Source organism: Lytechinus pictus, chromosome 3 (genome assembly GCF_037042905.1).
Source record: "Lytechinus pictus isolate F3 Inbred chromosome 3, Lp3.0, whole genome shotgun sequence".
NCBI classification, from domain to species: domain Eukaryota; kingdom Metazoa; phylum Echinodermata; class Echinoidea; order Temnopleuroida; family Toxopneustidae; genus Lytechinus; species Lytechinus pictus.
In genome coordinates this window covers 40459083-40582586 of record NC_087247.1, presented here as the reverse complement: position 1 = coordinate 40582586, position 123504 = coordinate 40459083, and the positions used below count along the sequence as shown (strand labels likewise).

Below are 123504 nucleotides of genomic sequence, written 5' to 3'. Positions count from 1 at the left end.
GTAAATTATGTTTGTTTCTACTGATACTTTTACCGATGTGTTCAAGTCACCCCCATTAATAAATGAACTTTCAAACTTTAACGATGAAAACAAGACCCAACTCGTCTGGCATTTCTCATCATGGATCTCCGCAACTTAGATAGAAGAGCGCAAATTTGTTCAGTTTTTTATAATTTTCCGGTAAAAGGAGCACTCATCACAAGTTCTATTTATTATATTAGTTTGATCAGTACATTTTCCAGAATACATAACATTAATTATTTGCATGATTCGTTTCAAGAAGTTCATTTTTTCATTTTTTTTCAAAATTTCGACGTGATAATACATTTAATCAATGGCCAAGGACCTGGATTGGAAGAAGTTATCGGCATGTGCCAAGTTTTTAAGTTTTACTAGGTGAGTACTAAAAAAAATTGTACAGTGGGAATTGGAAGCAAGTTTCAGGACATGTTGCTGATGAAATAAAAATGAGGTGTAATGAGGCTAATCAGTATTATAAATATTATGTAAAAAATAAAAGTAAACTAGATTCATTTATTTTTAATGGCTGTTACGTTTAAAAAAGGGGGAAAAAAATATTTATAATTACTAAAAATAATATCCTAAAATTGGCAACGGCATGTCATGACTGTGGCTAAGGCCGGTCGTCTAGTACCGTATATGCAGTGCATCAGTACCGGGTGCGCTGGCCGTGGCATGTCCGTGGCTACGTTCGGAGTTCTGACGGAGAAGAAAAGATGGAAATAACTTCCACCAAAAACATGATCTAGAAGTCGGATATGTCAAATGATCATCATTTTATAGGTATGAAATATGAATCATCGTTTATTTTTAAAGTAAATCGTAAATTTCTATTTATGGGGAGAGTTTTACTTTTTAGAATGCATTTTTCGTAAATAACGTCTCGTGCACAAGCTACCACAGACTACGAGCCGGGCTGCAGCGGCAAATTTAAAATTGAATATTAATTTAAGGAGGTCGTTCGAAACTAGCTATTCATCGACCATTTTACGTGACAACTAGCTTCGGGGAAGTTAGGGGGCTGAATCGGTTATCTCTGTCCCTTTCTGGTCTCACAAAGGCCATAGTTTGACACTTAATATCTTCACTTTTTGGAAACCTTTGGAACTGGGAGTTGGTATGTTTGCTTTGATTTTGTTTTCTCTTTCATGTCATTGTAAATAAAAATGTGAAGACGTTCAAATAAAAATTTTAGGATTTCAATTTGACCGGCCTATTATTATTACCCACAATGCAGTTCGGGTTTTTCTTGCGATGAACTGGCCGAAATTATGGTTAGTCTTATTTCAGGCCACTTAACTTTTGATTGAGCCAGGCAAGTACCCGATTAACATATCAGGTCTTAATGTACAGTTAATTGTGACTAATGTCAGAGAATTAAACCAAAATCTATCGAGGGATTGATTTTTGATGATTTTTTGATGAGCTATGATTTAACACGTGAGTCAATGGGGGTCTGTAATACTCATGTGTGCCCTGTACCGCGACTACACTTCTACACAGTCGTTGCTAAGGCTGAGCGTCGTCTGCTAGAAATCAGTGATGGAATGCTTTAAACAGTTTTATACAATGAAATAGGTTATGTTTGACAACAGTTGATCGGTATATAACTCGGCATTTAGTGCAATTATCGCTTACTATGATGAAATGACGCTTTCAAATGCATATTCAATGCTTATTATCATTTATCATGCAGAAATGCGAGTTTCTACTGTCAACAGGAGATCAGATCTGGTTGGTTTGAGAGTGTGAAATGAAATAAGTAGGATTTAAAAATGATAAATAACTACTAATTATCATCAAGGATTCCCAATTTTAGTGTTTAGAGCACGCCGAGAAAGAAAGATGAACAAAACATTAAAATTCATAAACTTGTCTCAGTCAGATGTGGATTGCGCACTTGAATACTATTCACTTCGTTGAAAGCTACGAGAGGGGGGGGGAGCTGAGTCGGGGTACATACCTCATCCTCCTGTCTTGTAAGCAGGGCGGGGTTGATGGTATATATCTATAGCACCCCCCCCTCCAGCTTGTGAGTTATAATGAGGAAGAGAGGCGATATACGCACAAGAATGGCTTACACTCTTTGTTTGTTATCCATTTTCTTTTATTTACTTTGTTTATTTTTATGCGAATAAAAAAGGTAATAAATCACTTCGAACAAAATTAAACATGCTAACAAGAAGTTTTAACTCCACACAATATATATTTTAGCCCATTGATGGACATCAAACAAGTATAACTTGTAGCTGCAATACCATAGCCTATAGGAAGCGCACAAATTATCTGAATGGAACACTGTATTTTTACATTAAAATGAGGGGCGTCTAATGAGACGTTTTCTTTTCTTTTAACGCGTTTAGTCAGATTTGGTATTGAATGCAAGGTATCAATCTATTCAGGAGAACCCACTCTTTCTTTTGAGACCAAAATATTCAACTTTTCTTTGTTCGACCCTCAGTATAGGGCACATGAGAGTAATTCAACCGCGCGCAAAGCATGTCGGACAGGCGTAAGTAAAGATCACATGACTTTATTGATTAAAATAATTCATTAAAAATGGACAAAATGTTTGTATATCAAAATATAAATGATAGAAACAATGTCATGTTCATACTCTTTCATAATTAAGGCCTTTGGGGAGGCTAGACTGCATTTTTGTATTTCATTTTAATTATTATTACCCACAATGCAGTTCGGGTTTTTCTTGCGATGAACTGGCCGAAATTATGGTTAGTCTTATTTCAGGCCACTTAACTTTTGATTGAGCCGGGCAAGTACCCGATTAACATATCAGGTCTTAATGTACAGTTAATTGTGACTAATGTCAGAGAATTAAAGCAAAATCTATCGAGGGATTGATTTTTGATGATTTTTTGATGAGCTATGATTTAACACGTGAGTCAATGGGGGTCTGTAATACTCATGTGTGCCCTACTACGTATGGTCACTCCCCGATGACTTTTACTCCCCAGACGCCTCCAGGCTACGTATTACCGAACGTGTGTTTTCTATGGGAAAAGTTGAGAAAACAACAAAATTACTGATGAGCCATTTTTACCGTATTTTATTATTTTTAGAATATTAATACTTTGAAAATGTGTTTTTGACCATTTTTCATCATCTTTCTATTCAAGTTCCCCTTGGAAGAATGCTGCAAAGTTTTGAGCGTATGAAATTATTTTCTGAAGCTACGATGCGCACGTTCGGTAATACAAGTCCGGTCGGTAATACAATCACTCACTATACCTGGCTCTGCCCTTGGCAGTCATGTATTTCCAACTATTATTATTAAAGACTAAAGTTAAATTTGTAATTTGTGCAGATCGATGTCTCTCTGTCTTAGCTAGACCAAAAGCTTTGGTCTCAGTTATTGGTTGTTCCGCTGAACTCTGTTGGCTCCAATCACCAATTACAGAGACCAACGTTCAAACTCGATCTGTACAAGGGACTCAATCTCAATGGCCATACGTTTATTTTGATAAACCAGGAAGTGGGAGTTGTTGCGCGACAGCCAAAGTAAGTCACTGTTTTTCCCCTTTTCAGGGCTGCCAACTCTCACGCAATCTGCGTGAGTCTCACACAATTCACCCGATTCTCACGCTCTCACCCTGATCATAGAAATTCTCATGCTGAACCCTGAAAATAGAGAAAAAATGTTTATTAGCCTATAACGGATATTCAATAACATTATAAACCGGCCAGGCAAAAGTTTCAAAGTTTTAACCACACAAGCGCAAAGCTAAAGTTAAACCATCAATGCAAATTGGTTTCGGTTTGCAAAGACAAGATATCGTTGAGATTGGCTTAGTGTATCCCGCGTGTGAGAGCTGGTGACGTTGAAATTTTACTATGAAGCGGTGTTTTTGTGCGAGGCACAACGAGCGATCGAGTTTCAATGCAATGCCATGCCATGGCAATAGCCCCACATATGCATTTGTGTGTGTGTTGATACACTTGGTTTCTTTCGTAGCTTTATTTCAATTGAGCCAAAAAGAATCTGATAATTTATTTATGATGATAGTTTTAGCTTTCTTCCTCTGTTTTCTTTCTATCTTTCTCCCTTCTTTCTTTTCAATTATTGTTTTTTCCCTCTCTTCTTTCATTTTTTGTAACTGTCTTTCTTTTTTAATTTTCCTTTTTTTCTTTGTCTTTCGTTCTTTCTGTCCTTTAAAAAAATATTTTTCTCTGTTTCTTTTTCTCTTTCTTTTTCTTTCTTTCTTTTTTGATTTCTTTCTTTCTTTAATTCTTGAGTCCATCCATCCTATATTTATCTTTTCTTTCTTTCTTTCTTTCCTTCCTTCTTTTTACCCTTTCTTTCCTTCATTCTTTGTTTCTTTCTTTGTTCTTTTATTCCTTCCATCCATGCTTTCTTTACCCTTTCTTGTTTTTTATTTCTTCCTTCTTTCAGCCTCTCTTTCTTTCATTAATTCCTTTCTTCTTTCTTTTTATTCTGTCTTTTGTTTTTTCTTTCTTTTTTTCCCTTCGTTCCATCTATCCTTTTACCTTTTCTTTCTTTCTTTCTTTTTCCTTTTTTCTTTCTTTCTTTCTTTTTTCTTTCTTCTTTCTTTCTTTCTTTCTTTCATTCTTTCCTTCATTCATTCATTCCTTCGTTTCTTTGTCTTTTGGTCTTTCTTTTTTTTTCTTCCTTTCATCTATTCTTTTACCTTTTCTTTCTTTTTTATATTGCTTGCTTGCTTGCTTCCTTTCCTTCCTTCTTCATTTTGTTTCCTTCATTCTTTTATCCTTAAGGGAGCAGCAGATAATAACAGGTTGAGGTTTCAGTGCTAAGCCTATAAAGACAGTTGATTTGGAATAATTAATGCACTTAAAAATGTGGATTTTTTTTCAAGGTCAGTGAACTTCATTAAAAAAGTCAATTAACCTATTTGAATCCTGCCTAATGTATTTATGGAATCTGAGTTAAAAGTATGTGCCAGATTGCACCATTCAAATTGCAAAATTGTAAAAGCTCCCTACCGTGGAAGGGGGTACACCATTCCACACCATCCCCCCTTTGGGCGCTCCGCTCCCTCGCAATGTCTCACTCCAAACTCTTCTCAAAAGTTGGCAGCCCTGCCTATTAAATTTATTTTTTCCAGTTTTGGTGCATTTCAGGCCAAAACAAAATAATAATCTTTATTTTGGCCCAGTACTTTTTACATACCGTAAGAGCACTAGTAATAGTATTCAACCCGTTTGGAGAGTTTCCTCAAATATATAGATATATGGAATTTACCTTAATTTTAGACCTCTCTTATTTCCAAGAGCAAATGCTGGTTATTCTTTTTGTGTTATTTTTTTCTTCAACCCGTCGACTGTGTGCGCGGGCGATTGAATTATACGGCGATGGTTCTTGGCACTAGTATTCAACCTAGCGATAAAAGATGGCCCTTTCTCTCAATTTGCCCTTGTCCCATCCGACTTTGGACTAGACCACTTGAGATGAGACCAAACAGGGAATTAGTCAAAGCCAGAGACTTATAAGATCTAGATATAGTTTAGCAATCTAGACCATTTTGAGATTCGCTATCCACTCATCACTAGGTTGAATACTAGTGCAATTCAGTGCAAAAGGTCATCGCCGCATAATATGATCCTCCGCGCATACAGTCGACAGTTTGATAAAGAAAATACCGACAACAGATTACCCTGGAAATAAAAAAGGTATGAAATTAAGACAAATTCCCTATTTCTAAATATTTGGGGGGATTTGTCCAAATCTTTGAATTATGCCGGGTTGAATACTAGTGCCCATACGGTACTTTTATGAAATAAAGACAAAAATCGATGAGCCCCGTCGGGGGGATTTGCATTGTTTACCCCCTAATGGCGGCTGCACGATAGCGAGTCGTCTGTGTACGAGGAGAAATAAAAGAAAAATCAAAATGTTAAAAAACTCCTCGAAACAGACGGCTGCCAGCTGTCTATGTCTTAGCTAAGCCTGAGTCATATTGATTATTTTGAAAACCGGTGTTCGACAGCTTTATTTCGATCGAACATCGATGCATCGAATTTTGAAGGCGGGGAAAATCGAGTCAATTTTTTTTTTCTCCGGCTGTCGCGTCGATGCGTTATGCACGCACTGCCACTACATGCACTGATGGTATGCGCTGGCCGGGTGAGCGTTGCACAAGCAGATGACAGAGCAAATTTCGTTTGTATTTTCCATGATCACAAAACACAAAAATGGCCGGGGACCGATGCAGAATTTTCCCCAAAAAATCTTCAACAATGATATATGATACATTTACGTTTAATATGAAACAATATTAAAGACATGAATCATGCAGAGTCGATCCGAATGATTTTCAGTCAACGAGCATTCACAGTCCAGACTCGCACACCCCAGCCTCGTCCGCAGCTCCGTGCAGTCACTCTCCCGAAACGACAGGCGTGCTTGCCAGCGCCAGCAAACAAGTGCAACCAGCGGAGAGCACTGTAACTTGCCTGAGATTGTGTAGTTGGATCCAAAATGAGCTCCAATTTGATGGGAATAAATACATGGGCGATTTCACACTAGAACTTCAAAAATATCATAAATTTCAAATTGCTTTCAATAAGTCATAAGTAGTGTAATATTTTACTATGATACTGTACCTAAATTTTATGAAAATTATGAGTTTTAACCAAAAGTGAAGTCGGATATAGTGTTTTTGGGGGGAAACAATGGAATTTTCAATTTTTTAATAATTTTGCTAATTAAATAGTCAAGTACAAACACTGCCTGAAATGATTATTGGTAAAGCACGAGAAGATTGAAAATATTGCAGGTCAATGGAATAATGTATCATTGATGGTTCCAAATAATATTTACAACATTTTCATGATCCATAATAGGGACAGCCCTTATTTTTTCGAACCCATTTTTGGCAATGTCCCGTACGACACATAAAAATACAAAAGTTTTTCCTACAATTTTATTTTTGATGATGCAATTTCACAATATCATATTATCAATTTCTCTATCTTTGACCCATGGGCGGTCGATTTATCCCATAAGGATCTAATTACTGCCTTTCATTTTTCAATAATTGTCAGGACTATTAAAAGTTGTCCCGTACGACACAATATATACTGCATTTTATTGCAGGATTTGGATTCAGAAACTATAAATAGAAGGGCTATTTCAATTTAAGTAATTGATTTGACATAAAGTGAACTGAAAAGTACTCCATAGAACATGAAATGGGTGATTCTAACCATTTTAATTGACTTCATGTAGGCGTATTGTTTTGTGAATCGCTTCAGCTAAACTGGTGATTTTCACTGGTCAGAGCAGGTTAATTTCTTTGTCATTGAGCATGAAAAGAAAACCTTTATAATTGATTCACCCTAGCCTGGAAGATGACTTCCTCTTGCATGCTAATGTGAAATTATTATAAGATGTTAAAAAAAATATTTACATATCAATCATCTACATGTATTTGGACTTCCCTTGATGATCACTATTTTTTATATACACTATTGAACTCCTTACAAGTTGTTTAAAAAAATCTGGAAAATAAGACAAACCATATGGTTTCATGAAATGCAGAAAGGTTTGAAAAAGTAGAATCGCATTTTTTTAGAAAAAAAAATATTTTATGGAATAACAAGTGACAGTTGTGACATATATCATGTATATATACATTTTATATGAAAAATCATAACATTATTTTTAGCCCCATAATCTACACAAAGAGTTTCATTCATTCATTGTTAGTGTATTAGAAATCATCAATTAATTCACTAAAATATAACTTCACACAAAACCTCAAGTTTTTTCAGTTCGTAAAAATGCTGTGAACCATTGTACAATTCCCGTCATAAAAGAAATGATAATATATTGCCCCCGATTGTATATATTGAGGTTACTTAATTATATTGTCCTGAATGACTACTTTTCAAAAGGCTTTTCATTAAAAAGGAAGAATTTAGGGGCAATGCTCTCCTTCTGATAGATAAAAAGTTCATTGTTTTATTCAGCCTGTCCAGTACAACACGCAAGTGCCTGTTCAATACACAAGTGTCCCGTACGACACACAAGTGTCTCGTACGACACATTATTTTGTTTATGATATATTGACAGAAATATTCAGCCAATAGCGGTTTCTAGCATAATGAATGTCTTTAGTTTGATAGGATTATCATAATCATCAGCCAAATAAAGTGACTGAAGAAGTCAAAGAGACGTAAAGTAAGAAAGTTTGGCTTCAATTTAGAGATGTCCCGTACGACACATTTTGAGTGTCCCGTACGCCACAATGTTCTCAAAAATGATAATTTGCTTTATTTATTCATGAATGTTTATTTTGCTTTCTTTCATAGATGTGTTTGTTTTTGGGTAATTGAATATCAATTTGAGTTCAGTTTCTATGAAAATTATCTGTCCAACTCACAGACTTTAGAGTCCGTACGACACATTACCATTTTAAATCTGTATTATACAGGATGTGAATTCAAGTCATGTTAAGTCTTGATTTTCCTAACACTGCGGTAGTACTTGATGATCACCTTTAGTTACTGGAATATTTTTTGTTTTTCTTGTAAAAAAACTGTCAAATGTTCTCTAAATGTCCCATACGACACGTATGGAATCATGTATAATTTTCTCTGGATGGTCATTTGAATTGGTATTTAATGCTGATATAACGATTGTGAGGAAAGATTGTGGAATGAGTTTTGACGATGTTCGAGAATAGAGCTAACGTTAGAGCATGCGATCGAAATAAATACGAATGTCTCGGATCGAGCTCTAAATTCATATAAATCATTTATAGTGGATGTTAAATAATTACGATTTAATAAGATTTTATGGCCATACTAAATATATTGACGATGTCAGCAAAGTATGTTATGTTCATATATGGAAGTAATTATACTGGCATTATTATAATTTTTATTCCATCTCTGGACCGGACGTCTTCGAGAAAAGAAGCACAATGCGCATGCGCGTTCGATGACGTATGACATATTTTCCATTCATGAAATCAGAGCCCAAAGTTGGGCACAAACTAGCTTCGAATTGATGGAAAAAAATATAAAACGCAATTTTCTCTGTTTTGTCATGTAAAATGTTATTATATGGTGATATTACGATGTTGGAAAGAGTTTTTGCATGTTGACAATGTTTGAGAATCAATCCTGATATGATAATTTATTTTTAGACAAGTGCACTCACTCAAGTCGATCGTCATGTGATGTCCGTCATTGAAAATTGAAACGAAATACAAACATTCACATCAAGCTCTAAATTCATATAAATGATTATCATATGCAAATTATTGTTAAATATTACGATTAAATAATGTTCTATGGTCATGATATTAATATTGTTCATTAAAGCAAGGTTTATTTTAGGGCTAGAGACATTTCAATTCTTGAAATCAATTTGACACATTTTAAAGCACTTTCTTATCTGAACTTAGTGTGATGTCTCAATCATGATCATATACAATGTACCCCTAACTAATGAATGAAATCAATGAAGTATATTTCTGTGTATGTCAATGAGTTGTGCAAATAATTGTTCTATATGGAAAATAAGCAACACTTTATAATATATAACTTTCTTACTCTTCTTCTGATTTTGAAATTGTTTTCAGGGTTATGCTTGTTTGATTTTTCTCTATCCTTTCATATCAATATTTTCTGGGGTGGATTTTCTTTTACATATTCAGACGTTCCCTAAATAGCATTTATTCTGTTGCACACTTGCCAGCCTGTAAGAATGCAAAAACGGTAGATTCGGAGAGCATTATCACAGTCATTGAATCGTGTAGTTTTTTAGTAGATAGAGGTGAAGAAGATGTTTTGGCTATCAGATATTTGAAAAAGCAGTAGATTGTATTAAAAAGAAAGTAAGAAAGTGGTCAAGATGCTCGAAAAGTGGTAGACTACCGCTAAAAGCGGTAGAGTTGGCAACTATGGGTTAGTATTAGTATACTAACCTCGCACCAAGAAGAACCGCATTAGGCAGTGGATTTTTAACTAGTGGGTCGTGCGTGCTGCTGTGCCACTTGCGTCCACAACACATGACTTCTATGGCTTGATTTTGAGTGGCCCTACATGTAGATCTAACATAAATGTAGTAGTGGATCGTATCACCTAACACTTTTCATGAATTCAATCATAACAAAAACAATAATTTCATAAAATTCATTATGAGTACAAAATATAAATTTTTAAAATTGAGCTGAAATTGTTTTTTCATTTTTCGCACCCCTCTTCACATGTGAAATATTTTGGTCACTTAAAAATGTATCGTATTACCGAACGTGTGTTTTCTGAGGGAAAAGTTGAGGAAACAACAAAATCACTGACGAGATACATGTAGGTTTACAATAATTATTTTGAGAATATATCAAAGACTTTTAAAATGTGTTTTTTGAAATTTGAAGGGCAAATCAGTGTCAATTTTTTAATTCATTGGTCCATGATATCAAGTCATCATATTAAGAATTACGGGATAATTTATTTATTAATCAATTACCGTAATTGATTATTATGATTGCCTTGGCACAGTGGCAAATTGTCCATAGACAGTGTACAACAGATAGACCATCTCTGCATAGTGATTCGGAGACCGCTGATTGGTCAATAGCGCAGATCACGTCATTCCTTCAGACCGTGTGCGGAAGTATGGCGATAACGATATCCAGTCACATTGTCTACCCGTGAAATGGTCTTAGTTCGTGATCGGATCACTCCAGTATTGATCGAAAATTATAGAGACTCGGCCATTTGATGCATATTCACCCGACGCTCCAAAACCCGGAAATCAGTTGACTTTGTGCACGTTGTGATAGATTCTACAAACTCCAACAAACACGATGCCATATCGACGCTAATTCGTAAGATTTTAACGGAAAAGGAAGTAATCAAAATTTGCTAACCTGTGCGCCGGTATCGTTGAGAAAATAGATCCTCTGAGAATACAGGTCTTTCAAAATTCATATAAAATATAGGAAAGTGAAATTCTAGGTGGATATTAATACCAGGTGATAGAGAATTGCACACTGGTTTTGATGGAATACTGTGTGGGACACTGGAAGACTTGCAATGCGCATGCTGATATATTTTCATTCATAAATTGGCTCACGGCAGTGGCTGGATGACGTCATGTCATGAGCAAAATGTACACGCCCGTGAGCGTTGAACGCTTCGCTATCCATTCTATACAATTTACCACTGTGCTTGGTCCTTGCTGAAACATTAACAGAAATGGGTGGAAAGTGCTGGAGGTGAAAAATCACTCGCAAAATCTGAATGTATAGAACTTCCCACTCATTCAATGATTGATAACCTTGTTCTTTTCTACGGTACTCCCTGTGTGGGGGAAATAAAAGTTGACAATATTTGGCTTTTACACCGTCAGTTTCTGTTCCAACTTTTCATCATATTTACTTATTTTTTCCAAATTAGAAATAGAGATTGTGGACTGACAATTTTCTTTCAATTTTTCTTTCCAACAATATAATTCCTACACATAAAAATAAGCCAAAATTTCAAGATTTTGAGCGCTCTGGTAAGTACAAAAATTATCCCCAAGTTACTAATGGAAAATAAATTGCAACTGTATGGAAAAATTAGTATTTTGGGTTACAAGAGTGATATTTTAATGAATTTTTTAAATGTGTACTGTATACTGCATAGATCTACATGTAGATTTCCCCACAGGCAGGGTGATTGCAGTGAACAAGTGGAGCTTTCCACTTTCATATAGAGCACAAGTTAATGTGCTCAGTAATGTGAGGATTATCATTGTTTAATCATTGAACACAATGGGCCAGGAATGAATTTCACCTCTATGTTGCAACCCATGCAAATGTATTAATCAATACAGATATTTTGTATTTACTCAAATCTCCTATACTTCTTTTTGTTATTAGATATCCATTGAGGAGTAACGGTCAACAGATCATTTTGAAATGGATAATCTGGAAGATGCTGTTTTAGATGAAATAGCACTTGAAGGTTTGGATGGTAAGTTTTGATATTCAGAAAAAGTGTGAGTTCCATGTAGTAGGTGGACATTTTCCAAACTTTTTTTTGCTCTCACAAATAAAGATAAATGCCAGTTGGAACAAATTGAAAATGAGTTTAAACAGAATCCAATAAAATTACTCCTTTAGTGTCTGTTTGTATAAATGAAGAATATGTGCCTAAGAATTCTGGAAGAAATTGTATGAAGTTACTGCAGCAATTTGCAAAATACGCTTTGGATTTGAGTCAGATGTGTGGTATTTTTCCAATCAATAATAATACATTGTCCCACATGTGTTCATCTGGTCTGCAATCTACAGTGTGACCTGCCTACAACTGTACCGTACATGTAGATTTCATGATTTCACAAAGTTCAATTTATGTAACTGTACCAGATCTAGATTGATGATGATAAAGTGACAATTAATTGAGGCTTTACAGACTTTCTCATGAAGTCAGTGTTTACTGCAACTACTTTCATTTATATTAATGATTAAATTTGAGGAGTGAAAATTAATGTAGTACATGTACTTGTCAATGCAAAAGGGCTTACCTAAAGAAAGTTTTCCTGAATATGCCCTGTTAGGAGAATCCAAATCATACTAGACACAGATTTTAGCCTTCGACATAAATTTTTAGGGGGCAGGTAAGATTTTGTTAAATGATGGTAGATATTGAGTTAAGTTTTTTAATGAATTACTGATGTTTATCATAATATCCCTGTTCCCAGAGTTTAGCCTTAGACAGAAATTTATTCTTGGTAGGGTAGGTAAAACTATTTTTACCCAGGTTTAGGTTCATACTTTATGTAATGCTTGACAGAGGGTAAGCTGACCAGAAAACTGTAACGTGACTTATAAAAAAAAAAATATTCCTGGGGGGGGTTTCGAGAATCTGAATTTTATGTAGAAGTTATTTTTTAAGATTTGGGGAATTTTTTTCACAGTTTTTCCACATGTATGATTAACCATAATAAACAAAATTAGACCTATGTAATTCATAGGGCTTTGGAATTTTCAGGTGTTGAAATCCAGGTATTCTATTATATTTCAGTAAAAAAAAAGAAAGGAATGAATTGTGATGGTTGGCTACATGTATCTCTATGCATACTGCCTGCATTGCAGCTTTGTGCATGATCTGCTTTTTTAAATTACCAAATTAAGCAAAATATTTTTTTCTTCTGATTTTGATTTCTTTTGATTTATATGTACATGTATCTATTTGAAATATATTTCTAATGATCTCTTACACCATTTTAACAGGAGTGAGTCTAGAAAGCTTATGGGATCTTGTTGAGCAGAGACTAGCTTCGTTTGATTTCAAGTGTGATGATTACATGAAGAACTTCATCTGGGATGACTTACTTTGTCACCATGAAACCATTTCTTTCTACACTGTACCAGAAGAACTTTTACAGTTAGATGAAAATGATGTCAAGAAAAGGAGAACTTCTAGAAAGAAAGGACAACTGAAGGTAGAAATTAAGCTGCCTCCCTCCAATCATTTCCTCCCCCTTCTTCATTTTGTTTTGTGTTTATTTATTTTTGTGTAGAAAATGTGCTAATTCTCTAATTTAAAGAACATGATATATTAAAGAAGATCTGGGGCCCGTTTCATAAAGGACTTGCAACTGTGGTAGCTTTGCCATTATGGCAACTTCCATGGAAACCTTGATTATGATTGGCTGCTGAGCCCTGTTACCATGGTAGCTGTCATTATTGCAAAGTTACAAGAGTTGCAAATCATTTATGAAACGGGCCCCAGGTCATTGTCCCTTTATAGATATAAGCAGATGTTCATTCCTTGAGAGAGTTGACCTCCTGCAAAAAAGGGCATGATCAGTATCTGATCAGGGAATGTCAGTCTTGCAAAATGTTACATTCACTTTAATATAGATTTTTTTTTTTTAAATATAGCACCTTTCCATGATAATTTTCCAAAGTATTTTATGATAGAAACATAAAATAGTAATTCAACTATCCAAGCACATGCAATATGTAAAGAGCAAATGAAAAATGAATAAAGAGACATTGAATGAAATTAATAAGAAGGATTCCTCTTCCTCTGCCTACAGTGCATCCCAGAAAAAAAAAGAATTATCAATGATTTATCACAACTTAAATTCAAATAAATTAGACAAATAAAAGAGCAGATATTGAACTTCTTAGACAAATTATTTTCTTTTTTCAAAGTGACTTTTTGATATACTTTGTTCATTTTGGTTTGACTCACTTGTGTATGAATAAGTAATCTTCCAAATAATATCAGGTCAAAAGGAGTTTCTAAGCTTTACATTGATAGGTCATTTGCCTATTATAGTGGAGATTAAGCAGTGATAAATCTGTTTTTTTTTAGACTCACTGTGTATTTCTTGTTTGCATAATTAAGGTCCAGCAGACAAGTGGACTGATAGACGACCAGGTCAAAAAAGAGATGGGGTACTGTCCATTCTACAAAGAGAGGCAAGATGTCACAGCAGAAATACGCAAAGATGCCAAGTCGGGTTCTCTCAGTCTACAACAAGTTACAGAGAAGTGAGTGAACCTTCAATGTGAATTTGATCGTTAACCGATTGCCTTCTAAAACCAGGTAGTCCATATGCAAAGCCCATGTGTCGTTACCAGGCTAAGAGTAGTATGTACAGAAAATGTTTTCTGTGTTTCTCATATTTTTTCATGTTTCATTTGTATGAGACTCCTATACAGAATATATTTTTCTTTTTCTTTACATTTATTTGCATTGTTTGGACATGACACTGAGAATGTCAATACTGTTGGTATTAACATGTAGCTCATTTAAACCATAATCACTAAAAGATCATTTGTTTTTCCCACTCTTTTTTCACTAAAAGATTTTTTTTTTTCCACCTGAAATATCAGATGGGGACATTGTTTGATGTTAGTTGCGAGTCTGGAAGCCCGACTACATGCTATTCTATCACCAGTCACCAGTGTAGATTTACCCCTTAACGCTACTTACTATTGCTGTTTGGAGTTTGCTGGAAAGAGCAGGTACCTAGGAGTATCTACACATAGTATCTCTGCCAAGTTTGATGTCACCTTCTCATATGTCTTCCACATGTTTAAGAATTTGGTGAAGCTTGGTGTTATCACCAAAGAGGTATGTAATACAAGGTTTTCTAGTACAAATAACATTTCTTAATTTTAGAGGCATGTTCCAAGCTTGATCCATAATCGATCTAAAGTGCTATGCTTCTCAAGTTTAAACGCATTTTTTGTCTCGCCTGCGTAGCAGAGTGAGACTGTAGGCACTGCTTCTCTGATGGCGGCAACATTATCTTAACCAATGGTTAAGTTTTTGAAATATCATTATAACTGAGAAAGTATATGGACCAAGTCCATAAAACTTGGATATAAGGGTAATCAAGTATTACTTAAAGGGGAAGTTCACCCTGACAAAAAGTTTATTGTAAAAATAGCAGAAAAAATAATTAAAAATATTGCCGAAGGTTTGAGAAAAATTCATCAAATAATTAAAAAGTTATTAGAATTTCAATTATTTGATTTGTGACGTCATATGCGAGCAGCATTCCTACACAGCGAATGGTAAAAAATCAATGAAATTTCATTTTCTCAGAAGATTGAAAATGGTTTTCACTGTACCTTTTGTATATCAATAGACAAATCATTTCACAAAATTAAGTCATCAGGAACCATACAAAATTTGAAATTCATGCATTTTATATTACATAACACATGGGGCAGCTGCTCGTTTATGACGTCACAAATCCAAAACTTTGAACTCTAATAACTTTCTTACTCTTTAACGGATTTTCCTCAAACCTTCACCAATATTTTTTACTATTTTTTCTGCTATTTTTACAACAAAGTTTTCTTCAGGGTGAACTTGACCTTTAACGTCCTTTTTTTAGTTTCAGGTCACATGACTAAGTTCAGAGGTCATTTAGGGTCAATGAACTTGGACCATAAATAAAAGTTTACCTTTTGCTCACAACACATAAAGAAAAATATGAAGAATTACCTTGAAATTTTTGCCTGCTAACTGCTGCCTTCTTCAACGATGACCGAAGTGACCCGATTTGACCTAGTGATGTAGCAATCGAGTGGAGTTGGGGCGTCGATGTTCAAGGAATTTTCAAGAAACTTAGACCATGTTGGGGGGAATCAACATCAAAATCTTTACGTAAGGTTAAGTTTTTGAAATGTCATCATAACTTAGAAAGTACAGTTGAGGCCAGAAGTTTACATACACCCAGGAAATTCAAAGAAAAATTAACACTTGCCAAACATAAAATTTACTGTATCTTATTAGATATTTGTGCTATCATGACGAATTTGATATCAAAGAAATGAGTTTGTCACGCCCTTTCATCACATTGCTTTGTCATCAGGAGCTGAAAAATATTAAGGTGTCATTTTTCCCAAAAAACTTTTAATATTTTATACAAATAAAAACTTGACAAAAACATTTCACATTTGTGCTAGTTACTTCTCTACACAAACATTTCAGATTACACTTTTTGTTCAGTGGTGACATATCATGATAGAAAATATAATATAAATCATAGATTTGACATTTATATATTTCTGTGATACAATATTTGAAAATATAATAATAAACGATAGAATACATTTTGCACAAATATTACTTTTTTTTTCAAAGAAAATTTCACCGGAAATATACTTCATCCTAATCATGTGAAAGAGCTTAATACGGTCTTTCATTTGGTACCAAATTCGTCATGGTAGTATTTATATTTCAAACAAGTTATATTTCAATAATCAAGTATCACTGATCATCTTGCACAAGTCTTAGGTCACACGATAAAGGGCAAATGTCATTTAGGTTCTATGATCATATTATTAAGGTGAAGTCGTCACTTTCCACTTTTCTTGCTTGACCAATAACTCCATTTTCCGCATTACAGGTGGGCGTATTATGTGCTCGCCATAGCAACACTCTTGTTCCTTTTTGTTCTCAAGCAATACAGACTCTATAAAACCATGGTTTTATTAACAGGGATGCCACTTTTCAGATAAAGCTAGAAATTTCTACCATTTTAATTTTTTTTTGTCATAGGGAGCACTTCATATATATCCAAAGGAGCCTGAATAATTTAGTAAATTTCCCCTCTCTTGGATCAATTCTTAGAAGTCTGAAGAGGATTTGATTTTTTCTTTGTATTTAAAAAAGATGGTTGAAAATTATTGAATCAAAGTTCTATATTATTATGTGCTGAAATAAGGAGTGATCGGATATCAAGAAATTACAAGGCCTGAATGAAATTCTTTATGAGCTTGGGCCATTATGTTACTGTATTTCTTGTTTATGCTGATGAAGACCACTTATAATGCTCTGAAAGTGTAATCCTTTAACATCGAGTAATTTACAAACTCTTTTAATGTAGCTGAAGGGAAATATTGCATACATCTACCTGATTCGATTCAAGAGGCAACCAGTCAAGGAAGTCTCACTTACTAGCATGATATTGGACTATATAAAGGACCAACCAAACAGTATAGCGCCCAGATACGAGTTGGTGGAGTTTGTGCTGAGTTACGATGTGAGTATTTACAGACAGAGCACTAGTGCACATCATCTGCCTTGTAAGCTTAAATTAGGGAGCCGATACACGTCTATTGTGTTTTATGACTTGAAATATTAAATATTTCTTTTTTGTCTTACATGTACACAACAATAATGGAAACCTGGTTTGTTTCTGTATGAAACATGTGACACCGTTATCATTATAATAATTTATTGTAATCAAAATTAGAGCTCTCCATCATTAAATTCAAAAGAAAAATATACATATAATGATTCATAGTAATATTTTAAGTGCCATGCTTATTAAGTTTTTGTCTTCTTATTTGAATCAACTTTATGTTGGGGGTGAAGTTTATCTTTTAATGAGGGGTCGAATATTGTTGCTGGATGAATAAAATTCATTAATCATATTTGAGAATCACAGAAACTAAGTCTATATGAAGTGAGTTGTTTTCTTCATAGATATTTATAGAGTGATATTCTGCTACTTCTCCATGGATTTTATTTTGTTCCCTTTTCTTATTCTTAGTATTCCTATGGGCAGTTCAAGAAAGTTCTGAAGAATCTTAAATTCAGCAAGGTTGTAGAAGCAGTGTCCATAACTGCCAAAGAACTGCCCCAATACTGCCCTGAGACAGTGCAGTCTGTGAAGGAGTTTAAACTAAGAATGGTTCAGGAAGAAGACAATACAAACAAAGAGAGGAATCCAGAAGATTTCCAAGTAAGTACCGTCTCGGTCTGAATGTAACAACGTTTTACCAAAATGGAAATAAGTATGTTTATGTTAGTTTCAAAGGAGCAATTCCTCCTCTCCGGATTTCTTTAGATTATGTGCTTTGTGAGAGTGTATTTCTGAAAAAAGACCAGCATGCCAATGGAGACCAACAAAATGAACAATCAGACTATTTTGATTTATGAAATATATTAATACTGATTTGGATATTTGCTCACACCAATGTAACCTTAGTTGAAAAATATTGAGCTCATAGAGCATGTTTGATGTAAATCCTATTTATTGTGAGGATATTAAAAGAAGTGATGTATTTAAATCACAAATAATTTATTGAAATTTTATCAACATCTCTCTTCAAAATGAAACTTATGGAACAACAACATATAAGCCGCAACTGCACAGCAATTTCTTATGATAAAAGTGATTTATCATCTTCTGTGCATGAATATCATCATTTATAAAATCACTATTAATTTGTTTTCTGCCTGGCTGTGAATCTGGTAATATCAAACTAGAAAACATGCAGAATGTTATTATAACAAAATAGACAGAGACAATCACAACGAATTCCTCCCGAAAAACAATAAATGTTCATGATAATCCATGTATATGCTATGTGTAGTCAACTTGTTTATGTAATTTCTTTTTTATTGTTTTCTTTATAAGAGGAGCTATTTGTTTCTTATCTATGTACATTTTATTATGCATTATCTGAAAATTTAGACAAAAAATATTGAATAAAATTCCCATCACAAATTTTTAAGATAAAGAGTTGTTAACAAAAATGTGTGCAATGTAAATATCTTTACCCTAACTTAACTGGGCTATTTTGCAATATTAAAGTCTAGGGCCCGTATTCCATAAATGAGATAAGCTTTTTGCTTACATGTAAGTTTAACCAATTTGTCTTCAGCAGTTTGCTTGTCTAAGAAATCTTCCCTAACGATATTCTATAAACTTTAAGACATTTGTTTCAAGTCAGACGATATGACTAAGCCAAAGTCTCAAATTCTATGACATCATGAGAAAATTGAAACGCAGCGCAACTTTTGTCGCAAACGTAACAGCTGGTCTGTGGTAAAAAGTCTATGCGTTTTATGTGTTAAAGCAAAAATCGCATCATAACGAATATCAAGATGGAGGCTGAGATAAAAAGGAAGGCCGATTTCACTGAAGGAGAGAAAATTACACTAATAGCAAAAATAAGAGAGAGGGAAGAGGATCTTGAGACCAAAGCTTAATTCACGTTTCATGATAATGAAAAGGCGTGGGCTGAAATTGCCTTGAAACTAAAACAATTGAGACAACACACAACTGTCTTAAAGTTAGGGCAAAATTTTTGCCATGTTGTATGTATTGAATACAGACTCTGAAGTTTTAAGAAAAGTTACTTTGCCATTCATCCTATATCTGTCTTAGTCGTGCAAAAACTCTTAGCCAAATTCTTATACAAAATTCTTAGCCAATTCTATATGGAATACGCGTTTTAGCTAAGAATTTTGTCTTAGACAGAAGATAAGACAAAGTGCTTAGATTTTTTACTTAAGCGTGCTTATCTCGTTTATGGAATACGGGCCCTGGGGCCTTAAAGGCTCCCCCACCCCCAAGATCTCGGCTGCAGATCACATGATTGTGACAAAAAGGTAGAGAATGTCTTTAATCTATGCTGTTGCACAGGTAAATTGCACAAAATTCATTTATTTTTTTATATGAATAAAAAGGGATGACTACTTCGTTTAGTTCTATATTGAGTTGCAGCCAAGAGTATTTCATGTTATTAGATCATCTTCTGGAAAAGTATACATTTTTTTGGCCTTTTCCTTTTTGCAGATAGTGTGTGTTCGTCTTTTGAAGCAGGGAGACATTGCTGATGATAGTATTGGGAATGATGGCGATGATGATGCTGATGATGATGATGACGTTGTCGATACAGGTTAGTCTTCTTTGATTTTTTTCTTGTCCTTTTGTTAATTTCTGTTTGACTACTTAACAAGGAACAAACTTTATGAGGCTGTGTTGTATCGACAAGTTTCTATGACAATTGGTAAACTTGTCTTACAAATATTCTAGAGTATAAGCTGATTAGTGAGCTAAAAATCATGCCTTTTGAGTATGTCAGCTTTGTAGCATTTCATATGAGACTTATACCCCCATCTCACTAGGAAGGCGATCGTGGCGACCATGGCAATCTGTGTAAATCCCGCAAATCGTAGCAGAATCTTCCTCGAATTCTATTTTTAGCCTGCGAGACGATTGCACTGCAACTTCTATGCGACCGACCTGCGCCGAAGGCGATGGTAATACGCTGAAAGTACGACGATGCCACTTTCTTGCGACGATTCGAGGCAGATGTGATGCGCTGCTTCTGCGATCAAAGCGATCGTACAACGAGGCTCATACGCTAATTAGGACCTTGGTACGGTGGTGCTACGAATGAAGCGATTATGTTACGTTCATGATGGGCTCTTGAAACGATTTCAAGCAATCGGCATACTAATCGCGGCACATGACACATTTTTCAGTCGATTGCCAACCTCCGACCAACATGGATGTCCAGAATTTGGTTGGACTTATACATCTTGGCATTCTAAAAGAACATCAGTTGAAAGTTGAATGCGAGGACAGGAGAAGGAGGAGGCCAAAAAGATACAGGGTCCGATCCTGGCTGTCACATTATAAGTCATAATATACAATATTTTTAAAATTTCATTCAAAAGATGTCGATGAGACTAATAGTTGATATGAGGGATGCATACAGAATTTCATAAAAGAGCATAAAAATCTTTGATATTCTGTTTATTTTTTTCCACAAAAATTTGTCACTCAAAAATATTTGGTAAATTCCTTTCAAATTTGCTGACAAGAAGTAGTCTACTGATGTGAGAGCACTCATAAAAAGGGAGGGGGGCACAATGCCAGAATCTCCCTAAAGATTGCCTTTCCCAATCAATACATTAGTGATCGAATCATTAACAAAATTTGACGTTGTCTACTGTCACTGTGGTTAGAATTCAATTTATTTTCAAAACATAATCAATTTATTTATTTCTGCAGAGGTAACCCATTTCGTCATCAAGACATGTGAGCGTTTTTACTCTTTCCAGCTGGCTCAGCAGTAAGATTTTCATCCTCCTCCTGTACCCCCTCCTCTTCCTCCTCTACCTCCTCCTCCTCTACCACCACCATAACCCCTTGATCTTCCTCTTCGACCGCCCGCCTAAGAGGGGTAGCTTTGGCAGCTTTCCCTTTTCTGGTCCTTTTTCTGGGAGGTATGTTTGAAAACGCCGTGGTATCGCCTCGTAATCTGTTGCAAATATGATAATCCGCCACCATCGGCACGACGTTTTATAGCAGCGCGGACGGTTGTTGCGCAATCGCTGCCCAGTCATCAGCGGCGCAGCAAAAGCGCAACGCGAACGCCTGTAGCGGGCTGAGAACGTGTGCCACATGCCACCCAAAGAAGGAAGCGTCGTGGTGGAAGCTGTGTGAAGCGTGTCGAGCGCAAGGCAGTCGCCTTGTAAAGGAAGCAGCGTAGCAGAATTGTCTTGGGAACGGGCCTGAAAACCGCGGGCGATCGGTGCCGCTTTTAATGCGCTTATACTACGCTTTATGCGTTGGGGCTCCGTTACAGCTACGAATATGTCGTTTGTAATACGCTCATGACTCGATTGTGATGCGCTTTAGCACCTCCGCGATCTCGCTACGTAAGTTTTGAACATGTTCAAAATTTTGTGGCGACCAGGAAGATGGTGGCGATCCTTGCCGCTTCAGAAAAGATCAAGGTACGACGGAGAAGATTGAAAAGATCAAGGCACAATCAAGCTACGTTATACCACGCTTTGTCGATTTTTGACGATCGCAGTGGAATCGCCATCTAGTGAGATGGGGGTATTAGCACTAATCATTTAGTATTTATAAAGCAATAGTGTTGAAAATTACCTCATGATATTGAATAATATATTTCCTTTTTTTTTGGTTTATCTGATTAGATATTGACTTGTCTAAGTTGCGTTTGGATATGGAACTCTCAGATGTTCAGCAGGTATATTACTACATAGAGAAGAAACAGAATGAATCACATGGTGTTTCTCTGAATGTAAGTTAAAGCTTCAGAACAATTTTTATTAAGTTTTTATTCAAGGAAGAATTTATTCATATTATCTTCGGATATGTATATATATATATATATTTCTCTACATCTGTGTTTAAGGCGAATTTTTTTGTCTTCTTTCGTTGTTCGTAATGCGCCTTAACACCCTCTAGCTTCGTCTTTACGTCTATATGTGTATTATGACGGAATAAACCCATTCATTGACTTCACCCTTACGTAGGATGTAGGCATATATATATATATATATATATATATATATATTTATATTTATATACAGTGCGTCCCAGAAAAAAAGGAAACCTTTTCAGTTATTCAGTGTAATTTTTACCTACCGGTATGTTCATAAATTTGCATCATGAAATGTACATGAATTGAGAGATATGCTTCTCTTCTATCATTTGTGACCCATCTTAACATTCATAATGCACGCATGGCTGAGATAGAACAATGGAAAATTGTAAACACGATAACTTCATTTTAACTTAATCTAAGCTCATATAATTTGGTGTGTACGATACTAGCATAGATCCCAGGAAGTTTATCGATTTTGAGGTCAAAGGTCAAGCCACAGTCACATGTTTTCATCTTACCCTTTTGCAGTCCTTGTAAATGCGATAACTTCATTTTAACTGAACCTAGGCTGAGAGAGTTTTCTCCATTATTCAAATGCATAACCCAAACTAGACTTTCTCTTTTACTCTGTCCTGGTGTATGTGTACATATAATGCAGGAAGTGGTGCACTCTTTAATGATGGAGAGAACATATGTGAGAGTAATCATGAAGTTATTAACCAGAGACAAATTGGTGAAGCCCTTAAATTACACAACAGGAAAAGCAAGGGTGTGGAGGTGAGTCTTTGTTATACCATGTGATAAACCTCACAAATCCCCAATTTAAGACAAAATATGGCGTGAACACATAATTATCATACGTGGCCTGAAAGAGTATGTTCTCCCAAATAATTTGATACCATATTTATGCGGTATGTGTTGACGCTTGGATGATCAGGAGGTATTATTTGCAGTGATGTAAATTAATGCATGACTGCAATGAATGAATCCAGATGTCAATGATGTCATAAACTTACAAGGGAAGCATTAAAATGCACTTCATAACACTTGTTTAGTAATTTACATTATAAGTGTTTGATAAACACTTTTTAAAATCAATACTCAAGATAATTTCATTGAAAAGGGACTTGCAAAGATGTTTACTAGTTCATGTAGGATTATGACATTGGCATCTGGGGTTCATTCATTGCAGTCATGCCTTACTTTGGCACAGATTAAAATTTACATCACAGTGAAGAATACCTCCTTATCATCCAAGTGTGAAGACATACCACAAAAATATAGTAACAAATTATTTGGGAGAAAATACTCTTTCCGGCCATAATGATTATGTTTTAATGACATATTTTTTCTTAAATTGGGAATTTGTGAAGTGTCAAGTTTTTTTTTTACTCACCCACAGTGGCGTACCGTGGGTCACGGCATTGGGGGGGCACCAGCAAAAATTTTGAGTCACCAAGTGAGCGGGCAAAGCATGCTCAGTTGCAACGTATACTGACCTTTTATACATTTTTAAGGACAATACCATTAAACGGATATGTATCTCACGGATCAAATAATGCGAGCGCGAAGCGTGAGCTTAAAATTTTTGATATTCAGACCTAAAAAGGGACAATATAATCAAATTTTTGTTATGATACGTACCTGTCTCGCTAAACAAACAACGCAAGCGCGAAGCGCGAGCTGAAATTTTTGTATATATTGACCCCAAACAGGCATATTTTAGGACTATTTTTTAAGGAATCCATTAAGAGTATACATATCTCACCATAGTCATCTAATCGAGTGCCAAGCGCTAGCTGATTTTGTTAGAATTACATCTAAACATGTGAATTACTTTTTGTAGTCATTATAATCATGATTATCATACGCCTTTCACAAATCAAATATTGCGAATGTGAAGCTCGAGCTAAAAATTTAGGAAATTCAGACCTGAAGAGGGACATTCTAAGGCTTGTTTGTAGGAATTCACTAAGAACATACGTATTTCACTAACCAAATTATGAGAGCACGAAGCCCGAGCTGAAAATTTTTGATATTCAGATCAGAAAAAGGGACATTTTAAGGACTGATTTTAGGAATTCAGGAAGATCAGACATATCTCACCAATCCACTATTGCGAACGTGAGCACGGACAGGAAATGTTTTATATGAAGACCTTAGAATGGGGCAATCACTTCAAGTTGTCATGAAAAAGAAGCATATGTCACTACATAAAACAATAATAACTCGAAGTGTGAGGAAATATATTTGGTGTATATTGACTTGAAAACGAAAGGTTTTAGCACAACAGGATTATATCGTCGCCTGGGAAGCATAGTGACGTTAACTCAAAAATTTCGTCCCCGGGTCGATTTTTGTCTCGCCTGCATAGCAGAGCGAGACTATAGGCGCCGCTTTTCCGACGGCGGCGGCGGCGTCAACATCAAATCTTAACCTAAGGTTAAGTTTTTAAAATTACATCATAACTTAGAAAGTATATGGACCTAGTTCATGAAACTTGAACATAAGGTTAATCAAGTATTACCTAATATCCTGCCTGAGTTTCAGGTCACATGACCAAGGTCAAAGGTCATTTAGGGTCAATGAACTTAGACCATGTTAGGAGAATTATTTTCAAAATCTGAACCGAAGGTTAAGTTTTTGAAATGACATCATAACTTAGAAAGTTTATGGACCTAGTTCATGAAACTTGGGCATAAAGTTAATCAAGTATTAGTGAACATCCTGCTCGAGTTTCAGGTCACGTGACCAAGGTCAAAGGTCATTTAGGGTCAATGAACTTTGGTCAAGTTGGGGGTATTTGTTGAATTACTATCATAACTTTGAAAATTTACGAATCTAGTTCATGAAACTTAGACATTAGGTTAATCAAGTACCACTGAATATCCTGTGAGAGTTTCAGGTCACATGACCATGCTCAATGGTCATTTAAGGTCAATAAACTTAGGCCATGTTGGGGTAATTGTTGAATTGCCATCATAACTTTGAAAGTTTATGGATAGAGTGAATGAAATGTGGACATGGGTGTAGTTGACAAGTCTTAAGTCACCGTTCAAATGTCATTTATGGTCAATGAACGTGGTATTATGTCATTATATGAATGGTGTTTTTGTGAATGATTATTTTATAGTAGTTTTCAAAGTTAGCACTGCTGCTATATTAAATCGCGTAATGCAGGCGAGACTGCCAGAGGCGTTCCACTTGTTTGTTTTACATATCATCTTTTAGAGTTTTTCTTTCTCTTGTTTGGTCTTATCGAGAAATCACGAATTCAAATATTTATCAAGATATCTATCAGAAAATTATTGATGTTAACTCTTTTTCGCACAATTCCTGAGAAGCATACTGACGTTAACTCGTATTATGTTTGTGCGCATCCTGATCTGCGCATATTTTACGCTACACGCACTGACGTCACAAACAATGCTACGCTATGCACACTGACGTCATAATGAACGAACATGCGATTACTAAGTGATCAGCTATAGGTATCAGCTGATTTTTCACATATTTTGCAATCTAACTGCAGATCCGATCTAGCTAATTAGGTGAAAATAATCCACAGACCAATGTTTTTAAATACAATACCTGAATACTTTCCTCTGCTTTATATTATGACGAATATGACCTCGTATTCGAATAAATGGTGGAGTGGTTTGGAATATTTTCTCACATTGATACAAATGCCAAATATTCATTTGAATGCGCAATAAAAATTTTATTGAAAAATATCAAGTGGGTAGAAATAAAAGCTCAATAGCCAAAAAACAAGCTCATCAACTCATATCAATTTTTGCATAATAAATGAAATATTCAGGTGCTAAAGAAACTGCAAAATCTGGTGAAAATGACATAAATTTTATTTTAATTGTGGAATGCCCTTAATAGTTCCCTCACACCCCAAATCTAAATGCACACGCACTGAAAAAAAAACAAAAAAAAAACTATGAATTGGTACGTATTGTTGATTTTTCTATGATCATAATTCATCAATAAATGCCGAGTAAACATTTGTGGTAATTAATGCATACGACAATAATTTTAACAGATCTAGCCAATCTTATGATGTTGGGTGTGCGAAAATATGTCGAGGTCTAAGTTAGGATCTAGAGACGATAAAATAAAATTATCTAGTCTGTCTAGTAATTTAGATATCATTAAACTTATTAAGTTATATTAATCCATTGCCAAATACAGTTAGGCCTAAAGTTTAAGGCCTTACTTAGGCTACTCACAAGCTCTCTGCACCAAACCTGTCTGCGGTGAGTCCAAGCAACAGCCAACACACAATGCAAATTTTAAAAAGGTCTTTCAAATATCACTTTTATAACAAAAAAATACTCAGTTCCATTCATTTATGGTTTGTCTTCATAATAAACCTGGGGATCTTTTTTTGAGTACTAGTCTAAGTTATCTGTGGAAAGAAAATTTAATTAGCCACCAGGCTTTCACCCCTGACCTTGACTTGTAAGGCAACTTTCACTGGAATAAAAACATAACCATATTTTATACTTGATATTAAAACAATAAAAATTTATATATGAATATCATTGTAAAATTGATATGTATGAGAACATGAAAATATAGGGGGATTTAGAATAAGATTTTGATCAAATAAGGGCGCTAAGTAGTTTACGCCCCTACGCGCGCCCACCGATCCACAAAGATTCAAGAAGCATAAGGGCGCTAACTTTTTAATCGACTGTATTATCTGGAATTGCTTATATTTTCTTGTAATTCCTCAATATGAGTTTAAAGACATCTCTAAGTTTTCTTGTGTGAAAAATTAAAGGAAATAATTAACGATAACATTGCAAAATCCATCTCCAAACATTGTCCACAAACTTTAAATGCGATTTTCTCGAAATCGTTTTTGCGCGCGTAAAATCAGATAACATCACTATGCTTCTCAGGCGACGATATATCTTGTTAAACAGACAATACGAGCACCAGGAACAATGAAGACATAGGCCCTGAGCAAATTATGTTTCATAAAGATATGAAAAAAATGTTTCTCATGTAATATAACATAACACAGTTAAAATAAAATATAAAATAATGAACAATAATTTCTTCTTTCCCACTATGTTTTTCTTCTTTTTTCTCTTTCTCCTTTTCCCCGTTTTTTTTTTGGGGGGGGCCAGCCAATTGGGGGGGCATGTACCCCCCATGCCCCCCGTAGTTACGCCACTGCTCACCCAGTATATGTATTAGTGTTTGCAGAGAGAAATCAAGTGCTCATTATATTCTGACCATATCAATATAATTTTATAGTCATAGGCTTTGTAACATCCTTCTAACAATGGAAAAATATCCTTAACGATCAGTGACATCAATTCAAATTTAAGCGTTGTCTATATAAAAATCCTCCTGTATGATGATTAAAATAGAATGTATAGAGGGTGAGCCTTTATTGGTCAGAGATCTTGCTCTCATTGTTACCAAAGAACAGTTTTACTTTGAGGGATGAAATTACTTTGAGGGATTATTTTTCAACTTGGCCCAATTATGCATATGAGAGATGATGATCTGAATAGATTTTAGGGTCTTAAAGTCATTCCGGTCAATATAACTGGAGGCGATTATCATTTGAGAAATATAGTTCAAATTTGGATCATGCCGTCATACGCCCTAATAATTTTATTTTATTTGAAGTCACAAGAGTAAAAGTCAAAAGTCACAGAGGTCAAAATATACATTGAAATATTCTTATCTCACAATAACAAACCATTCAAGTGATCAACTCAAATTCATGTATGCTTTTGTGACTGAGGATGATTTATTAGATGTTTGAGTTAAAACATCCTTACACACATGACAATATCTTGTGATAAACAGTAACTCTTTGGAATGTTAAAGGCAGGCTGGGGAAGTTTGGATATTGTAAATAAGATTGCATACATGATCTGAAAATAATTCAGAAAAAAATCTTGGAACCAGCTGGATTTGAACCTCTCATCTACAGATTGCCGGTCAGCCACTCTACCACCAGACCATCACTGGTCCATGGCACAGTCTCAATGAAATAAGAACAAATACCTCAGTACCTCTGCATTTTAACTTGACTCGCATTCATAGTCCACCATGGACAATGGAATGGAGTGTTAAAGGCTTGCTGGGGACTTTTTGAATACTGTAAATACAATATCTTGCTTGCACCTAGTAATAAATTGAGGTGACGGACACCTTGAAACTTAGCTCATGTTATGCGCAAGGGAATAATAATGATACGATTGTATATTGGGGTCACAAGATCAAAAGTCACAGAGGTCACTGTTTGGAAATATTTGAAGTTGGACATGTAGTATATGTTTAATCTGTGGATGATAGAGGCATCAATTTTAACTGCATGTATTTTATAATTCATCTAGTTTTCATTCATTTTTTGTGCAGAATGACTTTGTCTTTACTCTCATACTCTGCCAGCATATCATCCTCATCATTCTTACAATCAACTCAATTAAATATTTGAAGATCATGTATTGATTAGGGAACATACTTGTTTAACCTAGATTCTTCACTCAGCGTGGATTGGATGAAGCCACAGTTCCAGAAGAAGTTCTGAAGCTGTATCAACAGCAAAAAAAGATAACTCTTGATGAGAGGCAGACACCAGACAAAGGTCAGTTTTATTGTCCCCATTAATGCCCCTGCTTCATAAAATGAGAGAGCAATAGATGTATAAATGCTATCTTTCAAAATAGAATGTAGTGAAAGTGTCATACAGATTATTTATGATTGATCATGTGAATAGTCTTAAGAAGGACTGTTTGGGCTGATGGAGTCAAGACAAAGAGGGAAATGATATTCATCATACTAAATAGGTTCATTATTGCGGACTGAAATTGCGAGACAAATGAATACCCTCTAGCGATATTCATCATATTTGGGTCAAATCTGAAAGGGTAGAAAGTGGTTGATGTGATAAAAAAATTAGTTTGATACTGTTGACCTATGAATGTCAAATCATAGCAACAAATATATAGTTAGCATCCTTTGACAAAAGTGAGTATTCATTATTTTATTCAATACTCATGCAAAATTAAGTGTAATCAATGCGTGCAATTTGCTTAAACCATGTTTCCAAACTAAAAATTAAAATCCCCCTTTTTTATTTAAGCCATAGGGTTTTATAAGATCAATTTTCAAGATCTTTGGATGAAATGATTGTAATCTTTTACCCTCACGCAGATGATGGGGTATCACATGTCCCATCACCGATGGATACAGGAGAGCCGTCAGATCCACTAAAATCATCACCAGCAGCCAAATCAAAGGAAGTATCCAGAAAGCCAGGTCAGTCTAAAGTCAACCTCGAATCTATATTCAATGAAGTCTTTTTAATTGTTGTTTTATGGAGATGTGAAGAAATGTACATTATTACTGGCTAACTCATGAAACAAAAACAGTCTTGAAAAACTGACCCTATTTGCATCTATTTATTCTGACTATATAAAATTGGGCAAAACAAATTTTGGGGGATTTCTGTTTCAAACAATAAACTATGGATTTTTAATGTATGTTAATGGCAAATTTGCAAGGGTCTATATTTCTTAGAGAATTCTTGTCAGTTTGCCCAAATCTTCATTATGTTACTCAATGTCTATTTATTTGTAAACGTAGGAGGCAAATATTTTGCGTCTCCTCAAAAGCCTTGTGAAATATTGCCTATATCAATCAAAGTAACTGACAAAGTATGTTTATCTGGAATTGTCAGTAAAATTCGTCCAGATGTTTTTGTATACCATTAACAGGTACGTCATTCGCAAGGACATTTGAGAATCTTCAAAGAAGTCGATTGGTACAGGATCTTGTAACGACCCATCATATTCTAGAGGAATACAACCTACTCAAGGTATAACTATATTGACTTATTTTTCAATTAAAGGCTATCTTTTATCTTCAGATTTTCTTGAAGCCAAAAAAAAACAAAAAAACAATACAAAGCACCAACATGGTTGCCGTATACCATTTACAAATAATTAAAAGAAAGTAATTTACTTCTTTCATGCAGGTTGTTTCCTCGATATAATGCTGATACTTCATATAAATTATGACCCTTCAAATACATTTATTTAATTCAAAATATAAAGTTTTTAACAAATCTGAATTAAATTTGATTTTACTTTTAAATTGGCATCATTGAAATGACACAGTCTCTGATGTGTCATGAAAATACTCATGGTATTACTGTGGATGATTCCATAGCAATGTCTACCAAAGAATAAATGCTGAAATGATTGTCTTTTCTTTTTAGTCTTTATTGATTTCCTGATCTCAGCATAATACTCCATGAGTTTTCATATGGTAAATTGCCACTTGGATGCCATCCAATTTGTCCACTTTCCGCTTTGTAGTCTCACCTAATTATTGACTTATCCTAGCTCAAAAGTAGACAAAATGAAATATGGACCATATGGGCATGAGAGTAAATGACAGTTAGGTCACATGATGGTTAGACCAAATGGTAATTAGTCCAAAATTAATAGACCATACAACTAAGTGGAGAACTGGATATAAAGAAAGGAGTGAGACCTTATACAGCACTCTGCATTGCACTGGCAGACACAGAAGGTCAAAACGCGTGGCACTGGCAGGATATGGTCAAACTACTTGATGCTAATGAGAAGGTCAGCCGCAGTATTCTGGACAGCCTGGAGCCATTTGATTGCAAGGATGAAACAGTTGCAGGAGTCCAGTCTTTAGGTTATTTGAGCATGAGTTACATTTTTTGCAGCATTACGTTTGAGACAATATCTTATTTCAACAATCATGTTTGGTAGTATTGAGACTAACTGAGACTGTGTAGACATACTGATAGGTTTACTCCATTATTTGTCCTGCAGAATTAACATTATTTTTATATTTTTATGTTTATTACAGCATGTCAGGGCGAAGGAAGCAGAATCTGGGCTTACAGCAATTTGTTGTAGAAAGTCATTACACAGGTACATCATATTTCATTTTATACGCATGATACTAAGAAGTTTACCATGAGAAGGATAAAAAATAAATTGTGTGATTAATTTAGTTTTTTGCCCTTCAATCACAGGGTGGTGATCTGTGTTTCACTGATCTCTCAAGTTTCAGCTTTGACTACGGAGTCAAACAAGTGTTACCACTATCTCCAGCATATGCATACATTATTATACTGATATTGACTGATGGGGTGTGTGATATAAATATTCTTTGGACCGCCGGATTTATATTTTCCTGAGGGAAATTTTCAAAACTGTTTTTTTTTTATTCGGGCCAGTTGGTCTCTGTGATAAAAAGGTACCTGTAAGAAAGCACTTTGATGAGCCGCTAAATCATGTGGAGGCATGTTAATGGTTAAGGCTGGTAGTGATTGGTGATCTCTGTGATCCTAATAGCTGAGAATGTATTATATGCACAATGTTGTTATTGCTTCTGTTTCTCTGTTATTGATGGTCGTATCTGCTGATGTTGCTATATCATGTGGGTGCGTCGTGGTCTAGTGGTTCTGACTCTCGCCTTTGAAACAGAGGGTCGTGGGTTCGAATCGTAGCTATGGTGTGTTTTCCTTCAGCAAGAAATTTATCCACACTGCTGCACTCGACCCAGGGGAGGTGAATGGGTACCCGGCAGGAGTAATTCCTTGCATGCACTGAGCGCCAGTGATGGTAGCTCGAGCTAAAGCTGGGGTAATAATAGCAGTGATTTGTATCCTCTGGCAAAAAGCGCTTGATAAATCCAGCTATTATTACTATTATTATCCACTGAATATAAAATTCTCTAATTCCTATATACTTTTGTATGGGTAAAATTCAGAGGCAATAATTTCAAGAAAATCATGGTCAACTCAACTTTTATTTTCATAGGATGATACTAAACATGGCTGAAGAAGGGAAAGTGAATTACTTAACAAAGGAAATCAAGCGCAAGGGCAAAAATGGAATTAGAACAGAAGTAGTAAGTTTTCTTAATCTTTTTTTCTCTCCCCTTCTCTCTTCAATTACCGCAAGGTATTAAAATATATTTGTTGTGTTTAGACATAAAATTGGACATAAAGCAAGCAATTTAGTGATTTAGTTATTGGTTATGAAAAATATTAAACATATTGTATTCACATTATGTGTGCATATTTTTTTTTCCAATGATAAAACAAACTTATGAACTTTTTTATGAAAGAACATGCTCATTTTCTCAATTTATTGGTTCTGAACTCGAGTGATTTTTCGAATTATACAAAAGTACAAGATTTAAGTAAATTACCAAGTGCCAATACTCCCACAACTTAACCACAGCTAGTTAGCAAAGTTTTCCCTAAGTTCCTTAAACTTGTATTTTGATGTTACCTTGTCAGATCAAGATTGTGTCTGTTGCTTCGATCAAAGATGGCGATCCTCGTGTTCAAGATCTGTTGGAAAAGATAAGCCCCAAACAACAATTTGGTAATCAACCAGTAAAAGTTCCTCTCATGTATCGCAAATTAAAGGTTAGTATTCAAATACTGAGTGCAATGGACAGAATATTTCATGAGGTGAAAGATGTTGAACCATTCAATGAGGTGAAGCTGAGTTGAATGGATCAGCTCATCTTCCTAGGTCAAAGGTACATGTAATTTAGGTCAATGAATTTAAATCATGCTGGCAGAATCAACATCGGAATCTTAACCAAGTTTAAATTTTTGTTGAAAGAGAATGGATCTAGTTCATGTAACTTGGACGTAAGGGTAATGAAGATTCACATGATTAAGGTCAAAGGTCATTTAGGGTCATTGAACATTGATCATGTTTGGGGTGTTTGTTGAAATGCCTTCATAACTTTGAAAGACTATGAATGTAGTTCTTTAACTTTAACATGAGAGTAATCTAGTATCACTGATCGTCCTGCAGGAGTCTTAGGTCACATGATCAAGGTCAAAGGTCCTTTAGGATTTTTAGGTCAAAGAACCTAGTATTTTATTATCATATAAATGGATTGTTTGTGAATAATTACTCATCTTAGTTGTTTTCAAAGTCAGCACTGCTGCTACAATGAATTGTACAATGCAGGCCAGACTGTCAGAGGCATTCCACTTGTACAAATTTCTTATGTATTTTTTTGTTTGTTCTATGTTACTTTTTTGTATTTTTATGGGAATCATCAGTGACAATATTTTAGTCATTAATAACATGAAATTGATTGCTTTTGATATGTAAAAGTAGAAATAATGATACATCTATGAATTTTTACTACATACAAAATTTGCTTTGAAATGATGTTATAAAGCAATTTGGGATCTGACATGCACATACGAAATGTTGCGTAACATCAAAAGTGGTATCCCTAATCTCAAATTTGTTCTTAAAAGTTGTGTGAGACTAAAGGGTAAAAATCCAATAAGTATCTTTTCGCATGACAAAGGGTTAATATATACATAAGAAATTTAAAAAACTAACAAAATACATAAGAAATAATAAAATGATATTGCAATTTTTCAATTTTCATTTGATAAGATTCCTAAAAAGAATGTCCAGATCAAAATGTAACAGATTTAGAGAAATATTTAAGGATTAACAGCCAAATTATGATTTTATGCATTAATGGGCATTAGTAATTAATAAAAACTATATTTGATTAATTTGGGTACAATTAACTATCCAATTAATGTCATGAGCGACGTGCATGCCTATTTGGGGTGCCCTCAGTCGATCAATTGGGGGGGGGGGGCAGGCTATGCAAATTCAAATTAGCCCGGGATATATAGGTATAGGGTTCTTCTGGGTGTAGTACAGACCTCTGGGTAGAGTATTTTCGTACTTTGCGCAGTGTCCAGTCTTAGCAATATACTCATGAAGTTACAGGTGTATGAGGGGTGAGGTGAATGTGTATGAGACCAGCTGATATTTGATTCCTCTTGAGATTTCTATAGAATTTAAGTGTGTTTTCAATTGTGTTGTAATGTACAAGTAACTTTTGACCCAAACATGGGTAAACTGACCCTTCCTTCTCATCTTTTTTAAAGGTCAAGTCCACCCCAGAAAAATGTTGATTTGAATAAATAGAGAAAAATTAAACTAGCATGACACTGAAAATTTCATCAAAATCGTATGTAAAATAAGTAAGTTACAACATTTTAAAGTTTCGCTTGTTCTTCACAAAACAGTGATATGCACAACTGAGTGATATGCAAATGAGACAGTTGGTGAAGTCCCTCACTCACTATTTCTTTTGTTTTTTTCTTGTTTTAACTGTACAATATTTCATTGTTTACAGATTTGACATAATGATCAACTTGACTAAAACATATAGTATTTAACAGTGCTAATTCCTTATGTTCAGGGAGGAAATGATTACTTTTTTACTGAACAATGAATAGAAAATAAGAATATTTCATATAATAAAATACAAAAGAAATAGTGAGTGGATGACGTCATCAGTTTCCTCATTTGCATACCGACCAGGATGTGCATATAACTGTTTTATGAATTTAAGCAAAACTTTAAATGTCATAACTTTCTTATTTTACATCTGATTTTGATGAAATTTTCAGTGTTACGCTTGTTGGATTTTTATCTTTTTATTCAAATGAGCTTTTTGTTGGGGTGGACTTGTCCTTTAACATACAAAGAGATGACAGTTGAGATTTTTTTCTTTATTGATTTGTTTTCTTTTATTGACTTTCAGCAGAATTCTGGAAAACCAAAAATAGCAATGTCGGACCTACTCCAAGTAAGTTTCACTTTTTCGTAATTCTGTATGTTTTTTTTTTTTCACTTTTCAATCCCTGTTTAACACACCACTTGCTTGTTTTACATTCTTAGAGTTAATACTTATCCTCAAGACTTTGTAGAAGCAGACATTCTTCACAGTTGTGTGCAATACTGTCCCGACAATCAAGAGTTTATCTAGCATGCAGATACACCAGCTTTGCTTGGTCTCATTATAAAGGAAAAAGCAGAGCTAGCATGCCATGTTTTGTAAAGAGTTTTTTTTTTATTATTATTATTCAATAAGAGAGCGTCATCTGGGGAGCGTTTCATCAACTTTTTTGTCTGACCTGTTACTATGGTAACTGTCTGATAAAATTGGACTTGTTGTCTGACGACTCCTTTCATGAAGCACTCCCCTGGTTACCAAAATAAAGCATGATAAACAGACTCTAACAATAAAAGTACTATATCCCTCATTATTGTTGCAGTTTCCATCTGGTTTTTATGATTAGACAAACTTAAGTGTCCTGATATTATTCACAGAATTTGTATGATTATTTTCGAAGCAATGATTTTATGCAAACATCTTGACAGTCCTTGTTAGAAGGTTGGAAGCAATGCAGTTTAATAGTTGATGAGAGTACAGTCCACTCATGTGTGTGGCTGTACAAGCACAGGATCGTTTACACATAATGAATTGTATCATTGTATGCCTATACGTTCAGAAAGCTATTTACACCCTTGATATCTGTATAGAAGTTCGTTTTTAAGGAGTGGAGGTGATTGAAAAGGAAGTACCACTGATGATTTGGAAGAATCATAAAAGTTAATTCCCTTTGCTTTGTAAGAGTTAATGAATCCCTTTGTGTTTTAGAGCAAAATGTGCCACAGCCTTGAGAATAGAAAGAATATGGAGAGGTATGGGTTCTGTTCCAAGATGGAGAGAGCAGAAGCCTTACACAAGTATCTATGGTACCTCTTGTATGGGACCAAGAAAGAAGGAATATCCAAGCTGGAGCCAGTGGAGAGATTGTCTACAAAGGAGAAAAGAACATTACCTGAAGGATGCAACGATGAGACAGAAGGACAAGGTTGGTTGAGACAAAGTCTAGCATCAGACTTCAACTGAACTAGATTGTAATATACATATTGTTGGAATTGCATTTTCTGTGAATTGTTGAATTCTCAATTTACTTCTGGCTGTCATCCATTCAGTGAAAGGGTAGATTCAAGCAAAATAATTTGATACCAGACGATGACTGAATTCTGTTTTTGCTTACATCCTATCCTATTGACATTATTTTTTTTTAGAAACGCAAACTCTGTTTGGTATTTCTGTTTTGGTCTTATATATCGCTTATCTTGTCATGAAACAGGCCCCTGATTATTTGGGGGGGGGTTACCAAGGTAATAAATCCCCATCATAACATAGTTTCATTTCATCTACCACTTTCCATTAAAAAAACTCATAGTAAAGCAAACAATAATATTTGTGTAATTAAATAATATACAGCACATAATACTAGAATGAAAATAAGAATGGGAACTTCATAGTGCATTGGCCTTTCAAGTCAGAATGCATACATTCAAATTGTAGTAACAAGATCAAATATATCAAGAAAAATAGCCTTATGGCAACCTAAAAGGATTTAAATATTTGAATTACTGTAAAAATCTATAAACCCATTTAATTTTATTGTGACTGATATGATACATGAAATTTTTAAATGGGTTGCAAAGATATCAAGTAATAAAGCAATATCAGATTTTTCTTTTAAAATGTTCATGAAAAAGTAAATAAGTTGAGGCAAGAAAATGTGAAGTTGTCATTTTAATTAGAGCATGTTTACTGTAACAAGTCTGTTCTGAATAGTTGTGAGATCATTACTCCACACTTTTATACAGAATGATAGGTATAAAAGTGAAATCATTGTTTTAAAAGTAAATGAGAAAACGTATTGGAAAAATAATGTTAAGTATGTAAAATACCCCATAAGCTTTTGACACTTCGACGAGATATCTTTTACATGTACTTTCTAATTCAACTCCCAAGACTTATATTTCTCCTGTTAAATGTTAAAGATTTTCTACTCATAGGTCCTAGATGTGGGGAGTGTTTCATAAAGGACTTGTCGGACCTTTATCCGACAAGTCCTTTTTTTTTCTGGACAGTTACCATAGTAACAGTGCCTCTCAGCCAATCAGAATCAAGGAAAGATGTTAGATCTGACTACTTGTCTGACAAAAATGTTGATGAAACACTCCCCAGGAATAAGAATTTTAGTTTTTGGAACATGGAAAAACAGGATTTGTGACTTTCTAGTATAAAACATCCATTCATTGGAATACTGACTGAAAAGAGCCCATGTGAAACCTGGAAAAAAAATTGACTTGAGAAAGCCCAGTAAAACTAAGTCAGATACAATCACATCAAATAGACAGTGAAGGAGATACTTAGGGAATATTGGATGGCCTTGAGTGGGATGCATAGAAATATTGTACGAGCTGAAGAACAATATTTGATGAGTCAAAGATGAATCCAATATTGTTCTTCAGCGAGTAACAATATTTCTACGCATCCCACGAAAATTTGTCATCCAATATTTTTATTATTATTTAGATCAGCGCTTCTCAACTAGTGGGCCGCGAGAAGCTCAAGAGGAGAAAAAAATAGGGGGAAAATTATGATAATATATTTAACGTGTTCTATTTAATGTCCGAAAATGGTATGTTTGATCAGTCTTCATGGGTCAAACAAAGCTAAAGGCACGCCTATAGGTAGCATGTTGTGATATACATACACATTGTATGATGGTTTCGATCTAACTTTGATGTGAACCTCAGGCCTCATGTATCCATATTTTGTATGTAGTTAATCATCGCCCATTCACCGGACCGTTGCAAATAAAATGCATAAATTTCTCAAACTGATTGCTTCGAATGTGCTTATGACCTTTATGTTCAAATTTCATGAAACATACTTTCATCAAAATGGACAGTGTTTTAAAGCGAAAGGGTGAGGGAGGAAACGAATCTACTGTTGAAAAGTCTCAGAAAAGGTAACCTAGAAAATATGACCCTGAATACATTAAATTTGGATTTATCATAACTGCGCAGTGATGCAAAACCAAAAGCAATGTGTGTCGAATGTGCTGAAGTTATTGTCAAATAAGGCGCTTAAACCGTCAGAGCTTCAGAGACACCTAAACGCAAAACATCCAAAGAGTGCAGGAAAGCCAAAAGAGTATTTCGGTAGGAAAAAGGCTGGATTTAATTCACAGCAGAACACTTGCGTACAGATAGGGGGGGCTCTTGGCCCCAAGTATTTCATGACCAAGACAAAAAAAAGAGAAAAGGAAAGAAAAGGGATAAGGGTGAAATATGATATTATTTTTTCAATATTGTGTCAAAATCTATCACAAACTTGGATTTTTGCAATAAAAATGTTGAAATTTTTGCTTGCTCGCCATGCCCGCTTGCAACATTTTATCAATTGTACGCGATACGCTATATCAAGCCCCCTCAATTTTTTGGCTCAACCACTGCAGCAGAAGATCATAAAGTTACGCACTTATATGCTCTTTATAATTGCCGAGACAATCTTTGAGTCGAGACAAGTAGTCATAACCTTTAAAAAAAATAGTAGGTGGGCCTCGAAAAAAAATCTGAGAATCAAAGTGGTCCTCGAGTAAAAAAAGGTTGAGAAGCACTGATTTAGATAATTAAACATAAAGTAATGAAGCAAAAACAATTTTTTTTTAGTAACCATCTAGCTCAACATAAATTAATAAAGAAAAAAGTGTTTTACTCACCATTTAATGTAAATCCTGTATGTCAATCATGAGCATGGCGACTGAGATTTCCAATATTAGTCAAGTTAGCAATGTTTAAATCCCAACTCCAAGAAACAGATTAACTCCAACATATTTACACGTAGAAAGATGAACTCAAAGTATTTACAGGTCTATAGTGTCATATATTTCAAGTTTTTATGTTAGCAAATTACAAGTTGGTTAATTGTAATTTACGGAAACATTACAATTATTGAACACCAGCGGATTCATCTGCATGCTTGTAGTTTGTGACATATTCAGGTGTCTCCGAGGTTGGTTGATATTGATCGTTTCCATACCAGCATTACTTCTCATTAATTCTGGCTCACCAATTAAGTCTTCGATGAGTGCTACTTGCGAATCCGTCAGAATTGGGCTGGAAGAAGCGGCGTTGATAACAGTTCCAGGACCAGGTTCTGCTTGTTGATGCTGTGGACTTGGGTATGAACATGTTGAAGAAAGCATGTTTTCAATAGAAGTTAGAGGTTGCACTTCTGGGACCTGGTTTGGATTGCATAGCATCATGATAGTTTTTTCTTTTTGTCCTCACTCACTGCACCAGTATAACTTGATTCATTGTGATGGCCGGATACACTACAAATATTATACGAACTAAATCCCTGATTGTGAAGGATGGTGATAGTAGTGGCACGAATACAGTGATTGGTGTATGCCTGAGATAGGCCTGCTAGTTTGGCTATTGTTGACATCATCTTTCCCAATGCATGTTGAGCCATCAGAGAATTCTGGTACCAAGAACCTATTTTTGGAACTTGTTTTGTGGGCGTTTGAAACAACGCATCACAATCTGGATTTAATTTAGACAGATACTACTGAAAGGATTTATCTGGGCACCCAGGTCTACCGGTAGCGTACTTGCGCCCTGCGTCCACCCTGGAATCCTGATTGTCCTCCCGTGTTTTTTTTGTCAGTTCTTTGATTGCTTGGTACACAAACGATGTTCCGTCACTGTCTTCCTTTACTTTGAAATGTTTCTTTTTAAGCCGATTCAGGTTTTCTCTCCCCCTCCTGCAAATGAAAAGCATCAGTTCAAACCAAACTTTCTTTTGTAATCCTTGAGTATTCATCGAAAACCCCAGATGAATATATAAGTTCCAGATCCTTATCTGATATAGCAGTTTTGTGGGTTGTGTCCCCTTTTCCGATTGATTTGAGTTGAACGAGTGCCGCCTTGAAAACGACATTAGCTTCAGTAAATACGTCTTATGATGTCAATGATTCTTACCTCTTTACCGTCAGGATTTTTTAGATGCCGGTTCAGTCCCTGTCTGAGGTTATGTAAGCTATTTATTTTGTAGAAATCACCGCTGCTTTTTCTCACCTCCACATAGGATTTAGCAAGAATTGGTGTCAACGATGGTTTGTCAAGGTCTTCAAAATTTAGGTCTAAATGTTTTTCCAAGAGGTACTCTCGAAATACGCTGACTGCTATCTTCGTTGATTTCTGTGTATTCACACTGTCTTTCTTGTTCAACAATCCTTCGTAGTCTGAAGCTGATAATTTGGCAAATCGAGGAGTGTTTGGTTCAGTGGCCATGTTCGTTTAGTAGTAGGCCTACTACGGTACCGGTACGTAAACAATGAGTTCACACACATGAATTGTGTTGTATGTATTGCATTGTACGTAAAATTCTCATATAAATTAGCTGTAGCGTGCATCACGTTACAACTAATATGCAATGCAATTTCGTTGTGACATTACAATAGCTTCGTGCGCATAATCATTTATTAAACAATGATAATCTTGTGGGCGGGGCCAAATATTTATTTTGTACAATATTTTCAATATTGGATGTTTTTCATAGGCTTGCACATTGAAAATCAGTTTTAATATTTTGTCTCTTTGAAACAACCTGGCAAGACGTCAAAAAATATCTGCACCTCTAAAACCCTGCATCTAAATAATAATATACAAATATTGACTGCGCATGAGGAAGAGTATGTAAATTATCATTCCCGAGGTGCTTTGCATACCGGCCCTACTATAAGGTGATATAAGGGGCGGTATAAAAAGCATCGAAGGAGTGATAATTTTCACTGTTATCTGAATACAGAACAGTTCTTTGTTTTATATATGTCATCAATAATCACATAATTCTATCCCCAATCATTTAAATTCCAGGACCACTATGTCAATTTGATATGCTAAATCAAGTTGTAATTTAAACGGGCTGCATGCTCTGCTGCGCTGGCTTGCCAGGACAACCGATAAATCCAGTTGGCTGTGCGTATCATGACCGAGCAGCAGCAGTGCAGCAAAGAGCAGCCAGTTAGCTCGAGCCAGCCAGATGCACCCCTTAGGGGTCACAAATACTATCAGAGGGTTTGATAGAAGAAATGTACAGTAAGTCAAACCCCTGAGACGATGACAGATGGAATAGCACTGCGTCACATGATGCAGTTTTATCCAATCAGAGATAACAATCTTGAGTATGAGGTATATAATATCCATTCACTTGCACACTTCTTTCCACAGCTAATATTATGTTAGCCGAGAGGATCAGAATGACTGCAGCTGCCAAGGATAAAAGACTGGTTTCGAATAATGAGGTTAAGGTTGAGATGGTAGAGAGTCCTTCTAGCATTGAGTGTCATCTGGATACCGAAGACTGGCGGCGATATGTCACCCCTGGTATACAGCATATTGGGTGGGCAAAGGGATGGGCAACCATGAATGACATCTTGTGTACCCTGCCATTGTCGATCTTTGTCAAGGTCAATTCAGTGACAAACGAGGTGAGTATATGGAGGAAGTAATTACGTAATAGCATGTTTTTTTTCTCAGTGACGCACAGAGCGTTAAGTGAGGCACAGAGCATCCAGTGATGCACAGAGCATTCAGTGATGCACAAAGCATTCATTGATGTAGTATCCAGAGTCTTTAAAACAAGGACAATTTAATTCTGTTCTGGGTATAGTTTCTATTCTTAAAGAAGAGCAGTGCAATATTATTATCATTACCTTTTTAGTTGTTGACATATATAGTGTATTATTCAAGCCTATTGTTTATAACATTCATTTGACTGTTGTGGCCTAACTGGCCTTCTAGTTTGAGCTGTTGTATAAGTTTGGCTAAGCAATTTTAATGTAAATTGTTTTTATGTGCATACTGTATGTGTGTACTCAATACTGAACACTTGCTTTTTGATAAAAGGGTAGAATAGGGAGGAATGTTGCATTATTATTATAGGTCTGCTTGGAAAATCTTAAAATATGCAGTATGTATGTTTACATACCAAATGTTACACATTATCGATTTGGATTTTGTCTAGTGGGTGAGTTAGTGCTTTCTATTTATTTATTTATTTTTGTTGTAGAAGTTTGATGCACATTTTAGACAACAGTACCGGTAGGTGATATTTACAATTCTTTAATATATCTTGCTTCAGGTACCTGGATTGGATGAGGCTTTAGAGCATCCAAGGATAAAACATTACCCCATCAATATCATACATCTTCAGCTCTTTTATGGTTCTGATGTTAACCGTGTCATCAACTATATTCATGCCTGTCTTCTAAATCTCAGTGGCATGGGACTGCTATATTTTGATTGTCATCAGCGACTCCAGAACAGAACTCGTGTAGGTACTTTTAGGGAAGACTTGCCATCACTCTTCCCTATCCATTCCTCCTTTCTCTTCCAGGCTTTCTCTTCTCTTCCTCCTTTCCACACTTCCTACCATCCCTTTAAACTCCCTTTTTCCCCCTTTCCTCATCCTGATTCCTCTCCGCTACCTTCTCCTTTCTACCCTATGCCATTTCCTACAGCTCACCCTCCCTATCTTCCTCCTTTCCTTCCTTCCCTTCCTTTCTTCCTTCCTTCCTTCCTCCCTCCCTCCCTCTCTCCCTCCCTCCCTCCCTCTCTCTCTCTCTCTCTCCCTCCCTCCCCTTTTTCATTCCTTCCTTTTTTGTCTTCTTCCCCCTCCTTCCTCCTCCCTTTCCTTTTCCTTTTTCCTCCTTCCTTTTTTTTCTTCCTCCCCCTCCTTCCTCCTCCCTTTCCTTTTCCTTTTTCCTCCTTCCTTCATTCTACTGATCTCTCTTATTTAAAAAAATGTATTTTTACTTCTTTTCTTTCCTCTCATTTCCCTCCTTCCTTTTCTTTATTCTTTCTCTTGCTCTCTCCTGTCTCCCCCTTTTTCCAGCTTCTCTTCCTTCAATCCCCCTCTATCCTCATCCATCTTCTTTCTATTTCATCTCCACCTCTTCCCTCTTCATTTACTCATCCTGATGAAAAGAAAATTTCAAATCATAATAGTCTTCATGCTATTGTAATAAAGTTTATTTCGAGGTATTAGCAAAAATGTGATTTGGTATTAAATCTATAGATTCATTTTTATATTATCTCATAGAATCACATATTTCTAACCTACTTACAGGTGAACTTCTACTTGTGTCGAACTGGATCATTTTTAGACACTACCAGCTCTGCCACTGGGTCTATTCAAGTTGAGGAGAAGGCCTATCCAAAGAGAAGCTATAACTTCACTTCAATGGAGAATGTAGAACAGTTCTGGCTTGACTTTAAAATGAACTGCTTTACCACGCCGTTAGGTATTTCAAATCTTTATCTATCTCTCTCTATCTTGAGATAAATATTGATGTGAAGCTCATGCATTGATGCAGTGATTTAACAGATTAAGATTTCAGATTGGAAAAGAATTTAAACTTCTCTGAATCTTCTGGTAACATATTTTGACATTTTTAAAAAATAATGATAATGATAATTATTATTTAGATGTAGGGTTTGAGAGGTGCAGATAAACAATGATGAGGTTGTTACAAAGAGACAAAATATTAAAACTAATTTTCATTGTGCATGCCTATGAAAACGATCCAATATTTTCAATATTGGACGAAATGAATATTTTGCCCCGCCCACAAGAATATAATTGATTAATAAATGATTGTGCGCATGAATCTATTGTTACGTCACAATGAAATTACATTGCGTATCAGTTGCCAGGAGGTGTGGTAAAGGAGCGTCAATATATTGAATTCAAATGCGCTTGCACTATACGCTAGCGCATCTTTACTTCATTACAGAGATTTTTTTTAAATGGCAATACTCGGTGCCATGCACATGATTTAAAGAATTCATGGATTGCCATAAATGATGGTTACTAAAAAAAATTGTTTTTGCTTCATTACTTTATGTTTAGTCTTGTGGGGGTATCTAAATAATAATGATAATATTGGATGACCAATATTCGTGGGATGCGTATAAATATTGTTACTCGCTGAAAAACAATATTGGATTCGTCTTCGACTCATCCAATATTGTTCTATCAGCTCGTACAATATTTCTTCGCATCCCACTCAAGGCCATCTAATATTCCCTAAACAACACAGTATAGAGCGCTTTACGCATTGTTTCCAAGCGCTGGATATATAGACAAAAATAAGTACATGTACAAGTAAGTTGAAGAGTTGAATAGAATAGTGAAACACAAAATAATATAAACTTAAGACTACCAAAAATTAAAGAAAAATGCATGGAGGATAAATAAGCAAATTACAAGGAATAATATAACAAATAACAATGACAATTGAATTAAAGTAAATATCTGTGAAAAATGTTTTGAACTATAATTTGTGTCTATTGGCTCAGTTGGTAGAGCGTCCGTCTCACAACTGGGAGGTCGGGAGTTCAAAACTCCGCCACATCAGACCAAAAGACATTAAAAAATGGGAGTTGCTGCTACCCTGTTTGATGTTCAACATTAAAGGGATAGAGCCTCGCAAGTCTGACACTGCACAGTGGCTGGCGGGCCCACGATCAATTGGGCCAAGCAAATTTTCTGAGTATTTCATTTCATGTCTATTTCGAACAATAAAATATGGATGGATGGATTTTTTTTAAGTTTTGGGCTCGAGTGTCTTCCATGAAGCATTTTTACAGTGATTTTCACTGTTCAATTAGTGTCAGCCAATCAAATGAAAGGGTTTCAGTAGCTTGTAACAACTGTCAATCGTAATCACCAACAAATTACTCCCCAGGTGCATTCAAATATGAAGGTCCCAAAGAACCTGCCAAGGACAAAAAGATGTTGATAATGGTAGCAGAGACTATTCACCAAGTTCCTCCTGAGCCAGTCACTATTCCTGGAGATGGCCGTGGAGCCGCTGGACTGGATACAACCTTCTATGCGTGAGTATCATTCTTTTCATTCATTCTTTTATTCCAAACCTCTAATACAAAGTTTCCATTTTATTGTTACACCTGTATGTCAGAAGCGAGACAGAGGCGCTGCTTTTCCCACTGCAGTGGTGGCTGCCTCAGCTTTAAATCATAACCAAGGTTATTAGTTTTTGACATGTCATCTGATGTTGAAAATATATTTGTCCATCTCATGAAGCTTGAATATGAGTATTATTCAACTTCATGCAAGATTTTCAGGTCTTATGATCAAGATCAAAGGTTGATTTGGGTCCATGAACTTTGACCATGTTGTAGTATCAACTTCAAAAACCTCTTAAAAGAAATTACTTCTATCGTTTTTTACAAATCATAATTATGAAGAGAAAGGTTTCGGAATCTGAATGTTATGCAGGGTTTGCTGGAAAAACAGCTTACAGCTAAAGTGGCTACCCTGGGTAAATAACAGTTATTATTATTATTGTATCCCCCGAACAGAGTTCGGAGGATACTATGGATTTGGCCTTGTCGCGCCGCCGCCGCAGAGATTTCATTGTGAGCGCTTTACCAGCTGCATTTCTTCTCCGATCATCTTCAAATTTGGCATGAAGGTCCATTATGGTAAAGCAAAGCCACCTATTGATTTTGGTGTGAGCGGAGACATCGTTGCCATTGTAACAATAGTTTTTGTGGAAATAGCAGAGATTTCCTTGTGAGTGCTCTATTGGCTGCGTTTCTTCTCCGATCATCTTCAAATTTTTCATGAAGGTCCATTATGGTAAAGCAAAGCTGCCTATCGTTTTTGGAGTGGGTGGAGACATGGTTGCTATGGTAACCATATTTTTGTGGAAAATTTGGTAAAACCTGTAACTTCTGAGTTTTTTTCCAGTTTGTCATAACAGTTGGCACACAGAAGCAATATTAGAAGGTAAAGCGAAGGGTTAGGGTTAGGTTTACAAAATATATCCAGAATACTCTATAATTGTATTCCCCAACAGGTGCTACTGGAGCATACTTTAGGTTCTGCAGAGTCACACTGCTGCGTCATACTATTGTCATCAAATTTGGTACCCAGAGGCAAAATGTGGGCAGGGTCATTGTTGCCATGATAATTGTATTTATTTGTCAAATTTCTGTGTGAGTTCTATATTTCGCAATGATGGATCATGCGGTGGTGGGTTCGGGGGATACATGTGCTCGGCTGGGCAACCCGCCAAGCATTTCTAGTTACTATTGTTATTGTAAACAATTACGTAAAGTGATCATGAATAAAGTGTATCTCAGTTCATATCTGTTTGAAATTATTTTTGGCAATTCAATTCAATTTTACTATTTTAAAAGGGGCGGTAGCCCGGCCAAAGAGGTAGAATTTGAAGTTATATACATAATATTCTTTATTACCCACTGATATACAGATAGGGGAGGGCTTGAGACCATGGGTCCCAAAAATTTTCAGCACTAAGAAAAAAGGAAAAAAGGAAAGAAGAAAAAAAGGGTTAAATGTTATATCATTTTCTGAATGTTGTGTCAAATTTTTTTTTTTCGCTAGCTCGTTTTGCTCACTCACAGCTTTTTAAAAATTCTGCCTCTTACGCCATGTCTGCCCCATTAAATTTTTTTACTCATCACGCCATTGTTATGACCTCGAAGTGTCCCATATTTCGGCTACCCAAAACTGGTCAGACAATCATAACAACACTGAAAATTTATCAAAATTGGAAAAGGGATAACAAAGATAAAACAGTTCTCTGCATGTCTTCATGAATATTCAATGAGCAAACTGATGATGTCATATCCCCACTTGTTCTATTTTTATAACAATTTATGAAATTATGTTTATTCGCATTTTTTCCTCCAAGAATTAAAAAAACTTGGATTGACACTTGATTTAATGCATTAGATATTCATTATTCTAACCTATTTTATTATGAGGGAGACATATACACACATGTATGAAAATATAAAATATTTATGATTTCATGTGATAACATTAAAAAAATGAAAGTGGGGAAATGACATCATCAGCCCACCAAATGAATATTCATGACGATGTGCATATAACTGTTTTCACATAATATTGCTAAACTTCAATATTAAATAACTTTACTATTTGTTATCAGATTTTGATGAAATTTTAGCATTTTGCTCAGTGAAATTTACTTAAGATTGATTTAGATATAAGGAAGGAGTATCCCTTTACACATAATATGAAAAGTGAAGTTGATACATTAATTAGAGAAAGGCTTAAAAGTAAAACATATAGTCCATTATTATTGTCATTTTTATCATTTGAACTTTTTCTTTTATTTTTTAGGCACCGTTGTAGTAACTGGGACAGGATTAAATGTCATAAACCAAAGAAAAAAACAGGAAAGGTTTTGGTGAAATCAGAAATAAAAAAAGAAGCTAAAGAGAAAGGTAAGATATAAAAATGTTCCAAACAAGTCCATATGGTTAATAATAATAATAATAATAATATGTTCATTTATATAGCGCTCTTACAATATATCATCGTTTCACAGCGCTTTACACAATAGAAAATTATAATAACTAATACATGTAAATATTATTGATTAAAAAAGCAGAGTCTTGAGATGTTTCTTAAATACTTCCAAAGAAGGAGAAAGTCGCATATATCTTGGAAGGTCATTCCAGAGTCTTGGGGCACATGTCTGAAAAGCATTGTCACCTGCTTTAGTATTTGTCCGTGGAATATGGAGTAGAGTAATGTCCGTACTCGAGCAAAGCCCGGGACGTTCTGACTGATGTAGGCGGATGAGAGATTTCATGTAGTGTGGAGCTTCATTATGGACAATCTTGAAAACAATGGTCATAATCTTAAAGACAATACGTTGCTTCACTGAAAGCCATGGTTCATTATGATTTATGAATGGACATAAATATGTAGGTTTTTTTTTTTTGTATGATTGCTAGAACTCTAAAAATGAACACTTTTCAAAGCCTGATTGAAAAAAAAATGAAATCCCTTCTATTTTTATCAAGGTATTGAATTTGCACGATTAATCATGTCAAATAGTAGAAAGAGTACAATGTTTTGTTGATAGTTTTACTGAATTTTGAATGATGTTCATATTTTGCACCAGAAATATGGAAAGTTATATTTTCATTTTGATTGAATCCTTATAAAATCATTAATTTCTATTTTTGATCACTAAATTGTTATCTAGTCATGTAATAATGTATGTATATACTATAATTCCACAATATTATGTTTTGCCCATTTTTGTCTCGCCTGCATAGCAGAGCTAGACAATAGGTGCCGCTTTTCCGACAGCGGCGGCGGCAGCAGCGTTGTCAACTTTGAAATCCTTTTATTCATTTATTTATTTAAAACGGTTTATTTCAACAAGGGTATCTATAGCGGCTGAAAAGCCGAATTGCATAACCCTTTACAATCATTAATTTTTACATAAAAATACAAAAATGAAAAAAGCTCAATTTACACTAATTCTACATAAGAAATATCAAAACACATAGAAATGTTGTTTATCATGTTGGGGGCGCATGTATTAAATTATGACATTCATCCCCATCATGATAAACCAAAATTGAAAATACATGCGGCCAAATAACATGAAAACAAGGAATTCTGACTAACCATAAATTAGCATGGAAGAGATGGAAATAAAGAAAAGAAAAAAAGAGAAAGAGAGAGAGAGGGGGGGAGAGAAAGTGTGTGTGTGAGTGTAACAATGAGAATTTCTACTATTATAGATCCTGGTAGATTTGAATTATTCAGTATAAGGTGTACATTATTTTAGTTAACTGGCCGCAAGAGATGAGCATACAATCCATAAATACACTTATTATATCATGATATAGATTAACTGATAAATTAATACTGATAGTACATGCATTTAGAGATAAAATTGTGTTTTGATGTTGTAAAAAATTATAACAGATTAATTCGAAATTCACATCTGAATGGCAAGATTTGTTTTTCTTTCCCGTGATTCAAAATTTTGTAATGAAATAATGAGTTCATCATCTTAATCAAGGTTAAGTTTTTTAAATGTCATCATAACTTAGGAAATGTATGGACCTAGTTTATGAAACTTGGACATAAGGGTAATCAAGTATTACTGAACACCCTGCCTGAGTTTCAAGTCACATGACCTATGTCAGAGGTCACTTAGGGTCAATGAACTTTGGCCATGTTGGGGGTATTTATGGAATTGTCATAACTTTAAAATTTTATGGATCTAGTATATGAAACTTAGACATAAGAGCAATTAAATATCCCTGAACATCCTGTACCAGTTTCAGGTCACATGATCAAGGTCAAAGGTCATTTAGGGTCAACAAACGTTGATAATATTGGGGGTATTTGTGGGATTGTCATTATAACTTTAAAATTTTATGGATCTAGTTCATGAAACTTGGACATAAGAGTATCCATGTATCCCTGAATATTCTGTGCGTGTATCAGGTCACATGACCAAGAACATGGTCATTTAAGGTCAATGAACTTTGGCCGTGTTCGGGGTATTTGGGTCCTGGGTTCGTGGGTTTCGATTCCTAGCCATGGCATGTTTTCCTTCAGTAAGAAATTTATCTACACTGTGCTGCACTCAACCCAGGTTAGGTAAATGGGTATCGGCAGGAAGTAATTCCTCAAAAAGCTGTGTGCACCGGAATCGGTAGACTAGCTTAGCTGGGGTATATAGGAGCGCCTTGAGCACCTAGAAAGGTGGATACGTGCGCTATACAAATCCTATATTATTATTATTTATAATAAATGTTCATTTTTGTCTCGCCTGCGTAGCGGAGCGAGACATAGGTATCACTATTTTCGGCGTCGTCGTCAACAATTGTGTTGTACACCCAATAACTTTCTATAGCTTCGAGGTAGGATCACCAAATTCATACCAGAGGTCCATCTCCTGAAGGCACAGGTCAAGTTCGAATATGAGTCGAATTTGAAAAAGGTCAAAGGTCAATGAACTTTCCATGACTGGCACTGTGCTGTGTTGTACACACAATAACTTTCTAAAGCTTCGAGGTGAGATCGCCAAATTCATAACAGAGGTCCATCTCCTGAAGGCACAGGTCAAGTTCGAATATGAGTCGAATTTGAATAAGGTCAAAGGTCAATGAACTTTCCATGACTGGCACTGTGCTATGTTGTACACATAATAACTTTCTATATCTTCGAGGTGGGATCACCAAATTCATACCAGAGGTCCATCTCCTGAAGGCACAGGTCAAGTTCAAATGTGAGCCGAATTCGAATAAGGTCAAAGGTCAATGAACTTTCCATGACTGGCACTGTGCTGTGCTGTACACACAATAACTTTCTATATCTTCGAGGTAGGATTGCCAAATTCATACAAGAGGTCCATCTTTTGAAGGTGCAGGTCAAGTTCGAATGTGAGTTGAATTTGATTAAGGTCAAAGGTCAATGAACTTTCCATGACTGGCACTGCTGTATTGTACACATAATAACTTTTTATATCTTCGAGGTAGGATTGCCAAATTCATACAAGAGGTCCATCTCTTGAAGGTGCAGGTCAAGTTCAAATGTGAGTTGAATTTGATTAAGGTCAAAGGTCAATGAACTTTCCATGACTGGCACTGTGCTGTGTTGTACACACAATAACTTTCTATAGCTTCAAGGTGGGATCGCCAAACTCATAACAGAGGTCCATCTCTTGAAGGTGCAGGACATTTTGCCCTCACATCTATCATAGCCTTTAGTCAAAATGTGCTTATAAAAAACTGCACTCTTTCAAACTTCCTACTCATACCCTATTACTTATTTTATCTTGTAGTACTTCACTTTTTTTGCATCATTTACTTATCATATGCACACAGATCAATTTAGAAAACCGTACTGCTAAAGTGAAGGCAAGATGGCTAAAAATCACACACAATAAGTTTTTATATTTATCTTTCATGCACAACCTTTCCTCCATTTTTTCAAACAATAAGTTTGCCATAACACCTTAATAATTAATTTAATTCTACAATTTTACTCACATTATTATTAATTACATTCTTTTTCACTAACATTCATTTCCTTACTTGCATGGAAATAATTGGAGCTTCATAGTATTAACAGCATTCTTAGTGTTATCTGATTTTCTAGGGATAAAGTAGGCCTATACCATTAATGCATATGTAAACTGTCAGAACCACAATTCACCCACTAAACTGCTGACAGCCTCAGAAGTCATATAGCATAGTTTTGACATGCAGTCTCTTCATGACTGCAATATGCAGGCGAGACAACGCTTGGCGTTTGCCTTGTTATTTTGGTGTTATCTATTTCTGTAGCTGAATTTCTCACCTTTATTTTCCCTTCAATTCATTTTGGATAAAATCATGTAAACCATTTTTTTTTTCTTTGCTCAGTGCAAGACCTTGCTTCAGAGGGAGGAGGAGCCAAGCGCAAAGAAAGAGGGAAAGTGATGAAAGTATTGGCCGTGGAGCATAAGAAGGCAACGGCAGGTGGCAAAGGTCAAAAGCGAAAGCGCCAGAAAGCCAAACCAACACCAGATAAACCACAAGTAAAGAACGATGTTTCAGTTCCAGAACCAGCTGATACAGGCTTTTTGGAAAGAGCTTTATCAGACCAACGCATTGCAGAGAAAGCTGATGAGAGAAGCAAAGAGCAGAAGAAAGTTGCATCAGATTCTGGACCAACAGATGCTGGAGAAACAGCAGGAGGAAGCAAGGTAAAGAAAATAATCCAGAGAAGCGAGGAACAGAAGAAAGTTGGATCAGATGCAGACCTGGTGGAAGGAGAAACAGACAAAAACAGGATAGAGAAAGCAAACAAGAAAAGCAAAGGACAAAAGAAAACAGGACCAAAGAGAACACCAAGGAGTCACCTTGCTCATGATCTCCATATCTATGATGAGACAGATATGCAAGCAAAACAGACGAAGATTCTTAGGAGGGTCAAGTGGAGTGCAAGAGAAGACAATTTAGTGAGTAGAATAATGTTCATTGCTTCTTCAGTAGCAATATTCAGCAATATTTTTCAGAATGCCTGTATGTTGTGAGACAAATCACATTGTCAATGCTAATAAATGTCCATTGTCTCAAAGTCTCAAGTCCCAAAAGGTCCAAAGTTTTGTGGACAAATCATTAATGTTCGTGACTTCATCATAATTCAATTCCTCTTTGTTATTTAATAAAGTTTTTGTTTCTCTCTCTATCTCTCTATCTTGGTATTGCAGCTTCTTTTATGTGGTTTGGCTCTTCGCTTTTTGAAAGTCAAGGTTACAAAGTGTGGCTCATTGAAGCATTATGTGCATATGTCTGAAGTTCGTGATTTGCTTCGGGAAAATCTTGAGGTAGGAAATCAATTCTATACTCTTATTTTACATTTCTTTTATCCAGCTCATTATGATGGTAAAAGGACTTTTATGTTTGTTTAGGGGATATTATTTTTATTCGAAACATTCATAATGATGTCAAGAATAATCATATGAATGGTAATAGTAATTTTGATAATAATTTTAATAAAGTTAAGAATGATTATACTCCTTCTTCTAATAATGAGACTAACAATCATTCTTCTCTGATCTATGTTCTGAGTGCCTAGCTAGATGTGATTGAATCTGTATATTTAATCTCAATCTATTTTTAGTTATATTAATTCAGAAGAATCATTGTCATCAGCAGATACACATTAATTGGGACATGATATCATGCCGTATGCTACAAAAGAACCAAGTAATTAATATTTTCATTGTTTTGATCAAAATAATAAAGAAACAACATTTTAATTGTGCCTTTTATAAAAAGATACAAAGTGCATTACATAGAGAAGAAAAAGTAGTGACAATGAAACAAAACAGAGAAACATACGTATATAAATGCAATAAAAATTAAAGAACATTGAAAAGACCAATGCTGGCAAGTTGGCATTAACCTAAAAGCTGATCTATGGAAATATCTGTCATATTGAGGGCTTTTTGTCTTGCAGGAATCCTGCGATAAGACATCGGAATCATGTGCTCGTCGGATAAGAGTTCTTCTTAAAAATGACACCAACATGTCAAACTTCACTGTCTGCTTAGCTGACATCCATGCAGACTTGGTAATGTTCTCCTTTTTATTATACTTTTAACAAATAGTTTTGCCCTGATTACTTCATTTGGCATGCCATCCAAAGATAAGCATATTGTCCTATATCATTTGTTACACATTTGGCCCTCATAGTATCAAAGTATTATACTCTGCAGTTGAAAATGACTTCATTTTAATTGTGGAATGTCCTTAAAATGTCATTGAACTCTTGGTAACAGACAGTCAAGCTGTCCGGAACATCAAAACTCCTCAACATATTGAAGCTTTACCGCTTATCTAATCTTCATAGCTCATTTTCTCCTCTATACTGCCCGTCTCAACATCCCTACTCATCTACCCAATGCTACAGGGACTTTTAAACTAAATTCTCTTCTACTTAAAGTCTTCATTTTCATCTTGTTTACAGTCATTTTAACGGACTACATCATATATAACAAAATATACTTCTTACTTTCATCTTTCTATTTCTTGCCTTTTAGCTTTCTTCTTTATTACTCCACTATCAACCAGTCATTTTCAATACTGACTATTAAAAAAAAACTACTTAGGCCTCCTCCATGTTGCCCTTGAATTCATATTAAATTTATTGGATCTATGTATAATTCTTGAACCTTTGACCTGCAGGAAATCATGTCAAAGTTCATGTCAGGGGATAAAACCTTTAGTAATGAGGCTGTACGACGCAAAGAATTCAGAGACCTCTGTATGGTACTTAGCAAGAAGTTTGAGTGAGTAAACGTCTTATTTTCAATACTCAAGTATTGAGTGGTTTTTCTTAAAGAGCTCAAATTTCAAGCAAAATTGATATTTTTTATACTGTTTATTCCCTTAACCCTAATAGGACTGGGCTATTTGAGATGTATTGAGGACTGGAGGGGGGGCATGATGGCCCCCCCTTTTTATCTCAGCCGCCGTTCACGCGATCACGCCAAAATTTGGCACACACATTCCTTACCACATAAACTACAAGATAGTATACAAAAAATTCTGAAAATAATTATTTTTTATTCATTATGAATAAAATATGCAAATTTATTCATGAAAAACATTTGCATATTTAACTCCCAATTTCACTTCAGATTTTCTTCTTTTTTTGCAGATCTCATCTTTGTAAATTAATTTAAAGGTTTTTAAAAAGATAAAAAATTGCGAAAGCCAATTTTTTCCTTATGTATTTCTTTGTTTTTGGAATTTCTTATGTATTTCTTTGTTTTTCATTGTTTTTTTCAATGGAAATTATTAAAGACCATTCAACAATTAAATTAAACCTTAAATTAATTAAGCAGACCAATTAGAAGGAAAAATAATCACCTTTTTATGAATTTCATCTCCCATAGACTTTGTACACAAAGTAGAAAAATGAGCTATTTTCGGCATGACATTGTCTCGTAAAAAGTCATGTGACGTAGCAATGCTATACCCCTATGTTGCAAATTTGGTCTCAAAAGTTGCTCGAGACTTGAAAGAAAAAATTCTTAGGCGCCATCTTTTTGCGTTTCGGAAACATCGCGCAAAGCGTCGAGGGGGGCCATCATGGCCCCCCCAGTCCTTTTAGGGTTTAAATGTTCACTTGATATTTGCTTTCGTATTCATAAAACCATAAAGAGTCACTCTGGCATAAAATTTAATTGAACTGAATTAATCGAGTGACTTAAAACAACCAATAACACTAAAATTTTGATCAAAATTGTCTGAAAAATAATGAGTTCTTTAAATTTTGAAGTTACACATTACTTCTTATAAAACGCTTATATGTATGTCATCATGAATTTCAAATGAGTAAAACTGATGAATCCGGCTCCCCTATAATTCCTGTAAGAATATGTAAAACCGATTGACTCATTAAGATTGTGAGATTTCCATTGTTCTTACTCGTTTTGTTGCTTCAGTGTTATTTTTAACCATTTGAGATCAAACTCAAATATTTACTTTGTGAGAATGGAAGTTGATGCTTAATTTGAGTCAGTGACAACTTTTTGTAATAGAAAAGGGCCCTGGATAATGATGCATTTGATGTCTACGCTAGTCTACTATTGTCTCATTTTCAACAGATCAAGATTGTAATGAGCTTTTTTAAGAGAGTTCAGTCCAGTTATGAAAACAAATTATATCCTGTATACAGGTCCCAAAGTAAGGATACCATTTTAGCAATACCTTCAACTTTGGAGGAGCTCTATCTGAACTATGATTTGATAAACAGCAATGTTCCTGTTGCAATGAAAGATATTGAATCCATGGATGTCAAGTCAGAAGAAGATATCACACACAATCTCCTTTTCACAGTTGTACTAGTAAGTCATAAAAATGGAATTGCATCATTCAGTAGTTAATGGTTTTATTTCTTTCAAGATATAATTTCCCAAGCAAGTTCTAAAAAGAATGATAAGGTTTTGGTAAAAATTGCAAGGATTTCAGTCAAATATTCTTTTTTTAATTGTTATATCTTGAAAATTACATAATGATTTGTATTGTTAAATCAATGCATGTCTGTCCATTTGACCTTGAAGTTGTGTAGAAAATATATACTGTTGTATAATAAAATCTGTGCATCTAAATATGTTTCAGAAATTCAAAAGCCATATCATTCCTCTACTCATGCCAGCATAGATATTACTCTTACACCTGTACATGTACTTGTCATTCATTCAAGTACATACAAAATTTCATGTTTTATTTTTTTATCTTTTATTTGTAAATTTATCTATAGATGTATCTAAATTAAGAATGTTGACAAGTATTAAAGTTCATTCACATTAGGCTCACAGAAAATTATTTTTAAAAATTGTGCATTTTTTTTTTACTCAACTAGTTTGAGCTTGCAAAATTGTTTGGTAGACACATTATAAAAATGCATATGTATCTGTACCCTCACTTGCAAATGATTTCATTTCATTTTATAGATATCACTGCTATCACATCACTTCAGACAGGGAGAGATGAAACAGATCTACTATGCTTTGAAGCAATATGATACAAAGCAACTACAAAGGGCGGTAGATACCCTCAAAAGCCAAGGCTTTACGGGTAGGAATGTAAGTGTTACTTTTGTATCAAATGCCTAATTATACTACAGCTAACTAGCTTTAAAAAGAATAATTAAATTGTCGGGGAATAAAGACAAGAAATAAGATATTCTTTTTTTCTCTCCGACAGCACCACAAGGGTAACACACGCAAGTGCTGTGTGATGTCCACCACACGGGATTCGAACCTATGACCTCTGGATTACTAGACCTGTGTCATAACCACTAGAACCACCGTATTGTCCTTAGAGATCTGGATTCAAGCTATTTCATATATTAGATATCAAAACAAAGGAATAATTAATTAGAATTGTGAAATCAACCTCAAAATCTTAACCAAGGTTAAGTTTTTGAAATGTTGGCATCACTCGAAAAGTTTGTGGATCTAGTTCATGAAACTTGGACATAAGGGTAATGGTGTATCACTAAACATCCTGCTTGAAATTCGGGTCAGGTCTTACAACCAAGGTCAAAGGTCATTTAGGGTCAATGAACTTTGACCATGTGACCATGGTGGGGGTATTTGTTAAATTAAGGACGTTCCACAGTTGAAATGAAGTCCATGTCATTTTCACAAAATTTTGCAGAGAGTTACTTTGGTATCTATGCATTATGAAAATGCAAAAAATAATATAGGTTCATGTGCTTACTTTTTTTCTACGGGTCTTCAAAGTCGCCGTATTTGAATGATATGCAATCTTGCGCAATCAAAAGAATTTTGCCTCTCTTAGACCTCACGAATTCACCAAATGAGTTTAAATCATCTTTACTCAGAGGATATCGCATCAAACTTCATCAAATTTTCTAGATATATAACAAAGTGTATACCAAAGAAAGAGAAAGCCTTTTAACTGGTAAAACTATATCTATTTGGAGTCAGCAGCGCCCTCATTTGGCAAGAATGGTGCAAAAACTTGGAAAAAAGCAAATCTTCAAAGACGTGAATCTACTCAAAAATTAAAAAAGTATTTTGTACGCTGCACTTTTTTCAAAATCCATGTCATTTTCATAAAATTCTGCTAATTTGTAGAGGAATGCATATCGAAGGTGTAGGAAAGTAAAAAATATGGGGTCCATGTGCTCGTTTTTTAACTATGAGTGTCCAAAGTGATGCGAGTTGACATGAAAATCGCAGAAAATGCGCCCAAAACATGCAAAAGTCTAATAATATCGTCTAAAATGCAATTGCTTCCATATTTCGCTCCCAAACATTCAAAATCCATGTCATTTTCATCATACTCTCTAGATTTGTAGAGGAATATATTCTAAAGGAATTAAAATATTGAAAATATGGGGTCCATGTGCTCGTTTTTAAACTATCAGTGTCCAAAGTGTTGCGAGTTGACTTGAAAATATTAAAATCCACCTAAAATGCGCCGAAAACGTGCAAAAGTCTAATAATACCGTCTCAAATGCGAATGGTTCCGTAGTTTTGCTCCCTAATATTCAAAATCCATGTCATTTTCATCATACTCTCTAGATTTGTAGAGGAAGACATTCTAAAGGCATTAAAATATCAAAAATATGGGGTCCATGTGCTCGTTTTTAAACTATCAGTGTCCAAAGTGTTGCGAGTTGGCTTGAAAATATTGAAATCCACCAAAAATGCGCCGAAAACGTGCAAAAGTCTATACCCTCTAAAATGCAAATGGTTCTGTAGTTTTGCTCCCTAACATTCAAAATCCATGTCATTTTCATCATACTCTCTAGATTTGTAAAAGAATATATTCTAAAGACATTAGAATATTAAAAATATGGGGTCCATGTGCTCGTTTTTAAACTATTGGTGTCCAAAGTGATGCGAGTTGGCATGAAAATCGCTGAAAATGCGCCCAAAACGTGCAAAAGTCTAATAATATCGTCTAAAATGCAAATCGTTCCATATTTCGCTCCCAAACATTCAAAATCCATGTCATTTTCATCATACTCTCTAGATTTGTAGAGGAATATGTTCTAAAGTAATTAAAATATAAAAAATATGGGGTCCATGTGCTTGTTTTTAAACTATCAGTGTCTAAACTGTTGCGAGTTGGCTTGAAACAGCCCAAAATGCGCCGAAAACAAGCACAAGTCTTATAATACTGTCCGAAATGTCTAAAATATGAATGATTCCATAGTTCTGCTCCCAAACACTCAAAATCCATGTCATTTTCATCATACTCTCTAGATTTGCAGAGAAATATATTCTGATGACGTTAAAATATATTAAAAACATGGGGTCCATGTACTCGTTTTTAAACTATCAGTGTCTAAACTGTTACGAGTTGGCTTGAAATAGCCCAAAATGCGCCAAAAACAAGTAACAGTCAGATAATACCGTCCAAAATGTCTAAAATATGAATGGTTCCGTAGTTCTGCTCCCAAACATTCAAAATCCATGTCATTTTCATCATACTCTCTAGATTTGTAGAGGAATAAATTCTAAAGGCATTAGAATATTTAAAGTATGGGCTCCATGTGCTCGTTATCAAACTATCAGTGCCTAAATTGTTGCGAGTTGGCTTGAAACAGTCTATAATGCGCCTAAAACCGTTCGGGCAAAAGTCTAATACCGTCCAAAATGTCTAAAATACGAATGGTTCCTTAGTCCTGATCCCAAACATTCAAAATCCATGTCATTTTCATCATACTCTAGATTTGTAGAGGAATATATTCTGAAGAAGTTAAGATATTTAAACAATGGGGTCCATGTGCTCATTTTCAAATTATCAGTGTCCAAAGCATTGCGGGTTGGCTTGAAACAGCCCAAAATGCGCCGAAAACAAGCAAAAGTCTGTTAATACCGTCTAAAATGCGAATGGTTCCGTAGTCTTGCTCCCAAACATTGAAAATCCATGTCATTTTCATCATACTTTGCACATAGATACTTTAGCACCTGAATATTTCAAATATACAAAAATTTACATGGGTCCATGTGCTTGATTTTTGCTATAGAGCTTCAAAGTTAACCCCAAATGGATGATGTTCTTAAGAATTGCGCATCCAAAAGAACTTGGCAATTTTAAACAATGAGTTTAAAGCTCTATTAATCAGTCAAAATCTATAAAGATTTCATCAAATTTTGCAATATGATTAATAATTGTATCCGTAAGATGGATAATTGATTTATATTGCTGTCCATTGTTTGCTCATTGAAGTCTAACAACACTTTCAGTTCTTAGAAATTGCGGGAAAGATACTCAACCTCAAAAATTTCAAATTTCAATAACAAACTTGAGAAGTAAAAGAAATGCTGCACTTTAGTCAAAACCCATGTCATTTTCACCAAACTTTGCAAAGTTGTAGAGGAAGGTATACCTAAGAGGTGCAAACATTAAAAAATATGGGTTCATGTGCTTGTTTTCAAACTATCAGCACTCTTATTAGAGCAAATTTGCTTCTTAAAACACCCCAAAACGCGCCAAAAGCTTTGTATCTATGTGAGGAAAAATTCCGAACCACTTTTCCATTTATTCAAACTCGGGATCATATTCATCATACTTTGCGGCACTACAGAGAAACTATTTTGAAATTGTAGAGGAATTTTAAAAAATGGTCCATGGAATAATTCCAGTTTATTAGCTTCATGAAATAACACATCGGATCTGCAGTTAGTGCAGATAAGGAGAAAAATCAGCTCATATTACCTACAGCTGATTAATCACCAGTTCATCCATTGTGACGTCAGCGCGCAGAGTGTAAAATATGCGCAGATCATGATGCGCACAAACATAACTGTGGGACGTCCTTAAATTGCCATGATAACTTTGAAGCTTTATGGATCTTGTTCATGAAAGTTGGACATAGGAGCAATCAATTATAATTGAACATCCTGTGTGAGTTTTACATCACATAACCAAGGTCAAAGGTCATTCAGTGTCATCGAACTGTGGCCATGTTGGGGGTATTTGTTGAATTGCCATCATAACCTTTTGACAGTTTATGTATCTAGTTCTTGAAATAAGAGTTATCAAGTATCATTGAATATTCTGTGACAGTTTCAGTTCACATGATCAAGGTCAGGGTCAGGGAATATAATATTTTATTATCATATGAATGGTGTTTCTTGTGAATAATTATTCAGTAGTTGTTTTTAAAGTCAGCACTGCTGTTATATGGAATCGCGTAATGCAGGCAAGACTGCCAGAGGGGCTCCACTTGTTTTTAATTGCCAATCCCGAACAATGTGCTCTCCTAAAATATAATATATTATCTGCATTCATTATGTTTGTTTTTCTTACAGCGTGGTATGCAGGATGTGTCGAGTCCCCAACGAGCCTTACATGTAATGCCTATGTCCTTCCAGTTCACCAAGGCATTCTTCAATCTTTTCAAAGTGCCTAGTATTCCTGAAAAGGTCTTGGATGAAACAAGTATGGCTCTTAATGACATTGTTGCATGGAAACAAGGTAATTCTTTCATTGTCATTGGTTATAGAGTAATCATAATGGGTACATGTAGTTCAGCCTAGGATTATTGACTGATAAAACAAAGTAAATCTTTCTTATTGGGGAGTTCAGCCTTAAGATTGGTGCGTGATAATACAAATTAAATCTTTCTTAATACTAAATAGGTTCATTATTGCGGATTGAAATAATCGCTAGAGGGTATTCATTTGTCTCGCAATCTACTATGGTCAACAAGGAAATTCATGATCACTCTCGCAAAAAGTGTTCACTGGCTTTCTAGGAAATTTGTGATCACTCTCGCAAAAAGTGTTCACTAGCTTACAAGTTCACGAGCTTTCGAGTGCCGCTGCAACTCTTTATCAAGTGACGAAAATTATCTGAAAACGTACTCTATTTATACTAATCTCCAGGACCGTACGCACGAACGCGAGAACAATAGGTGGGCATTGATCCGTTGCGTCGGTATGCGGTGCGGCCGGTAATCCGTATATGCAAATAAGCCGGGGGTATATGCAAATACGCCGTGGGTCGGCAATATGCAAATTAGACAAAATTGGCGGGCTCGCTTTGCTTCTATGAGCAAACAGAAGGAGCAGCAATGGGTAGCCCAGTCTCAGCGGTTGTGGCTAACCTATATATGGAAGGTTTTGAACAGAACGCTTTGCCCAAGTGTCCTTCCACATGCCACCCTCGGGTGTGGAAGAGATACGTCGATGACACTTTCATAATCGTAAACAGATCCGAAACAGACAGCCTACTCTCATACATGAATAGCCAGCAACCGTCCATCCAGTTCACTCTGGAGACTGAGCAAGGAGGGAAATTAGCATTCCTTGACACGCTAGTCCAAAGACACGAGGGCGGGAAACTCTCCACCTCTGTCTACCGCAAGCCCACTCATACAGACCAATACATACCATATGATTCTCATCACGACAAATCGGTCAAGAAGGGTCTTGTTAAATGCCTGTTCGACAGAGCAGCACGTATCATAACTCACCCACCTGAACTCCCGAAAGAAAGAGCACACATACGTGGCGCCTTGTACAGCAACGGCTACCCACGCCGTTTTATCAAGAACACTTTCAAGAAAAAACAACCACCAAGGGATCAGAAGGTTTTCAAGACTTGCACAGTCTTGCCATACATAGATGGCCTCTCACAACAACTTAAACGCCGATTAGAAGGTCACGGTATCCGAACGGTTTTCCGCTCGGACACCACCTTACACAAACAGCTTGTACACCCCAAAGACCCTATCCCTGATCACAGACGTGATGGCGTAGTATACAACATTCCTTGCTAGGGATGTGACGGGTCTTACATCGGAGAAACAGCCCGACCGATAGTTGAACGCATTTCTGAACACAAGCGCGATGTTCGGTTACAGCGAACCGACACATCCGCGGTGGCAGAACATGCTTGGGAGAAGCAACACCACCCAGATTGGGAGGGTGTACATTGCATTGCCAAAGAGAGACATTGGTATACACGCAGGATTAAGGAGGCTATTAGTATACGTCTTTGTCCTAACAACTTCAACAGAGACAGCGGGATCGACATCCCCGACTTCTGGATGCGAACCATCCGACAGCACAATACCCCCTTACCTGGCAGTGCACGCCGACCCGATCGTTCCCGGCCCCGAACGAGGGACCGCTCAGCTAGTCAAGCAAAGCGAGCCCGCCAATTTTGTCTAATTTGCATATTGCCGACCCACGGCGTATTTGCATATACCCCCGGCTTATTTGCATATACGGATTACCGGCCGCACCGCATACCGACGCAACGGATCAATGCCCACCTATTGTTCTCGCGTTCGTGCGTACGGTCCTGGAGATTAGTATAAATAGAGTACGTTTTCGGATAATTTTCGTCACTTGATAAAGAGTTGCAGCGGCACTCGAAAGCTCGTGAACTTGTAAGCTAGTGAACACTTTTTGCGAGAGTGATCACGAATTTCCTAGAAAGCCAGTGAACACTTTTTGCGAGAGTGATCATGAATTTCCTTGTTGACCATAGTAGATTGCGAGACAAATGAATACCCTCTAGCGATTATTAAATCTTTCTTATTGGGGAGTTCAGCCTTATGAATGGTGCGTGATAATACAAAGTAAATCTTTCTTATTGGGGAGTTCAGCCTTAAGATTGGTGCATGATAAAACAAAGTAAATCTTTCATAATGGGGAGTTATACCTAAAATAATTGTGCAACATGTTGTTGTCTACTTTATGCTTGCAATAGTATTTGATAGACACTATGCAAATGTACACATGTATCCTTTCCTTCACTTGCACATGATTTCATTTCATTTGATAGATATAAAATTTATTGGTGATATGCTATATGATTTTTTTAAAACTTAGTTTTGAGTCAATTTAAAATAGAATCTTATCTTCTTTCCCAATCTCAGATGAAAGTTCTGCACCTACTCTGGCACTAGACAAAATGAAGGGAAACAGATCTAGTTTACTGTGTATTCCAGCTCTGAAACTGGTGAGTTAAACATTTTAATTGCTTCATTCACATGGTCTAAATCATGGTACTATTTTGGGGTGTGATGTTTGAAAACCCCCTTAAACTGTTTTGCTGTGTGATCATGTACCACAAACAGAAATGCATGTATGTGATTACATACAATTGTTCAAACTGAACATTTATTAAGCCAATTGTTAAATTTTGATTGTTAAGACACTGAACAGCTGTCCTTTCCAGTCAGCCTATTTAGTTAGATAGTAGTCTTCCTAAATATGAAAAGGAGTTGAAAAGTTTTGATTGTTATTTGCCTTTTTTTGCAACAGGGATTTGTTTTGAATACATACTTAAGAGTGATTTAAGATGAGGGAAAGGTTTCAAGTAACCATGTCTGAATCAACAAGTGGCTTGAAAAACAGCATGAACAAATGTGATTTCTTTTCATTTTTATTTTTAATTTAAGATACTTCTTCAGCTATTGTTTAATAGAATATATTTATGATCTCTAAGCCGTACAACCTGTAAAAAAAGACTCATTATTTTTCATTTAGGCATATGACTCAGTGGACATTCCGAAGGAAATTATATCATTAGACCTGAGTGCTAGTGAGAGAGCACATCTACAGAAGAGACATGAAGAGGAAATGTTGAGGGCCGTTGAAGAGGTTGACTTTGAGGAGGAGGATGATGACAGTATTTCAGGGAAGTCAAGAGAAGGGAAGCGAAAGGCATCAGAAATCACTGAGAATGTAGCTCCAAAGAAGCTGATGAGGCACCTTGTTGAAACTGCTGGACGGAAGAAGGTAGCATTTGTCAGAACAGCACATGAAGAATGGTGTCAGAAAGTGGCCGACAAACAGCAGACGTTAGAACAAGGAAATAAGAAGGTTGCAATGAAGTCACTGATTCCTCGATTATTGGGTGATGTGAAGAAGGAGATGAACAATGTGGATGCGAGTAGTGTCAATCCCACTATGCCATCTCAAGCACCTGTTTCTCTTGATACAGCATCAGCAGCTAGACGATCTCTTGCCTTGGACCATGATTACTTCATGCCTAAAGTAGTACAAACTCAAGAGACGTGCCAAGATGAAATCAATCCTGAAGACTCATCTCAGGGGACTCCAAGAGAAGAATTACCTCCAGATGATTCCAAGCGTGTCGATGACACGGCTTCTATGATCTCAGCTTCAACTGACGGAACACCCAGGACTACAAAATCTAGCTCTTTCTTTAATTGGTTGACCATGAGAGGGTTTCTGACCCAGGATTACACCAAGAAACCTCAAAACATCCACGAGGACATCATTGTCCGTAGATGTAGTGTTTTCATGAAACCGACCACAAGTCTTATCAGTATTCTAGACAGGTTTCATGTGCCTTCTAGACAAGAACATAACGAACAAGATAAAGTGCATAGCATAAAGGACACTTCCCATCAAAGAACTGGCAGTTCACAACCTAGCATTTCTTCAAGTGAAGGAAACAGCATGGACAATGAAAGGACAGGTGATGATGGTAATCAACAAACCCCTATCCAATCCAGGAATGGCACCAATGGAGGGGATCTAGTTCCATCGGAAAAGTCCATGAACCCCTCAAGGCATTCAGAAAGCAAGACTAGAACTAGTAGAAGTACCACATCACAATATTTGCAGACCCTTGGTGAATTGATTCACCAGCCCTGTGGACCAGTTGTGGCATTTCTTGGTCCTCACACTAGCAGTGATTTCAGACCAAGCTTCAGGTACACCATGAACAACCCCCGTAGGAGTCTGGAAGATGTTTGCAAAGGGTGAGTTATTGACATTATTACAGGTATTAAGGGTAAATTCCTGATTGGTCTACACCCGTTCAGTATACTTTCATTTTTTTCTCATCCCACATGGTATAACCCTAGATCGTCTACAACCCGTTGTCTACTAACCATTTGGTCTAATTGCTATGTAGTCTATGTACTACTTTGTCTTATTTCCACTTCATCTAATATCCACTTGGTCTAACACCACTTAGTCTGTGTGATTAAAATGAACTGTTTGATTTATAAATTTTCTAATGATATTTTTTTATTTCTTAAGTAGAAAAAGTGTAAAATTCAACCAATTGGCTTGAGACTAAATGATAATTCAACTGAGTGGGTATCAGATCAATTGTTGTGTAGACCAAACAGCATTTAGACCAAAATAATAGTGGACCAAACAACGTCAACTCATGTGGTATTATAGACCATCTTAGAAGTAGACTATCTGATTGTACACAGATTGAATACAACCATCATTGAACAGTATACAAATAGCGAATAGGCATGAGTGCGATGGTGCAAGATTTTGCATGAGGTGAAAGAAAGATGCTCTATTCAACGAGGCATTAGCCAAGTTGAATAGAGCATCTTTCTTTCACCTCATGCAAAATCTCGCACCATTGCACGAATAAGAATATTCGCTATTTGTGTTGTACAACGCATCAGAATTTAGCAAAAATATGAAAAAAATCAAGAGTTTTTCCCTGCTGTAATCTATGAAAAGGGAGCAAAAAAATTGAAAGCAAAAAGCAAAATCCCATAAGCGCACATGACCTTGGGCAGCATTGCGCATTTAGCCAGCAGGCTTATACGCGTATTGCACCTTTTTCTGAGCGCAATGAATTAAATCGTATTGTGACGTCACCTCCTAAAGCCGTGCAACGGTACATTTTGGATGGTACGTCTTGTGTGCAACGGTACCAGTGTTTTACATTCAGCCTCCCAACAAGCTAAGTAGGCGTTGTACAACATAGATACAGATGTCTTCCATCCATCTCAAAGTATAGTGTAGGAAATATGAAACCAACAGTATAGGGAAGAAATGACATACACATATATGTTTGTTTATAAATTTGTTTGAGAAGGCATGTGGGCTATGTGCTGTTTTTTGCCCTACATTTTATTAGTTGTGGTTAATATTTGCTCACAGAATTTATTTTCAGATGTCAATCATGACACTTTGGATATTTCCTTTAATCTGAAGAATACACTTGAGTCCATGAGTTTAAATCTTGCAAACAATGTTTATGACAAATAACAGAAATCATAATATTTCTTGTTATATTTTGGATTGGGGAGACATGTTATTTGTAAATGCCCTGTTATCATGCATCTGAGTCTATTAAATTGTACAAAAACTGACAACGGGTTAATACACTTATACACACACACACATACATGAATTGGTTAGTTTTCTTGAAGCCATTGTCACAATTTTCAATAGCAGTAGTAGACATTTATGAAGGGCTTTCAGTTTGAGGTAGGCGATCAGAGGAAGAGACAACTAATGAATTCTTGGAAGTAGCAAGTGAAGAAGTGCAGAATGGCCTTCCTCTGGTTTGAGGATTGAGAATGCATTGAGTAAGGGTAAATATGAGTGCGGGGCAAAACTGGTTACCTATTCATGGGGAGGATATATGATTTAAAACTATGGACACACTTACTACTACTATAACATATATACCATGGATCTAAGAACATCTTGTGTCTTTTGTTATATTTTCATCCAGACATGAAGACCATTCACAAATGTTGACTATCTACCAACTTGTGAAGGCAGCAGGATCATTAGGTCTTACCTATCCTCGGCTTCTTCATGCCATTCAGCTGAATACGCACCATGCAAGGAACAGAGTATTCAGCTGTTTGAGGATCTTGCTTCAAGAACAGTTAGTAAGTACTTGACTTTAACTTGATATGTTTATGGTCATGATGAACATGGTGCTCAAGTCTTACACCAGCAATCAATTTAAATTACAATTAAGGCAGGTCTATAGTTTTCAAACTCACAAATTGAAACATTCTTGTGAAACGTAAATGTAAATGATTGATGCTTATTTAGCTTCTCGCATTTTTGCTATGGTCTCTTGTATTATTTTTATTCATTGTCAAAGCCACAATGGGAGATGATCTGATTGAATTCTGGGGTTATAAGATCAAGGGTCTCAGAGATCATATACCTGAAAATAATTAGTTCTTGTGATCGGTATGATTTATTCCTTGAACACTTCAGCACCTTTATGATGGAGTAATAATAATGATAATAATAATAGCTGGATTTATATAGCGCTTTTTGCCTGAGGATACAAAGCGCTTCCTATTATTAGCCTGGCTTTAGGTGCAGTAGAGTATAGGCATATACTGACTAAAGACCATTTTAAGTGACCAACTCCCATGGTTGCATGTGTAAGTGACAATGATATGGTAAGGTTTTAGGATCATGACGTCTAAGTTTAGAGATGTCTTAAATTACTTGAAAATTCCTTTTTCTTGTGAAAAAAAATTATAGACTTGGTTCATGTATGCATATTATCGTTAATGGTCTGATTATATTTTGGGGATCACATGGTCAAAGGTCTCAGAGGTCGTGTCTTGTTCTTGAAATTGAATAAAATATTTACGGAAATCCCTTTATACTGACTAAATGATAATTTGAGATTTTTGCTTAGATGACTGAATTCATGAAAGGTTTTATTTTGTGAATTTATATCTCCATCATTCACTTTAAATACATATATTTGATTTGTAAAGTAATAGACCAGTTCGTAGTTACTTCATGGACAATTTTGGTCAAATGACCTTTCATTTCTTTCATTAAGATAGGCAGATTTCAAAGCAAGATATTACGTATGCATGCCTTACATAGCGGGATGAAGAAATTGAATAGACCAGGTGACTAGAATAGCACATCAATGAACACTCTATGAAGGTATTTGTTGCATTTCTACTTTGAATGCATATTAGAGGATGTTGCACAATGTACTTGGCAAACTGTGAAATATACCAGTCATTCGTGGATGCATTGTTTTTTGTGGATGTGAATGAAAAACACAATTCAAAAGAATATATGAATAATCAAGACATCGAAGTTAGTGCTTATCTCATTAAATTTTAAACCACCATGTCACTTTAGTACAAATGACCTTCCTCTGATCATGCGCAGAATCTTCTGATCATGCGCAGAGTGGAACTACGAACTGGCTTATTAAACACTTTTATAAATGATATCACTATATTGTAATAGAAATTGTTCTCTTTTCTTACCTTAGCTCCTAGAAGTGGGTACCTCTGTTGTGAGACTTGTGGCACAGAAGAATGCTTCGAAGTGGTTACTAAAATCAGTAAAGATTGTACCATTGCCTACCACCAGCACCCCTCCAGATAACAGTGGTTTGCCCAGTCCAGCAAAGAAGACAAACGTACCAGAAGAATCCATTTCACAGGAAGGGACGATGAATGGTGATAATTCTATGAGGGACAAACAAGATGTTCATTGTGAAACTCACTCCTCAAATCAAGTGCCAACAGATGAGATACTCCTGGCAGCTTCCATTAACAGTAGAGTGGAGGGGGAAGAGTTTGAGAGTGACAAAGAGGCATCAGAGAAAAATCGCTTAGCAGAGACTATAGCTGAAGATGATGAAGCATCAGGATCGAAAGGAAAGAAACGTAAGAAAGGTGACAAGAAGGAAAAGATAGATGCGGTTGAAATGTAAGTATACATGTGCTTATTAAAGTCATATCAAAGCATGTTTAATGTAATAGTAAAGATTCACAAGACCTTAACAGCCTTGTCAGCTGGAATCTAGCTTTAAAGGTACTCGGCATCTTTCATCTTTGTTTTTGATGAATTTAAACTAGGATTAGGGATGCTTGCTGGATTACTGCATGAAAGTCTTGGTACTAACTTTTGATAATGTATGTAATGATTTATAATTATATTGGACTTAAATTCTGCCATTCATATGTAACAAAAGTGTAGTGACTGATGTATCATTTTTCACTGATTGAGAAATCATTTTTCACTGATTGAGAAATGAAAACTTAAATGAAAAAATGAAGCAACCCCCCTCCCCTTCCCCTTCTAATGTTATTAATGTTTTCTATAAATGAAGTTCCTTTTAATACCTAAATTCAGGGTATAACATTATTCAAGTCATAACATTATTCAAGTCATTACATAATTAAAATTTTGTGCCTGAGAACAATTTTCAGTACATACATGGGTGATCAGATCTCATTTTTACAGAATAAACCAACATTAATCTAAATAATATAAGGAGTGGTATTTCAAGCATGTAAAGGGTGAAGTGAGAATTTTCAGCAGAGATTCTACATAATTTCAATTTTTCAAATTACAATATTAGTGAATATGAACTATGAACCAGAGAGGCTCCATCCCTAGCCTAACCCTCATTTTCAGGAGCAATCATGGATATATAACATTGGATATTGGTTATTGTTACAGGAAATATGAACAAGTGTCCATTCTGTGCCATCCCTGGACGAACATTGATGGGTCAGTCAGCATCAAGTCACTCATCTTATTTCTAAGTAGTGTTGGATTGATGATAATATCAAAGCCAGGAATCAAAGAGAGTGATATCTTTCAACATTACCAGTCCTGCATGTCTCCAGTAGATTGCTTACATCTCTTCAAGGTGAATCATCCTTTTTTTCTTCTCCATCTCATCGTTCCTGTGAGGAGGTTGTTTTTACAGTGTCACTTAAGAACATTCCACAGTTCAAATAAAATCCTTTTTCATTTTTACCAAATTTCGCATCGATATACTTTGGTCGAAGTGAGACCAAAATATGGGGAAAATCATATGAGATTTGAAGTGTGCTATAAGTGGATATCTGTTTGACCTGATGGTATCATATTTTTTTAGTCAAAACACATGTCAATAGAGAACTGATCTTTTACTGGGGGTCATGAGCTCCTTCTTAATGCAACAAAATTATATGATTTTGTAATATTTTCTCTGTGCATTTTAGAATAATGGCACAAAATATCAAGACATCCCTTTCCCACTCTATGATTATTAAGAATTAAAAACAATGAATTTGCTTACCAAACAGGTAAATTTTCTATGATTGTAACATAAGAACTTTAGCATCTTCCATGGTTTGCGTACCCTTCCGTCTTCAGCTTTTGAATTGCTCATGGTCATTGGTCTAAATATTGACTATTATTACATCCTACAGATCTTGATGAATGCAGATATCATCACTAGGCATTCAACATACACCAGCATAAAGATGAATCTGTTTGGAGCTCCATTGAACACTAAACCCAAGGTGGTTATCTTCTACCAACCAACAGTAGCAGCACTTATGAATTTAACACTTCTGAAAAACAATCTTGTAAATTCAGATAAAGAGGAGAGCTAACTGATCTGATTGTGGACTTGCCTTGAACATCAGACTCATGGATACACTCTTCTACCTTTGGACCTTAGGGATCCCTGATGAAATAAACAATTTGACCGGAAACCTCTATGAATCCGAAGAAAGTCGCTGATTTTAACAAAATATAGGGTTGGTTCACAAAGAGTTATTAAAGTATGACCTTTTATCTCATTGATTATTATGTGGTGGTGCATGTCTCCTGAGAATATGTGATCAATTCAGTGATGCATTTTATGATAACTTGGAACTTAAGTGTGGTTTCATTCACACCTAACTCTTTGTGAATGACCGATTTGGATTTCCTGTGAGCACCAAACACAGTTAATTTCTCCTGCTGATGGACCGAACAGACCTGTAATTAAGTTATCATAAACCTTATCAAATCCAAAATGTATTGAAAGTTTGTTATTCTGACTCTGTCCTGGGTCTCATTTCATAAAGACTTACAGCTGTAGCAACTTTGGCATTACTGTAAATACCATTAACACTTTGATTGTGATTGGCTCCTGAGTTCTGTTACCATGGTTATTGCAATCAATGGCAAAGTTACAATAGTTATAACACTTTATGAAATGAGCCCCTGATCTCCATTGAACATCAAACCCAAGACAACGTTCTTCTACAAATCTGTTTAATTGATATTGAACATACAGCTTTATAAAGGAAACCCCAGCAATTTGAAATAAACAACCAACTGGCTATCTCAATTCTTTTGGTCCACCCTTGACCATCCAATTTGAAATCCTCTTCTAACAACAGACCTTTGGCAGTTATGTTTGTATTAAAGGGGAAAATGTAGTCAAGTCAAATGAGTTAGGTGATTTATCTGATTCTGTGTGAATTTTCATTAAAGCATCAAACTCAAGGCTTAAGTCCACCAACCTTACCTATGGATGGTGATGAATGCTAGCTCTATTGAATGATAAACTATCAAAGTGCAATGTTGTTGAATGCTGTGTTTTCTTCATCCATTGAGCACCTAGGACACCCATAGATTACTGTGCTGAATCAATTGAAGCACAGATGAACTGGTTCTTCTTCAGGATGGCCAAGGTTTATGTACCTAAACAATGATTACGCTGCCATCTCATTTATCAGTGATTATTCCTGAGCCATCAAGTAAAGTCTTTACAAGGATGAACTATACCAGTTGCTCATAGCAGGAATGTGAATGTGTTTTTCCTACTTCAAATATGGGTTTACCTGCTGAAATACAAACTACATGTATGAAGTTGTCCTTGTATCACTATTCCAGCTGTGTCTCCTACCATCTAAGGGTATTGAATTAATTAACCCTGATCAATAATATTTTCTTAGTAATATCAGATAGCTGGATATGTTCTGCCCTTTTTCTGCCCTCAAGCCCAGTTGGATCAATACTGAATATAATTTGTTGTAGTACATGGGCTTTTTAAAACTTCCATTATGACTCCAATTTCAAGTTCAAATGATCATGATGGTGAATGAAAGATCTAAAGGTTAAGTAAAAGTTATAATACCATATGAATTTCAGATAAGAATACAAGATATTGTTCATACAGTTGAGTGAAAGTAATAAAACTTAAATGAATTCCAAGCAAGAATAATAGATATTTTTATACATATGGTTATGAAAGTTGAGTAAAATGTCTAACACCAGATGAATTCCAAGAATACTCGCTACCATTTGTTTAGTCAAATAGTTTGAATTTAATTGTTAACTGGGTGAGCATTGGCAGCAGAATGTGTATCGGAACCAGACCAGTCTAAATTTTTGTATTATTCTCGTACACAGAGCTTCAACACAAAACACTCAGCCAACTTGCTTGTACATGACTTATGCCCACTTGAATCAAATTTTCGAGGTGAAACAAATATATATCAATCTAATAAATGTTTTCAAAAAGCAATCAATATTCATCGTCCAAGTTTGGCATAAGTATTTCTAATAAATATCTTCAATATCTGCTGGCTTTGCATAATTTCAGACTAAAGACATGCAAAATGTTAAGACTGATTTTAAATGAATATGCCCTATATGTAAATTTCATTCCATTAATTTGGAGTGTAACAATGAACTCTTACAGTGGGTATTATGTTAACCACATGTTTTATGATGGTATTTATTATTAATAAAAAGATTTTAATGTTTCAGGAATATGATGTGTCATTTCATTATTTATATTGTTACATTACAATTATTTTCAGAAACCAAAGAGTGATACAAAAAAAAAATCAGCTGGTGTGTTATGGTAGAGAAAGCAGGCAAGAGAGTGGGGAAACAGAGAGTAAGAGAGATGACACACTTTACACACACACCCACATGCAGTGATAGAGAGAAACCGGGAAAGGGTGTATAATGTATTATATGTACCTACTATCTATTTGATATGAACATTCTAGTAGTAAGGTAGATAAAAGGGCAGTTTTTACCAGTGGATATCATATTTTTTTCTTATTTATGTCTTTGACCAATTTATAAAGGGATTGTTCATATTTCTTGACTTCTGTTTGTGGTAGGTGTTTTAAACTTCATAGACTATTAGAGGGGAGAGACGGAAGGGGGAGGTAGGGCAAGTTTGTACAATTGACCTTTCCTTTAATATGATAATCAGATTCCAAAGCAAGATATGCAAGCATGTCTACCATAGCATAGGTGACTAAAATAGCACATCAATGAACACTTGTCTTTATGAAGGTATTTGTTGCATTTCTACTTTGAATGCCTTAGCATGTTGCTATTACAATGTACTTGGCCAACTATGTAATACCAGTCGCTCATATCTAATGAAAGCACAATTCAAAATAATATGAATAATCAAGACATCAAAGTTGGTGCTATTATCTTGTTGTATATTAAACAATGCCATTTGAGTTCAAATGACCTGATCATGAGCAGAATGGTACTTCAAACTGGCTTATTTCCCGAAGACCTTGACTCGACTTTGCGACCTGGGTACATTGAATCTATTTAGAAAGGAAAGAATGAAGGTAAAGTGAAAAATCTCTATATAGAGAACGTTCTTTTATTTTAATGTCTCGATAAATGTATGCATGAAGCTGAGCAACCTTTAACAATCCGACCAGGAAATAATAAGTAGATACAGTAGGTTTAAAGGCCACCGCACACCTTACGACTGTTCGCGATCCGATTTTGGAACAAATCGCATTTTGCTTATTTTCTGAAAATGTGAATCGGACATATCATTTTATTTGAGGTTGAAATCAATTGAAAGAATACTAATATAACCATTTTGAAAGATTGCAAGCTTTTATTTTTGAGTAAAGGCCAAATTAGTTTCAAATCGTAGTCAATCGTACGACTGCTATGACGTCATTACGACTAGATATTGAATTCGCTTTTATTCTAAGGAGGATGATAGCATAGTCACAGATTTGAACATAGGTATTCGTACGATGATTTAGAACATTACACAGTTAGATATTCCAAATCTCAATATTAGCATCAAATTCTACTACATTTTATTCTGAAATCGAGTCGCCGACCAGTCGTAAGGTGTGCGGTGGCCTTAAGTATGTGTGAATTAGTAGAAAAATGGGTCAGAACGGGGGGGGGGGGGTGTTAAAAAAGAAACAAATGTGTTTTATAAATGTGATAGATTGGCTGTTTGGACCATATCCGTAATGAGGTAATTATTTCAAGATTTCTTTAGCTGCAACACACTTCATTAAGCTGTACCTTGGAACTGATGAATTCTATCTCAGTATTAAAAACTGATATGTATCATATCTATTGGGAGGCCACAAGGACAGGCACAAACTTTCATTATAAGGTATGGTTCTTACCATTGTATTGTAATGTCCGCAAAAAGGGGTGGTTTGTGTGGGTTTTTGTGGGGCTACCCCCCCCCCCCCCCCCGATGTCTGCTACTGGTCAGTCAGAGTATCCTGAATTCTGACATTTTCATTTTATAAGTTGGAAAAAGATGTGATTTACATGCAATCCTCATTCTGCCTGGAAAGCAGTGGCTGAATGAGCCAGAAAATTGAGGGAGCACAACGTTAAATTTCTCAAAATTTTTAGCATTAGTAAATTAAAAATTCAATTTTGTGATAGATTTCGAAACAATATTAAGAAATTCACCCTTTGAATATTCACCATACTTGAAATAACAATCCTGCTTTCTTTTCTTTTTGTACACCTGATGGAATCTTTAAAGTTCTCGGAATACCAGTTTTCTAGAACATGCAGCGTCTCTATATCCATTGTGGCTGAATAATGGGGCGGGGCAGCTGTACTGTATATAATACTTCCTGATTGGTTTCAGGATGGTAATCTCTTTCTCATTAATTCTCTGTCCCGGAATTGGTCTCCTGCAAAGTTGAATCCTCACCGCTTCATACCATCTCTATCATGCAACAACAATGGACGGGGAGACTCTCGTAATGGCAAAAAGCAATGAAAACCAAGGTTTGATCCGAATAACGATCATCCTTGTTATAATTAGTTTGATGGTATCTACAATCGCCATCATCTTGTCTGCTACAAGTCTTTCCAGAGAAGGGACAACCATCAATGTTGGTGATGCCGGTTCCACCACAGGAAGCTCTGCAGGTATGCACATTTTAGAATAAAGTACTAAGCATGCCGGAGCCTAGCATCTATCCAGGCGGGACTGTCAGATGCGTTCCACTTGTTATGATCTATCTTATCTATCTATTTATCTGTCTATCTATCTTTATCAATCTCTATCTATCTATATGTCTGTCTGTCTGTCTGTCTGTCTGTCTGTCTGTCTGTCTGTCTGTGAGTCTGCCTGTTTTTCCGTCTGTATATCTCGTGCTATCTTTTTCTCTATCACTCCTCTCTTCGTTTCCTTTAATTGATTGCAACTAATTTCTTGTAATAATAAAATTAGAGTTAGTTTATCTTTTTTGAAAATATTATACACAATAAGGCCTTCTAAGAAATTTGTGATTTTTTAAAGAGAAATATCTCAAATATTAATTTATCCTTGCAGGCAAGCTTGCTGATGACGTGTGGACGTTTGCTATAGGTCATGATGGATCAAACGTTGAGTACTTGTGAGTGGTTTTAAAACAAAACTGATCAAGTGTTTTTCATTATTATTATCGTATATCATTGTATCCGATGTATAGTACAGAGTTTCGATCATTTGTCTGTACACGAACCTCACATTAGTGTGAGTGAGATTCTAGTTGATTATGAGAGGCACTTGTTTAGATCAGTGGCGTATCGTGGGTCATGGCATTGGGAGGCACAAGCAAAAATGTTGAGTCACTTAGTTGGCGCGTGAAGCGCGCTCAATTGCCAGGTATACTGACGTAATAGAGACATTTTAAGGACTGTGCCATTAAACGGATATGTATCACACTTATCAAATAATGTGAGCGAGAAGCGCGAGCTGAACATTTTTGATATTCAGACCTAAAAAAAAAGGATATCATATAAGCAAATTTTTGTAATCATGAAACGAACCTCTCACAAATCAAACAGTGCGATTGCGAAGCGCGAGCTGATTTTTTTTGTATATATTGACCACAAACAGGGACAGGACTTTTTAAGGAATTCATGAAGAGCATACATATCTCACCATAGTCATCTAATGCAAGCTGATTTTGTTAGAATTACACCTAACCCATGAAACACTTTTTCAGCGTGAGCTGAACATTTCACTAACCAAATGTTGCGATCGCGAAGCGCGAGCTGAATTTTTTTTTATACACTCTAAAAAAAAGGTTTACCCAATATTGGGTAAAATGGGAACATGCATGTTGGTTGAGTAATAAGATATCCAATATTTTGTAAATTTTACGCAATGTTGCGTTGAAATAGTCCAATATGGGGTAAAAATACCCAGCAAACATGCATGCTCCCTTTCTACCCAATATTGGGTAAAATTTTACTTTGTGTTTTTAGAGTGTATGAAGAGCACCAGTCCACTAATGCAAACGTAAGCACGGACAGGAAATGTTTGATATTCAGACTTTAAAAGGGGACAATCATTAAATAGTCATGACAAAAAAAGCATATGTCACTGCATAAAACAATAAAAACTCGAAGTGCGAGGAAATATATTTGGTGTACACTGTATATTGACTTGAAAACGGGATGTTTTAGTACAACAGGATTATACACACACACACACACACACACACACACACACACACATATATATATATATATATATATATATATATATATAACTTACTCAGACAATGCGAGCACCAGGTATGATGAGCACATAGGCCCTCTATATACGCCCTAAGCCAATTATGTTTCATAAATTGATGAAAAAAAATTCTTATGTAATATGATATAATATAAATAATACAATATAACATAATATAATATAAAATACAATAATACAGTAAATTTTACGCAATGTTGCGTTGAAATAGTCCAATATGGGGTAAAAATACCCAGCAAACATGCATGCTCCCTTTCTACCCAATATTGGGTAAAATTTTACTTTGTGTTTTTAGAGTGTATGAAGAGCACCAGTCCACTAATGCAAACGTAAGCACGGACAGGAAATGTTTGATATTCAGACTTTAAAAGGGGACAATCATTAAATAGTCATGACAAAAAAAGCATATGTCACTGCATAAAACAATAAAAACTCGAAGTGCGAGGAAATATATTTGGTGTACACTGTATATTGACTTGAAAACGGGATGTTTTAGTACAACAGGATTATACACACACACACACACACACACACACACACACACACACACATATATATATATATATATATATATATATATATAACTTACTCAGACAATGCGAGCACCAGGTATGATGAGCACATAGGCCCTCTATATACGCCCTAAGCCAATTATGTTTCATAAATTGATGAAAAAAAATTCTTATGTAATATGATATAATATAAATAATACAATATAACATAATATAATATAAAATACAATAATTTCTTCTTCCCCACTACGATTCTCTTTCTTTCTCCTTTTCCCCGTTTTTTTTTTTTTTTTTTGGGGGGGAGGGGGAGCCGATTGGGGGCACGTGCCCCCCATGCCCCCCGTAGTTACGCCACTGGTTTAGATTATGTTTCCCCTTAACTCAGTGTTCTTATACACATAGGCTGGATCAAGAGAGGGCCGAAGCAGAATCCCTCGCTTTTCGCGACGCAATAACATGACAGTCCATGGAGAAAAAACAAATGGCTAGAATTTTTGGTTTTCGAGTCTATTTATGTCAAACATTTCACATTATTCGTTGAAACGTGAAATAGTCATCCAACTCATTGATTCTTACAACCAAACCTTAAAACGTTTTTAATAGGCCAGTATATCAAGAACTTACAATAAAATGTTTTGGGGGCAAAACATAAAGGCAAAATGTTCCTCAAATTAATTCTTTAGCGATTCCCCTATATAGCCACTGAAAATAGAAGAAAAAAACACCCAAACTTTTAGCTCTTCAAGCAGCCTATTTTACAAATGTGTAGATCATTGTTTTATCGGGCCCCCTATTAAACCGTTGAAGCTGGATCCGCCCCTGATGCATATTTAGAGCCGGAACAGAGACCTTGGATCTCCGACTAAATGGACTCATTCATAATCTGGTTTTGTAGGCCTATACAATGGCTCTATCCTGCGAATGAACCACCAGCTTCCTATATATTCAATTATCATGATTATTGTTATCATTTATTTCTGTCATTTTGTTTACAGCTGCATTCATTTTTGCACAATTGAAAATGCTTATAGTTACAATCTTACCCATTCCGATACACGAATGTAATTAATAGGAATCACATATGAAAAATAATTGTTCGTTGTATTTATTTTTTGGGGATAATTTTACCATGTTTTATAACCTTTATCCATAGTGATCAGACTAGTGGAACGCTTCGTGGGTTTCATGTCGACATTGTCAATGCAGGTAAGTTGAACGGTTTTAAATATGTAAAAAGTATAGTCGGCATCATTGGCGTAAATCCATAACGTCAAACTATTCAAGTGGGGGATGAAACAATAGACCCCCCCCCCCGAACAATTACGTTCGCCACTTGGATTTACGGCAGTGGTGGGCATGTTTGTATTTTACTGGGATTTTTAGGTTCTCCTTTCATGCATTTCCGTTGAGGAAGATCTTGTCATACCTTCCTAAATATGTATAGATAATTAAATAAAACAATATATAACGAGACGGCTTGGTAAAAATCATCTTCATAGTCCTGCTTTTTATGCTTATGTCTTAACTGATTTACATTTGTCTTGATTTGTGATGAAATTGATAAACTAGCGGAAAGTGATTTTGTCTTACAGAATATTTCATGCAATTTTTTTAGTATGCCGGAAAAATTAATATCGTGTATCGGTCTTAATATTGATGTTGATAATAATGCATAATTCTTGTTTTGTGGTTGTGTTTGTAGTTTGCGCCCAAGCTAACAAGAATTGCCGTTTGATATGGGATGTTTACAGCAATTGTTGGGATTCACAAGCTGGTCAGTTAGCACGGGGTGGAAACGGTCTTATGGGCGGATGGTATGACGCATGCACAGGTATGTCAAATTGATTACAACCATGATTGACTGTGATGACAAATGATGGTGGTGATAATGATGATGATGAGGAGGATGATGATGATGATTATGATGATGATGATGGTGATGACGATGATCGAATGATGATGATGAGAAAAGCTGGAAATGATATAATCTAGAATATAAAGTAGTTTTGTTGACACAGTTCACACCAGTGATCAGTAATTTACCTTCTGTCAAGAGTGATTAATCTAATTATTAATATATTAAACTTGATTTGTTGGATTTTCAATTTTAATCCAATATTCGTAACATGTAATCACTCATGGACTCTATAAAATGATTGAGTTTTGAGATTGTATTTTTATTTGTCGTTAGCATGTATAATGTAATTCTGATAAATCACCAACTGAAAATTCAAATTTGGTTTGAAATCTAGAAAATCAGGTCGCTGAGATAAAATGTTAAAAAGACAACTGAGAGCGAAACCAAATTAACCCAAGAAATCGTATCCTCGTCTATATATGCCCTGACCTGTATAGGAGCAAAAGTACAGAAGGAAGTGCCTAGATAAACGGATATTCGATCGATGTTTATTCTTACATAAATCAATCAAAGACAGGAAGTAGTATTGGCCTTCTGATACTCTACATTATTTAGGGGGAAAGATAATAGTCTACATCACGTGCTTTAGGAATGAAATGAAATCCTGCCTGAAACCCTATTGTAGATAAAGGCCTATAGGACTACATAGTAAACTATCCTGATTATTGTTATTATGGTCGTTATAATCGTGTCTTTATTATTAATACATGTATGACTAAAATTATTATACTGTATTATATTATAATCATATTACTTGTTGGTGTTGTTGGTCTTATTATTATTGAATTGGTGCTTTTATTGGTCGAATAATAGAACTATTTATTTGCCGTGTCTCTAAAGGTTGTCATCACTATCCCACTTGTATCACAGACAGTATTTCATATGATTTACAGGATGGTTTAATACGTACGAACGGGCTTTAACTTTTAAGTTCACCAATCCCATTCGTAAGAAATTCAACGGACAATTCTTCGTTAAAGAAGGAAACCCAAACAGCTTTAATCCTACATCTATTGGTTCTACCCAGAAGATTGGATTCGGAGACGGTTGGTCAACTGATGAACACTGTCTTGGAAGAAACTCGGATACTATTTCGGTATGTTAGCAGAGATTCTTAAGTTACATTTTAGCTCTGTTTAGTTTAGCTTGTATAGCTCCCTTCGCTTATCTTAGTTTAGTTAAATGTTTAGATTATTTTATTTTTGGTTTCGTTTCGTTTAGATAAGTTTGACAAGTTTAGTTTGTTTTAGTCCAGTTTACTTAAGTTAGGTTCCATAAATTCAGTTTAGTTTATCTTGTTCAGCTTATCCAGTTTAGTTTCAATTTGTTAAGTTTTTTTTTCAGTTTAGTTTAGTTATAGTTTAGTATGGTTTAGTTCAGACTGACAGACTCGATGAGTTTAACTGAGTTTAGTTTAGTTTACTTCCTTACTTCAATTCATTTAGTTTAGTTCATTTCAGTTCAGTTAAGATTAGATTATTTTATTTCTTTCCGATTAGTTAAATTAAGACCCGATAAGTTTAGTCTAGTTCCGTTCAGTTCTTAGTTAGATGGATTACTTTTTATGTTCTAGTCCGTGCATGGGTTATATCGCATCTTGCATAGATTAAAAGTGACGATCAGCCATCCTGGCCATAAAGCCCATGCATAAGTGACCAATAATCTTAAAATGCAGTGATTTTTTTTCTTTTAGTGTGAACAAAAATAAATTGTAAGAATATGGTGTTCATTGCGGGCAAAGACAGTTCATCATACGAGAGCGCACTACAAGATGGCAGATATAAAAAAAAACTCAAATCTATTAATGACCACTATGGCACCATATTAAGCTGGTGAATCATTGGTACAATGCCCGTATTCAGAAATTCTTGATTAGAATGGATATGGTTTTCAAAAGCATATGTATGAAATTTTCAACATAAATAATGATAATAGCCGAAATGGGAATAGTGGAAAGTTAATACTATCGTATTATTTATATGAGTTATTAACCCTAATATTCTAAACTTACACCACATCCTTGTGATTGGAAAATTGTGTAGTACTCTCGAAAATGTCAATATTAAATGTATGATATTATGTAAATGAACGATCTCGTGGCAATTTAATTTGTCAATTATTTTGAAATTTTCTGCACAGATAAATGGTGCGTCCTGTGTGTGATAAACGGTGTACTGATTGATATCAATCTCGTCAATGATTAGGATTAAAAATGTTTCCTCTATTGATATGGTTTATGTCTTGCAATTTCACGATATTTGCGATTTCTCTAGACATATAAATCACATTTGTATTTGTTTCTTTGTTGTTCTGTAGGGTGTGCCCCTTGACCCCTCCCAGGTGGTTCACTATGGCGACAGAAATCAATTGATAGAAGCAGTTAATAATAATGAGGCGAGTATTGACCTCTATATACTCTCTATTTATTCATTTACGCATTGGCTATATAAAGATCAAGCAGCAGCATACACTGAAACGTTAAAGGATATAAATGGAAAGGAATTATTAAAGAGGGCGATAGGAGAGAAAAGTTGGCGCTCTCTCACTTGCATTATCACCTGCGTGGTGCATATAGCAATTTCATAAATAAAAGCAAAATCTGATGTGCCATAATTTTCTCTCTTTTTAACTTTCGATTTCGAACAAGTTCTCTCTTTGTTGCTTGCTTTGATTGTTTTTGTGTTTTGTTAGTGTTTGTTCTTGGGGTGACCTCAACATCTAAGACTGTAAATTGGGCTTCATATTACTGAATAGTTTTCATTTCACGCTGGATACGATGCTGATGAAAAATTTGGCCTACTGGAATTGTAAAATAATTTTGGTTTAGTTTCACCAAATTCTGCGTTGCATACAAGATGGTCACCGTCACAATTTGATATATCTTCATTGAATCTTTCATTGCGATTTTTTATACTTCTATAATTTTAGCATTCCACCAGAATAGTATTAGTTATTTCGCCAAAAAATCCATGGAAAATACAGGTAAACAAAGAGCGTGTCTTCCAAAATATTCACGATTTAAAAGGTTGTTTATCAAATAATTAAAAAATATGAACCATTCGAGCTTATATTCTAAGTATTTTTCTGCCTATCTATTTTATTATTTTTGTTTGCTTCTGTTTCTTGTTTTGATACAGGGCTGTATGATTATCAGGGCTTTTACAAAACAAGAAATACTCTCACACACTTGATTTATAACCCAGACAGACTGTGCATACATCTTTATCATTTACATCTTTATCATTTTTTACTATTTTCATAAAAAATTACGAGCGAGTAGTTTTGAGGAGAGCAAATTTCATTCCAGATCATTCATATAAAACTTTTCTCAGTCAAATTACTATCTAATTTGTTCCTTTAGTGACCATGTACACGATTATGAGTCAAATAAAAAAGTAACATATACATATATAACCGCCCTCATGTGTAACAGAGGCACGCACGACTAATAATAAATGTATTACGACACACAATATGTCTGTCACCTCTTATGTACCATGTCTATGTCTTGTTAAACACAACACCCAATGAGATATCCGTGTGACTAACTTATAACGTATTATGGGGGGGGGGGGGGGGTTATGTTGACTCACATTAGGTCACCAGGAGGGAACTCACGTTACTATTCATTATTTGGACGTAAAGACCCATTTTTGTCATTATTGGCTACTAGAATTTTGCATGAATATCATTCGTTGTGCATGAGATCGAAAAACATCGATCACATATAGCTTTCCAAATTTACAGTAAATTTTATAAAGTTGTTTGGAAATTAAGAACAGGTCAGCCTAAATAAGTGATACTTTGGATCCCGGACTTTGATCTTTACTCTAGGTAGTGGCTGTATTCACCAATGCCCATACACTATTTAACAGTGGGCTTCAACAGGTTGGACCAACCATAACTAATTGTCAACGAGCAGGTGGATCCATTATGACTCCTATGCAGAGTACACTGCCTGACTGGTGGAACCCAGCCTTTGACGCTCTTAAACAGAGTGGAGCCTATAAGGATATCTGCGCCAAGTTAGATAGCGAACATGGTAAGCAATACACATATCACAGTCTCATAGAGTGTTACAAGAAAATATTTGCAATCGATTGCGACTTCTGAAAGTTTCCATGGCGACGACGAAAGTGTAGCGGTTTCACGGTACACCGTGTAGGTCATATTCTTTCGTAGGCATATTCTCCTGAAGACGACAAGAACACACTTGTCAAAAAGTCGAGTTTGGGTGGTACTTTTAATTTCCGCAACAACATATGCCCCCATATGCCCACGAAAGAATACATTGTGTACCGTGAAACCACTACACTAATCAATTGAAACTATAACAAAATTTAATTTCTTTTGGCAAGAAGAAGACAAGCAATCAATTACAAGTTTATAATTAATCACAAGATGTATGATTGATTTGGAAACCTAAAATTGACATGCAATCGATTGCAAATATTACTTGTAAGGCGCCGTAGCCGAGTGGTCTAAGGCGCCTGGATATACATGGAAAGTCAAGGGTTCGATCCCCGGCAGCTGTGTCCGTGAGCAAGGCATTTAATCTACAATGCTCTTTTACCCTGCTTTCAAACAAGGAAATGCTATATGCATTATTGATAACTAGGTGTGCACTTGTTTAAAAAAAACCTTGCAATTATCGCTTGTGCTACGAAAGAGAACGGGAACTTCCTCGGCAATGGATGTGTACCCCTTTCAATATTCGAAATGTTATGCAAGACACCTTGGATTTGCATCTTCAGGTTTTGTTCCCTAAACCGTGGAAAGGTCCAAAGTTGTTTTATCAGAATGATTTGATGAAGACCATTAAGATGGAATGTGATTATGCAAAAGGATAATTTGATCTCCCCCAGATCCGCGGGCTCAACGGTTCCCGTGTAAGTCAATGTTAATGTGATGCAAGAACATCGAGAAAACTTAGGCGAATTATAGTTAATTACTATATTGAAAGAAAATTAATTTTCATAAAGACTTAAAATATTTTATTATCTTTGCTTTCAAAGGATCTCAACGTGGATTTGGTGGAGATGTCGTGTGCCTTGACTAATAACAATGTCGACAGCAGCCAGCTTAAATCAAGATTTAGTGACATCATCGACTTCTCAAGAAGTTCATAAGCCCAACTTTTAAGCGTTTTCTTGTATAGTTTATTTTTATGAAGGATGATTTTTAATCAATTTTCTTGTAAAGTTAAATTTTACGAAGTTTTATTCTATTTCGTAAGGTAGTCTTTCGGAGGAGACTCTAAGCCGTCGGTCCCGTGTAAAGGAGAGTCACACCATTTGCACGTTAAAAAACCTACTCCTCTTTTCGTAAAGAGTAGGGAAGTTATCCCGGGAAGTAGTTAACGTATTAATTTATTACTGATAATTACTAATTTATAATCCTGTTCCTTTGTAAAGTTGCATTAGGGTAATTTGTACTGTATTATAGTAACCTTTCCAGATTAACTGTCCGACACTTATATGACACGCATGTGTTGATAGTGTCGTTAATTTTTTATCAATCAATCAATCTATTTCATAAGGATACATAAAACATTTCATTTTCTGACTATTTTCATTTGGTAAAAGAAGCCCAAATGATATCCATTATTGCATACCAGCCAAATTAAAAAAAATCCTGCAGCACCTTCAGCACCCCCCACAATCTTAAACCAACGTAGGTAGCAATAATGATTGAGGTGATTATGATTATCTTAATATTTAAGTTGCCAGAAGGAACGATTATTGGTGCTGACGAGGCAATATATTTTTATTGTTTCAAATGATAACAAAGTGGTTCTTTTTTACATGTTTTGTATTGACGAATCTACTGATGACGTTTGTTAATTTAACCACCAGACAAATGTTGCTAATTGTTGTAATAAACCAGTTTGATTTGGAATTCATTGCTTAGAATCTTATTTATGGAATTAACTGACAAACGATATATTGTCCAATAAAAGATCATTCGCGGCCATGAAGCAGAAGTATTAACTATACTTTACATTGTAAAATCACGTCAAGGGAAATGGGGCGGCCAACCGCTCCCTATACGACTTTTCAATTCGTCGGGAAAAAAGTGAAGAGGGAGAAAAGAGAAAGAAAGGAATTTAAAGGAGGGGCCTGTAACTGTTTTAAAATCCCCATTGTTCAAATTAAAAATGTCTTCACCCTTTCGAAATATTCTGGGACCGCCCCGAGGTGTACATCGTCAATTTCATATGCATTCAATCCATTTGGGGTTTCAAGTTGTTTGCTTTATTTTCTAATCATGTTTAGTAAGGGGAGTAAATCTCACATTTTCAAAATGAATACATGGAAGCCTGTTATGAAATTCTATGAAAGTTCACTATGGAATCACTCAAAAATTTTGTTTAAATTGCTCAATGTCGATTTTTTGGGGAAAAATATACCTTTATAAGGTCAGAAGACAGTATTCGAATTTACATTATGATGGAAACATATGTATTTCAGCAACAACAGACACGAAATTGGGGATTAAAGCATGTCGAATAAACATATCTTTAAATTTTATTCCAGAAGAGTTTTTATACCAAAAATAGAAAACAAATGATTAATATAGTTTGTAAACACATGAGCACCATAAATTGATGAAAATCTAGTAAGATTATTTCATAAATTTTGCAAACACACAACACATTTTAAACCCCGTAAGAAGAATAATTGTTCAAACGTATTTTGTAGATATAGATTTATATATTTTTTTATATAAGTAATACAAACTCTAAACATTTCTATATCGAAATAAACATAATGAAATCATTATAAGCTGATATCAAACGGAATAATATAGTATGACTGTTCAAAAGGCCACTACAATGCAATTTATGAGATAAAATGTCGTTCATTAATAATTATTATTAAGCATCAAAATAATAGTAAATTGTGAATAATTCGAGTTCAGATGGTGTGTATTGTTGGTATACTTAAAATAAACATACTCTCTTTCGATTTAATCAATTTCGATAATTGTACATTCTCTGAGAATAAGACATTTTACAGGAAAAAATGTACTAAATGTGTAAATGTATTTTATACTCCTGTATATTCACATTTAAGTATTAAAAGCCAACTACTCCCAAAATAATGCTTAATTTATATACAATCACATGAATGAATTCATACATAACGGGCAAGTACTTACATTCCTCGATATTTAATTTTGATTTTAAGATTCAAACGTAGAATATTCCGATCTCCAGACATGCGTGTCTATGTTAGCGAACCTATATCAAATAATGCATTCTTTGATTTAGTCGAATCATTATTAAACAATTTATTTGGTAAAAGAATTTGATATCTTTATCGCCAACAAATTTCAACTTTGCATGCATTAAAGTCACTTAAACATATTCATAGTTGATATTGGTAAACCATGACTGAATTGATTTCTTCTGTATTTTATTTTGCCGACCATCAAGCCTACACCACACAGACTTTCATCTTCAATTTGCCCAAGAAATCCACATTCTTCCGAAGAAGTAAAGTGTACATCTACTCTGAACTGTAAATAATAAAACTGATGCTATACTCTATGCGTAGGAAACCGACCATCGATTCAGTGGTCACCAAGAATTATCCCCATCCGATCGATGATTTGAATGTTCTAGATTTAGAGTTTTGTTGCTTCATTTGTTGAGTTTTCGAAATCTCTATTGTCAACGGACACCGTCTCTGCTTGTGATGGTGTTTTGTCCTTAAGAGCCTGGAAAAAGAGATGTAAAACAAATATTTCAGAGCCGAATGGTGTAAGGTATATAACAGGTGGTCATGGATAGTTGAGTAGCCCTCATAGATCCCCAAGAATAGTTTTGAAAATAGTGAAAATATGGATATTCATTTTGAATAAAACAATCGAATGCATGATTTATATATATTTTTTTAACGAAATTCAATGTATAGAATTTACTTAATTCATATAAGGTGGATGCACTCAGTTAAAGACATCATTAAGGAGAGATCATTAAGTATGTATACCGGTAATACAAAGCCTTTACTTAAAATTCATTAGACAGAAAATTCCGTTTCTTTGACAAGAAGGGCGGGGTACAAAGGGAATACATACATGTTTCCTTGACAAAGCCAATACAGCGTCGTGAATGGAAGGATAGAAGTTATCACTCTCATCATCAAGATGACCAATCAACTTGATCGACTGCATCACAGAATCTACAACAGAAAATGGAATTCTCGTTTCTTATTGGTTAACGACACTGTCCAGTTAATTGCCAATAAAACCTGCAATAATAATTCTAAATGAAATATGATTCATAGCAAAATATTTTTAAGCTGGTGCACAATCAAATAAATTTTCCCTTGCGCACAGATTCCAGATATTTAGAAAGGATGCAATCATTCTAATTGTCTTTATTTGAATATGAAAAAAATAGCGAAAATGAACATCAACGGATAATTAATTGGCCAAACTTCTGTCACGTGACTCTCAATTCGAGCAATCATACAGAAAGATTCTTCATACGAAAATACGGAAATATATAACATATCGATATTAACCTGGGCATGAGCAGAAGGCGGTTGCTATGCCAACCCTGTCGTAATCCCTGACGAGAGCAAGTAAAGTGGTAACGCCTGTTACATCGATGAAACCAAATGAACTACAGTCAATGAGGAGAGAATGCAAGTCATCTTTGGCTAAATCAATCTCTTTCATCGCCATACTGGTTTCCTGTTGATGTAAACAGATTACATGAAGATATGTTGTGAAAGAAAATCTAACTAGATGAATTCTCGACTGCACGTGGTCAAAACTTATGGATCCACTATTGCCGGATCAAAAATCTACTACAAACCTAACTACTAAAAGTTCAAAACATTGACGACTTGAGCTTAGAACAAGACACAAGTCGTATTTTTTTTAAATTAACTTGTCAAGATTCCTTATGTGGAAATGTCGACATGTAACCTTGTAGAAATTGACTTGGCAATATCAGTTTTGTCACCACGCCGGCTTGGCGACATGAAACCTTGTAGAAATTGACTTGGCAATATCAGTTTTGTAACCACGCCGGCTTGCGAAGATAGAATATCATGTCATCTCGTATACTAGTATGGTGTAATAATGACACTTTTATCTGTCTCAGTGTCGTATGATGTAACAAAATTCTTTATTAAACAATGTTCAATATAGTTTCATGTCTAATCATTCTTGTGAACATGCTCTGATTGAACTGCATGGCATCCTATGACATAATGGTGACCAAATCTTCACAAATTCCCTTTGCAACATTCATTCATAACATGACGATAGAATACCATATCGAATTCCAAATCCATGTTTACTTTTATGATTTGACCTGTTAATGAATTATGAGAATTTACCAGTGTTCCATCTTTGTTTCTTTCTTTAGCCGCCTCTTCTTTGCGGATTTCAGCTAATCGTGTAACAGGATTGATTCCAGTAGCCCGTAACACTCTCTGTCTGAACTGTTGGGCATTGGCATAGTACAACGTGGTTTGCATCTTGAAAATCACCATCCCTAGTCTTGTTTTCACCTGATTTACAGATCAATATTAATAGACTGAATAAAATATTCTTTCGATGACCTGTATACAACAAACCACGAAAAACCTTTGTCTCTACTCTCTAGGATACAGAAATATATCATCAAGACATTCAACACAAATCAATAAGTCCGTAAACATGTTCTATCATACAAACAAGTATTTCTAAATAATTTGACACAGACATGCAAACAACAAAAAACAAATCTGACATAGACTATGGGATAGTAGTGCAGGACACAGGTCTGTTATTTGAATCCAAATGTATGGGAATTGCTCAGTTTACAAATTATGATATAAATGCTTTAAGAGTATAATATGAGTATATTCGAATCTTTTACCATTTTTTGACATAAAATTAGTTCTTATGATAATATATTTGCAACACAGGCACATGGAGTAACATAAATCCAATAAATTGAATAATTTGTTATTTATCGAAATTGTTGAGCCATAAAGTTCTAATCTAATATATTTTTTGGGGGGTGGATTTATAGTGTTTTAAATACATAAATTTAATATTCGACAAAAAAGTAAATACAACAATTTATTTTACTGACTAGTACACTTACTGATCTGTATGTTTGGACATCGCGATAGAGCTCGGTGTCGACAAGACGACCTTGCTCGCTGTAGACGGGAAGCTGAGTCCTTACGATCACGGTGAAGAGAGCAAATACGACCCCGACACCGAGACCAAGATCCACACCGAGGATGAAAACCGAAAGGAACGTCACGACAAAGATGGCCTGGAATTAAATTAGGTATATTAATGATTATTAATTGTAATTGTGTAGTGGATATCCACATCAATGCATACAAAATTGTCTTATATTCAACATGTATACCTCTATTTTCATTGCTTTTAACATATTTGATATTGATCTCCAATGATCCTAAATTATATTTCCTTATATTTTTGGAAGAGCCGTGGTGTAGTGGTTCTGACTCTCGCCTTGTAATCAGAGGGTCGTGTGTTCACTTTGCCACTCTCGACCCAGGTGCTAAATGGGTACCCGGTAAGATGCGAAAGATTATGCATGTTTGAATTTGCCAGCGCCATAATGAGGCTGCGATGAATCCAAGGAATGCTCTTCGGTTAGTTGAAATTGTGCACTTTTCGTGCGGGATTGAAATGAATCAAATGACCGGGGTAATAATATGCTGTAAAGCGCTTTGAGCCGTTCTGGGAAAAGCGCTATATAAAAATTGGCTATTATTATTTTTATTATATGACCATGATATCTATGAACGAACCCTCAATTGTATTTGTCAATATTTCATCGATAACCCAACATTTTATAGTTAAACAAATGCTTCTTTCTTTTATTTTTGATATGAAACATGTATAATTTCTCATTTATGGAATTTGAGATACGCCATTTGATATGAAGAACCGTATTACATGGTTTTACTTACACAATCTACTTTGGAAGTCTTGAAGAGCCCTCTAATTTCGGTGATTTGGAAAACGATTCTTCGTAATGCATAAATGATGATTGCAGCCAATACAGACTATTAAGGAAATAAAAGAGGTCTCAGTGACCATGAATCGACAGTGAGACACATTAATGATTAAATCATTCATAGATGCGATTATACTGTCCATTTTGGGGGTAAAACTAGTCATATACATTATTGTAAGATTCACCGTTCTTGTATTCCTTATTTTTTGTTCATACATGGCACAAAGAAACATTTTGTGTACAAATTCAATAGGGTACGAGACATAGAGCAATGTTGCTGAGACAGGAGACCTTGTTTCAGCGTGTTGCAACACGCCCGAGATGTATCTTGAATGGTAACACTTTTTTTAGACTTGAAGAAAATTTTGCGTTTTTAGAATAAGCGATTTGTCTCGGCATATACCTGGGGCGGTATTCTGAGGTAATTTTATCTTTAAAATATTTTATTTTATATCCTACATAGAGTAAATCCTGTATAGTGATTGGTTCAAGTAGCATCATGTGACCTAATATATTTCAACTATGATGTTGCGTGACGTCAGACCTCGATATATTTATATAATATTGACTGGTCTTGAGGGGAACATCAAATATATTGCCAGCAAAAGAATCATATTGGCCCGATTCTTTAGACGAGGGCAATATGGGTCTTTTAAGGGCAATATATTTGATGTTCCCCGAAAGAAGGGCAGTCAATATTTTTATTATCATCCAAATCAGATATCTAGAGCAAAAATCATGATAACAGTGATATCTTTTAAGAATAGAGTTCTGTTGCGTCATGATAATATCAGAGTCTCGGCTCTGCAATTTACCATTATGACGTACTTGCAAGCGCCCGGATCCAGCGTTGTCTTTATTATGACGTAGATCGTTGGTGCGCGGAACATTATGAAGCGTATCGAGCGTATCACTTCATTCGCATCCTCAAAGGCCCGGATGTGAGACCAGGGAAAATACAAAGGTATATTTTGCGTCGTCTCTGCATGCAAAGTCAATACGCGCATTGAGACCGAGGAAAATACAAACTATATACCTATCCATATCCCTTCCTGATAATAATAAAATACAGGGAAATACGGTTTTGTAAATGACCAGCTCAGATGTCTGATACGGGTGATAATTTTGGATATACCAATATTATGACGTCATTATTTCACAAAACTGGATATCTCGGCGCACCGGCTTGCGCGCTCTCTCTCCCGGGCGCGCAAGTCCAGCGCGATGCGTCAGCGCAGACCTTTGGCGCAGACACTAATCTGCGTTCCGCTGAGCGCGGTGGCTCGGAGAAAAGTAGGTAATTCAACGCAAGTAACAGGACTTTGCATGCTCAGCGCATAGATTTTGGTTATAAATTATTAAAAGTAGGATATAAAACAAATATATCAGGCGTTTCATTCGAAAGCATAGTGGGAATTATTAATCCTCGGTTGGACTGGCAAACTACTATATTTCCCTCGGGGCTTCGCCCCTCGGGGAAAAATAGTAATTGCCAGACCAACCTCGGATAAATAATTCCACTATACTTTCTCAAAATTTGTTTATTATCTCTTAAAATGAAATTGGTATTCTGAGATGATATTTTATCTCTCAGATAAAATTTACAATTTTATCTTGCGTATATATTTTATCTTGCGTAAATATAGATGATACGCAACAGTGCCTGCGTAGACATACCCATCGCGTATCTGGGTATTGCAACGCGGATGATTTGCTTGCGCCCAAGTTACTTTGAAGAAAAAAATGAAATAAACTTAAAAGAGGGTAGGGGCTATTTTATCTCCGCGACGTTGATTTCACCAATATTTCTAGGTGAATTAACCCCAAATTTTGACATGAAAATGAAGAAAAATTATATATTTATTGAGAATAAAACATTAATGTTATTCCTGTACAATCAGAGAGTATTTCATAAGACTTTTCTTGACTAATATTGTCCTTGAAATAAGGCTTGAAAATATGCAATATAGACTTCGCAAAAGGATGAGAGTATTGCCCTTTTTGTTAAAAAGAAATATTTTTAAAGACGCGCAAGCGTATAGTGCAAGCGTATTTGAAGTCAATAAATTGACGCAATCTCACCCCTTTGCCACACCTCCTGGCGGAATGGATTTCAATTGGTTGAGTGACACGAGAGAGCTATAAAAGCGCATTTCTAATTGGATATTGATTAAAAAGTAGGTGTGTCTTACAGAGATAAAATGAAGATAAAATTGTTCTCAGAATACCAATTCGGAGAGATTTTAAGGGTATTTTATCGCACTGATTTTAACGGAGATAAAATATTTTATTTTATCTGAGATAAAATGGATCTCAGAATACCACCCCTGAACATTATCATGATTATGCAAATTGTTGCATAGCTTTCAGGCACCATAAGTGAATGAGGTCAAGTTTAAATTTGATGATTAACGTTTAACCAAGTAACTTTGCTCGAATTAGAACCTATTAGCTTTTGATTTTTTTTATATGGTGACATACCTCTTGATAAAGTTTCGAATAGAGGTCATGATGACCTTGTAACGCTACTTAACATTGTGAGGTTACATACCTTTGGTAAGGGTTCAAAGAGAGGGCCTATGACGAGAAGAACGAACATGATGATAATCGATGAAACCAACATAGAAATCTAGTGATGGAATAAACAAATTAAAAAACAAGGCAACTTTAAGTTCTATTCGGTGAAGTAAACCTCAGTAAATACCTATATGTCAATAACATTTTTTTTACTATTTTATCAAAAACTTTTAGAAAGCAGCCTCCGCAATCGATTCATTGTGGGCGGAGAATTACCAGTCAACCGACATCCGAACATCGTAATTACCTTCAGTCGAGAAACAGATATGGTACTATCAGAAAATATCAAGCTATTAATAATTTTAAAGATTGACGGGGCGTGCTGTACGAATAAGAATGAATGCGATTACCTGTGATTTTCCTCCTGCGCCATCGATGAGAGCTACCCTCGCCAAAGCGGAGGCGGACACGAAGCAAAGAAAGAAGGATGACGACGCATTAGCAGCACCATATCCAAGAAGTTCCTAAAATAAAACATAATAAAACACTTAAACAAACAGTTCTATTCATCATTTCATATTATCAAACATTATCTTCTGTCAATCAAAATGAAACCTAATTGTTGCAGTTAATTGTTAACATCTACTTTTTTGTAATCAGGAATTACATAGTATAATCTGATTGGCTGTTGATGGGCTGATCACATGACCGAGAACGGCGCCATGTGCGTATTTGTACATCGGATATAAAAAGGTGATTCCAGAGTTTTCCATTCAAGCGTACTATAGGCTTATAACTAGAAGCATATATATTAAAATGATCTGATAAATATGTACATCCCTGCACTTTCACTCACCTGATTTGCATCAATTTCGTAATCATTTTTGCTTGCGAAAATTTTGGCAAGAGATACAGACACCGCAAATCCCACAATAGCTATGGCAATGGCAGATCCTATTAGATCACTGATGGTTACACCGGGTGGCAGAGATGGGACAGTAGGTTTGGGAAATCTGACAGAAACGAAGATAATGTTTGATTAGAAAACAAAACATTTGATCTTTCAACAAAAAAAAACACTTCACGCAGAAGCTTCATCGAAATGTTATTTAAATTAAGGTGATCGTAACGTGCTTTGTTAAAAAATGCATTCATAAACTAAATCCTGTGTGTAAGTAAAAAAAGATTGGAATTTGTAGAATGCATTGTACAAGATAATTCGCCATGATGGCTACATCTGTTTTGACGATTCGAGATTTATAGATTCTTTTCAGTGTACTTTAATGAAACAAAATTCCTTGTTAGAAGGGGGAACACTGATGCGAACATGCATTACATAATATTCAAAATCATACTTATAATGATATCTGTTATTACAATTTTAGAAATATGAAATAAAGGAATTATTTTTCCCAGAATTAATGTTACTGGGTAGGTATAGATCGAAAACAATTATTCACCACACTATGCAAAAATAGATATATATGAAATTTAAAAAAAAATCTGCTTTTCTGGTTATTTGGGAAGGAGATTTTGACCTTTTTAGGTGTCTTTTAGGAATATTTTTTGTGGAGAAATTATCATGTTAAAGTGAACTTATTTAAGACACACTGAATACAATTGTGTTCTTGACCTACCCAACAGGGACATCTCCTATTATATCAACGCCATACTTCTCCCCAACATTAACCAAGTAGGATGTGAGAATTGTGATGATGACCTGATAAGGACAACGAAAATACGCTCTTAAAAATTATGCGATGTCAAATAAAAAACTATCCCATGTCTAATCACACATGTCAATTACGCAAACATAATACAATGAAGAATAAAAGTTCTTCGATAGGTTAAGCCTACAAAATTCATTATTTCACAGTCCAAAATGCATCAAACTAGCAGCTCGCAGACCGAAAATGTTCAATTTACATAGAAGAATATGAAAAGTATTATAATCATAAACAGGTATACCTGTATATTATGAACCAAAAATATAAATATTACATTGTGATATTGGAACAAAAATAAATATACGATGATATTCTCCCATCAAAATTTTTAAATCAAAGCATAAAGTTGGCTTGCAATTAACAGAAGAAAAAATGTTTATATGAATCAATAGAGAAAATAACCAAACAAGCATAACGCTGAAAAATTCGTCAAAACCTGGTGTAAAATAAGAAAATTGTGAAATTTTAAAGTTCCGCTTCTTTTTCACAAAAAAGTCATGTGCACAAATCAGTGATATGCAAATGAGTGTCAATGATGTCAGCACTCACTATTACTATTGTTTTTAATTGTTTGAATTATATAGTGTATAAATTTATACAGATTTGACGATAATGACCAACTTGACTGAACAACAAATTGTTTAAACAATGGTAAGTCCACATATTGAGGAAGGAATAAATTGTTTCAATGAGAAAATCTAATATTTCATGTAATGAAATTAAAAAAAGGAAGTTAGTGCTGCTGTCATCAGTCCCCTCATTAATTTTGTATACCGACCAGGATGTGCATATAACTTTCATAACTTTCTTATTGTTCATCAGATTTTGATGACATTTTTATTGTTATGCATTAATCAGGGATGCCTTTTCTTTCAAATATCTAAACATTACTATTGACAAGTCTTCCAAGCAGAAACAGCAAATAGGTAAGAAAAAGATGCGTTGTTATCAAGGAGCCCATAATATTGGGACCTGAATACACCATAAAACCTTCAAAATGGACAAAAGTATCAGTCAGTTATAATCAATAATGTAAATAAGGATGATGACAATGGCCCACAAATGATAAGAATCTTGTTCTTAAATTTCAAACGGTATCTTATTGGTTGCGTAAGACTAAAATTTTCTAACATTCTAACAAAACGAGTTATGTTTCCATAACTAAAGTATTGCTTGGCAACAAAAACATGTAATAAAGAGGTAAGCTATTCAATTGGTTAATAATTGACCTGGGGAATTAAGCGCTACAGGGGGAGAGGGTCGACTGATTCTATGTTGTGACAAGTAGTAAAAGGGGGACCAAAACAGAGGGAGATGGAGGTGAAGAAAAGGGGAAAGATTGAAGACCATAAGAATAGTGGTCTGAACTCTAATCACTTGAGAAAAAAGGCGTATTCCTTTAGGTCGTCTCGCACCCCCCCCCCCCATTTAAAAACCAGACGCTGCCTTTTATTTTGTCCATTAAAAAAATGTTTAATGTCAACTTTTAACAGGAAAATGAGGAGATTGAGATTGTCGGTAAATGTGGATAAAAAGATGAACATTACATTGACATTTCAAGACATGAAAGCAAATATCCATGTGCAAACAGATTAAAAACTGGTTGATTGCATACCTTATAATATAGAAACAAATATTTGGGTAGGTCTCCAATTGACAGATGGGCACAATGTCAACATGAGAAAATTTTTCCAAATATTGACATTTAAAGTGTGTTTTACTTTTTGTATAAGAACATTGAGGAAACCCAGAGGAAACATGGATTTAAGATACAAAGAGAGCAACGTAAAATATAAATATTTGATTTCAACCGAAGAGAAAACGTTCTGTTATAAATACCCAACCCCCAAAACACAATAGGCATTGGTTAGTGTAGTTTCTTGCTCGTTTGTTAATGTTTTCCTGATTTTTCCCCTTGGCTTACGCTAGTGATGGGACAAATCCAAGGCGATCCTTTTCAGTCTAATTTACATTTGACTTATTTATAGGAAAATATTATGTTCGAATTAATTCACCATTATAATACGAAGACAACACAAACATGGTGGATATTTATCGCTATAATTTCACAGATCAAAGCATGAGCCCAGATCAAGCCAGATAGGCAATATATGTGTTTTTATTATTTCATATCGCTGAGGCCTATAAACAGGCATATAATTTTATTTTCAAGATGTGAAAAAAATATTGCATTGAATTGAATTCATGATTATAATTGACTCATTTTCTATTTATCAGTATAAAGTAAAACCAATTTGCCTAGTTAAATCGTGAATAACTCATGACGCAAACAAGGAAAGAAATGATAAATGATATTCAATACTGGATTGTGAGGATTTTTGTTTGACCTTTGTATTCGATGGAGGTTGAAGAATCTGCAAAAGAAGATGAGCTTTGAATATTCAATCCCATATTAATTCCACGTCATCAATCAATCCAGTTTTATGTTTTTTATTTACATTATTTGGGGGATACTTCAAAGTCGTGATAGATCGACTTCCTATGACATCTAATGACATCTAAAAAGCAACAACACCGTGAATAAAAACATTCTCTAAAAAGAATTTTAGTCCCGACAATGAAAAAAAAAATAGAAACTTAGAATATAAAACAAGCAACAAGGCATTAAGAATAACAATGTAATGATTTCGATTGATATATTCCAAGCAACCACAAGAATAAGACAAATATATGAAGTTGTGAAACATTATTTGCACAATATCTGAAAATATAGGTTGGTTCAATTCAGTGGCGTACTGTGGGTCACGGAATTGGAGGGGCACCAGCAAAATTTTTTAGTCACCCAGTTGGCGCGCTCGATTGCCAGATATACCGACTAATAGAGACATTTTGAGGACTATGCCATTAAGAGATGTGTATCTCAATGATCAAATAATGCGAACGTGAAGCGCAAGCTGGATTTTTTTTATATTCAGACCAAAAAAAGGGACATTTTAAGCAATTCGTAATCATGATACGTATCTGTCTCACTGAACAAACAATGCGTGCGCGAAGCGCGAGCTGAAATTTTTGTATATATTGAATTAATAAAGAGCACACACATCTCACTATAGTAATCTAATGCGAGTGTCAAGCACTTGCTGATTTTGTTAGAATTACACCTAAACACATGAGGCACTTTTTGGAGTCATTGTTATCATGAACATGATACGTATCTCACTAATCAAATATGGCGAGTGCGAAGCGCGAGCTGAAAATTTTTGATATTCAGATCAGAAAAGGGGACATTTTTAGGACTACTTTTAGAAACTCATGAAGAGCTGACAGATCTCCCCAATCCACTAATGCGAACGTAATCACGGACTGGAAATGTTTTATATTCAGACCTAAAAATGGGGCAATCACTTTAAGTAGTCATGAAAAAGAAGCATTATGTCACTAAATAAAACAATAACTCGAATTGTGAGGAAATATATTGGGTGTATATGGACTTGAAAACGGAATGTTTTAGTACAACAGGATTATATATCTCATTAAACAGACAATGTGAACACCAGAAAATATGAACACATAGGCCCTAAGCAAATTATGTTTCACAAAAATATGATATAACATACATGTAATATTATTATGATAATTTCTTCTTCCCCCACTACGTTTCTCTTTCTTTTCCCTCTCTTTCTCCCCCATTCGTTTTTTTTTGCCAGCCGATGGGGGGGGGGGGGGGGGCACGTGCTCCCCGTAGTTACACCACTGGTTCAACTCTCACTGTATAGACATGATAGGTTTTCGACGAATCAGGATAATTATTGACAATGCTAACGTTACTGTATTATCTGAGAAGGAAAAGTAACTACTAAAACATAAAAAAGGGACCTAAAATGGATAAAATATCAACAAAATCAAACAGAATATTACATATATCTTATTGGAAAGGATAGGAAAGAGCATAAGGAAAGGGTGTCACAATCAAGAGAGATGGAGAGGGAAGAATGACCAAAAATATTAATATGAAAAAAGGAAAGAAGCGATTAAGCATATTAAATTGATAGATATGTAACAGAAGATAATTAGCGAACATCATTGTTACAAAGGGGAAATGGAAATATTAATATGACGGGATCAAATCAGATTAAAAAAAAGTTGAATCAACTTACAACAAAGAGTTCCCAAGGAATTGGTATTTTGAGCTGCTTTTTATACCTCTCAGAAAGGTATTTGCCGGGGGCTAAGATAAGAAAAGTAAGCAGTCCGAAAAGAAATGTGGCCACATTCGTCTTAGGAAGGTTGATAAAGATATCACGCCAAGTCTGAAATGTAAAACAAAATATATTCGCTCTAATGAAAGATAACCGATCACAAATGCCGGAAATCAAGAGTTGAATTACATTTTTGAAACTTATTCGAAGCATACAGATTTCGATTACGTAAATAAACATTGTTACATGATTTTAATGTGATAGACCACAGACCATCAATAAACATTACAAAAGCATCATTACTGAACATGCTAAAGGAATATTAAGATAACGATAGTGATGTTGATTGACAGCATTGTATTGAGTTATAAGTTTGAAAGCACTAAAGGGCATACTCTCCTCGAAAGAATACTATCGTTTCAATGAAAGTGTCACATTCATCTGGAATACAATATCCATTTAACATACGATTTGCTGTTCACACAATAGTGGATCAGATACCTAAAAAGTAGCAATTGCTTTTGCTAGGCTTTTGCTTGGCTTTTGCTCGATTCCGTGTGCATAAATATGAGCGAGCAAATGCTTTTGCTAGTAAGTTCAAGCAATCGCTAACTGACTGCTATATCATTTCCTTGACGATTAAGCTATCGATAAAAAGTGTATGCATAATGCAAACATTTTATTATGCGTTTAAGCACTTGCTTGTTTTTTTTTCCAAGATCCGTCAAGAGCAGCTTGATGAGCGTTTGCTTGATCAGGGCGTTCGCGTTTTTAATCATGTTTATGCACCTGAGAGTAAACCCCGAGATGTATAGCCTACATGTACATGTTTTCTTCCTAACAAGAGCAAACAAAATGTCAAATATATAAAGTTATTAAAAAGAATCCTGCCTTTTCTGTGTTTCGTGTGCAAATTACCGCTTCTTTCCTACATGTTCCTATAACATCTTTCCCTCAGACGTGGTTTCAAACTAACTTGTTTCTTTTCAATAAATTGATATATTTGGCATTTGACTTGCACTTATTAAGAAGAAAACATGTACTTGTAGGCTACGGTACACCTAGGGATTCTCTCTCAGGTGCATAAACATGATTTCAAAGACGCGAACATCCCCTGATCAAGCAAACGCTCAAGCTACTCTGACGAGCTTGAAAAAATCGAAGCAAGTGCTTTTATGCACAAGCGACATGTTCGCTGCATGCATACGCTTTTTAGTAATGGAATCGTCAAAGAAATGCTATAGCAGTCAGTTAGCGGTTGCTTGAACTAACTAGCAAAGGCATTTGCTCGCTCATTTTTATGCATACGGAATCAAGCAGAAGCCAAGAAAAAGCCTAGCAAAAGCAATTGCTACTTTTTATGCATCTGATCCATGATCTTCTGCTTGGCTAGCAATATGGCTTGTGCTTGAAGAAATTGATGACAAGCAATTGCCAGTACCTTTTATGCATCTGACCCAGTATCGTTTAAATGTTATTACAGTTAGTTTGCCTGAATTTTAAACCAAAGTCTTGACATTTCAATTCCAGCCTCGCGGCACTTCTGTTTTACAGGAAAAGAGAATCGTGTCAACACCAGGCGAGAACGTCACCAACATTTTGTCGTCCGACAAGTTGTCAGATGGGGCCCGTTGCAGAAAGAGTTGCGTTTAAACGCAAGTAAAAAAATCAATCGCAAGTCCCAAATGCGCGCTGTTGATTGGTTGAAAATCAAGTTGCGCATGATTTTTAGAGTTGCGATTGATTGCAACTCTTTCTGCAACGGGCCCCAGGCAACTCTTCTTTATTATGATTGCCTGAGAAATAAAGTTCGTTTGGTAATTGTCGGATAAAACGTCTAAAAATTATTTCATGAAACGCTCCCCAAGCTATAGGCCTACTACCGGACGAGCAGTAGAACCGAGATTAACATTTATTTTGCTATCACAAGAAGAAAATATTGCTTGTCTGTGTTTATTCGTAGAAGTAGATTCCTACTTACGTAAATAAGACTGAGTGGACCAGCATATCGAGGGAGAACCAGACCAAATAATGGCGGTACCTGACTCGTGATCACGTGACATGCAGCACCAGTGGTGAATGCTCGAACGAGTGGCTGAGCAAGGTACGTAGTGACAAAGCCAAGACGACAAATAGCCATTAACATCTGTAGCGAGGGAATATAACGTCATCAAATTATGTGCTTTTGATAACCATTTCATATACATATTTAACTCCCATCATTCGAGATGCGTCATAATGAGTGATTTTGTAACTTTGTAAAATATGAGGTGCATGCATGACCCTGCCATAAAAAAAAAACACGTTCCATGGTGAAAAGATCTAACTCTGATACGTTTATATCGCAAGAATCATGTGTGTTTTAAGATGTACAATTTTTAACAAGTTACCGAGAATGATAGATGATTTCCCCCTTATTTTACAAGACCGTAGATCTTTTTAATGACATCACTTGGTCAAAAATGTGGTTCTCGTAGACAAACTATCGATCATGGACTTAGAATGGACCAATATATTCCTCCTCGATGATTTAACTAAAAACAAACAACTCCAAATACCGCCGACGTATTGCCTAATTTGGCGTATTTACTTTTCCAGGAGGTGGGGGGGGGGGGTGTCTGCGCGAGCCCCTGCTGAAGAAGGACACGGCGGCACTGTTTTTAAGCGACACTATTCACTCGCAGATAAAACAATAATAATGATTATAATAATACCAACAACAACAATAATGATAAAAATAATAATACATTAGTAATGGTAGTAATAAAAATGATAGTAATAATGATAATTATCAATAACAAAACCAAAACGACAGTAATAATGAAAATGATAATAAGTAATTACAATAAACAGAAATGATAACAATGAAAACAGTCACGATCATAACGATTGTGATGATGATAATAATGATAATAATCTTAATGATATAAATCATTTATAATCGATCACGTAGCGCACTGTTTTTTGTGTGTATAACTTAAGACCGTAATAATAAACTGTCAATCATTTTAAAATTTCAAACCCTCATATCAATCTGAGCTAAGGTTACACTTACAAATTATTCCCCCGGGATTGTCAATTCATGCTTCCATGAAAGTGCAATCACACTAAAAAAAAAATGCCTTGGATATATTTGCTAGTAGCTTTGAAATTTTTCAAAACCGTATACTCGCCTGTATCAAGCCGACCATAAGACAAAGTGTGGTATGAATCTGGAGTCTCTCGTCACAGATTGGTCCACACGGCGCAGGCGTAGTAGTATTCATCATCATTGATGTAGTAGTGTAGAAAGAAGAGGATTGCATTGGTAGGGTTGTGAGTGGTTCAGTTGTTGATGGTAGTTCGGTGGGTGGGTATCTTTCACCTATAATCCTCTCAACAGCATCGGCACATAGGATACTGATGACACCAAATGTACCTACATCATAAGAATCATGAATATATAGTTAAATAATAATCATCATATCAATGATCATGAACATGACATTTATTTTATAGTAATCTTTATTATTTACTCACTTCAAATCCAAACCTACATAGTCTGTAAAATATGGAAGAAAAATTAATCAACAAATTAATTGCAGCTGTCTATACACAAAGTCAAATATAAACAATATAGAAAATAACATATTTGGTAAGTTGGATCTACATAGTCAAAATCACAGAAAATAGCATAATTTTCAACGACTTTGTAGCTGAGCAGTTAGAAAATATGACATGACATCAAAAATGCAGCCAAGCAAACGGGATCAAATATACTGAATAAATTAAATGTATTATGCATCCTTCGGTCCCAACAACACCCCCGAATATTCTCAGATACTGAAGCTGAACAAACAATTTCAACAACAAAAACCAGCATTAGGAAAGACGAAAAACACACAAAAAACAAACACTTTAATAATTTCATAAGAGAGAGAGAGGGGGGGGGGGGAGACAACGAACCACCAAACAATAAAGCAAGACAGAGGGTAGTTTACAGTGGCAGTGATCGATCGACCCATGAGCGGGCGAACGAGGGGACCCCCTTCCCTTCCCCCATCCTTCTCATTATTTTGGTTAAAGTTTAATACTTTTAATCGTAGCTACATCAGGATTTAGTGAAAATAAATTCACAGTATTTTTACGATATCGCTTTTTTTTTTGCTAGAGGAAAACTGTTTCCAGAGGGAACAGGCTGCCCTATAGAAGCTAAATAAAAGTTTTATTTTGTTAATTTTCAGTCCAGATATTTTCTTAAACTTCTCAAGAATTATTATATGTGTAATCTATCTGATGGCCTGTATTATGAAGTCAGGTTTAAACATACCAGAAGACTTTTATTTAGACCAACACCTTTCAAGTATTTGTCCTTATTTACATCCATTCCAGACATCCGGTTCAAATTATACAATTATGAGACTCCAAAGTTCTGAAATTTGACTCTTTAAGCACGAACTGAATTTTTCAAATCAACAAAGTGGAAGGAAATTACAATAAAATGTGTCGTCGTTTTAACCATTGAATCTTTTGTTAAACATGCATCTCAAAGAGAGAGATAGAGAGAGAGAGAGAAAATAGGCATCGTACCTTATACCGATTGACATTAACAGCGTTCCCAGCGATTCCTCATTCCCTCCCCTCCTACTTTTATCAAAATATTTTCCATTAACACCATTTACGTTGATAAGATAGAATAATCAAACATGCGTTGTGATTAATATTTTTTTCTGCTCAAAACTTGATCTTTTATATTTTGGTATGATTTTTTTTTCTATTGTTGTTTATATTGTGATTCGTTTTCTTTGTAATTTACATATGTTGCCCTGCATGTAATTTATTAGTTCATGACCTTGGCTTATTTCCTTTTTATTGTATATTCACCTATGTTCCTTTGTTTGATTTTGAATATTGAATAAAGTGATGATTTAAAATACGGAGCCTTTAAAGTGCCATCGACTTGGCGAGATACTTTATCTTGACATGTCGACATAATAACCTTATTATGTCGACATGGCGAGATACGTTATCTTGCCAAGTTGACTTTATAAAAAGTTATATGTCAACATGGCGAGATATTTTATTTTGCCAAGTCGACTTATAAAAAGTTATATGTCAACTAGGCGAGATATTTGGACTCTCACCGGGCCTTGGACACTTCATATCTTGACATGTCGACATATAATGTTTTATAAGTCGACTTGGCAAGATAAAATAACTCGCTATGTTGACATATAACGTTTTATAAGTCGACTTGGCGAGATAACGTATCTCGCCATGTCGACATGATAAGGTTATTATGTCGACATGGCAAGATAAAGTATCTCACCAAGTCGTCAAGTCGATGGCACTTTAAAGGCTCCGTAAATATGATTGGGACAAAATTCCCCTATCTTATCTTTTCTCGGATCTACAGAATTCTGTCTTTTGAACTAGGTGCATGTGTCTTTATATTTTCTTTGAAACATGTCAATGAGAAATAAGTCACTGAAATCAAACTGCAATATTACACGCTTCTTCAAACAATAACCAGATTTATAAATCAGCCGCAACCCGTAATCAACTACAACCTGTAATTGATCTAGTTTCTTTTGTTATACATGAGGTTTTAAAATTTCAGGGAAGTTTTTAAATTAAAGGAAAGTATCGTGATCATTAACCGAGGGATATCGGAATAATTATTCCATTCTGGCAAATGTTGGATTGTACTCGAATTAAAAGTAGTTTCTTGGACGATGGATGACAAATGATACGATGGTCAAATGAAAAGCGATTGGGTGGGAATATATGGCAGATAGGGGACGATTGAAGGGGGCAAGGAATGATCATGGGGAGACAGGGAGAGAGAAATATGAAATTAGACAAAACAACACGAGAGGGTTGTTTTGTGGGGTTAGTGGGCGGGTGCGTATGGTGTGCGTGTGTGTGTATGTTTGTCAAGGTTAAACTTTGTTTCGTCACTTATAGTGGTTCCTCAGTCTGTGGTTGTATGCTGAGTTTGAAAAGATCACATTTGAATTATTATGGTCAGGAAAAGATCGGATAAAGAGAATTATAATGTACCAGGATTACTCACAAGGAGGTTTAAAAATAATTAATTTTAAGTTGTTTGTAAAGTCTCATCGTTTAATGTGGCTTAAACGATTACTTTACGGAGAAAGGAAGTTGTATTTTGATTTTTGTTTTCGATCACTTGGGAGAGATTTCTGTTTCTATGTGACTTTGACACTTCAAAATTTGATATAAAATACCCCAATTTTATTCAGAAATGATGAAGGCTTGGCAAGACTTAAGGAAATATCGTTATTCCTGAAGAGGAGGTTAACCCTATTATATTCAATAATCAAAATATTTGTATAAGAGGTAAAATGATTTTTGACAATGATCTTTTCAATAAAGGAATATTTAGCGTGGATCAAATTTTTGATAATGGCCACTTGAAGCCTGTGACTTTTTGTTTCAAAATCTCGGTATTACCGCAAATCAACTTCTCCAAATAATAGATATTGTGCACACCAGTATACCAACAAGTTGGAAACATTTTAATAGTTCAATAAAGTTTACAAAATTTGATTTCGTAGATTTTGAGATAAGTATGAATATTGGAAAACAGGAAACAGCTTTTGAGGTAATTAAATCAAAAACAATTTATAAGTTGTTTATTACCAATCTACAAGAACTATAACAAATTAACACTCAAAGATGGTCACACTGATTTTAGTTTTACCGATGTAGAAATTTGTAAATTATTTGGATATATCAGGAGTACAACTTTTATAAGAAAACAAAAGGAATTTAAGTTTATGCTTTTACATGGAGCAATATATACAAAAGAACATTTGTATTTGTATTTATTTATTCTCCGAAATTCACAATAAAAAGATAAGTATATAAATGAAAATATAAAAGCAAGATATAAAAAATAACAAGTTAGAACTGACATATACAAAGAAACAACAATATCAAAGAGACATGAGAAAAGTGAAATCGGAAGGACACTCAGTTCAGCTCTGGCCATAGACAGTACTATTCCACGGGGTCCAAGGATTAAAACATTTGATGAAATTTGGTTTCGTGGGAGATAATTACTGCTCGTTTTGTTGTGCAAAAACTGAATCGTACTTTCATATACCCATGGATTGCATAAAAGTTAAACCTCTGTGGCAATTTTGTATTGATCATTTTTGTTTAGTTGAATTAAGAACTTTGAATTGGAGGGAAATATTCTTAGGATTACCTGGAAATTCTTGTAGAATTAAATGTGTCAATTCTGTTATTCTTTGTATCAAATATGCCAATTTTAATTCCAGAGCTGAAAGCCGGGTACCTTCATTCATTAAAATACAAAAATATATTACGAGTTGTATAGAGGAAGAAAGTCGCCTGGCAACGAAGTCAGGCAAGTTAAGTTTACATTTACAGAAATTGGATGAACTGAAGGTGAAAAAAAATGTGAATGTGAACAGGTGGGATGTGTCTAGTGTGGTGCAAGTGTGAATCCTGGTGTGAATGTTGATGATTTTTTTTTCTTTTTACTAGTCCTTTTCAATTCCCCCTTAATTCTCTTGTATCAATATGATTTGCAGGTTTTTTCTTTCTGTATCTTATTTTGCGAAAAATTAAACGTTCATATGCAGATTTGTAAATATTATGTTTGTTTACGTATGCATGGTATGTGCATGTGTGTGTGGGTGTTAAGGTGGGTGTGTGTATAATTTGTAAATGCTCCAGACTTTGGAAATTCTTATTGGAAATTCAATAACAGTTTGTGCGTAGATCAAGAATTTGTTAGGATGTTTAAAGATAAAGTAGTTGCATTAAAAGCAGAATGGATTCCAAAAATAAAGGACAAATTACTGTTATGGGATTTTTTGAAAATGAAAATGAGACAGTTTATTAATACATATACAAAAGAAAAGGCAAAGGTCAGAAAAAAATGAAATTAAAAAAATAGAGAAAGAAATAGAAGAATTAGAAAATAAACTTTTGTCTCAGCCGTTGAGAAATATAATTGATGACATTGATGAGAAAAAATCTAATTTGAACAAGTTATATGATTATAGTCGACAAGGTTTAAAAATTCGGTCAAGGGCAGTTTGGTTTGAGGAAGGAGAACAAAAAACACAATATTTTAAACAGTTATTGAAGTCTAATAAACGGAAAAGTGTGATAAAAGAATTATATGATGACGATGATCACATCATTAAGGATAGAAAGGAAATATTGAAGAAGATTGGAACGTATTATGAAAACTTATACTCATTGAGTGAAGCTATTGTTAATGAAAATTCTTTGTTCCTTAAGGATATTCCTCAATTAAGTAAAGAAAGTTGTAATATATGTGAAGGTAGAATAAGTATTCATGAATGTTTAAATGTTTTAAAAGAAATGAAATATAATAAATCCCCTGGTAACGATGGTTTTACGGTAGAGTTTTATTATACTTTTTGGAATTTATTAGGGGGACTTTTGGTAGATGTTTTAAATGAAACATATGAAAGGGGAAAACTGACAACCTCACAAAAGCAAGGTGTGATAACGTTATTGGAAAAAAAAGATAAAGATCCATTATATGTCCAAAATTTTAGACCAATTACACTTTTAAATGTGGATTACAAAATATTGTCAAAGGTTTTAGCAAAAAGATTAAAAGGTATACTAAATGAGATAATTCACAATGATCAAGTTGGCTATGTAAAAGATAGAAACATTGGGGATGGTGTAAGATTAATAGATGATATGTTATATCAATCTAATTTCAAAAATATTGGATATTTAATCACTGTTGATTTTGAAAAGGCCTTTGATTCTGTTTCACATGATTTTCTTTTTAAGATCCTTAAACTATTTGGATTTGGGCACTCATTCTGTTCGTGGGTCCGTGTTTTATACTCGGATATTACTAGTAGTGTTATGAATGGGGGGGTTTCTTCCGGTTATTTTAATATAAAGCGAGGGGTAAGACAGGGGGATCCCCTCTCCCCATATTTGTTTCTGCTCTGTATTGAAATACTTGCTCTGGCAATAAGGAAAGACAGACAGGTTGAAGGAATTCAATTTCAGAACCGTGAAATAAAGCAAATTTTGTATGCTGATGATATATCATTGTTTGTTAAAAATACACACTCTTTAGATCGTCTTCAATACCTTTTTGAAGAATTCGAGAAAATTAGTGGTCTAAAAATAAACAAAGGAAAAACTAATATTTTGTGGATGGGTCGGGATAATGACAGACCTCAGACACAGTTGTTTGGGAATTTTGTTCAGCATATTAAAATATTAGGTGTTTACTTTTCTCTTAATGTTATAATAAAAGAAGACATGAATTACAAAGAAATACTTAGTAAAATAAAAAGACTGTTGGGATGGTGGAAACAAAGGGATCTCACACTTATGGGGAAAATTCACTTGTTAAAAACATATGCATTGTCAAGGCTAAACTTTGTTTCGTCACTAATAGTGGTTCCTCAGTGGTTGTATGCTGAGGTTGAAAAGATCACATTTGAATTTTTATGGTCCGGAAAAGATCGGATAAAGAGAATTATAATGTACCAGGATTACTCACAAGGGGGTTTAAAAATGATGAATTTTAAGTTGTTTGTAAAGTCTCAACGTTTAATGTGGCTTAAGCGATTACTTTACGGAGAACGAGATGCAGGATGGAAGTTGTATTTTGATTTTTGTTTTCGACCAGTTGGGGGGAGATTTCTGTTTCTATGTGACTTTGACACTTCAAAATTAAATATAAAAATGCCCCCATTTTATTCAGAAATGATGAAGGCTTGGCAAGACTTAAGGAGATTTCGTTATTCTGAAGAGGAGGTTAACCCTATTATATTCAATAATCAACATATTTGTATAAAAGGTAAAACAATTTTTGACAATGATCTTTTTAATAAAGGAATATTTAGCGTTGATCAAATCTTTGATAATGGCCACTTGAAGCCTGTGACTTTTTTTCAAAATCTCGGTATTACCGCAAATCAACTTCTCCAAATAATAGATATTGTGCACGTTATACCAGCAAGCTGGAAAAATTTTAATAGTTTAATAAAGTTTAAAAAAATTGATTTGGTAGACTTTGGGATAAGTATGAATATTGGAAAACAGGAAACAGCTTTTGAAGTAATTAAATCAAAAACAATTTATAACTTGTTTATTACTAAGCTACAAGAGCTATACAAGTTAACACTTAAGGATGGTCACAGTGATTTTGATTTTACTGATGTAGAAATTTGTAAATTATTTGAATATATCAGGAGTACAACTCTTATAAGAAAACAAAGGGAATTTCAGTTTATGCTTTTACATGGAGCAATATATACAAAAGAGCATTTGATGAGATTTGGTTTCGTGGGAGATAATTATTGTTCGTTTGGTTGTACAAAAACTGAATCGTACTTTCATATACTCATGGATTGCATAAAAGTTAAACTTCTTTGGCAATTTTGTATTGATCATTTTTGTTTAGCTGAATTAAGAACTTTGAATTTGAGGGAAATATTCTTAGGGTTACCTGGAAATTCTTGTAGAATTAAATGTGTCAATTCTGTTATTCTTTTTATTAAATATGCAATTTTTAATTCCAGAGCTGAAGGCCGGGTACCGTCATTTATTAAAATACACAAATATATAACAGGTTGTATAGAAGAAGAAAGACGCCTGGCAACGAAGTCAGGCAAGTTAAGTTTACATTTGCAGAAATGGGATGAACTGAAGGTGAAAAGGGATTTGAATGTGAACAGGTGGGATGTGTCTAGTGTGGTGCAAGTGTGAATCCTGGTGTGTATGTTGATGTTTTTTTTTTCTTTTTACTAGTTCTTTTCAATTTCCCCTTCTCTTGTATCAATATGATTTGCAGGTTTTTTTTCTTTCTGTATCCTATTGCGCCAAAATGTTAAACGTTCATTATGCAGATTTGTATATATTATGTTTGTTTACGTATGCGTGGTATGTGCATGTGTGTATGGGTGTTAAGGTGGGTGTGTGTATGTGTGTATAATTATGTAAAGTTATGTTGAAGCTTGATTTAAAATGGGATGCAATGATAATACATTAAGGTTGATTTCTGTTCTCTGCAAATCATTTATATAGCCATTTAACATTAATTATTATTGAAATACATAGAGGGTTGGGGACTCAGTTGAGTTATTTTTTTTTCAGATATAAAAGTATAATTTTAAGGAGTTTCATTCCGTCCTTATTTGCTTCAGTTCTTGGTAAATATATATGTACTTTTTTGCATATCCTTGTTGATATGAAATGAAGATTTGTATTTTGTTTTGTATTTATCTGCCGTTTATGTAATTCATTTGAATGAAATCCTTAATAAAAACATATTGAAAAAAAAAATAATAATTATGTAAAGTTATGTTGAAGATTGATGTAAAATAGGATGCAATGATAATACATGTATGTTGATTTCTGTTTTCCTGCAAATCATTCAGTCATTCAATATTAATTATTATTAAAATACATAAAGGGTTGGGGCTCAGTTTAGTTAGTTTCTCTTTTTTTTTTTAGATATAAAGCATACTTTTAAGGAATTTCATTCCGTCCTTATTTGCTTCAGTTTTTGGTAAATATATATATATTTTTTTTTTTGCATATCCTTGTTGATATAAAATGAAGATTATTATTTTTTGTATTTATCTCGAGTTTATGTAATCCATTTGACTGAAATCCTTAATAACATCATGTTGACTGAGAGCATACTCCATCCTCCATTCCGACCATCCCATTTTTAAAACTCTGTTTTAATCCATTCAAGCGTTATGTCTTACGTGTTGTAACTTATGAATTACACCTGTTCATCAAAAAAATATATAATGTAACGTATAACCCTGCCTATGGCCAGTGAAGGGGAGTTTGTCTCATTGTCACTGATAAAGGACTTGGGTAAATAATTATACCTTCTTATGAAATATAGATGATTTGTATAAAATTAAGAACATAGCATTTGCCTTACCCACTGATGAATGTCTGGATGAACCCATGAAGAAGAAAGCCAGAGGTGCAAAGAATGCTGTATACAGACCATACACTGGATGTAGAACGGCTAAAAGAGAAAACGCCATACCTAACAAAAAAAAGAGCAAACATTCGTGAAAATAACATAATTATCACCAAAAGCAGAGAATATACTCTTCTTTATAGATCATGAAAACATTAAAAATATCTATGGAATGCAATGAATATCATGTAAGAGAGTCAAGCTCTTTCTAGTTGACTGTTTCGTCACATATGATTAATGTTGATCACAGGAATAATTCCCACATTACATATCAAACAGAAAGATATTTGCTGTCATCTTAATTGTTGATACAACATTTTAATGAAAAATAGTTTTGCTCAAGACATGCAACATGGATTCATTTCGTCTGAAAGTAGGCTCGATGGTGAACCTAGATCTTAGCATTAAGCTAAACTTTATGTATAGATTAAAAAAAAGTTTTTTCTTTACATTTATCCAAAACACATTCCTATTCCTAACATGACATCTCTGAAATATTTTTACTTTGAAGTGACAACTGTATTCTAGAATTGTTATTGTTGTCAACGAACGTGTTAAAATCCATGTATATTTTCTTCTAATGCAGTTCTGCCCTCGTGAGAACATGAACTACTTTATTTGATTTTTTGCGTTCAACCTTTCAACCTTGTATTCCCTTCTATGTTCAGCACGTACCTATTTACGTCAGATATGATAAAGGTGGGTGGCTCAATTTGTGCCAGTTACTATTTTTGCTCTTATATTGTGTATATGTTCTTTACTATCATCTTTTATTTTTTTACCTTTGTTTGTATGTTTCTTATGCCAATCATTGTCATTGTAATAACCTGTTATATTTCTTCCATTCACAGGAGGGGCCGTCAAAGAGATAAAATCATTGTCATTGTCAACTAACAAAATATACTGCCTAATAGAATATAGACAAAGGAGAATATCGTCTTTATAAAGACGTTCCCGTCCTCCATACAATCTTTGTTTTCATTACATTCAAGAAAATTAGGAGAATGGGTGTTCATGATTTCCAGAAAGTTATGAAAAAAGATTGAATGAAACAAATTTTAATCGTTTTAAAATCTTTTCCAGAAATCATATAAATCTTTTGTAAAGTGCAAAAATGATTAATTTTGCTTTAACCATTAATCAGAAAGTTACATGGTAAAAGGTTTTTTCCCATTTCAATGTGAGGGACCACTTCCCTTGTAATTTGCTATATGAAAAAAAAAATTAAAAAAAAACAGTGGCAAAAAAATAAAGGATCTGCCAACTTATCATCGAAGAGTGTACATTCACGGTTATGTAGCATGACCCTGAAAAGTGAGGATGCTGGGGCATTTATTCTCCATAGGCAGCACCCCTGCAATTCTGGTAGGTGTGGACAAATTGAAAAATGTATCCAAAATGAAGTTCTTTCGTAGTGAAAACTTTATTATTTTTTTTTTGGGGGGGCGTCAAATTTCTCAACAATCCAAGGAGGAATGCTTTTATTTTAAACTGATTGCACCAAACGAAACTCATAGACACTGCGATCACAATGCAATGGGAAACTTCATACTTATTATTTTCATGAAATTTATACTAGACATAGAAACATGAAAAAACAGAATTATATGAATCTGAATATAATAAGAAGTGACGTGCCCTAAAGACGTGACTTGTTTTGGTGCCAAGATAACATATTACTATTATCATGGGAATGTTAAAGGTCAAGTCTACCCCAGGAGAATGCTGACTTGAATAAATAGAGAAAAATTAAACTAGCATAGTGCTGAAAATGTCATCAAAATCGGATGCAAAATAAGAAAGTTATGACATTTTAAAGTTTCGCATATTTTTCACAAAACAGTGATATGCACAATTTGGTGAATCAGTCGATGATGTCCATCACTCACTATTTCTTTTGTATTTTATTGTTTGAATTATACAATATTTCATTTTTTACAGATTTGACACTAAAATTAGAATATTTCACATTTCAAGTAATAAAATACAAAAGAAATAGTGAGTGGATGACGTCGATCATCAGTCTCCACATTTGCATACCGACCAGGATGTACATATAACTGTTTAGTGAAATTAAGCGAAACTTTAAAATGTCATAACTTTCTGAATTACGTCCGATTTTAATGAAATTTTCGGTGTTATGCTTTTTAGATTTGTCTCTTTTTCTCCAAATCAACTTTTTGTTGGGGTGGATTTGTCCTTTAAATAGTATTTTCAGGGGAATTGTTTCTCTGTACAATAGTTCTTGACTAATACCATGAATAAATCACTTGTGTACAGCGAATTCTTGTGTTATATCATAATACCTAATGTGGCATGTACTCTAGGTCAACATAGACCCATCATCTACCCACCTCATTCCACACACCACCTCATATGGACTCGTCTGTCTAGTTACATGCACATCTAGGCCAACCTCAAACACCACCCCGGTCTCGTTGCAGTGCCCCGGGCAGTCCCGCGAGGAGTGTCCCCCCTCTCTAGCCCTCCCCCTTCTCTCTATCTCTCTCTTGGTCTCACTATATTTCATTACTGCTTCCACACACTCACAAACGTCTACATCACGCACACACTTTTAACCCACACATTACCTCAATATCATTGGACTCTCGAAGTTCCACTCATGCACACATAATTCAACACAATGTTTTGTTGCATGTTTCCATCACCTGTATATATTTACACACACATCCATCACCCACATCCACACACACATGTTCTCATCATGAAAGGTATACCTGATGGCCCGTAATAATCTAAATCAGTGGTTTAACTCACATAGCCAATTGTGACGCAAATTTTTTAACATTACAGGTTCTTTGATCAGCTCTTTTGAAGAACTCAAATCATTCATTTCTGTCTAAAAATGATAACTTAAATAGTTTTCTTCATCACTTAAGCATGAGGAAAGAGCATGAAGCATTTATTGTAAACGAGATTCTGAGATTTTTGGCTATCCATAATTTTCGCACATAGTTTGACCGTAGGACTTAAGAATACGCGCCATATGTCCCTTCAGTTAGATCATAAACTATATAAATTAAACCTATGTTTCATTAGACAATAGAACTGAGAGACGCGGAGATGGGAGATTTTTTTAAAGAGGATCAAACTGTCAATAGTCATACAATAGAGCAGGGGCCGCGGAAGCGGGGGGGGGGGGGGCTGGTGAGCTTCAGCCCCCCCCCCCATTTTTTCCAAAACCGTGTACAAAAATGTAAAAATGACCATAGGACTGTGTTTTTTTGCATGGTCAGTCCCCCCCCCCCCACTTTTGGCTCAGCCCCACCACTTTGAAAACCGTTCCGCGGCCCCTTAATTGAGGACAAAATTGGTAGTGAGAAGAGGCACAATTTTATAGTTTTGAAAAGACACTTGTTAGAAAATGGAATTTTCTAGTCTTTTCCAATGTTCTATTTTGATTTTCTATCCTTATAGATGAAAAAAGAATAATTCCCTTCCTTAAATTTAACAGCGAGATACGTGGGAATCTCGGCATGAATATGAAAACCAATTTCTCCAAGGTAAAATAAGAGAGAGAGAAAAAAAAGATTGTTAGAATATTCCCTGTCAAATGTACCTAACATGGATAATCCATGACTTCACCTCTTAAGTCACCTTTTCAATCGAAAACGCAAAAAGGTGTTCGTGCCAGTTAATTTTCCAAATGACAAAAGACAGATTGATGACGTACTGTTATCAGGAAAGATTGATGTGAAGGATATATTCTATTGTGATGTGGAATCTATCACTCAGAAATTCCTTTGCGAACATGAAAATAGGCCGCTCAGGAATTTACCATGGTAAAAAATAAAACGAATAAAACGCGTTACGAGAATACCTCCTCCTCTTGTATATTTTATCGTCGCTCTTCAAACCCTCATGCCCGGCCCTCATGTACAATCTCTCCTTTGTCATAATCTCTCTTTCTTTATCCCCTTCCACTAAACCCCACAAAGCATGCACACATAAAGCACACACACAATTACGACGTCTCTTATCACATTGTACCACCTCTCCCTTTCTCCCGCATACACACCCACACACGTATGTAATTAATAACATTTTTTAAACAGGTCCACACATTGGTATACCTAATGCTTTAATTTATTTGATGTACGATAAAACATAAACGTGGATGGAATGCCTTGCTCAAGGGCATAAGTGCCGTGTCGGGAATCGAACCCCCCCCCCTCTTGAGATCTCCAATTAAGCGCCTTGGATCACTCGGCCAATGCACCTCCTAGTGCAAAGTTACATTTACTTATAAATCCCATGGACCTACTCTGTAGGTCCATGTAAATCCTGAAACCCCCCTCCCACAAAACACACACATACAAGAACCCTTTTCTCCTTTACGACATATGTTCCCTTATACATGTACCCACACCCCATACACACACACACACACACACACCCACACATACAAGCGATCGCACCCTGAACACACACGTTTTCAACTGAAAGTACTTAATGAATTCACAATAATTCTATAAAGAAGCTACATACGAGGGAGAAAACAAATATTCAATTGAGGAAGAGGAAATGATCCTGAAAAGCATAATGAAAACAAAGTAGGAACAATTTAGCAGAGGGGGGCAAACTACAACAAAAAATGACAAGTTAAGGATTAATCATAAGAGTTACACATTACCAATAGGTAAAGAAGGCTTACAAGAAATGTTCATATTGACGATTGTCTAAATCTGTACACTTGATTCGGGGTGTGTATTGTTCATTTATTGTTGCAAATCATTATAAAATATGAATAAAAAAATAAAGTGAACATATTTCAAAGAAATTTTAGTTATACTTCGATCTGTTTGAGATTGTTTCTGCTGATAAAATATTTTTTATGTATTCCTATTAAACATATAATGCGATCAGTAATTTTGTCTCATTGAGCCTATTGGTATCCGATGCACTTGTGTGTGTATCCTTAGAATTTGTTTGGTTGCAAGTATTTATCACCATTTTCTACTTTTCTCGGTTTTTCCCTCTATCGGTATCAATTAATCTGCTCGTAATTTTTTGAAAAGTGACCATTCCCTTTTGGTCAATCCTAGATCCCACCTGCCTATTTATCATATCATGAAAACAAACTTACTTTGTGGTATGTTAACAATACCAACGGTGATACCAGCCATCAAATCACCAACGGCATCAGTCCTAAGGTTGTATTTACGAAGCCAGTCAAAAGCCGGGAAGATATAGAGCAGTAGACCTTTAAAAAATCAGAAAAAAATCAGTCTAAGTACAGTGAACATGTGACCCCATACAATATGTGTTGCTGGTTCCCCCTCTTACCCTACTAATTATACTACTACTACTACTACTTCTACTACTACTACTACTACTACTACTACTACTACTACTACTACTACTACTTCTACTACAACTACTACTACTAACTACTACTTCTACTACTACTTCTACTTCTACTACTACTACTACTACTACTATACTACTACTACTACTACTACTACTACTACTACTACTACTACTACTACTACTACTACTACTACTACTACTACTACTACTACTGCTGCTGCTGCTGCTGCTGCTACTACTAGTAGTAGTAGTAGTAGTAGTTGTTGTTGTTGTAGTAGTAGAAGTAGTAACAAGAATGATAATAATGTCAACAAAAACAACAACAACAATGATAATAATAATGTCCACCACTTCATAATTGGAGGCTGATTGTGGCTGCAAAATCATTAATTCTCAACCTTTTTGGAGCCCGTTTATAAGGGCTTACCTATATGCTCGGTGTACTTTCCACCACTACATCATTGGAGGCTGCTTTTATCTCCAAAATCATTCATTCGATCATTTTTAGCCCGTTTGTTAAGGCTTACATAAGTTCTGTGTCCTTTTCACCAGTACATAATTGGAAGATGTTTCTAGCTCCAAAATCATTCAACCTTTTTTAAGTCCGTTTGACAGGTCTTGAATAGGCTCGGTGCCCTTTCCACCACTACATAATTGGATGCTGCTTCTAGCTTCAAAACCGTGAATTCCTATGTTTTCTTGTACAAATTTGGCATTTGATCCGAGACTTGTGACTGGATGTATCCCTATGGGATACGCGCAATAAACAATTACTAATGTAATATCGGAATAATTTCATCATAATCCATGCACAGACATTATCACGAAATCCGAAGTTTTCAAAGAAGAAGACGGAATAAAAAACTTTAGACTGGCAATATAATAGGTCTTTATATTCCCTTCCCACAATTTCGATTTTTCATGATTTTGGTTAGGTTTATCCGTGATGTCGAAATCAATTATATAAATGGCTCTTATTTGTCTCAGAGACCCAGGTGAATATAGTTTGTCAAATGCAAATCGAATATTCATTTTGGTACACATGTACTTTGACACTTTAAATATAAGAATTCTTTCAAGCAAGAGGCCCTTTCCACCAGTGACCGGATAATATGCAATTCTTTCTACCCGTCATTTCTCATTTGATAATACACATTACACAATTTTGTGGTAACAGAAGAATTAGTCTTCTTATACAGAATATTGAATCATAAAATGCGATTCGTCAATGTTCCTGCTAAGTTTTATAGTCGCACTCCCGTTATTGTCGATTTGTATATAACTATGTCCGTTTCAACTCAATGGAATCCCTGATACGCATATCGCCTTAAAGACAATATTTATAAGGTATAAAATTTAGTTCTAGTTTCGACACTCTGTGCTGTGATATCCATCTCTGTCTAAGAACGATCTTCTGAACAATATTTGTATGACACTAGTCTAAGATCTTTGCAGAACTTATCAGAATGCAGCTGTAATTTCACGACAAATGCGCAAAGGCATCAAGACATTAATGTCGTAATATCTGGGTGTTTTTTAATGCATTCCCTTTTCGAATTGATTTTGATGGATTTTTGGAGAGAGATATTGATGTTGCACGATCAAGAAAATATCGTGTGTTTTTTCAATCAGTTCTATATAATTAGAAATGAATACCGGAGAAAATTCTAATAGCTTAAGCTTAAATTTAGATTTTAATTGGAGAATTTGCAGATTTACCACAATGTCAACTTCTCGTTGTATGAGTCTAATATTACAACAATGTTACCCATATTAAACATGATAAATTTAGAGGGTGTCTTTTTGATGCGTTTATTCAGCTTGTTTAATCACCGCGGCAATTTTACCAATTAAAATTACTTGTTTAACAGAAGTTACAGTATGTCTTTCTTTTTGATGGTCACATGGTAATTTTGGTAGTACTATTTTCTTGACATATCATCAAATATCATAGTCAAGATTAATCTCCTCTTTCCTTCCTCACACGAGTCTTTTAGGTCAATTTCTGTGCTTTTCTTTGAACATGCTAGCACTCTAAAGACATGTATGAGATGTGATGTAATAGAATTCTTAAATTATGCAAATGAAATGAAGTATGATTAGAATTCTATTAATAACGAAATACAAGTCGTAGAGGTTCCCAACCTCAGGATTAGGATTACCCACCCATTTCAAGTCCGTTTTTATAAAAGTTGACATATTATGTATTCCTGATCATGATTACCTGATCAATGTCCGTATTCTAATGTCCGCATCATTGTTAAACCTACTCTTTTATTATTTGAAATGATCAATACTTACTCGGATTCCTGACCTTTTATAATTGTGTGTGGATCTATATATAGCTCATTTGAAGTTTTTACTAATAGAATGCTAATCATAATTCATTTTACTTCCAAAATTAAGTTAATATGTTTTACCAATAAGTTAATTATCTTCCTATCTAATAATCCATCCATTCATATCCATTCATATAAATTTGATACATCATTCTTACCTACAATCTTATCCACTCCGCATCGACATCGCTTGATCTTGCTTTGCACGTACTCCCTCGGGCCCGGTTGAGTCTTTCGGTGATATCCGTGCTGCTCATAAAATTCGGACATCGAATAGCAGCCCCGATTGATGACCAAGCGATGGGTTACCCCGTCACTGTCCACCTCCATTTCCTCTCTTCGCTTCATGCCGTTGTTCGTAACGCCTTCATTCTGAGCGTCGTCGTCGCTGACATCCACTTCGAGATCGTCTTCGGTCATCGCGACGTAGAGATTGTTCGAGCGAGGATAGAGACGTTGGCCTTTGCAAAAATAGATTAGTAAAAGTATTCATTTCTATAAATTTGATCATGTGTTTTTCCTTTTCTTGTTTTTATTGTGTGTCTATCTATATGAATCTGTCTCTTTCTTTCTTTTTTCGGCCTCCCCCTCTCTCTCTCTCTCTTTCTCATAGTTTACTAGCAATTTCATACCTTGAATGTCCGACTCATATGAACGATAAGCGTTTGCATTCTGAAGAAAAAGCAGTTTCTTCCATTTCCCACCATAGCAACAAATAATATAAGCAAACCAGATTCTAAATATTGTATTTCGATGAGGTAAATCATAAACGTACCTTGTGTCTAGGTGCCAACAAATGACATTTCCTTTCTCCATTGACGTAAGCTGGTCAACTATGTAATAATATTCAAGTAGTTACAATGGCTAAATAACTGAGAAGTTATTAATCTCACTTAGCCCGATAAGTTTAGGACTATTAATTTGAAATTACATTTAAAAATCTATCTGTATTTGCTGAAAAGTCGTTACTGTCAAATGATTATCCTAATTTAACGATTCATCAAAACTATTTTATCTGCCAAAGTTGAATCCAAGATAAGAAACCATTATCATCCCTTCCAGCTGAAAGAAACAGAAGAGGGTTTAAAGTTCACCGTGTGTTTTAGTCAAGGTAATTGTTCACCAATTCAGCAACACGAGTGATTTTTGCACTCGTGGAAATACCTTATGACTTGGCTCCTTCCTACCTGTATTAGTATCTGACTTCGATGGAGAGACCGCGGTACTACCTGTCGTGGATCCCCGATGCATTGTGACACCTCCGATGATATTTCATATGGTTTTGACGAAAATATTACCAGCATAAATATAGTGGATGCACACGGCCGCACAGAAGCGCTGACTGAAACTGAACCCCACCCTACTTTACTCGGGTTGACAGGGGATTTTGTTAGCCCGCATAATGATATGAAGAGGCTTTGATTACAAACTTTACTCCTAGCATTTGTAGAACTAGTGGTTCAAAAAGTTGTTTTGATGTACCTTCCCTTTTGTGCACTGTGAAGCACTATACAAGAGCTTTGTATAATCAATGTAGAAGTCTATAAAAGAGATTTTTTTTTCTTGCAAGAAAGCAAACTACACAAACGGAAATATATTCAAAATAATATAAAATAATCTAATTTTTGGCTTAACTTATCATTTTAAACGTATAGCAATTTTCTTCTTTTATTAATGAAATCAATCATGATTAATGTTTTCGTTGTTTCAGACAAAATATAATACAGTAATACATATCAATACATTTTTAAACCCATACTTTGACTCATGAATGACTATACGCGGGTGTATTCTTTTCTGGCAGTGATAAATGATTAAATTGTCCAAGAATACAAAAGACTGAGCTGATTATGAAATAATTTCAAGCGTCTATAATTGAAAGGATCTGGTCCACGCCTTTTGTGAGGATTTGCACAAAAATAGATTTTAAAATGAATGAGGAATCTACTAACCTGCTCCATTTTGCCATGCCCATCGGCTAATGGGATTTCGATTTAAGCAACTTTAAATATTTTTTAATATTTCTTTCCCCAATTTTGACTCTTCACTTTTGTATTTATATTTTCAATTATATACTAGCTTGAGTAATTTACAGTCACTATAAATCAACGTGATATAGCACCATGATCCAGTAAAATAAAAACAGTCTTCAGTTGCAGAATGTTGTATCTGGAAAGTGTCTACATACTACAGAAATAACTACATAAATAATCTAGCCCCATGCTTTTTAGAATCCTTTGCATTTGTATAGTTCATGTTACTATGTTACATTATACCTTTAATCCTTGAATTATCCCGAAACCCATACGACTGAATTTTAAAAAGGATTTTATAACAGTATACCTAATTATGTATACACTCCAAATTCACTCCAAATTTTACCATACGGTAAGTGCTAATTTAGGTCGACAGGCAGGGTAGAATTTATTTTTGTTTGTTTGTTTGTAGATACGTAAGTCGTAACAGTATCGGAGTCACTTGTTTTGTTTGAACTTCTCATTTTTTAAACCTTTATCATTTTTTGTGCGTTTTTTGTCCGGTGTATCTCTAAATTTTGCCATTATATTCCGTATCAAGAAAATTTGTGTTTTTTGTGTTTTAAGCCTTATCAATTCTGAACTAGGTTTAATTCGTTTCTGGTCACGTGATATGATTTTCAACATTTTGTGATATTCTCTTTGTGTAATAAGCTTTGTTTCATACGATTGCATTTTAAAATTTCTTTTATAAATATTTCAAGTTTCAGGACTCTTTCATATAGTACTCCTTTGAGAGACTACCGTTTCCAAATAATACTAAATAAGTAAACGCGACTATGTAATTGTGTAAAAATAAGAAAAAAGTAATCCTGTAGGGAAATAAAATTACGTCGATCAACGTAAAAGCATCATGTTTAACAAGTACACAAAACGCAAATATGCTTTATAAGAGGGATATCTACTAAGTAAAATTGATTTCTAAACTTGTCAATTTGATTTTGGCCCTTAATTCAACAAAACTCAAAGCGACAACAATTCCTGAAAATGCGTAGGCCTTATACCTTTGAACCTATCCCTGGGAAACCCGGAGAATAATGCATACAAGACTTGTTATGAGAAAGTAGGAACTATGATGGATTAAACAAATTTTGAATTCAATTCAGTTCAATGCATTATCGAAGTATTTTAAGGGCGAAGGGTGATTATCAGACGTTTATCGATCATTTTAATTCGATTCAATTCATTTATTGACGTATTATAAGGGCGGAGGGTGATTATCAGACGTTTATCGATCATTTCAATTCGATTCAATTCATTTATTGACGTATTATAAGAGCGAAGGGTGATAATCAGACGTTTATCGATCATTTCAATTCGATTCAATTCATTTATTGACGTGTTAGAAGGGCGAAGGGTGATAATCAGACGTTTATCGATCATTTCAATTCGATTCAATTCATTTATTGACGTGTTAGAAGGGCGAAGGGTGATAATCAGACGTTTATCGATCATTTCAATTCGATTCAATTCATTTATTGACGTGTTAGAAGGGCGAAGGGTGATAATCAGACGTTTATCGATCATTTCAATTCGATTCAATTCATTTATTGACGTATTATAAGGGCGAAGGGTGATAATCAGACGTTTATCGATCATTTCAATTCGATTCAATTCATTTATTGACGTATTAGAAGGGCGAAGGGTGATAATCAGACGTTTATCGATCATTTCAATTCGATTCAATTCATTTATTGACGTATTATAAGGGCGAAGGGTGATAATCAGACGTTTATCGATCATTTCAATTCGATTCAATTCATTTATTGACGTATTATAAGGGCGAAGGGTGATAATCAGACGTTTATCGATCATTTCAATTCGATTCAATTCATTTATTGACGTATTATAAGGGCGAAGGGTGATAATCAGACGTTTATCGATCATTTCAATTCGATTCAATTCTTTTATTGACGTATTTATAAGGGCGAAGGGTGATAATCAGACGTTTATCGATCATTTCAATTCGATTCAATTCATTTATTGACGTATTATAAGGGCGAAGGGTGATAATCAGACGTTTATCGATCATTTCAATTCGATTCAATTCTTTTATTGACGTATTTATAAGGGCGAAGGGTGATAATCAGACGTTTATCGATCATTTCAATTCGATTCAATTCATTTATTGACGTATTATAAGAGCGAAGGGTGATAATCAGACGTTTATCGATCATTCCAATTCGATTCAATTCATTTATTGACGTATTATAAGGGCGAAGGGTGATAATCAGACGTTTATCGATCATTTCAATTCGATTCAATTCATTTATTGACGTATTATAAGGGCGAAGGGTGATAATCAGACGTTTATCGATCATTTCAATTCGATTCAATTCATTTATTGACGTGTTATAAGGGCGAAGGGTGATAATCAGACGTTTATCGATCATTTCAATTCGATTCAATTCATTTATTGACGTATTAGAAGGGCGAAGGGTGATAATCAGACGTTTATCGATCATTTCAATTCGATTCAATTCATTTATTGACGTATTATAAGGGCGAAGGGTGATAATCAGACGTTTATCGATCATTTCAATTCGATTCAATTCATTTATTGACGTATTATAAGGGCGAAGGGTGATAATCAGACGTTTATCGATCATTTCAATTCGATTCAATTCATTTATTGACGTATTATAAGGGCGAAGGGTGATAATCAGACGTTTATCGATCATTTCAATTCGATTCAATTCATTTATTGACGTATTATAAGGGCGAAGGGTGATAATCAGACGTTTATCGATCATTTCAATTCGATTCAATTCATTTATTGACGTATTATAAGGGCGAAGGGTGATAATCAGACGTTTATCGATCATTTCAATTCGATTCAATTCATTTATTGACGTATTATAAGGGCGAAGGGTGATAATCAGACGTTTATCGATCATTTCAATTCGATTCAATTCTTTTATTGACGTATTTATAAGGGCGAAGGGTGATAATCAGACGTTTATCGATCATTCCAATTCGATTCAATTCATTTATTGACGTATTATAAGGGCGAAGGGTGATAATCAGACGTTTATCGATCATTTCAATTCGATTCAATTCTTTTATTGACGTACTTATAAGGGCGAAGGGTGATAATCAGACGTTTATCGATCATTTCAATTCGATTCAATTCATTTATTGACGTATTATAAGAGCGAAGGGTGATAATCAGACGTTTATCGATCATTCCAATTCGATTCAATTCATTTATTGACGTATTATAAGGGCGAAGGGTGATAATCAGACGTTTATCGATCATTTCAATTCGATTCAATTCATTTATGGACGTATTATAAGGGCGAAGGGTGATAATCAGACGTTTATCGATCATTTCAATTCGATTCAATTCATTTATTGACGTATTATAAGGGCGAAGGGTGATAATCAGACGTTTATCGATCATTCCAATTCGATTCAATTCATTTATTGACGTATTTATAAGGGCGAAGGGTGATAATCAGACGTTTATCGATCATTTCAATTCGATTCAATTCATTTATTGACGTATTATAAGGGCGAAGGGTGATAATCAGACGTTTATCGATCATTTCAATTCGATTCAATTCTTTTA

The 123504-nt window shown here is 35.1% G+C and overlaps 3 protein-coding genes across 5 annotated transcripts; 2 read left to right on the top strand and 1 right to left on the bottom strand.

Annotated features, from left to right (window-relative positions):
* Positions 1–11215: 11215 nt before the first annotated feature.
* On the top strand, positions 11216–72381 carry LOC129255616 (general transcription factor 3C polypeptide 1-like). 2 transcript variants are annotated; one of them, XM_064097053.1, is made up of 35 exons: positions 11216–11988; positions 13251–13462; positions 14377–14522; positions 14868–15108; positions 17378–17533; positions 18047–18238; positions 20081–20183; positions 22240–22346; positions 23092–23210; positions 28949–29058; positions 29628–29732; positions 30191–30291; positions 31320–31384; positions 32279–32369; positions 32764–32895; positions 35073–35114; positions 35970–36186; positions 41426–41685; positions 42339–42530; positions 43326–43500; positions 44947–45097; positions 47400–47503; positions 51461–52038; positions 52291–52407; positions 53043–53156; positions 53771–53874; positions 55269–55437; positions 56047–56178; positions 60391–60556; positions 62970–63052; positions 63583–64826; positions 66563–66725; positions 68102–68544; positions 69301–69493; positions 70041–72381. In XM_064097053.1, exons 1-35 carry the CDS (start codon positions 11934–11936, stop codon positions 70224–70226), a joined length of 6768 nt encoding a protein of 2255 aa, XP_063953123.1. In that variant the 5' UTR covers positions 11216–11933; the 3' UTR covers positions 70227–72381. The 2 variants fall into 2 exon arrangements, with proteins under 2 accessions (XP_063953123.1, XP_063953122.1); XM_064097052.1 differs by having other exon boundaries at positions 35070–35114.
* Positions 72382–74449: 2068 nt separating this feature from the next.
* LOC129257247 (uncharacterized) lies at positions 74450–86227 on the top strand. Its single transcript, XM_064097051.1, has 8 exons — positions 74450–74799; positions 75206–75269; positions 78062–78114; positions 78611–78739; positions 79720–79922; positions 81143–81220; positions 82661–82868; positions 83842–86227. Exons 1-8 carry the CDS (start codon positions 74610–74612, stop codon positions 83883–83885), a joined length of 969 nt encoding a protein of 322 aa, XP_063953121.1. The 5' UTR covers positions 74450–74609; the 3' UTR covers positions 83886–86227.
* Positions 84570–119403, bottom strand: LOC129257246 (prestin-like). Of its 2 annotated transcripts, none has more exons than XM_054895529.2 (17): positions 119085–119403; positions 118056–118358; positions 115335–115451; positions 110183–110293; positions 101409–101653; positions 100217–100381; positions 98194–98346; positions 93986–94068; positions 93205–93361; positions 92759–92872; positions 92383–92460; positions 89785–89880; positions 88938–89114; positions 88183–88356; positions 87358–87529; positions 86909–87012; positions 84570–86548 (listed from the first exon to the last, which is right to left on the bottom strand). In XM_054895529.2, exons 1-17 carry the CDS (start codon positions 119146–119148, stop codon positions 86456–86458), a joined length of 2406 nt encoding a protein of 801 aa, XP_054751504.2. In that variant the 5' UTR covers positions 119149–119403; the 3' UTR covers positions 84570–86455. The 2 variants fall into 2 exon arrangements, with proteins under 2 accessions (XP_054751504.2, XP_063953120.1); XM_064097050.1 differs by lacking the exon at positions 119085–119403 and adding an exon at positions 118673–118873.
* Positions 119404–123504: the final 4101 nt, after the last annotated feature.

Coding starts and splice junctions, on each gene's coding strand:
- LOC129255616 (XM_064097052.1), top strand. CDS start 11,934: ATGGATAATCTGGAAGATGCTGTTTTAGATGAAATAGCACTTGAAGGT. Junction 11,989..13,250: donor AGCACTTGAAGGTTTGGATG/GTAAGTTTTGAT, acceptor CCATTTTAACAG/GAGTGAGTCTAGAAAGCTTA. Junction 18,239..20,080: donor GGAATCCAGAAGATTTCCAA/GTAAGTACCGTC, acceptor TCCTTTTTGCAG/ATAGTGTGTGTTCGTCTTTT.
- LOC129257247 (XM_064097051.1), top strand. CDS start 74,610: ATGGACGGGGAGACTCTCGTAATGGCAAAAAGCAATGAAAACCAAGGT. Junction 74,800..75,205: donor CACCACAGGAAGCTCTGCAG/GTATGCACATTT, acceptor TTATCCTTGCAG/GCAAGCTTGCTGATGACGTG. Junction 79,923..81,142: donor GAAACTCGGATACTATTTCG/GTATGTTAGCAG, acceptor GTTGTTCTGTAG/GGTGTGCCCCTTGACCCCTC.
- LOC129257246 (XM_054895529.2), bottom strand. CDS start 119,148: ATGCATCGGGGATCCACGACAGGTAGTACCGCGGTCTCTCCATCGAAG. Junction 93,362..93,985: donor ATAGGAGATGTCCCTGTTGG/GTAGGTCAAGAA, acceptor CGTTTCTGTCAG/ATTTCCCAAACCTACTGTCC. Junction 88,357..88,937: donor ATGTCCAAACATACAGATCA/GTAAGTGTACTA, acceptor TCTGTAAATCAG/GTGAAAACAAGACTAGGGAT.